The following is a 127,456-nucleotide window of genomic DNA, read 5'->3' as shown; positions in this document are numbered from 1 at the left end:
TCCAGAGTGTGCCAGGTCATTCTGATGCTGGAACTGGTGAGGGAATGGAGCTTGCCCCACAGCAGTTTCTGTTGACCCCACCACTGAGCAGGGTTTGGCGAATCTTTGTGGATATGTTTAACTGGATCTTTCCTTCTTCCTTTCTCCCGCCCTCCCTCCCTCCTCCCTCCCTCTCTTTTTCTTTCTCTTTCTTTCTTTCTTTCTTTCTTTCTTTCTTTCTTTCTTTCTTTCTTTTTCTTTCTTTCTTTCTTTCTCTTTCCTCCATCTCTCTCTCTTTTTCCTCCCTCCCTCCCTTCCTTCCTTCCTTCTTTCCTTCCTTTCTCTTCCTCCTTCCCTCCCTCTCTCTTTCTTCCTTTCTTTCTCTCCCTTCCTCCCTTTCTCCCCTTCTGTCTTTCTGTTTTTCTAGTCCATCACTCAGAAATCCATCAAATGTCCATTAAAGGAGATAGGAAAGCGCAGTGGTTAAATGAATGGCTTTTGCAGTCTGATAGAACTAGTTTGAGTACCAGCTTTATTTAGCACTTACTAGCTGTATGATATTAGGTATATATATATTTTAAGATTTTATTTATTTATTTATTTGACAGAGAGAGATAGCAAGAGCAGGAACACAAGCAGGGGGAGTGGGAGAGGAAGAAGCAGGCTTCCCGCAGAGCAGGGAGCCCGATGCGGGGCTCAATCCCAGGACCCTGGGATCATGACCTGAGCCAAAGGCAGACGCCCAACAACTGAGCCACTCAGGCGCCCCTAGGTATGTTTCTTAATATCTCTAAATCCGTTTTCTTGTAGGTAAAAGAGGAATGAATATTGATAGGGTTGTTATGAGGATGACACAAGATGATACATTTATAGCACATAGTAAGTCTCCATAAACAGTAGCTATGACTGTTATCACTATTACTATAAGGAAGGGGCCGCTGCGCTGGGCTAACTCTGGAAGTGCTACATATGTATCACCTGCCTTTCAGCAAGAGGGTGTTTCCTGGAAAGCAAAATGAGCTCCTCTTCCCTGACCCTCATGGTTGATTCATAAATGCTTGGAGAATAGCTTCTCACTGCACATCTGTTCTCTGACAGCCCCTTAGAAGTCCGTGGAATAATGGGCCTGAGTCTTTGGGTATGGGAGACCTACACAGCGTGGCTGCCTCAGGGTTTTGCTCTGAAATCTTGGGTCTGGTTACCACAGAAAGGAAAGCTGAGGACAGGGACAAGAAGAAGGTTCTCTAGTCTTTTGAACTCAACTTGTCCTTTCTGGCTACATTTTGCTTCTTATCCAAGGTAAGTCTAAGGAGGCAGGATTTTCTTGGCAACATAATTATTGCTACCTAATAAAGGAAGATGATTTCTTTTTAAAGATTCCTGCTATTTTCCTAGCAGGCAGAAACTTCGGTGTCTGCAGAGGTTCTGTTCTGTTCTTGGACTTCCCGTGTTTGTTTTTTCCATTCTGAGACAGGAAACAAAACATCCATAGGAAACAATTGCTAGTTCTGTCTCCATTTATACTCATTTGGTGGGGAGAGGGAAAAGGGTTGGTTTTTTTGTTTGTTTGTTTTGTTTTTTTGCTTTGTTTTCTTTGTCTTTTGAACTTCCATTTTATAACATTATTGCCTATATTTCTTTGAAAAGTCAAGAGGCATCATTTGACATATGGTCTGATAAAATATTTGAAATAGGAACTGACCTGATTACTCTGGGGGCTTCTGGTTGCTGTGTTACTGCCTCCCAAGAGGGTCTGAGCAGCTTTGTCCAGATATACGTGGGGGATCAGAAAGCACGCCCCAGCTATGCCCTACTTTACTCTATGTAAGGCCCAGGGGCAATCTTACCCTGAAACTAAAGGAAATTAATCTTCAGCACCCTTCACTTGCCAGGGCCTGGCCTTTTCTAAGGCACTAGGAGGGGACCTAGTGATGATGTCTTCATACGTTTTTGTATAAGTAGCAAAAATAAGATTTTTTTGGTACTGTTTCCCATTAAAAACTATCTCAAAAATTTTATAAGCTGGATGCATTCCTGACCAGGGTCTCTTCTCTGTCCATGCCTGGCGGATTTCACCTTTATGTAACCAGATAGTAAATAGCTCCAACTCCAGGTCAGGGCACGCTGGAATGCCAGGCATCATGCGGGAATGTGAGGAAAGAAGTGCATTCACCACCCGAATCACTGCTGGATGAGGAGAAAACTGCAAGCTGGGACCAGAGCAGCCCTGGGGAAAACAAGCTATAGACTCAGTGTCTGATGGAAAGAGTTCCCTCTTCAGAGGGATGGGTAGTAAGTGGCACTAGTCATTTACCTGTTTCAGTCTTTGAAAAACATTAATAGTCTACTTTTAAATCCTCCTCCAATAAAAATACGGTTGCCTGTGTGCTGAGCGCCTCCACCCCCAAGCCCTGGGGGGCTGTGTCCTGCAGTGGAGGGGGCCCTGGGGTAGTCCTAGCCCAGCTGCAAGTTACCGATCCCTTCGAGCCTCACTCGGTACATCTTTTAAAACCAGGGCGTTCTATTAGGCAGCCTTGCTCCAAAACTTAAATTATTTTATGATGCGAGGGATTGAATTGAAATGATTTCTGTAGTGACACAACAGTATTTTCATGGGAAAATCTGAGGCACGTGTTGGGAGGGAGATTGGCATATGGAGAAAAATTGGACCATATGGGATTAGGAAATTAAAAATTATCTCCTCCTGCTCAGTAAATGTGCCAAATATGAGCCTCTCATCCTAAGAACTGTCTTCCTTTTAGCAAATGGAAAGAAGACATTATGAGCATTTCCAAAATTAAAAGAATATTCATGTCATGTCAAATGTGTGATGTGTGTAGGCAGTGATGTGTTAGGTTCTAGGAAGGAAATTTGTATTTCAGACATGGTCTTCGTTATTTAAGAGATTACAACTAAGCAAGACTAGCCCAGACTTAACCATTAGCAAACAAAGCTGATAAGATAGAACCCGAACCCATGGTTCATGTTGGGCTGATTTCATAAATTATGGTACATCCATTCTATGGAATATTATGCAATCATCAAATAAAATGAATGACATATTTATCCATATTAACTTGGAAAGGTGTAGAAGACATATTGTTAAGTGCAAATAAGCAAGTGGTAGAATAATATGAAGAGCATGATTATGTTTTTGTAAAAAGCAAAAGTGAGACTCTAAATAGGCAACTCCGTATAAGCATGGAAGCACGGACGGCTCTATACTGATATGCTAACATCAGTTACTTTAAGAGGGTGGGATTGGGCAGAGGAGGAAGAAAGGAATTAAAAAAAATCTTTCTGTCATTCAATTTGCTTAAATTGTTATAGTGAGTGGGTATTATAATCTTTAAAAATGCTTTTGTAAAACACAAAAATTGCATAGCTTTTGTCTCCCATCCTGTGGATGTCCGTTGGGTCATACAATGGTTAGACCTTTCACTCTGCAGTGCCCCCAGCTCCCACTAGATCTCTCCCAGTGATTTCAGAGCCAGCCCTCTCCGGTTTTGGGGGGGCGCCAGCGTCCAGACAGAGGTCCCCCTTGAGGGACTCTGTCTGTGTTCAGGGCTCAGCCAGAGCTACAAGCTAGCAGCATGTTCCCCCAGATTCCCAAAGTGCCCTTGGTTCTTTGGTAACGAGGAATACCTTTCCTCCACCCCCCCTCCCCCATCACACTTGGCTGGGTGGTCACAGGGTGGGCTTCTTGGGCTCCCTGTGCCCATCAGCTCTTCCACGCTGGTCCCACTCTTCTCCAGAAATGCCTGCACCCCTCTACCCAGGTTCAGTCTCCATGGGCATGTGGACACACAGTGAGTGCTAAGTTGTATGTTGGAGGCAGAAATTCAGTGAACGGAGAGAACTGGGGTCCAAACAGGGTCGTGGGTTGAGGACACCAAATACGTAAGCCGTAACACCAGCAAGACAGAGAAAGTGGAATGAGAGAGGAGAAAAGCAGCTGACCTCATGCGATTGACTAGTCTGTGGTGCACTCGTGTCCATCTCACACAACACCCGGGTCAGACAAGGCCACTCTTTGACTGTGGGGGCTCAAGACAAAAACAAGACCCATCTGTCAGGCGCCTGGGTGGCTCAGTCGTTAAGCGTCTGCCTTCAGCTCAGGTCATGATCCCCAGGTCCTGGGATCGAGCCCCGCGTCGGGCTCCCTGCTCGGCGGAAGCCTCCTTCTCCCTCTCCCACTCCCCCTGCTTGTGTTCCCTCTCTCACTGTGTCTCTCTCTGTCAAATAAATAAATACAATCTTAAAAAAATAAAAAAAGACCCATCTGTCATCATGTCTGACCGTAATCAGAAACAAGAAATTGTCCGGATCACAAAAATGACCACCTAACATTCCCCTATTCCTGGGTGATATGAGTAACTGCGGCTTCTTTCTCCACAGTAGCTGTAGGCTCACTTCTCTCCTCCCGCCTTCTAGATAAGAATGAAGGTACCCATCATAGCAGCACCTCTGCTTCCTGACAACATCCAATCCAGAGCAGAGCCCCACTTCCTGAGCCCTCCCCAGAATCACTGAACACAACCCCAAATCCTACCGTCAGCTCCTTGGGACACCCTCTCACTGAGGCTCCATGATCTCCTCCAGCCCAGCAAGGCCCTGAGCCCACAGCTGACTGGAGGTGTGTTCCGGTGGCCTTTGGCTGGAGGGCACTGACGAAGGGCAGGCTCCCGGGGGTAGTGGGGAGTGCCATTGAAGGCTAAGAGTCTTCACCCTGCCGTTTACTTTCCCACTCGTGAGAAGGTCATTTTTACACATTTGCACCAACAGTATTTATTCGTTGCCTGAAGGAGCCAGGGGTGCGAGGGCCTTTCAGAGAATGATCTGACTGTAGAAACTAGAAGGTCAGGTGGGGACAGATGAAGAAAGGTTTGAATTCCAGAGTGCTTTACCAACCTGTATTCTACCCTCATGGGGGCAGTTGGTGTTGAGGGAGTTTCGGGTCAGTCCTGGCTCTACTGCTTACAAGGCGTATGACTTGGAGCAAGTTTCTTAACCTCTCTGAGCTGCAGAGTCTGCATCTTATGAATGAAGAGAATACCACTGAGCCACAGGCTTCAGTAGAATGTGTGAATCCCTGGTACGTAGGGTAGTGGGTACTCACCAAAGATGCCACTTTTTCCCTTCCCAGTAGGCAGTGGACAGCCACTGTAGATTCCTGAAAGAGAAGCAGCCCAAGGAGAGTAGGCATCCTAGGAAGATAGACCTGATGGTGGTGTGCAAGACGACCTAAGTGGGGAGGCTCTAGGCAGACCTCAGAGAGGCTGGGACGCTCCAGCTCACATGGCACTTGCCGCCCACTGCAGACATTGCATTACATTCTCACAAGCCACACAAATGTCCTGGACGGACGTGGGCAAAGAATGAGTGATGGAGACATGCCATGCAGCATGTCTTCCAGCAAGCCTTAGTGGGATAGGGTGGAAAGAAAAAATGTTAACTTCAGGGACACTTCTAGAAAGGCAGCCAAACTCTGGGATGGTTGGAAGAGCAAGAGGATCAGACTCCCTCAGAATGCAGCAGTCAGCAAAGAGATGCCCCTTTCTAACAAGTAAGTCCAGGAGCCATAACATCTTCCAGTTGTGGATTGTTGCCAGACACACAGCATCAGCTTCAAATAGGGAGGATGACGCTGAGCTCTGAAGGCTGGCTCGGTCTTTCTTCTGCGTATTACTTGTCGGGTGACCCAGCCAGACAACTCTACTCTAGCCCAAGGGCGCATAAGTCCAAGGAGGAGGAAACGGATGATTGACGGCAAGAGCTACATTAGGCAAGCACTCTTTCCTCACTAGTTGCACCTCTAGTAGCTCTTAAATTTTATAGTTAATAGTACCCCAGGGATACCTCAAGCTGGCATATTCCTCACTTAGCAAGGAACTTTGGGATCTGGAGCATTTGTATTAAAAAAGACAAACACAAAACCCCAGGCGATGTGTAAAAGATTAAAAAAAATACAACAGCATGTGAGTTAGCTGCAGATGGGGTAAGAGCCAAATCAAGGTGATACCAAGTTGTCCCAATGGTCTGAGTCATAAAGTCAATCAACGTTTATTGGGCAGCTACTTTCTATGAGGTTGGGCCCTGAGGAACCTGAAGATTAAGGGGGCCGATCTCCTCCTTCACAGTGTTGGTCATGGAGAGAGGAGAGGCTAACAAGACTATCAAACAATGGAATGCAAGGGCATAGGGAATGTGCTCAAGCCGTCATGATCATGTGAAGAAGGGGATGGTTACATCTTACTAGAAGGGTCAAGATTTTATTTTTTATTATTTTTTTAATAACTTTTTTTTTTTAAAGAGAGAGACACAGCGAGAGAGGGAACACAAGCAGGGGGAGTGGGAGAGGGAGAAGCAGGCTTCCTGCTGAGCAGGGAGCCCGATGTGGGGCTCGATCCCAGTGTCCTGGGATCATGACCTGAGCCAAAGGTAGATGCTTAACGACTGAGCCACCCAGGCGCCCCTCAAGATTTTATTTTATGTATGTATGTATGTATTTAAAGTGGGCTCCACGCCCAGCGTGGAGCTCAACACAGAGCTTGAACTCACCACCCTGAGATCAAGACCTGAGCTGAGACCAAGAGTCAGATGCTGAATCAGCCACCCAGGCGCCCCAAAGGATCAAGATTTTGAAAGAAGAAAGGGATTCCGAGGAATTCTTGATTTTGGCTTCAGACCATCCACCAACAGCCATGGACATAATGGTCACCTCCTCGCCCCTCTCCTGGAAGTGTGGGAGGGCCCTGGTTCCTACAAGACTATACTGCCCTGGACCTTCGCGCCTCTGGCTTGCATGCGTGATAGAAGGAGAGTCAACTACTGCTCAGCTCTACTGATCCCTAAGGAGTCTCATCCTCAAGGGGCAGAGGCTGTAGGAACTCGAGACCTATCCTTATGGGGCTCTTAGAATCCTAACCCAGACACTGGAGAATAACGATCAGGAGAAGGCGTAATTGTGCTAGAGAGCTCAGCCAGCTTGCTAAAAGAGAATGGAGGAAACTGGGAATTATATACCTAGGTCTAGACAGTCTCTCTGCTTGATATAACATGGTTACATTTTTTCCTGTTTTGAGAATGAGAGGAAGACAGATGCCTACTTTATAAATATAACAAGAGAACAGCACCAAGATTTGTATACCAGCGCTAATTCAGTGAGAGAATCCACTTAGCTCATTAAACTATAAATTGGAATACTGTGTGTGTGTGCCTGTGTGTAGTCCTGGATTCTCTTGCATTTTAGTCTCAGGGTCCTCCTTTGTAAGATGGGTGTAATCCCAACTTCATAGGGTCGTGAGGATTAGTCTTTTCTTGTCAAAGTCCCTTAGTAACAATAATATAAATATTACAAAGTCTGAGACACCCTGATGTTGGCTACTGTTATTAATTATACTGGAAATAGATAACTCTTTCCAAAGAAGCTCAAAACCACCCCACAGCGCAGTGTGATCTGCCTCCCCTCACTGTCTGTCACTCAGGCAGTGTGTAATGACAATAGTGCTGAAATTCAAAAGGACACAGTTGAAACAAGACCTTATTATGTGTTTGGCTTCCATCTTTTTTCTGTCTCAAAGGGCTCTCAATGTAAAGAATATTAGGCAGGTGTGTATGTACCTATATATACGTCAATAGTTTAAAATGTTAACATAGTTCCAAATGCCTCGAGGAAAAAAAATTTGGTTAAATTTTCATTGTGAAAGTGACATTGGTACTGTGTAAGGAACACTCTAGGCAGATAATGGTTTACCCCCTGAAGTACTGGGTGTGGATCCTAAAACCTTCAAGTGTCTGGGGAAGTGGTTTCCCTCTTGAAATGGATCATATCCTGCTCTGAGTGCAGGAGTCTGACTATGTAATTAGGAGAAGTCTCCTTCCCTGACTCTGATAATTCAGCCTGAGCTGGGTCTCCATGGATAGAAGAACAGCCTCTGGGTTCTCACTGGGAGGAAGCCAGGGGCTGAAGGCAATGTTCCTTCCTTAGAACACATCTTTTGAGAAGCGGAAATGTTTTCCAGCAAAAAAAACTGTTGCTCCAAATTTTTCATTACTGATTCAGTATTCAGTTCCAATTTCTGTGTCAAATGCTACTGTAGGAAAGATAGACACTCAGTGTCATGGGAAATCGTGGACTGATGAATACAACAGATTATTCATAGAGGTAATATTAAATAAACATTGAGCTTTAAAAATTACTGTGCAATAGTCAAGTGTGTAGGAATGAAATAATATGAGATCTGGGGTTTGCTTTAGAATAACCCAGCTGACTGCGGGAGGGGGCACGGGGTATAGACTAAACAGAATTGGCCATGTGTTGATAATTATTGAAACTAGGTGATGGGTCCATGAGGGTTCACTATACTATTTTCGCTAGTTTTAGAAACATTTGAAAATCTCCATATAAAAAGACAACAAAAAAGCCCCAAAGGTGTGACTTTCTCTTGTTTGAATGAAGATGTTTTTAAAAATTAGTATTTCATAGACATTGCATACTGAAATATACAATATAGCTAACATTGGTGCTCACTATGTTAGGCATTTGCATGCTATTACATATATCTCTGTAACTTTATCTATATTACATATATATAATAATATAATTTATAGATATATACATACACATGTACATATATTATTTAATATGTATGTATATTAAATACACACACATACATATGTAGTGTATCAATTCATTTAATTTCTGTTCACAACTCCATGTGTAGGTTCTATGTAAATTATCTGCATTTGCAGATGAGGCCGTGGGATATGGAGATTAGTGCACAAGGTCATTAAGTAGGATTCGAACGCATTTAGACTCCGGAACCCACGCTCCTTCTTAAACAGAGCCCTCTACTGCTGTCAGTATCCATGCTGTTCCGTACTATTACATTGTCGCCAACAACTTCCCTTATCACAGTTTATTATTATTTTTTATTATTATTTTTTAAATTGATGCGAGAGTGGTGGGTGGGGTGGAAAGTTGTTTTTACTAGACTGTTCAGTAATCCCGCTGAAAATGCCTTACCCCTCCCCCTTAGCCCCAGGCACGGAGCCGGTGTGACCGAGGAGTGAGGTCGGGCGGCTTGGCTCAGAGTGGTCCTTGGTCCCAGGTTCCCTGGACCACCCTGGAGCGGCGCGCTGGCAGCCGAGTGGCGCCACCTGGTGGCCAGAAGCCCCGCAGTGGGCGTCTCCACAGCGCCGTTGGCCTCCGGAGCTGGGAGGGCGGCCCCGAGCGGTCGGACCTGGCGCTGCCGCCCAGAGGGCGGACGCCGGCCCTCCCCCGGGGACCAGGCAGAGGCGTGACAAGCCCAGGACAGATGGGCCTTTGACCTTGCCTGGAGCGTCTTGTCGGGCGGAGCCGGCCTCAGGAGGGCGAGCTGGGGACCCGGCCAGAGAGACCGAGTGAGGGCTCCCTCCAGGGGCCCGCCTTCCCAGCCCCAGCCAGGGCTCACCTCCAGAGCCTGGAGAAAGTGGGAGTTGAGAAGGGGTGGCTTTGCCTAAGGGCTCTTAAAATGAGCTCTTTAACATTTCCAGGTATTTAAAATTCAAGTATTTATGCACATAGACATATATATATTTCTTTGTATCCTCACCTCTTCGCAGAAACGGTATTAAAGCTGGAATCGTGTCATACAATGTTATTTTTTTCCTCACCACAGTCATCTTAGGCTCGTGAAGAACACAGACCTGCTGGCTGCCAGAGCCGAGACCCAGTGAGCAAGGCCAGCCAAGGGCATTTGGCCACAGTCTTGAGGACCTCAGCCCAAGTTCTGAGCACCCTGACGCCTGCAGGCGAGCCCTTCCCCCTGGTGCTGGAGGAGGGTGGCACAGCTCTAGAGCCTGAAGAGTATGTGGGAGCCCTGGCAGAGGGCACAGTGCTCTGTAGGGTGCAGCCTCCATGCGGGCAGAGACCTAGGCACCAACTCTCCCTCTCTCATGAGCCTGCCAAAATCAGTGAGGTCTGCACAAGGTGAATTTGCAGGACTTCATCGGCTACCTGGACCTGAAGGCAGTCTCTGTGGCACATACTCTCTTCCCTACGGTCTCTGCACTGCTCTGGGGCTAAGCACGTCCTGAAGGGAGCCCCTTGCTGGATCCTCTTCAGCACGCAGGGTACCTTCTGTTACATGAAGCAGGTTCTGGATGCCACAGAGGGAGGGCAGCCCCTCCGAGAGCAAGGCCTCATTCGTCATCCAGAGCTGCCCAAAGTTACTGCAGTGAAGGCCCAAGTTCATGGAGGCCTGCCCTGGCCGGGGACTAGCCTGGCCTTCCGGCCTACTTTGTGAATACTGTGTGAATGTGCTTCAAGACACACCGCACTGGGGCGCCTGGGTGGCTCAGTTGGTTAAGTGACTGCCTTCAGCTCAGGTCATGATCCTGGAGTCCTGGGATCGAGTCCCGCATGGGGCTTCCTGCTCAGCAGGGAGTCTGCTTCTCCCTCTGACCCTCCTCCTTCTCATATGCTCTCTCTCTCTTTCATTCTCACTCTCTCAAATAAATAAATAAAATCTTTAAAAAAAAAAAAAAAAAAAAAAAGACACACCGCACTATGAGAAGGCAGGGTCCTAACTGAAGAGCAAGGTCATTCATTATTGAGGTTACTCTATTAAGGAGGAGGGACATTTCTCAAATCTGATTCCATGATCTGAGCAGTGTAAATGGGCAGGCTGCAGAGTGGGCTCTCACACTTTGTCTAGAGATTGAAGATGTCAAGACTGCCAATGAGGGGACTCCTGGGGGCCGGGCTGGAGGATGGTGCCCTCCATGTAGAAATGAGGAATGAAAAGAGGATATCTGAAGACTTGTATCAGATCCTTTGGGCAAGTGTATGGGTCTCTCAGGTAGCGATTGAGCTGGGTTAGAACCTGGGGACAAATTAATTATGTTGGAGCCAATTCCCATATTGGCAAAGCCATTTATCTTAGCGGGGCCAAGAGAAAATCAATAGATGAGGGAAGGGGGGTGGTGTCCACACTTTCATTCCAACTGTAAGAGAAGGCTGTGGCCCCTGGGTACCAGGGCAGAGTTGACAGGGTGACAGAAGCAAGAGAACCTAAAGGTTAATGATAGAGTAGGGGCTCCTTCGTCATCCCTTCCTCTTTGACTGCAGGATCCAGGGTTAGCTTTATTTAGGAAAAAGTTGTTCCTCATAACCCATGATTTCAATAAGAACCAAAACCAAAACTGGTTCAAAAGATAACTGCAATGTTTGCTTGCAGTAATAGCAGCCCAGAACCTGGGCCATGGGACGGAATCATCCAACTGTAGTTACTTACTCTTTGTTGGTTGTTGGCTGTTCCTCTGTTGGAAGGAGGTGGAGATGGCCCAGTCTTGGCCTGCCCTTACGGCTGAGCGGGCTTCAGGCACACCTTTTCCCTAGAACTAAGTCCAGGCCAAAGGCAGATGAAAAGCCTCTCTGGCCCCTTTTATCTGGCCCTTTTACTTGGGTGATGAGAAGGCCTGGGTAAAGGGACCACAGCCCTTCCGGACCTGGAGTACAGCTGTAGGCCAGCCACTCCGTATTTCCTTTGCCTGGCTTCCCCTTGGGCCCTAAGGGCACGTTCTCTTCCCACGCAGGAGGCAAACCCTGGTCCTTTTGATAAGACCAGAGGCATGTGCTTCCGAGAGATAGAGATGCTAACAGGGAGAGGGGAAGAAGCCAAAACAATGTTTTCTCGACTCTGTACCCTTTTCCAGGTTCTATCTTCCTCCTCCTCTAGGGCGGGTTAAGGGAGCCTCTAGCTTCCCCTTGTGGCTAAAATGTGCCATGACTCTGGTCAAACCATCTTTCTAAAAAGATGCATCCTGGGCGCCTGGGTGGCTCAGTTGGTTAAGCAACTGCCTTCGGCTCAGGTCATGATCCTGGAGTCCCGGGATCGAGTCCCGCATCAGGCTCCCTGCTCAGCAGGGAGTCTGCTTCTCCCTCTCCCGCTCCCCGCTCTTGTGCTCTCTCTCTCTCAAATAAATAAATAAAATCTTTAAAAAAAAATAAAATAAAATAAAAAGATGCATCCTACATTAGGGTATAGTTAACAGGGAATTGTGGACGACAGGCCTGGGAACCAAGAACCAGTTGCAGGAACTAAGGATGTTTGGTTTAGAATAAAGAAGACATGCAAGGACCAATCCCTCTTTAAATATTTAGAATGTGGGGGCGCCTGGGTGGCTCAGTCGGTTGAGCATCTGACTCGATTTCAGCTCAGGTCATGATCTCAGGGTCGTGGAATCGAGCCCCACATCCAGCTTTGTGCTTGGTGCAGAGTCTGCTTGAGGTTCTCTCCCTCTCCCTCCCCTTCTGCCCGTCTCCTGGCTCTTGCTCTCTCTCAAATAAACAAATAAAATCTTTAAAAAAAATTTTAAAAGATAAAAAATATTTAGAATGTGGAAGAGAAGGTATTCATTCTGTGGAGGATAAGAGGGCAAAATTGGGACCAAGGAATAAGTTAGTAGGAAGCAGATTTTTGCCTCAATATTAAAATTACCCACCCCCACCCCCAGAGATATTCAAGAAGGTGCTGCTGACCACATGGCGGGGCCCTGGGAAGGAACATCCTGGCTGGAAAGCTCCCCATTCCTGCAACCCCTCGTCGCAGGCTTTCCGGCACAGTCCTATTTTCGATATTCACCTGTGGTGGTGACTATAAACAATGACATTACCCAGAGACTCCAGTTTGCCCACGTGCACTCCGCACCCTCTGGAACACGTCTTGCCTTTGGAAATGGAATAAGGATGTTTTGCCTAATAGATCTTGACTTGTGGTTCGCAAAACATGGGCAAGGCGTTAGAGTTTCCTGCAACTCTGAAGTTCTGTAACTCCACATTTATCACAGGAGATTAAGTAACCCCTTTAGCTTACCTAGAGAAGTAGCAACAGAATGGGAGCTAGACCCAAGGATCTGACTCCTCTTTGGATGTTACTGGAGACTTTTACAAATTCTGACTCCAGGGAGGCTGGCTTCCCATGATAAGATACAAGAGTCATCTCTGGGTTTGGAATAAGCTTTCCCTGTTTAGCTCTGCATGCCCCATTCTGCAGGTCTTCCCCTCCTCCTCCCCTCCTTGTAACACATCCCCATAGTGACGGCTTTTCTCTGCTCTGCAGGATGGTACAGTAGGAGATGAGACAGGGCTCACTCCGGAATGGAGCCGGTGTTTCTCCGGAGATGAACTCACATCTGTTTGTCTGTCCACCTTGGGCAGGGACCAGCCCTGGTGTCATCCAATGCCCCCGCCCCGGTTGTGTACTGGGAGAGTCTGCTCTTGGCTTAGAAGCTGTGAGTCCAGGGCGCCTGGGTGGCTCAGTTGGTTAAGCAGTTGCCTTCCACTCAGGTCATGATCCTGGAGTCCCGGGATCGAGTCCCACATCGGGCTCCCTGCTCAGCAGGGAGTCTGCTCCTCCCTCTGACCCTCCCCTGTCATATGCTCTCTCTCAAATAAATAAATAAAATCTTTAAAAAAAAAAAAAAAAAGAGGCTGTGAGTCCTTGAGGACAAGCAACACCGGCTCATTACTCTGAATCTCCAGGCAGCTAATAAGGAGTTACACCCTGTGGGCATTTGGTAGGTATTTGGCATTTGCTTCTCTTCTCCCACGTGTATGCTCCAGATTCCATCATCCAGGGAGGCCCTTCTACCTGTCGCTCCTCTTCCAAGCTCAGCTTTGGGAGCTAAGGCTCCGGAAGGGAAGTGTGTCTTCAGCAGACGGCTCTGTTTTACACTTACTGTGTTTGAGTACCTAGGTACCATGGTGATCAGTGCTATAGAAATAGAAAGAGCAGGGAGGCGGAACAGAGAAAGGGAGCACCCCGAACCCCAGGGGGTTGGAAGCAGTGTTTTGTGACACCAGTGTTTATTTTGAGCTGGCAGCATTATTTATCGTGTCCTTCGTGCCTAGATCTCTCCTGTGGGCACGTGCGTGCTGTCTGCTTCCTGACGCACTTACATCCTCTGGGCCTTGAGAGGAGAGACGCTGCCTTCGGCAAAGAAAGATGCACATCGTTGTCACGACTTCTTACATTTGCCTGTCACTCGGCACTTGGCACATTCATGCACATTACTTCCCTCCTTTGATCCTCCGTCCGAGCAGATTGCATTAACCCTGTTCCCTGATGAATTTCATGTTCGGAGACTAACTTGTCCAAAGTCACATGGCAAGTGAGTGGTCGGAGCTAAAGTCCACCTGCTTCCTAGAGTCAGCCCCCTTCCGCTAAGTTCGGGCCGAGTGGCGGTGGGAACTCAGGGCTGGGCGGATGCAGTGCGTTTTGGGCCGTGCCCTTCAGGGTAGAACGAGCTGCGCGGAGTGGTCCGAGTCACAGAGAAGCCCCTGGTGCCTCTGCACGGAGCCCACAAAAAAATGTGATTGGCTGCAGAAGTTTTGCTAATTTTATGTCCGGAGACAAAAGAAAGCATAGGCCGGGGTGCCTGGGTGGCTCAGTCCATTAAGTGACAGACTCTTGGGTTCGGCTCGGGCCGTGATCTCGGGGTTGTGAGATCCTCTCCCTCTGCTCCTCTCCTTCTACCCCTCCCCCGTTTGTGTGTTTTCTCTCCCTCTCAAATAAATAAATAAATAAATAAATAAATAAATAAATAAATAAAATCTTAGAAAACAAAAACAAGAAAACCCTGGTTGATTCTAGATCGTGGGATTATGAATGTTCTCTATGTTCTATTTTCTTTCCCATATGAACAGATACGCCCTGTTCCATTCTCCTGTACTCAGCAAGACCTTTTCATGTTATAAGCTTCAGAAGACTGGAATGTGTATTCCTGAGAGGACACAATGCCGGTCCAATAAAAATATTTTTTTTGAAGAAGTTTGTCCATAATTCATGGGCAGTCAAACAATGAGGATTTGAGCACTTACCGTGCACACAAATACCAGGAAAAGCACAATCATTTGAGTAGACATGACTAAACGTCAAGTCCACTAACCTGGAGGGGAGTAGGGGTCATTTAAAAGCCAAATGAATGGTGCAGACAGGCAAGATGAATAATTCACAGGAGGGGGAGATCTCCATGGGCGGGGGTGACCGGAGAGTCTTTGGGGAGGAAGAGTCTTCCAGTTAGTGCTTGAACAATGAGTAGGATTTAGAATGACAGGGAGAGAAGAGAGGCACATCCAGGCAAGCACAGTATGGTGAGCAGAGGTGAAGGAGAGGCCCGTAGGGTGTCCAGGGCACCAGGTAGGCCAGGCTAATCAAAGAGGGTCTTCCTTGAGCATCTGACACAGTTCACGGTGACTGGGGAGCAACGCTCTCTGCTCCTGAAATGGGTTGAGTCTGTCAGCAGTCACTAGGGACTGGGAGCCTCTCAGAAGATCCAGTTACACACAGAACTCCTCCCCACGGAGCTCATTTCTGACGGCAAACTGCTTGCAGATGCTGACAGAGAGACTGTCAAGGTTTGGATCTGATTTTGCTCTGAATCATCCCGTTCTTGGCTGGAGCCCCTGGTGGGAGGCCTCTTGAGCCTGCACCCGGAGCCAGCCAGCCCTCTGGGATGGGAAGACGGCAGCTTCCCCGGCAGGGCCCGTGGAGGACCAGCCCCCGGCCTCAGATGGCTTCTGCTTAGAAGGTCCCCGAGCACAAATCTCCCCCCTCCTCCAAGCATCAGAATAAGCAACGGGACTTATGTTGGGGGGATGAGGGGAAGGACAGGCAAGTGTAATGGCCGAAAACAGCCACCTCACCGCCTGTCATACACTAGAGCCTCATTCCTTTGAGTGTTAAGGTAAAAAAAAAAAGGGCCCCCCAATTTCCAGTTTGATTTTGTGCATGTGTGTGTGTTTGGCGGGGGTGGGAGGCTCTTCTGTGACTCTCCGGAAATGACTTCTAGGCCCCATTGCCACCTGCTTTCCTCTGGGCTGCCCCTGGATGACCAAGGAACCCCTTGGCCATGTCCTCTCCCACTTTCGGGGCAGGGCAACATTGCCAAGTCATCTCGCTAAGAGATTTCTTTACCATCCTGAGAGAATCCGTTTTCGTGTCAGGCGATTCCTATTTATGTCTAAACCTGAGGCTCTCATGTTGCAGAAATAGAAAATATCCAAGTACCACCTTCTTTCCCTTAAACCCAGACTCTCCTATTGTTCCCCCTGAAGGCCACATGGTGGGATGAGCCTCAAGTCAGATGAACCGTGGTTCTGTCACTACCAGCTGGGGGACCTCAGGCAAGTGACTTAGCCCTGAGCCTGTCTGTACCTTGGCCGGGTGAGGACCAAGAGGACCATTGTGAGCAGAATGTGGCAAAATTAGTTTCTTCGATATATTCAAAAGCCTCTATTGGGGTAGCCCTTAGCCTTCGGTGTGTTCAGCCCCTAAGCTTATCCGTCCGTTTCCAACACTTTAATCCCCCTCTTTGAGTGTGTTGTTGTCCACTAAGACACTGAGCTCGCCCAGAAGCCTCTTCTGAGCCTGCACAAAGGAAATAGTCCTTTCCAGGCAAGGTTTTTACACCAAAAACTGGCTTCTAGGCCCAAGGAGGCTGCCCCAGGGAGCGAGCATGCCCTGGACACTGCTTACAGAGGTGCCTGTGTTTGCCATCTTGTCCTCAGTCATCGGATACCAGTCTCCGCAGGAATTCACAAAAGGTGTCTCCAATTTCAGGGTACATATTTCTATCTGAGGTTGAGCTGTCTATCTTCTCCCTCCATGGACCTGGACCACATCCTCCCGGAAATAAGTGACCCAGCCTCCTTGTGGAGTGACCTATCCAGAAAACCTGCCTTCCTGGGTACAGGACGAGAACTGGGACAATACACGAGGGAGAGACGAGGCTCTTGTGACTTAAACAGAGCTGGTCAGGAGCCAAGTCATTAATGTTCCTACTGACTTCACTTTGGAGCAGTCAGGAGCTGTTTTTCTCTCATCTTCACTCCTCTCTTTTGTGTCTGGCAACCACTTTGATCATCAAGATGGCAGTTCACAAAAGCAGGTCCCTCCACACCTCCCCATAACTATTTCAGTGACTCTTTCCTCCTTTGTCTGGGGGCAGCCACCCTCACACCTGTCTTTGGGCCACCCTCTACCCCCACCTCATTTTCCTTGGAGCTGGTTTTAGCCATGGTTCTACCTACACAACTTTGCATCTCACTATCTCAGCACCAAAGTGCTAACAAACTAATTTAATGAATGTTTCCAAGCTCAGTGAGAGAAGACCAGAGGTATTCTTGACTCCCTGTTGAGTTCCTTGTGTAGTTCCAGGCATCCCATCCCTGACTTGGTGATTCTGATGTTGGAAATTTCTCAGAAAGCAGGAGATGCTTTTGGGTCAATGGGTCATTCAAGTAACCCTCCTATTATACTGGATACCAAATTCTCCATAAATTAAAGACAAAATTATGAGATGACCATCATGCTCATAAGCAAGAAATGGAATGCTGTGCACTGGTGATCGGGACCGTCAGGTGACATAATCAAAATGATCTAATGCCTATTTAGTGACATTATTTTATGTTTTCTTCCAGCCCTCATTACAACTCACATGGAGGAGAGTATCTTTCAATGTGACTTTTCTATGATAATGGATAGCTTCTCATAAGTCATGGTTTCTGTCTCCAAACTGTAGAGTGGTGGTCTTCACAGTATGATCTGGGAACCAGCAACATCAGCATCACGGGGCAGCTTGTTAGAAAGGCAAATGCTCAGGTCCCACTGCAGACTATGGGATTAGGAATTCTGAGGGGGGCCCAGCAGTGTGTTAGAACAAGCCCGCCAGGGAATCCTGATGCTCGCTCAAGTCTGAGAACCACCGGTGGAGAGTCACCCATTAACCAATTTATAGTCTGTTACCTGCTCTAGCTCAGAGCGCTGGTCTGCCCCTCTCCAGGAGGCCTCCCAGAGAAAATAAAATTCTTGTCAACCTTGTCTCTTCCCTAATCAACTTAACTTGTTTTGCCTGGAGTAGTGAGGTGAGGCGGGGAAAAGGGAAATGGCCTTAGGAACAGCAGGAGATGCTGAGAGAACCCTTGGAAGGAGCTTGCTCCATCCAGTTGAGGGCTGCGAGCAGAGTGAGCCTGGGATTAAGTTCTGCTGAGTTCAAACTGAACCAAAAGGGGGGCGCCTGGGTGGCTCAGTCGTTAAGCGTCTGCCTTCGGCTCAGGTCATGATTCCAGGGTCCTGGGATCGAGCCCCGCATCGGGCTCCCTGCTCGGTGGGAAGCCTGCTTCTCCCTCTCCCACTCCCCCTCTCTCGCTGTCTCTCTCTCTGTCAAATAAATAAATAAAATCTTAAAAAAAAAAAAAAAAAAAAAAAACTGAACCAAAAGGGAGACATGAGCACCCATTGTGCCCAGGAGGGCTCCACCGTCCCCAGACTGGGTTCCTTGCTGATCTGCCCCTCTCCATTCATCAATGTGAATAAGAAGAGCTGTATAAACGTTATTTATTGGTGTGTGGCGTCTGGTTTTAAAGTAAGTCATGAACAGGACTTGTAATCATAGGGACGGTCTACAAGCATACAGCCTGTCTCTTGAGTTAGAGGTGATAAATTAGATATTATATTGGAATTATTTCTGCCAAAAGGAGGTGTTTATTTATTTTTTAATTTTTTAATTTTAATTTTAATTTTTAATTTTATTATTTTTTTATTTATTTGAGAGAGAGAGCACATGAGCAAGGAGAGAGGCAGGCAGAGGGAGAAGCAGGCTCCCCAATGAGCAAGGAGCCTGATGCGGGGCTCGATCCCAGGACCTTGGGATCATGACCCCAGCTGAAGGCAGACGCCCAACCAACTGAGCCACCCAGGCACCCCATTTTTTAATTTTTAAAGATTTAATTTATTTATTTGAGAGAGAGAAAGAGAGTGTGGATGCATCCATGCGCGCACAACCTGGGGGGAGGAGCAGAAGGAGAGGGAGAAGCAGGCTTCCCGTGGAGCAGAGAGCCCAATGCAGGGCTCGATCCCAGGACCCTGGGACCATGACCTGAGCTGAAGGCAGACACTTAAGCGACTGAACCACCCAGGTCCTCCAAAAGGAGGTGTTTAGAATCATACAATAGTTCCCACCAACAGAGTACTTCTTGTCAGCGTGACCACACCGGCTGATGAAGCCTGGGAAAACACCAACTACCTCATGCACCGGCTACTCATGACTCTTCAGGAGAGGTACAATTATCCTATTTACAGGTGGGGAAACTAAGGCTCAAAATGTTGAGTCAACTGCCTCTTAGAAAGGGACCGGTGCTTCAACTAAGCAGCGTCAAAAGCCTACAGGTTTAACCACCATGAGTCTAATGGGCCAGAATCTTCCTTCATTTGTTTTCCATGAAATCTCAGCTTCTCTGCTCAACTCCATCTTCTTGTCCCTCTCTCCCACTTCATCTCCCTCTTCTGAGTTTGCCAACAGTCTTTTCTCCATCCTGACGGAATGCTTTGCTTTTGGGGGTCTCTATGGGCTGCTCTTTGTTTGATCCATCCATAATTAACCCTAAAAATGATCAGAGGCAGAAATTTGTATTTAAAAAAATTTTTTGGTACTCTCTTGGGCTTAAAAAAGACACAATAGGTTTTGAATAATACTTATTTGCTGAATGTCGAACCAGCCAGTGGATCCCTCCTAGAGGCGAATGTGTTGGGCTGAGGTGCAAGTTAAAAGTAAACCAGTGGTTGCTGGAGCCCCAGATCAGTAATTCTCAAGTGCGTTTGGATGAGTGGACATGCCCCCCCCAGCCCGGGGCGGGGGGTACATGTAATTGGAGCCTGGCTGTGTCAACTATTCTCTCCCACGCTGATTCTTAATCCCCCAGGGCAGGGGCCAGGACACTGGTCTTTTCAAGAGGTCCACAGTAATACTTAAGGTTAGGCCAGTTTGGGAAATGCTGGCCGGAAGGAGTAAACTTTGGTTCTTTTTTTTTTTTTAAGAGTTTATTTATTTATTTGTCGGAGAGAGAGAGCACAAGCAGGGGGAGCGGCAGGCAGAGGGAGAAGCAGGCTTCCCACTGAGCAGGGAGCCCGATGCGGGACTTGATGAGGGACTCGATCCCAGGACCCTGGGATCATGACCTGAGCCAAAGCACTTACCCGACTGAGCCACCCAGGTGCCCCAAACTCTGGTTCTTTTATTGCATCTCCAATTACCTATTTCAGAAGCTCCCTCTGGAGATCCTGAGGCTGGGTTCCTGGGACTAGAACTTGAGAATACTGCTCTTTGAGCGGATGCCCTCAAACCCGGAGCATGCATCAGAATCCTCCTAAGGCTTGTTAAAACACAGACTGTGGGCCCCACTCCCAGGGTTTCTGATCTAGTTGGTTGGGGAATTTGCATTTCTAATAATCCCCTAGGGGACACTGACGCTGCTGGTCTGGAGACCACACTTTGAGAACTGCTTTGCTAGATCCTTCCATTGCATTGAAGAGTAAATTGGCCCTCAGCACAGACGGGAGAGACCTTTCTTTACTTCAAGCTAAGATGTATAAGGGTAGTGCCATCTGACATGCCCGGGCTTCCTCATAAATCACCAGGCTCCTTTAGTCCAGAGCTCTGCTCTCACTCCGTCCAGCAAATGTTCTAATTGCTATTAAAACCAGCTGTTGGGAAGCTCAGGCTCTAGGATTCCAGGACCCAGACGCTACGTACAACCCAGACACTGACTTTGTGAATGACCACAAGGAAGTCATTTATCTTTCCCTGGCCCGATTTCCCCCTCATCTGACAAAGGTGACATCTTGAGGAGATGAAATGAGAGAATAAATTCAAACCCATTCAGACATATTTAAAGCTCAAGGTACAAATGCTGGCCATTACCCTCAGTCTGTGCCTGGAGAGACAAAGAGAGTGGCTCCCGGGTCTTGGTTTTTCACTAACTGGGGTGACCTGGAGCCAGGGGTCTCCATCCGTCAAAGGCAAGGGATTGACCTGGGTAGTCTCAAATGTCACTTGTAGCTGGAGGATCGCAGGGTTCGACTCCCAACCCCAGCACCTGAGATTGGCTTCATTCTTATGTTGGTTTATCCAGACGTCTGTTCCTCCTCTTCGTCATGTTGTAATGCACGTTTGGGGCACCAAATACTCCATTTAAAGTACCTAGGATGTTTGGAGCAAGTGGGAAGAAAAAGTATCAGGGTCATTTAACACAGAACAAGGCCAAGCGAAAACGAAAAGCAAGCGAAGCGTGGCCGTGGACTTCTGCAGAGTGATCCGACTTACCTTGACCACAGCAAAACCTCCAGGGTGCAGGTGAACACAGAACAAAGAGAAGCAGGCAGAAGATGGGCGTGTGAGGAGGAATCCTCGCTCTCTTGACACGAGTACGCTTCAGAGGGCTCGGCGTCTCCCAGCCAGCCTGAGAGGGGCAGGGCAGGCGGCGGAATCCCTATTTCCCCAGCAGAAAGCTCTTGCTCTGAGATTAAATGCATTTCCCATAGTCCTCTGGACAGGACTTAGCTTGGAATCAGCTCTTTTATGAAACGTGGAAGGTCAAGAGAACAAGGGTCTCTTTCTGAGTAAACCCAGAGAAGTCCTGATTCACCAGCAGCTCCTCGGTGAAGGCAGAAACCCTGGCTTGTGCCCGGGGTGGAGAAAAGCGGAACAAAGGACTCTCACTGAGCTAATGGGAACTAGACCCGGAAGGGAATCTCTGCAAATGTTGCCTTTTACCTGTAGTTTGCAAGTTGCATTTAAAAATTGTCTACTGATTGGTTTAAAATTCATTCTCATTGACGTGTTTGTAAGTTCTTCTGTTTGAAAGGAGAGAGCAGGGGCACCTGGGGGGCTCAGTCGGTTAAGGGTCTGCCTTTGGTTCAGGTCATGATCTCAGGGTCCTGGGATTGAGTCCCGGATCCGGCTCCCTGCTCAGTGGGGAGTCTGCTTCCCCCTCTGCCCCACGCCCTCCCGCCCACTCTCTCTCTCTTTCAAATGAATAAATAAAATCTTTAAAAAAAAAAAAGGAGAGAGCAAAATCCCAAGGCCATTGTTTGGGTGGGAGGAGCAGGTTTTCAGACAACAAAGGCTGAGGGTGGGGGACAGGGGGCTGCAGCTGCATCAGCCTTAATCTGGGGAACAATTTTTGGTTGTTGAGGAATGGTATGACAATTAGTGAGATGTCATTAGAATACACAGAATATAAACAGCTATGAAAACAAAGTTTTGCAGTGTTGAGGGACTGACTGATAGTAAGATAGAATACTCAGCCATGATCACTAGAAAGACAACTGGTGTGCAATTGTATTGTAACTGTCTGTTTATTTGTCCACACCCCCTTGTCTGCACCTTAAAAATGTCCTCTTTGGGATAAATTGGTTTCACCTTAAATCCATTTTGGAACAAAGCAGGGATAAGCATGTTACTGAATGAGTGGCTAAATGAGAGAATCAAGGAGCAAATGAGTGAATAAACCAATGATCAAAACAGTGAACCGACAAACAGACTAATAAGAAACACATACGTCAGTAGCCTCTTGTCTTGTCCTGATGGATTGAGGCCATGGGCAGCCCTTGCTCTGGAGCTTTTCTTGCTCTGCAGAGGTCTGTAGTTGTCCAGTGCGATTTTGATGGGGACCAAAGGAACGAGACTGGGGTTGTCAGCTCGATTCACACAGGAGCCACGGAGTGTTGCTCTGCCTTGTGGCCCAGGCTGCAGCGTGGAACCAGACCCAGGTCAAGCTAATCCTGACAGATGATGGCGTGAGCCGTGTTTGCCTTCTCAGGGCTCCTCCTTGTGGAGCCATTTCTCTTCTTCCTACAAGGCCAGAGCCATCCATGCTGCATGTCCCAGGAGCATATCCCTGGCTGGGTCTCTCACAGGACTGACAGTCCCATGCATCAGCTGTTCCCTTGACCTAATTCATCACAGGTCTTCTCCCATGGTATTCTACTCAGCTCTGTGGACAGTGGGGAGGACCCAGTTAGGCTAGTCAACGGGAAGAGCCCTCTAAGAGGTGGAGACAGTCATGGTGTAAGTGTCAGGCCTAACTGAAAGCCAGAGGAGAAGGCGTTTCTGGAAAGATAGGCCACCAGATCCTTCCTTCTACAGGGTAGTTGTTTATGTGTTAGATACCAGGCCAGGTGCCATAGAAGATTAAATACAGACACAGATGGACAAACAGACACACACACACACACACACACACACACCTTCTCCCTCTAGAACCTTACAGATGAATGGAGGAAGCCATACAAATGCACAGAAATTATAAGTCAGTATATAAAAACAATCATTTTTGCTTTAAATAATGATTTGCTGATTCCTATAAAGAGTTGCTCTTGCCCCTCTTTTCTTCCCACTAACCTTTCTTTCCTTTCTACTTTTATCTGATTGCATGTTCCAGCTCAGGGACTTTATACAGAATAGGAGTTCCCCTGAAAAGCAAGAATAAGAAAAACAATAGCTTTTCAGTCAATTCTTGTTGGCAGGAAAACACCAGAGACGGGGAGGGTCATGGAAGTCGGTGAACTGTTGCTCCTGGCAATTGAAATACTTAATTTGTCATCTGAAAATGAGAAGTCAGGACTGCCCTGGAGCTTAGCTAAAAACCATGGGGTTACCTGAGGTCTGGAACTAGGTTGCCAGGAAAGGAGAAGGGAAATGACCCAGTGGGGCCAAGGTCAGCAAAGGCTTCCACGAAGCACGGAGCTTATCTCAGTTCTTCTGTGTCCTGTCTCCAACTTCGGGAAGTCATGCTGCTTCTCTGGACCTCCATTTCTTCATTTGCAGAACAGCCATAATATCTACTCTGTGCACGTCACAGAGCTGACCTAAGGATAAAATGGGTTAACATATGCACATGAACTCCATCCTGAGCACACAACATCGTACGTAGTGGCTGCTCATTTCAGGGGAACTCGTGTTTCCTGGTTTGCTGGAAAAGAGGTGAGATTGGCAAGTACTCAACACTCCATTAAACCAGAGAAGTGATCTTGCAGTTTCCTCACAAACCATCCAAGGACTCAAACACCTTTATCAGGCATCCTCTCTGGTGTGATGTACATGATTTAATTTAATTATCTGACCAACCCCACAAAGAAAATATTTTCTTCTTCCTCAGGCAGAGAGAGAAACCAAAGCTCAGAAGAGTTGACTATACCGTGCTTGAGACCACATGGGGATTCTCAGATCTGTCTGACTCAAAGCATATTCATTTTTCACTGTGCCCCACTGGCTCACAGCTTTGATGGATATGTGAATAAAACCTAGGCCTTCACATGAAGTCACCAGGACCCTATACACCCCAATAGGCCATGGAGAAATGAGAGAAGAGATAAAACTGGTATCTCTGGAAAAGTCACCTCACCTCAGGACTGTTTGTGGAGACAGCTGAGGGCTGATGAGAGGCCCCATGTCCACCAAATGGGCTTCACCTTTTCATCCTCTCTCTGTCTCTCTCTGTCTCTGTCTCTCTCCGTATCTACTTCAGATGACCTCAAAGCCAATGGTCCACAAAACACCTCTTCCTGGCCTCACATAGGTCTCTCAAACTGCCCAACTGCCCTCCAGCAGCCAGGCCAGATGGGCACTGGAGGTGGAACCTAGTTTGGAAACAGCTTGAGAGCTCAGCAGGGGTGGGCTGGGTGAGGGGCAGGCTGCACTCTATCTCCCTTTCTCCACGCAGTGCTGCCTCCTCCTCCTGGCCTGCTTTCTGATGTCCCCAAGGCCTTTTCAAGTAGGGAGAGTGGAAGGACAGAGCGGATGTGGCCAATCAAGAAACGACATCTTTTAATCAGGTCATCCAGGCAGCCCCTTGTCTAACCCGGCTGGCTCTGAGCCTTTTGCCTGGGGATCATTCTGTTTTGTAACAGTAAAGCTGACCTCAAGCTAGGCCACTCTGTCCAGATCCTTGTTTGATCTAAACAAGCACAACAGCTATGTCACCAGAGAGTTCTGTCTCGCTGGCAGGTCTCCAGAAGGGTGTGTTGCTGCTTAGCCAGAGGATTCAGCAGAGAGCCTCTCCCCTGCTTAGGTCACCAAGGGTAAGAGCCTGCTGATGGATTTTCCTTGGGTACAGAGGATCCTGATTTTCTAGAGCTATGTAAAAAGGAGACTCATACAACTTGTAAGAGATGCATCAAGTTTGCTGAATAGAAGGGCATTATGCAAAAACCATTTTGCATTTTCATGACCAATCACTGTTAGAAAACACAAGCTTTTGGATAAAGAAGATGTGGTGTGTGTATATATGGAATATTACTCAGCCATCAGAAAGAATGAATATTTACCATTTACATTGACGTGGATGGAACTGGAGCATATTATGCTGAGAGAAATAAGTCCATCAGAGAAAGACAATTATAATGTGGTTTCACGCATATATGGAATATAAGAAACAGTGCAGAAGATCATAGGAGAAGGGAGGGAAAACTGGGAAGAAATCAGGGAGGGAGATAAACCATGAAAGATTCTTTTTTTTTTTTTTAAGATTTTATTTTATTCATTTGACAGAGAGAGAGAACGTGAGAGGGAACACAGCAGGGGGAGTGGGAGAGGGAGAAGCAGACTTCCCATGGAGCAGGGAGCCCGATGTGGGACTCGATCCCAGGACGCCGGGATCATGACCTGAGCCAAAGGCAGATGCTTAATGACTGAGCCACCCAGGCGCCCCAAACCATGAAAGATTCTTAACTATAGGAAACAAACTGAGGGAAGGTGGGTGGGGGGATGGGGTAATTGGGTGATGGGCATTAAGGAGGGCACGTGATGTGATGAGCACCAGGTGTTATACATTACTAATGAATTATTGAACTCTACATCTGAAACTAATGATGTACTATACGTTGGCTAATTGAATTTTAAAAAAGTAAAAAAAAAAGAAAGAAAAAGAAAACACAAGCTTTTAAAGCTAACATCTAAAAAAGAAACAAAAGCTATAAGGACCAGAAATAAACCTAATAAAATGTATGCATGATCTTTATGAAGAAAATGATAAAACTTCATTTATTTAGGTATTCTTCAATAGATGAATAAGGTGTTCATGATACAAAGGTTCACAGTCATTTCAATTTTTCCTAAATTAATTTATAAATTCTACGTGACACCAAACCAAATCTAGGCAGGGTTTTTTTTGTGTGTTGTAACTAGACAAAATGATTCTAACCTGGCTGTGAAAAAGCAAAGGGCCAAAAGAGTTATAAAATTTTGAAGAAAACAAGATGAGTGACTTGCCCTATAAGATTCTAAGACTGACTAAATTAAGGCAGTGTGGTGTTGGCCCAGAAAGAGACAAATAGAACCAATGAGACAGAACAGGTGTTCCCCAGACAGATCCCTCTACATGGGAAGACTTGATATGTGACAGGAGTGACATCCGGATCCATGGAGAAAGAATGAATTGTTCAACTAATGGCACTGGGAATTTGCTAATCCATACAGAAACACAAAACCAAAAAGAACCCATTAAATTCTAGGTGAAAAATTTGAAAAGCAGAACTTTTGGACTTCTAGGAGCAAATATAGAAAACTTTCAAGATCACAGTGTAGGCAATACTTATCTGAAAACACAAAAAGAACAAGCCATAAAGAAAAGTAGTGGTAAATTTGACTGCATTAAAAATGTAAAGGCTCTTTTCATCAAAAGATGCCATAAGGGAAAGGTAACAAATCGACAAGCACAAAGTAGGAGAAGATCTTGGCAGTGTGGCGGCCATCGGAGTGTGTTGCTCAGTTTCCCTTCTAGAGAGAAGCACCTGCCAGGTGTGTGACTAGAGGACAGCCTGTAGCTGTTGTGCCCTTGAGATCCACCATAGGGTTCAAGTTGAGGCCATGCTCTCCCTGATCTGATCCCCACTAAAGATTGAGTGTGGCTGGAGAACCAGAGCTGAGCCATTTCTGCCCAATGTCGAACTCTTTCAAAAGGCAAACTTCTAGGGCTCAGTAGCTGGGCAGAGACTTTCTCGGAGATGCCCAACAGTGGAGGCTCTTCCTACCCAATCCTCCTTTCTTTTCTCTTCCCCTTTCCAGATAGCAAGATCTGCACTGGCATCTGAAGGCTCTCCCCAACCACTCCCACCCCCATCCCATTACCCTTCAGAAGCATTAGCCCCAATAATTGTCTTGCACTTTTTTTAAAAAAGATTTTATTTATTTTTTTGACACAGGGAGAGAGAGACAGCTAGAGAGGGAACACAAGCAGGGGGAGCGGGAGAGGGAGAAGCAGGCTCCTGGCTGAGCAGGGAGCCCGATGCGGGGCTCGATCCCAGGACCCTGGGATCATGACCTGAGCCGAAGGCAGACACTCAACAACTGAGCCACCCAGGCACCCCTGTCTTGCACTTCTAATTCCCTCTTGGGGTCTGCTTCTTGGAGGACTTGAACAGACATAGCCTATAAATGACCAAGGACTGGTATCCAGAATGTGTATGAAAACCAACATATAGATTGCTAAGATAAAAACAACTCAATAGAAAACCAGGTGAAAGGTATGAACAGGCAGTTCACAGAAGAAATCTAAAAGGCCAATAAATACAAGAAAAGATACTCGATCTTACTCGTAGTCAGGGAAATGTAAGTTACAGCAAACCAGATACCATTTTTATACCTGTAAGATTGGTGAAACCCCAAAACATTTGCAAAGTATTCGGGGAGATATGGAGCCACAGGAATATGTACTGTTGGTGGGAGGGCAAATACATGTGTCCATTCTGGATCGTAGCTTAGTAATTACAGTACTCCCTTAGTAAAGATGAGCAAGTACTCATCCATCAATTCCTCATAAGAGACTCTCCTGGGTATGCATAAGGAGACTTGTAGAAGACTATATTGCAGAATTATTTGAAAGAGGAAAAGAATCCAGGACAACCTAAATGTCTACCAAGAGAAAAATGGATGAACACAATGTGGGATAGACATGCTAAGGAATATCACAGAGCTGTGAAAATAAGTAAACCAAAGCAAAAACTTCCATATGGAACGAAAGTGAAAAGCTGCATTTGGGCTGTTAAAAGTTCTAATAATATTTATTTTAAGAAAGTTAAAAAAAAAAAAACAGAGAAAGAGAGAGAAAAAGAGACACTTGTTTATCCTCTAGTCTATAACCAAGTTGGCAAGTACTTTTGACATAATTTGTCTTGGCCACACTAACTCTTGAAGGAGGCTATGATTTTGTAAGTTTTTCATCTATCAAAAGCAAACGGGAAAGGGCCGTTGTTAACAATTTTTTCTCATCAACCGTTGGAATTGCTAGAGGTTTGGTGGTACTCTCTTAAATGCCTGCCCCCCTTGAGTAGGCCTGGCATTCGGGGAGTATGAATGGGAAAGGAGAGGTGTGGGGAGGGGCCTTTGATGGGGGCAGAGGTGAGGTAGGTGTGGGAGGGCTGTGGGGGGCCCAAGTGTGCACCCCTGCTGGGCAGCTGCCACACCGGCCCTGCCATGGGCTAGCATAAACTGATAGTCCAGCTGCCGCTCATGTGTGTTGTGCTGGAATCCTTACTATGTGCAGGAATCCTGCTCTGGCCAGCGATGAAATTACAGACAGCAGGGTCCAGCCTCGCCTAGGTGACCCAAGAGGGGAAACCTCTTTTCTGGATCCTGGCTTTGGAAAACCTCCCAGGCCTCTTTGCCAGGGCCTTGTTCCTAGTTGCATTCCTGATCTGGGACCGACTGTGGAGCACTGAACTATTTACTGGCGCCTCCGTGTCCGTAGGAGAGTGTCCCTCCACTGACTTGGCCACCGCACCTTCCAATCGAGTCAACAGTAGGTAACACAAGGGTCCCCCTTTATCTGCGGGTTCAGTTACCATAGGTCAACCTCAGTCTGAAAGCAGATGATCCTCTTTCTGCCCTATCGATAGAGGATCAATAGTTGCCGAGCACCGTGCCATAACTCCTGCATTATCCGCCTCACTTCGTCTCATCACGTAGGCACCTTATCATCTCCCATCATTACAGGAAGAGAAGAGCGAGTACAGTATAATAAGATATTTTGAGAGAGAGACCACATTTGCATAACTTTTATTCAGTATACTGTTCTGATTGTTCTATTTTATTGTTAATTATTGTTGTTCCTCTCTTACTGTGCCTAATTTAGAAATTAACTTTATCATAGGTATGTATGTAGAGGAAAAAGCATAGCATATATAGGTTTCAGTGTTATCCACGGTTTTAGGCATCCCCTGGGGGCCTGGGATCATTTCCCACTAGTCAAGGGAGCTACCGTAAGCACGAAGAAGGAGCAGGATCTGAGCTAGGGCCGTCCATGAGCTGACCAGATCGGGTCTGGTACCCAAAGACTTTTCAATCAAAGGGAGTGTATCTTATTTTATTTTTTTAAAAAATCTGATTCAGAAATATTTACTGAGTCTTTCAACGTACTTGGGGGAAAACATGGAACAAGATTCTGACCTTGTCCCCAAGGCATGCAAAGCTCAGAGAAGACAGACGAGGGGACAGGCAGTTACAAGCAGATGAAGTAAGGGCTGGGGCAGATGAGAGCGGGGCTCCACGTGTCCCCTGGGACCCCATCTAACCTGAACCTGGAAGTCTGAGACGGCTTCTGGGGAGATGACAGAGCCACTGGGGCGGAAGGACCACCACCTGGCCAGATGCTCTGTGTGGGGGTTGGGGTGCAGTGAGGGTGACTGTTAGGATGGTACAGAGAGAAGCTTCCAGACAGAGAAGAGAGCCAGGAAAAGCTTGGTGGCAAAGAACAAGGACAAAAGGAAATCGTGTGGCCAGAAATGGTGTAGAGGGGGAAACCCTGGGGTGAGGGAGGGCAGGTGAGAGCCTGGGAATGAAGGAGTCCTTTCCCACAAGGGGGCCATGGCAAGAAGCACCCTTCCCTTCCCTCTGCTTCTCTTTCTTCTCTCCCTCTTCTCTTCTCCCCTCATTAAATACTTCATGATCCGGCCAGGCATTGGCAGCAGATGAGAGATGCTGGTGACAGAGGTGTTGGGAAGAGCCGTGTGATGGGCAGAATAATGGCCCAAATGGCAGAAAAAAGGAGTTTACTTGCTAATCCTGGAATCAGTGACTGTGTTACCTTAAAAGGCAAAGGGGACTCTGCAGATGTGGTTAGATTAAGGATCTTGAGTTGGGGAGATTAATCTGGATGATCTGGGTGGGCCCAAGGTAATTGCAAGAATCCTTAAAAGATGGAAGGTAGAAGGTCAAAGTCAGAGGGAGATTTAGAAGATGCTGCGCTGCTGGCTTTCACAACGGAGGAAGGGGCCAAGAGCCAAGGAACGCAGCAGCGTCTAGAAGCCGGACCGCACCAAGGGGATGGATTCCCCCTAAAGCCTCCGGAAGGAACGTAACTCTGCCGGCACCTTGATGTCAGCCGGGTGAGACTTAGTTTAGGCTTGTGACCTCCAGGAACTGTAAGATAATAAATTTGTGTTGTTTTAAGCTCCTAAGTTTGTAGGGATTTGTGACAGTAGGAACCGGAAACTAATATGAGGTGAACAGATTCTAGGTAAATAATTTGCTTAGAGAGAGGAGGTGGAGAGAGGCCTCCTGGGGTTTCTGGGTGTGAGTTAGGGAGGAGGGCTGGTGATCACGTATTGGTTTTGGACACGTTAGGTTTGAGCATCCATGGGGGTTCAAAGTAAAGATGTCCAGTAAGCAGCTGTCTTCCTCTTGGGTCAAATGGGCAGATTTCTGTTCAGCACTCCGGGATTCTCCATCTTATCCCTATTCAGGGGATAAACCAGGGGCTTAAAAAATGTTCCTGGGCTCCAACTCCCACTCTTTCTTCAAGCAGGGCAGGCCCCTCCTACTGGTTGGGAGCATTAGGGTCTGCACGCAGCCATGTCCATGTCCCAGCAGCGACCCTGCCATCTGGGCTAGGCCAGCTGTCCGAAGCAGTGTCCCCACTGGCCCAAAAGGCCTCAGTGCTAGCCGGTTGTCCGAGCAATCTCCCTAGCCTCCCTTCTCCCAGCCCTTCTTTGTCCTGACTCATTCTTCAGTCCTGACTCGTTCTTACCCTTGCTCTTTCTCTGCTTCTCCCACTCAGATTTTGGCCCTGCAAGGAGGCAGCCAGCCTTCCTGACTCTGCTCTTGGCATTTGAACCTTAGCTTAATGTTGCTATTTCAGGATTAGAGGACCCCAGCCCAGCTCCCCAGCTCTTGCACATACTGTTCTCTCTGCCTGGAACGCATTTCTGGAAGAAACCACTGGGTCTGCTTGACTCACCTTTCAAAGCACTTCTGCAGGCTTTTTGTATACGGATGATGGTTTCTTTTTACGTAGCACCTGGATCGTAAATTACATGGATCGTAAAGGACTGTTTATGAGCCTGTGTCCCTCTTGACCACGAGCTACTTGTGAAGAGGGACCCCGGTTTATTTATTTCAGGATCCCCTGTACCTAATAGGGTAGGTGGTTCAATCGATGTTTTTGTTGAACTGAATGAAACCCTTCTAGATTGCCTCTTTATGCCTTCACTCTGATAGCTAGGGGAGCTTGCACCAGCAGGCGGGGTCCCCCCCCAACAGCGAGCGCACTAATTAGCAACAGGTGAACAGGAGTGCTCTAATCCGTGTGCGTCACTTACCTAACAGAGCCTTCTCCTCCTCAGCCTTCTGTTCCATTCTCATCTCTGCCTGCCAGAGGCTGCGGGGAGCACAGAGATCTTGCCCCCCCCCCAACAGATACCTGTCTTTGGCCTCCCTTCCCTTGGGCTTGACAATGTGAGCCAGGCTGGAAGGCATTGCCTCTGTCTTGGAATGCCCTGGCAGGTCTGGAACCCAGAGGAGAGCGTCACGTGGAATGTGTGGCTGGGGGGAGGGACGGGATGGGGCCAAAGGGTGACTGACTGTAGCTGAGTCTCTAGGGCTATAAATTCCATTTTCCCTAGGAGTGGGGCAGGGAATCAGTGTTGAGAAATGCTAGCATAATTGACCTTGAAAATGAAAAGGAAATGGGAAGCATATGAGCAGTCTTAGCGGTTACTCACCTGTCACGTGCGGCCCTCCAAGCTCTTATTTCCAAAGAGAAAGACGAGCTGGTGCAGGTCTTAAGGACACTTCTCGGTTGCCTTGCCAGTTCAGGGGGCTCTGTTCGGAAGGAGGGAGCCAAATGCAGCTGGAGCCCGGTCCCCCTGCAACTCTGTCTCTTTTTTAATTTTATTTTTTATTAAAAAATTTTTTTTATTTAAATTCAATGTAGTTAACTAAATATAGTGTGTTATTAGTTTCAGGGGTAGACTTTAGTGGTTCATCAGTTGCATGTAACAGCCGGTGCTCATTACATCAAGTGCCCTCCTTAATGCCCATCATCCAGTTACCCCATCCCCCCACCCACCTCCCCTCCAGCAAGCCTCCGTTTGTTTCTTGGAGTTAAGAGTCTCTTCTGGTTGGCCCCTGCATCTCTTTGTTCACTTTGCTGCACTTCCCCCAGCCTAGGAAGGAAGGTCGATCAAATTACATTTTGGCCCTGTCCTACCTCCTCCTTACCCCCAAGGTTAAAAGAGTTAATACTGTGCATCATAACGCCGGAAACACTGAGCTCCATGTCATAGAAACCCTGTACACTTCTGCAAAGAACTTTTAAATACAAAAGCCAAGCATTGATTGATAAATAGCAAAGGGTGAAATATTTAATACTTTCGTGGCTCAATGGCTCTGCCATTCTGCTAAAGCGATGGTGCTCAGACAAGCCTGCATGGGCATCACCATCAGCAGAAGGGCTTGTGAAACCCAGGTTGCTGGCTCTTGCCCCAGAGTTTCTGCTGCCTTAGGTCTGGGGTCAGGTAGAGCATTTGCATTTCTAACAAGTTCCCAGGTGATGTTGATGCGGCTAGTACAGGGACCCCTGCTTTGAGAACCGCTAATTTTTTTTTTTTTTAAGAGAGAAAGTAACAGCAACAAACAAGGAATAAACAGACACAAAAGATACTATGAAAACTGGTGTCAGGGAGGTCACCAGTGCAAGATCTCTGGACGCTTCATTGCCCCCTCTTCCAGAATCATCTAAGGTCGAGGAGAAATGGCTTTTCCAAAGGGTGCCCTGGGATTCATAGCCTCTCCCCTTTTTGGCTCCTGTGATGCCTCCTGCCCCCAGAACAGCGTCTACACATCCAACCTCTTGGTGCACAGCTAAGCGAAGGTGAATGTCGGGGTGCAGCACCTCCAAGACTATGGCATCTGGCGGTTAGAAGGCTCCACTTGTGTTAACCGAAAATATTCCTGAGTTATCTCTAAATCTTTCAGGTTTCCTGCTCTTCTCTACTCCCCCAGCCCTGGCTTTGAGTCTAATGTCTTCTAAAGCAGACTTGGAAGGCCAGTGTTTCTCTGTGAATAATCCCCTCTCTCCAAGAACACAGGTAGTTCTCTGCAGAAACTGAGTTACTGCTTTTGTCCTTAGATTCCCAGATGAGTCAAGGTAATTTTCTGCTTGGCTCCACGTCTACCCTGTGATTTCACTCCGATATCATTCTCTCGTGGGCTCCGACAGCCTCCGCTCCCCTCTGTGAGCCTTCTAGAGCTGGACTCTGCCACCCCTCCCTTAGAGATTATAGCTTCTTGCCCGGCTTCCCCAGAGAATTCTCATCCCTCCCCCCAGCGAACTGCCTCCCGACTGCCTCAGCCTGCTTCAGACCACTTTGCAGTGTTTGGAAGTCTCCCTCTCTCCAGTGGGAATGAACTCTCACTTTCTAGGCAATAACATCCCTCAAATGCACCCCCTCCCCCACCCCCACTTCCCTAGGCTGGGTTGCAAATTTGGTGGAGGGAGGAGGGAGGCGGGGTGAAGTAGGGGGTGGGAGGATGGGACAGGTGGAGATCATTCGCTAATGAAATATTTATCATGGGGAAAATCAGATCTGTGTTCTCCTTCCCTTACACTTAAAAAAAAAAAAGGCAATTTGATGTCATTTTTATTTGGGGTGGGTTCCTTAACTGGTTCTGTATTTGTGGTCTCTAAAAGGTCTTAACTGGGCTCTGACCACCACCTTGGAACCATCATGTCTGTGAGCAGATGTGTGTTTTAGTGAGAGAAACTTATGCACTGCTTAGCAGGTTGTTTTAGGTTTACACTGGGTGGAAGGAAAGAGCGAATCACACTCCTGTGATGCCGTGCGCCTTAGCTTAGCAGTACCACCGGATTCAGAGTCATAGCATCATACCTCTTGTAGACTTCATTGCAGAAAATACCTTACATTTTTTTTTAAAAAGTGTTTTTGAGGTTGAAAAAGGTAAAACCTGCAAAACCGTTTTGGTCTCCACAGAGAAAACCTCACTGCCTGCCCCCCTCACATATAAAGAGAGGAATTCTCTTCGAGAGGAAAAGGACCGGAGACCCATGGCAGGGCCTGCCGAGCCGTAACTGCACGCGAGGGCTCTGGGACATACTCTCTCTTAACCCACAGCCTTTCTGGGACTGCGTGCTGGTGTCCTTGGTAAGCCTCAAGGCTGGCACTAGGCTATCTCCTGCCTCTGATCCCATGGAACGATTGTGAGGACTCAGTTATGAAGCAACTGCGGAAGCTGGGGCAGCAGAGTTCAAGATTGGGCTTGAGGTGATGCCAGGACAAGGTCTTTGTGCCATCCGAGCAAATACCAAGCTCGGCTCACTCTTCCGTGCCATTCTCGGCTCACGTCATGGGGGCACAGTTAAGAAATCCAAACCCTGGGGGCTCCTGGGAGGCTCAGCCGGTTAAGCAGCTGCCTTCGACTCAGGTCATGATCCCAGGGTCCTGGGATCGAGCCCCACGTCAGGAGCCTGCTTCTCCCACTCCCTCTGCCTACCTCTCTGCCTACTTGTTCTCTCTCTCTCTCTCTGTCAAATAAATAAATAAAATCTTAAAAAAAAAAAAAGAAAGAAATCCAAACCCAGAACCAAAGCTGTCATTCTGGCTGGACATGAACGTGCTCACGGGTGGACGCTGCAGAGGGTGGGAATCCAGCCAGAATCTAACCAAACACAAGAGAGTCTCTCAAAATGTGGTGGTCACCCTGTCCCTTCCTGGTCTTCCTGCTCTGGAGGGGACCTTCTAGGGTTCACCTGGATGATCGTCTCTGGTGGTCTGAATTAGGACCACTGCAGAAACAACAGAACGATGCATAGCAGAGACCCCCCCCATCCCTTTGCCATGTAGAGTGGTCGGCGGGGGCCAGGCCCCCAGGATTTGGGGCTTGCTTGCTCAAGTCGCTTCCTGGGAAATGGCAGTGTGAGGTCATAGCAGGCTGGGTGCCTGTCACCCCCCCAGCCCACCCCCCCGCCCACCCCCAATAAAGAGCTTTGCTGAGAAGAGTACACTACATTCTGGAGTAAGACTCCTTTTGAAACTTCTACCTCATTCTGAACTCAAGGGGTGTGTGGGGGGGTGTCTGTAAAGAGGAAAATTACAGGCAAAGGCAAGTTGAGGAATCATTTCTTTAAAGGTATTTACAGCAAACATAATTCTCTGTTCCTTTCCAGTGAGCTCTCCAGGCCCTGAGTTGTTCCTCCCCCCGATTCTGTGCCATGGGTTTGCTAAGTCTCCCCTTGCAGTAGGGTGTACACCTGGGAAATCCGAGTGAGGGGTTCTTCCCGGAGACCACACATGAAGGCGTCCAAATGATTGTGGGACAGGTCACTATGATTGGCTTCCTTTTCTAGGGGGGAGACTGAGGCTCTTGGGCAGGAGGGAGTTGCATGAGGTCCCACGGTACAAGTGCAGAATACAAGGCCAGGTACCTGCTGCCATGTGTTCCTTCCCAGGGCCCAGGTAGGGCTTCATTGCCAGGTGCACAGGAAGGCTGTGGGGGCCCCCCAAATGTGCTTCTGGCCAGGGGAATGTGTTCCTCTTAATAATACAAGACGTTAATTAAGCACTTACTATATGCCATGCACTGGTCTAAGTACTTGACATGCATTAACTTAAGCAGCCCTATGAAGCAGGTGCTATGATAATCACCCCTGTTTTACAGATGAGAAAACTGAGGCACACAGAGGCTAAGTAGGCCTTGTAGGGAAGTACCAGAGCCAGTGCTCTTAATTTCCACCTTCTGCTGTCTCATGCCCTTTACTGTCTGGGTATTAAGGACACCTGTTTACCCAGCACATTGTGCACACCTAAGCAGGCTCATGTACATGATCACATTTAATTTCTTTCTACAACAGCCCTTGGAGGCAGGTAGATTGAATGATGCTGTTCTCCCAACCAAGTGCTAACCAGGCCCGACCCTGCTTAGCTTCCGAGATCAGAGGAGATCCGGCGCGTTCAGGTGGTATGGCCGCAGACTGAATGATACTGTTCTCACCAGAGGCTGAGGAGACTGAGGCAGAGGTCAAGCAGCTTCCTCAAGGTCACTACTAGTTAGTAATAAATGAACCACTCAGGGCTCCTGATTTTGAAGAAATGTTTGCTGCATGGACCCACCGGGAGTTAACCCTACGTGTTGGATCAGGAAGGAGCAGTCACGCCCAACACAAAATCAAGGTGTCAGGTGATTTATGACCCAGGACTTCCCCATTGTGAGCTGCTTACAGAATAGAATGGAATAATCACCTCTAGGTGCTTTCAGGCTACAAGGACAAGACAGGCATGGCTCTGCTTAGGTGATGAATGTGAACCGTAAGCCCACAGGGGGAAGTAAGGAGTCTTGGAAAGCCATCTCAACAGGGCCAACCTGTGCTTTGTCCCAGGCCTCCTGGAGCTGGCCCGCCGGGTCACCTTATAGGAGTAGAAACAATGGCCACACCTTGTCTTGAAACACTCTGTCTTCCTGTGGTTACTCTGGCATGTTCTCTGTAAGAACCTCACAGTCATCCTCCTGAGACAAGAAAATCTGAGGATCTGGTCACCATCAATCAGGAGGGCCCCTTTCGGATAAAGTCCCCACCTGCCACCTCCCTGCCCGCTAGCCTCCTTTGGTCTAGGGTGTGGATTGCTTTTGGCATCTTCTCTGTTCTAGGTGGTTCCTGGTGGGCAGGGTTGCAAGACCGATCTCATTCAACATGCAGGACACTATCCAGAGTAATGTCACCAAAAGAGCCTCCTGGGCTCCTTACCTCAGAGGGGTGGCAAAGGGCTGACCAGGCAGTGCCCATGCGTGGCCTGTTAAACACAGGGTAAGGCAAGAAGAGACCTTAGAGACTGCCTTTTAATTTTATCGAAAGCCAAGTTTGGAGAGTCGAGACATTTGCTCAGCACCACTGGAAGGGTTCGCAGCGGAGCTGGAAGGGGGGCCCGGCGGCGACGATTCTAGGTCCAGCACACTTCCCACTGCTCTCTGGAGATGTCAAGGAGGAGTCTGCCATCTGCTCGGCTGGATGCGTGCTAAGTGCTTCACAGCAGTTAAAAAAAAAAATCAGGACTTTCTTGGGTACGAACATTTATTTCCCTCTTTTCTCTCCCCCCACAAATCCCTGCTGTCTTAATTTGAGGCAGACTCAATATAGAAGGGGTGAGCCGGCATGAGGAAACCCCACAGGCCAGAGCCAGGAACCTGTCTGCAAGAGGGAGAGATGCGGGAAGCATCAAGCAGGTAGGCAGGTCTCAGACACCACGAGTCTTTGAGGTGGTGGCACTGTCACCCAACGCTGCCCAGGTTTCCTGGCACCGGCTGCCACCCCCCCCCAGGGATGATTCAGCCAGAGGGCACACTAAAACCTGTTAGCCATGGAACACCAAGTAAACAGCCCCTAGGAATTTCTCTGACTTGAATTTCAACTCATTTACTTGGGAGCATCTGTCCTCTCTGCTTGGGGAAAGGGGGTGGGGTGGGGAAGGCTAAGATTACAATGTCCTTCTGCCTAAAGGAGCCCGTGTGGTCTAGAAGTGCTGAGGTCCCCAAACACCGTTCCCAGGATGTTTTCTGGGGCTATTGCAAGGACGGCGGGGCGGGGGGCGGGTGAAGGGGAGACTGAGGAGGATGCTTATTCCCTGCACCCCCTCACCCCCTGCCACTGATTACTTAGCTTTTATCAGCTTTCTCGGTGGATTCTGCCTACATTTTTTTTCAGGTGAAGATTCTGTTGCTGAAGCTTTTTGAGAAGCACGGATCCAGTGGGGAGATGTGGGAGGGGAGACAGCAAGGTTTTCAGCTCACACCTCCACCAGCTTGGGAGTGAGCTTCATCAAGCCTGCTCATCCCAAGAGCCACACCTCGGCCATTTCCACTTCGAGGAAGGCTCACCTGGACTCTATCCTCCCTTCCCTCACGAGAATGGTCGTTGGCGGGTGGGCTACCCTTCCTTGGAAATATTCTCAGGCCTCTACCTGTGCTCTCAGGCCGGCCCCACAGCTCACTGCCCACCAGGGTCTCCCACTCACCCACCATCCCATCCCCAGAGTCTTTCTCAGATGAGCCCAAAGGTGTGACGCTAACTGAAAAGGTAAAAAAGGATGATTAAAGATCAAGGTTCTATTATTGCATAAATTGACAGGGAAGAAGAAAGATTGGGGGTGGGGTGGGGAAGAAGGCAGGAAGGGGGATGAAGACTCCTGAGCCTGGAAACCCGGTCAGGGCTACTTTTAGCAAATAATATTTACTTTCTAGTCAAACAAGCTTCGTAGATCCAGGAGGAAGCGTTGCAGAGACTTTGAGGCAGCCCTGCTGGCTCTGGTTAGGTAAAGTACACTAATTAGGATGGGGTGGGAAGCCAGAAAAAATGTAATTACTCATCCGATCCCAAATGCAGCTCATTGAATCCATGGGAAACTTGCCCCGGGAACACACCCAGTTGGAAAGGTCAACACCATTAGATGAAAACTGCAGGCGGATCGGGAGTGTACTCTGACATTCAACCGAGGACTGACAGGTCTCCAGAAAAAGGCCCGGCACCTTTGCTGACTGCTGAATTCCCAGCTCAAGCTTGCTCTCCAAATTCCATGACGTGCGGAATTCTCCACCTCCCCCAAGCGCCTTCTTGCTGTTCTGTGCAGTTACCTACGAAAGGAATGACGACTTTCAAAGCAGCGTTCCCCGTGCAGTAGGTGTTTGACGGGTGGATCTCAGGGGCCTGGGGGAGTGGTGATGACAGAGCAGATGAAGAGGGAAAAATAATAAGGTTATATACAGGTTAGCAAATCTGGATTTTTAAAAAAGTAGGTTTTGGAGAATACCTCTACTCCAAAAATAGAGGTTATAGAACACAAAAACAGGCCTAAACTTTCCATTGAGATTCTTAGGAACAGAGGGATTTCAGCTTCAGGGGATGATAGCCTAGTAATTCAACTCCCTTATCCTTGTGACTAAAAATAAGGATGATTAAAGAATAGAATCCTAGCTCCCTGTCATCCCAGACAGCCAGGCCTTGGCCCCGGACTTGTAAATCAAGCAAGCAAGCACACTGGAGAGAAATAGTTGCCTTTGTAAATATTTTAACTATTATCTACCCATTATTAAGGCAGTAAGGTTGAGGACCACAAGGTCACCAATGGATCCCCATTGGGGTCTTCTCTGGCCAGCTGCTTCCTGGGTAGGTCAGAGTACATGCTTGAAATGACTCCGAAGTCAGCTGGCCTCTCTCAGACCATGTGTCCTTGCATCTTCTGTTGCTGGGAGCGACTTGCATGTCTTCCAGAATTTCTCAGGCTGCATCTCCAAATGCCTTCTACAACATTTGGAATGTCATTCTTATCTCGCAACCTGCTCTCTCCAACCAGAGATTCCTCCCAGGGCACTGACTGCATTTCCATCAGGCGCCCACATTGCCACAGCTGTGAGAGCAGACAGAGCCAGGGGGACAGGTGAAGCTGTCCCTGCAGCAACTTCTCAGACTGGCAAAATAGTTCCAGCCAACAAGAGAACCCAAAGAACGTCTCTGTTATGGGGGCCAGTCCGTGGGACATATGTTTCCTTAGGGGCAAGGCTCAGAGATGTCAAGGCCAGGACTCTGGCCAAATGGGACGGTAAAAGAGAAGGAAAGGTGAGGGACACAGATACACCCTGAATGTCCTGAACCGGGCCAACGCAAGACAGGTTTCACACAAGACAGATCTAAATTACCTTTGGGATTCCCCTAATTAAATTCTCTGAGACTTTGAAATTACAGCAAGCATAGGGTGTAAATTGCTCTGCGTTCTGTTTGCCATCTATTAGACTCATACAGTTTATGATCGTCTTTGGCTCATGGTGGTTGGCTATAACCAGACTGCACCGAATCCCATGGAAGGTAAGGACATTTTTATTTAACTCTCCCAGAACCCATATAGGGATCTACACACACACACACACACATTCTCTCTCTCTCTCTCTCTACAGGACTTTACTATTAACCAGGTTGAGCCAGTATTTTTGTTGTCCTAGGAAAAAGAAGGAGATGAGGCGTTAATGGTATCTGTATTTACCTGAGTTAGTATAGATGTTTTTCAGGGTGAGCCTCTGGCACTGGAAACTGGGAAATCAAACTTAGAAGGAAAGAGAAAGACAAGTGACCCTGCCATCTAGAAATCTCAGAGACAGGCAGCACAGAGTGACCTGGTGTTACTGGTGTCTCCAAGGCCTCCCCATGGCTCCAGTCATCCCAGAGAAACTGGGAGAGCAGGATTCCGCCCCATGCCCACCATAAACCTGAGATACCTACAGGTGCGCTGACCCCATGCGCTGCTCCAAGAGAAAACAGTGAGGGCCATGGGTTGGATAACAAGGATGTTCATGGAGATACAGTGTGGTGAGAAAAGCCTGATTTAGAATCTGGGTTCCTGGGGCGCCTGGGTGGCTCAATCGTTAAGCGTCTGCCTTCGGTTCAGGTCATGATCCCGGGGTCCTGGGATCGAGCCCCGCATCAGGCTCCTTGCTCAGCGGGGAGTCTGCTTCTCCCTCTCTCTCTGCTGTTCCCCCTGCTTGTGCTCTCTCTCTCTGTCAAAAATAAATAAAATAAAATAAAAAAAATAGAATCTGGGTTCCACCATCCACCAGCTGTGTGATCTTGCCCACAAGCCTTAAACTCTCTGGGCCTCAGTTTCCTCATGTGGTGTGATGATCAGAATTGTCTAAAGTGACCGTGGGTTCTCACTCTAGCTGCCTGGACAGTGAGCCCGCGGGGCACGGGGTGGGAGCTTCTCACTGACCCCCCACAGGAGGCAGCGCATCTCAGCTTAGCCCATGGGCCCACTCCTTCTTTTCCTGACAGGAGGGACTCTACTATCCCATGGACCCCAAGATCTGGGCAGTTGGCATTCTCAGACAGCTCCTATAAATGGCTGGTAAATCCAGACCACTTGGCACCACTGTCAGCTTTGTTCCTAGGCTTGGACTGTTTGGGAGGATGGGTGGATCCAAGGGATGGCTGCCTTCACTCATTTTGTAGATCCTTGCTTGATTCATTCGCCCTTTCCCTGATACAGCACATTCCCTAGCTCATGCCTTGTGACATCATGAAGTCTGTCTTGGACCCTGGTAACAGGGAGCCATCTTGCGTGACCCTTTGTTTGCAGAAATGGGGTTAATAACACTTACCTTAAAGGATTGTGGTAAAAATTCATTCGACGAGTCAGGTCCAGAGGCAACAGCCTGAATAAAGGCATGAAGTTGTGCCTGGGCTTGCATCTTCAGGACATTTAAAAATTGAGACCATTGCCAAAGATGAAGTGAATATTAAGAAATATCACTTAAAACACTTCACTGAACGAAGCTTGCTTTGTTCACCTACATTTCCTATGTGCCCTTTATAGGCCCATAGGCTCCTGACTCCTGTATGATGCAAACCGGCTTCCCTAACTAATTTTTATGTTAAATTGAGTTCACTCTCCGAACCCAAGGAGAGAAGTACCCGCCGCAGGATCTGAGGCGGGTCTTTATGTGTGTGGCCGCGGCGGTGGTGGTAAAACGAGAGAAGGGATGTGGGAGCATGAACAGGCGGGTTCTGACATCTCGGTCTCTGCATCCTGCGGGGAGAGAGCACTTGCTAGCCTCTCGAGATCACTATCCCCAACCCCACCCATCCCAGAAGCCAGCCTTTCCATGGATTAGTCCTCTCTGCTGCAAAGGTGGGAGAAACATGACCACCAAGAGCGCCGTGCAAGACCTGTCCTACCTGGGGGTGGCGGTGGGGGGCGCTGCGCGGGTCTTCAGCTGCAGGATGAAATGACCACAATCCTGGGAGAGCACTGTCTGCAACAAAGCTGGGGTTCCCTCAGAAGCTGCCGGGAGTGCGGCCCTGCAGACTGGCCTGGGCCCCAGGGAAAAGAATGTCCAGAGGGAGACCCTCGCTGAAAATGTCACATCTCTTGTTCAGTTATGGATTGAGCTTGGGTTTTTGTTTTGTTTTGTTTTGTTTTGTCTTTGAATTTTATACAGTTCTTTGTGCCCCAGAATGAACAATTACAGTAAACCTCATTTTTAAAAAAGTTCTCTTGAGCTATAATTCACATATTGTATAATTCACTCATTTAAAGTACAATTCAGTGGGTTTTTTTGATATATTATCATATCAATTTTAAAAATTGTAAAATATTTGTAACATAAAATGTGCAATTTTTATATAAATTCAGGGGCACTGATGACATTCACAATGTTGAGCAACCATCACTCCTATTTCCAAAAGGTGTCCATCACCCCAAACAGAAACTCTGTAACTCTGTAACTAACTCCCCACTTGCCCCTCTCCCCAGCCCTTGCTAGCCTCTAATGTGCTTTCTGTCTCTATGAATTTGCTTATTCCAGACATCTCATATAAGTGCAATCCTACAATATTTGTCTTTTTTGTGTCTGGCTTATTTCACTTAGCTTCGTGGTTTAAAGGTTCATCCATGGTGAGGCAGGTGTCAGAACTTCATTCCTGTTTAAGGCTGAATAATATTCCATCATTCATATACACCATGGTTTGTTTATCCAGTCGTCTGGTGGTGGACACCTGGGTTGTTTCATTTTTTGGCTATTGGGAATAATCCTGCCGTGAACACTGGCGTGCAAGTATCTGTTGGAGTCCCTGTTTTCAATTCCTTTGGATATATACCTAGCTGTGAAACACCAACCACTTTTAACTTCCTCCCCCATCCTGGGTGCTCACACCAAGCCAGAAAATGAACTCTGATCCTAAAAATAGACAGACATTTAGATGTTCTAGGGCAAGCTGACTGCAATGTGACCCCATAGGAGTACCTGTGTCAATCCTTTGTTTCTTCAAAGCCACAAATGATATCGTTCCCTCTGTGTGCAAATAGCCGAGCCTCTGTGGACGGCAGTGTGTGGGGAGGGCAGATACTCTCACGGGAGCTTCTGCTGCTTGCCTCCTCCCTGAAAGAGCAGAGAAAGAGAAGACACTCCATTGTTCCTGAGGAGAGCGGCCCATTTAGAAGGAGGGAGAGAAGAAATTGGCATATTGAATTTTTTCGGGGGCCAGATGCTGGGGTAGGGGCTGTTGGCTTATCTTATCCTCTGAAGTATCGTTGCTCCCATTTAATAGAACAGGAAATTGGCTCAGAGGGGGTACCTCACCGACTCAAAGACTCAGTGGCAGAAACTAACAATGTAAAACTTCAAAAACCCAAGCAGGTGACGCATCCTGAATGAGGCACCCACAAAATGCTGTGGGAGCTCAGGACAGGGAGAGCCCACTGCTGCTGGGGGGTTCTGGGGAGTTTTCATAGAGAAGGTGGGCCATGAAGCTGGACCATGAAGGATAATTTTATTTGCACAAGAAGATGGGGCAGGGATGGGGAGCAGCAGGAATTGAGATGTGGTTGAGAAGTATGGAAATTGGTTTGGAATCTTTTTCTGTTATACCTGGTTGAACCCCTAAGTCCAGCAGCTGCTGTCCGAGATGCGGGTCTGCAGGGGTCTCCTGGGAGGCAGATTCTGAGAAGGGGGGTAGAGAGCAGGGTGTTTACTGGGGAGTGCTGCTGGGGTCCACACCAAGGGGAGGGAGCAAGAGTGGCTGGAGCGGAAGGTGACTGAGACACCTGCCAACGAAGGTGGCCCTTCCCTTGTCCCAGGTGGGTGAGGGAGCGTGGCCTTTCTCTCCTGCATCAGTCATTGGATACGGGCTGCCCTTGGAAGGAGCGTGACCTTGGATGAGGCAGTAATCTTCAACCAATATAATCCTCAAAGAGGGTGGACAGCTGAGGCCTATCAACTGACAATCTTAGCAGCATCTGGTGGAATCAGGTTTCCATTCCCAAAGGGGGATCTGGTGGCAGAGCACAGGGTCCCCGTGCACTGACTCCCTGAGGGTCCCCTTGCCCTGTTATGTGCTCAAGGCTGAGAACCATCAGATTCTTTGGGCCCCTCGTCTCTCCTCACTTAGGCGATGGTTGAAAAAATAAACCAGCTTGAGTGTGTTGAGCAGTTCATTTGCACAACATCTTTGATGCTAGACAGGAAGACGAATGTATACATTGTTATTAATTGGTTTATTTGATTGATTAAAAATAATGTTTATTCATTCAAAATGCAAAATTTTAAATATATATTTAATATATATTTGAAAATAGAATAACGCATTCTGATATTATTATCACTTCTAAATGGGATTCCCAAAGAAAATGTTAAGACCCTTGTCATCTTTCAGAGCAAAACAAACACCCCCTCACTGGGGATTCAGAGACAGTGGTTTTTGTGTCAATGAAGACAAGCCAAGGCTACAGCTGTCCATGCTGTAACCCTAGCTCCAGCTGCTCCCTCTCCCCATTGTCTCTGGACTTTCTCATTTCAGTGTGAGTGGTTAACTCTTGAGGAGCTGGGGTACTAGTCTCAATAAACCAGTGGCTGCCTCCTGCACGTTCAGGGCAATGATCAAAATGGGTCTTGGATAACATTCCTGTGTGTCCCCCCAACCCCCGCCAAATGACAATTAAAATGAACTTAAACAAAAAGAAAAGATATTGGCTCATGTACCTGAAAAGCTCAGAAGCCTTCAGGAATGGCTGAATCCAGGGGTTCAAAAATGTCATCAGATCCCAGCTTCTCTCTGTCTCTTGGCTTTGCCTCGTCTCAGTTGGCTCCATTCTCAGATAGGCTTTTCTCTTGCAATGAAAGATGGATGTAGCAGCTCTAGATTTTTCAGGTTCATGTTCAGCTGGAAAGAGCAAGTCTCTTTTCCAGGAGCTTAGGCAAAAGTCCCGAGTTGATCAGCTTGAACAGTCCTAAGGCATGTGTCTGCATGAGCCAATTACTGTGGCCAGGAGAATGAGGTATGCTGATTGTCATGTCCTGTGCCTCTGGAATCAGGGATAGACCCCACCCCTGGCCCCCACCTTAAACATATGGATTGATGCAATTAAAGTTAGAAACTCTAGCCCAAAGAAGAGTGTGGCAGACACAGTTGGTTGCTGTGGCTGATTATGTGGGGTTGGAACTCAGTGTCTTCCTTCCTTCCCCTGGAGTACCTCCCTGTATCACAGGTGATTAAGAGCGAACAAGGACATTTCCCAGACTCTCTTGCAGCTATAATTTCCGCTGTGATTTGGTTCTGCCTGTTGAATGCTCTCCTATGAATCTTGAACCACTGAATTGAGGGGGAGCCAAGTTTCTGCTGGCAAATTTGGTTGGGGAGGTGTTTGGTTTTTCTGTAGCTGACAGAGCAGAGATAATGTCCGGTCTCTGGCCTTGTGGGTGTTAAGAGGCGGGATGGGCCGCCCGTGAACCTGGTGTGGACCACAGCAGACATGGTGTGGTCAAGGAGGTGGCAACAGTGCTGGTGGCTTCCTGGTCACGGCCACGGCAGTGTGGTTCTGGAGCCTGTGGCTTTCTGAGCACAGACCAGGCAGTGGGGTGACTGTAGGACTCTTTTCTGAATACCCAACCCAGACTCTGTTTCTTCAGCCTTCACAGTTTGGTTGGCCAGTTAATACCCTGGAACAAATTCTTCTGCTTCATTTGGTGAGAATGAACTCCATTCTCTGCACCCAAATTCTCTTGCCAACCCTACAGATGTCTCCTCTCTGCTACTGCCTTGCAACCCCACCCCCTACTTTTCTCTTGCTGATGGGGCCCACTCCTACTAGAGACGCTGAGAGCCTTTCCCAGGCTCTTTGCTGCATGTTCTGTGTCGGGGGTGTGTGTGTGAGGAGGGGCGCAGTCCCAGACAAGTTTTCTGCCCTCATGATAGAAATGCCCTAGAGACATTTAAGCAAAATCTTCCCTCCTGCTTTTGGATGTGGTTGGGAGAGAATGTGCTGGTGGGGTGCTGAAGCAGCCTTTTTGTAACCCTGTGGAAATAAGCCCGAGGATATAAGCCAACTGATGTGCCAGTAAATTAACAAATCTTGGAATTGGAAACCGCATGAGAATTTTCTATTTCAGCTGGATTGTGTGGTTATCTGCAGCTGGAAATTGAGACCAAGAGTGAGCAAGAGAGAGAGAGAGAGACAGAAAGAGAGAGAGAGAGGAGACAGGGAGGCAGTGGAGGGGGACAAATTCTAATTCGGCTAGTGTCCCTTGTGGAATTAACAGCGACTTTGGTTGTTGGCAGGAAGCCACAGTCTTCATTTACAGGAGATACAAACATTCATCTTTTGGCTTCTTTGGTGCTGAGTCCATCAAGTTTGGCAGAGGGGCGTGGTAGCGACTCCTTTGTCGGTTGGCATTGTCATTTACAGTTTATAAAATAATATAGCTCTTATCCATGCTCCCCCAAGGCTTCATATGCCTATTTTTATGTGATCTTCACAAAAAATCTTCAAGGCGGTAGGGCAAATATTATTCGTCCTGCATTTCTGATGACAAAACTGGGACAGGGACTTAAATTGCTCAGCCAACCTCGCAGAGCTGATTAAGGGAGGCACAGATTTCCTGACCCTTGTTCTAGTTTTGTTTCTACTGCACCATATTGTTGCCTCTAAACTTTGGCAAAATGATTTGTGTGGGAAAAAAAAAAAAAAAACCCCAAGTGCCCAGCAACGAAACAGCCTGCAGGTTCACCCTGTGCTCCCAGAGGGCAAAGGACCTCACTGGTCTCCCTGGGACCCTATCATCCTTTTGGCCTTCTGTTGCTCAGCAGAGGCCAGGGACCTCTTGCGAAATTGTCTTCTGGCTCATTCGTTAGCGAGGGGGAGAAACCTCGAGCTCACCCAAGTCGGGGGTGTTTGGGGTGAGTTTGATATTGCTCCACACAGAGCAATAAGGAACATTGCACAGATATGCAAGACAAGAGCCCCCGGAGTCAGAACTCGCAGAGGAGGGGCCGGAGGGCGGTTCTGGATCCTGTCTGGCCTGGGGGACGCTGCCGTGGGACTGGAGACGGGCATTTCAGGCTCCTCCATGGGCCTCCGCTGCCCTCTGTGTCTGCTTTTCTGTCCTGCCATGGGCTTCCTCCTTGCTTCTCTCCTGGGTCACTTCTTGACTCTGGCCTCCCATAACCTCTTTGGCCTCCTCTACATCGCCAGGAGGAAGGGACATTCCACAGAGCAGGGGTGACAAATGAAGCTCTTGTGGCAAAACCTAACTGGGCGAGGCTGCTTCGCCCACTGCTGGTGCTGCTGGGAGAGAGACCCGCCATCGGTTCTCGCGGGGCCTTGGGTCCTGGGTCACTGGCCAGCCAGAGCCACCCTGTGCCAGGCCGCTGTGGTGCTGGAGGGGACAGCAAGGGCTCAGGGTCACATGGTCGAGACACCCGGGATCCTGGGCCCAGCCCTGTGTCAGAGGGCGGTTCCTCTAAGAAGGGGCTGAGGGAGGGTGGGAGGCATGAAACGTGCCCAGCACAATCGCCTTCCCGGGTTCTGATTTCAATGATCTCCCCTCAGCAGTGGAATTCCCTGAGCAGCTATGCCTTTGCCAGACTCAAGAATGAGCTCCGAGAATGGATTTGGTTTCTCAGACCACTGCCCTGTGCCTCAGCTGAGTGCGAAACAAGCTTCCCCACGCAGGGCTGGCCTCGCTCTCCTTTACATGCCCCGGGCTGAGCCGTGTTGGGCCCGGCCCACAGGAGAGGCCAAATGTTTGGGAATTTTATGGACCACCCCACTGTGGTTCTAACCTCATTTGTCTGAGGGGAGACAAATCAAAAGGAGGGCTTGCTAACTTTCCTTCTAAATCACTTCAAGCCTTTTCTAGCTCCAGACAGCTCCACGTTCCATGTTTGCTTCCTGGTCTCCAAGCCTCTCCATTCTTGGGCTCTGCTTCGGATGATGGGCTGAGCATAGAGATCAAGGGGACACCCTCTTCCCTTCCAGTGTTGGGCCCACAAAGTCAAAGGAGGCTATAGACAAACTGTGAACCCAAATGAACATGAAACCTAATCGGGTTTGGCCCTAGATGGAATTAGACTATTTTTAGGTGAACTATTTTAATAGCAACCCCCCACCTGCTTTGCATTCAGAGTTTTCACGATTCCCTTAAACTTTCATTTGTCAATAATCTGTTTCATTTCCTTCCAAACTGCTGCTCAAGGTGTGATGTGAGCACCTGGCCCCTGAGTCCCTGTGGGACCAGCTGCTCACACCCGGGCCGGCTCTCTCACTGCTGAGGTACGGGAGAGAGCAGTTCAGCTTGCTCATCAACTTTGCTCAACTTCCTATTTTATATCGCTGTGCTCAGTACTACGTCCAGAGGTAAAACTAAGGTGGGGATGTTGGTACTCAATAAATGCTTTCTGAAAAAATAAATGACTAAAAAATGGGGAATAGCTTTAGTTTAGACCCTCTGTGGTACCTTGTCTCCCCTTTCTGGACTCCCCTTTCCTCCACCCTCCACCCTTGGAGGCCACAGTGTCCTCACAGCACCCTCCGCTAACTCCAGGCTCCCCACTCTGGCCTGCCTTCCAGGACTCTATTTTCCAATGGGATTCTGGGAGAATGGAATTGTTAACCCAAAGGAAAGCATCCTCCTAATGGTAGACTTCCAGACATTGGCAAATGGGTCAGAGGACAATGTTCGGTGGGAGTGAGGTGGGAGTGGGAGACAGTCAGGAAATCTTTCTGGAATCCTGGCTCTGTAAAGCTGGCCCTGGATATGTGAAATGCAAACCTCAGTTAGTGGAAGCAATGATACTTGTTCTTCTTCAACCCTTTCTCTGGATGAGCTAAGTGAAAGGAACACTATATATGCGGAGAGCTGTCCCTCACAACAGTGAGTAGAAGAACCAAAAGATACCAAGTCATTGGATTCCAAATTAGATTACAGGGCATGACTGCAAAGTTTAAAAACATATGTTCCAGGATGTACATACTCCCATGAAGACTGTCTTTTAATAGTAGTAGGTCACTTGTTTCTGTGATTTTTTTTTTTTTTTAACAAAAAACAATCTGCATTGAGAACTGCCTTCAAGTCAGCCTGGCAGACACACCAGAAGAGTATTCTCTTACATTTTCATTAAAAAAAATGAAAAAGGAGGGCGCCTGTGTGGCTCAGTTGGTTAGGCGACTGCCTTCGGCTCAGGTCATGATCCTGGAGTCCTGGGATTGAGTCCCACATTGGGCTCCCTGCTCAGCAGGGAGTCTGCTTCTCCCTCTGACCCTCCCCCCTCTCATGCTCTCTCTATCTCATTCTCTCTCTCAAATAAATAAATAAAATCTTTAAAAAAAAAAAAAATGAAAAAGGAGCCTGATCATGAGCTTTAGTCATTACTCTTTGCAACAAATGACTTTAAAAATAGCTTTTTTTGGTAGTTTTATGGTTTTATTAACACAAATATGATGTGCACAACAAGCTGTCTATTCACTTTCTTCACTGTGCAGCCTGGCGTTGGGATTGGGGACTCTGATGGCCAGCTGGGCTGCTCTTTCCACAGTAGCTTTGTGGTTCTTGGAGGAGACACTGTGAGCAATCTCTGCACAGTGAGGTGTGTTGCACGTCAGCAGCACTTCAAGCTCCTTGACATTGCGGACTAGGAACTTCCGGAAGCCACTGGGCAACATGTGCTTTGTTTTCTTGTTGCTCCTGTGACCAATGTTGGGCATCAAGATCTGGCCGTCGAACTTTCTGTGCACTCTATTGTCAATGCCTCTGGGTTTCCGCCAGTTGCGCTAAATTTTGACATATGGGTCTGACTGGTGCTGGATGAACTTCTTGGTCCTCTTTTTAATGATCTTGGGCTTCACCAGAGGTCTGAGGGCAGCCATGATGCCCAGTAACAGATGGCAGTGCTGAGGAAGAGAGGGGTAAAATTAGCTTTGTTGGGATATAAGTGACATACAATAAACTGCACATATTTAAGTATACATTTTGATGAGTTTTGAGATACATATATATTCATGAAACCCTTCACCTCAGTTGAGACATGAATGCCTCCATCACCCCCAAAAGTTCCCTTTTGCCCCTTTGTATTCCATCTCTCTTCCTTACGCCCCCCCCTGCCCTGTCCTGGGCTACCACCGGTCTTTGGTGGCAAATAAGCATCTTTTCTAAAAATTAGATTTTCCCTAAAAGGCCAAGAATTTTCTAGCTCTGGGGCTATGGTCATGAAGGAAGGTCCCCAAAAGAAGTCCAAGACAGTTCTCAGCAGGTGCAGACCTTGGGAATAACGTGTAGCCTCCAAGGAAGGTACTATTTGTTTAGGTATGTAAATCCTGGGATGGCTTTTGAAGAGTTAACCACATTATTTTACATTTTATCTTGTATCTGATGATATTCGGTAGTTGGAATCTATTCACCCAAATTAATTGGCCAGTTCTACAATCACACGTTCAAGCCGTCATCTGGGAAAGTAACAGTCCTTGCTTCTTATGCCAAATGGTGTCATTTGAGGAATTCCAAACAGCCTTCAGGACATAGCTTTTCTTTTCTGCCTCTGTCTTCTATGAGGGAATCGCTCCCTTTCCCCCTAAACTTGTTTCTTGTGCCCCGGATACTGCATCCAACCCTGTTTCGTGTCCATGCAGTCCTCGAAAGAGCAGCAAGCCCAGCCCACCCTTTCGGTGTCTTCTGTCAGTCTCTTAGGGGACCTCCTGCCTTTCTCACCCACATTACTCTGGACCTGTCGGCCCCTTCAGCCTCTTCACTGATTCTCCAGCTTCCAGTCTCTCCCTCTTTCATCCTCTATGTATCAATGGATCTTTATAAAAGGCAAATCCAATCAAATCATTCTTCTGCTTTTAAATATTTAACTTTGTGACTTTATAATGTGGCTCCTCTCTACCTGTCCAGAGCCTCCCCACTCACCTCCCCAAACCCAGTCCGCTTTTTTGGGGCTGCAACCAGGAAAGATTTTAATAGTGCTCCAGAGAGCAGAGGGGCATCCACATGTGCTCCCATTTCTACCCCCATTTCCCGAGACTCACTTTCCAATCATACCAACCTGGGAACCCCGGCATGTACTATCTGCTCTCCTACCCAAGCCTGTTATTTCCTCTGCTTGAAATCCCCCTTCCTCCTATTCTGGAAGACTTTTCATGCTTTCTCTCCTCTGCAGCACTCTTACTACCCTGACCATTATGGATAGTGATTTTTTGATTGGTCACTAATTGTGAGGGCAGGGACCATCTGTGTTTTTCATTGCAGAATGCCTGCATTCGGCACTTATGCTTGTGAATGGAACGAACCAACGCAACTTATCTAATCAACATCTAATAACCTTTAGGACTGTGCCACCGGTGAGGGGGATTTAACAAGTCCGAAGTTGGTACCTGATGTAAAGGATCTGTAGCCTGATACTTAAAATGCTGTTCACTTACAATTTTTTTCTCTGCCAGCAATTCCCTCCTCCCAGAGAGTGACGTGTCTCACTCCCTTTCCTTCCTTTAGGTCTCTGTATTTTGAATAGCAAGATCCTCCCTGAGGATAAAATAGTAATGACCCACCCCCAGCAATCCCTATTTTCCTATGTCTAGCTTCCCCCCTCTTCATACCTATTACCATCTGACATACCATGTACTTACTTGTGTATTCATCTACTGTCTATTTGTTACCATCGGAATACAAGTTTTGTAAGGGTAAGAATTTTTCCATTTTATTCCCTGCTGCATCCCCAGCATCCCACACAGTGCCCGCCCCTGCCACATAGTAGGTGCTTGTATATATTCGTTGAAAGAACGAATATACACAGAGAACAGCAAGTGTCTTTGGAGGACGGCGCTATGCATTTCAGTGTCAATGTGCTAGGATGAATGAAATACTAGCTTGTATGCTGGAACAGTGGCAAGCTGGGGTCATCGGATGGGTCATCGGTCAAGAATGAAAACAACGTCTTTCAGCCTTAAGCAATATAAAAAATATATTTAAAAAAAAAAGTTCTCACCCTGTGTCTGGAATACTAATAATGTATGTGAAGAAACAAGATCAGAGCAAACAAAGAAAAGTGAATTCTAATAAATCAGAGAGAGAAAGAGAGAGAGAGAGAAAGTGAGAGGCTCAGCCACACCAACCTTTAAATGCTACCAGCAGATCTTTGGTGTTTGCTCTAAATTCTGTAAATCAGGGGCGCTGACCTATGGGAAAGGACAATGGCAAAGACAAGCTGAGAGCTGGGGTTTTATTTTATTTATTTTTTTTTTTTAAAGATTTTATTTATTTATTTGAGAGAGAGAGAGTGAGAGAGAGAGCATGAGATGGGGGAGGGTCAGAGGGAGAAGCAGACTCCCTGCTGAGCAGGGAGCCCGATGCGGGACTCGATCCTGGGACTCCAGGATCATGACCTGAGCCGAAGGCAGTCGCTTAACCAACTGAGCCACCCAGGCGCCCTGGGGTTTTATTTTAAGAAGCAACCCCGAGGGTTATGGGCGACTGCACTGAGATTCAGCTGTATCTCACGGGAGCTCTGAGCCCGCCATTTGTGGGCCTGGGTCTTGGCTTCCCCCGTCCCCGCCCGCTGGGCCCAGGGCAAGCCACTCCCTCCTCTGGGCCTGGGTCCCCACCAGCGGGGGAATGGCGGAGCTGGAGAAAACCCATCTCCAAGGTCTCGTCCACCTCTAAAGTTCTGCGATCCTGCCTCTTGACAGGGTTTTCAATTTGTCCTCATTAATGCAGAGATTCAATTAACCAGGATAGTAAATTCCCTGAGCATTCTGCTTAATTGGATTTTTACTAAAATAGCTCCAAGTTTTGTTTACTGCTTAAAAACAAAAACAAAAACAAAATATTTTTTGCATTATTTTATATCTGTGGGGAATGTAAAAGCATTTAACTGTAATAGCTATAAGTTTGGCTAGAAGTTATTCTGTAAAGCAGAGTTTCTAAACATTTTTGACAGTGACCCATGGGTAAAAAAAACCAAAAACCAAAAACCAAAACAAAACAAAAAAAACCCTGCTACATTTTACACACACACACAGTAATAAAAACTTTGCAAAACAATGCTTCATCTTCCCATATGATGCAGTGTGATATTCTCTATTCTATTCAGAAATGTTAGTTGAGGGGCGCCTGGGTGGCTCAGTCGTTAAGCGTCTGCCTTCGGCTCAGGTCATGATCCCAGGGTCCTGGGATCGAGCCCCGAATTGGCGGGCTATCCCTGCTCAGCAGGAAGCCTGCTTCTCCCTCTCCCACTCCCCCTGCTTGTGTTCCCTCTCTCACTGTGTCTCTCTCTGTCAAATAAATAAATAAAATCTTAAAAAAAAAAAGAAATGTTAGTTGACACACTAATTGATTTCATGATCCCCATGAAAAGCTCAGACTCAAAGTTCTAGAGGCCTCTACCTGCCTCTCAAAGAGTTGGGTGTCTGGGTAAAAAAATGTCCAAGATGTCCCAGGGTTGTCCTTTGATAGCTGTCCTACACACTAACGCTGAGGAAGCTATACCACTTGACTGGTTTTACATTTTAATTCACACCATTTGAACTGTCTTTGGCATTTCCTGAGAGGTGATCCAAGGCGGGGGTTTGAGAAACCATTCAGACGGCACAACCGTAGGGGGCGTTTGACAGCTCCAGTTGCCCTCTCCTGCAGCTCGGCTGAGATGCAGCAACGTGCTTGCTACTGGACAGACCTTGAAAAAGTTCTTGGGGGCAGCTTGCAATTCCAGCGTGTGGCGGACACTCGTGGAAGGGGATCTGGCTTGAGTTGAAAGGTCTGGCTCAGGAAGGTGGCCCTAGCAGAAGGGGACTCTGTCAGCATACCTTTGGAGGAACGAGGAGGAACTGGAGAGTAAATCAAAGGGAAGGTCTCTGGAGAACCCACACAGCTCTTTCTTTGAGAAAGACCCAGTGTTTGGGCCCTGGCCACACAGAGCTCACCAAGGGCAGATTACAAGAGCACAGGCTGAATAAAACCTGTTGGCCCACTTATCTGTCCCCCCCTCCACCCTGAACCCCCTCACCTCTACCCTGGACGAGCCTGGGCATCGCTACCTTGGCCATTAAAGTCAGTGGGGAAGTAGAGGAAGAGGCAGGTACGGAAAGAATGCAGAGCGACCACAGAATCACTCCTACTGCTGGTCTGCAGTTTGGGGGTCAGGATCGAGCTGGAGATAGGGGGTGCTTTACACTGGACACGATAGAGATGTTTGGGTTTAGATTTGATTGTGCCTTCTCAGTATCTGAAAATGATGCAATTAGTTAATTGTGAAAGTGGCTGGGAAACGCATAGACTGGCTTGAGCTGTCATTTGGCGCTGGGGGGAGGGGCCCCAGGAGAGGGGTTAAAAGGTCATGGTGGGAAAGAATAAAGTTGTTTTCTCCTTGTGCCCTGAGGAGTCTGGCTCACGTAGTAAATCAGTTACCACAGGTGTTTGTTATCTTTCCCTCCTAGTCAAATAGCCTATAAGGCTCATGAGAGGGTCTCCCCGTCCCCATGGATCCTGAAGTCCCTTAACCTGTATGGCATGCAGGCCGGGGCTGGATGACATAGCGTCCTCTCAGCTACTCTCACCTGCTTCGTATTCGTGATACCTGCCTGTCCCGCGTGAAGGTAGCCACCATGCTAACTCGCTCACCGTAAGGGGACGTGTGGGAACAGAACGCTGAGAACCTGTTGGTGAAGACCAGATTTTAGGCCCAGCTCTGCAACTGGCCAGGTGGCTTTAGAGAAGTCGCTTAGCCCCTCTGGACCCCCATTTTCTCTTCCCAGAGGTGAGAGGTCACATCAGCTCTAGCTTTTATCCTAGGGGATAAAAATCAAGACCAAGTCCCACAATATTTATACCTGATTGTACTAGGTATTTTCACAGATGTCAATGGTTGAATCCTCAAGCAGGTAACATTACCCCCAATTAAGATGCAATTTAAGAGCAGACGGAAGGCCACGGAGTATAAGATGTTTGCTCACCGCCATTGATTTAACAAGAGACACAACTGTGGTTTGAATCCAGGCCTTCTGATTCCAAGGCTAGTGCTCTTTCTACTCTCAACTTTTGTTAACTTACAGATTATTTGACTTATTTAATAGTGCTCTCAGTCTGGGCTTGAAGCTGAGAGGAAATGAGTCTTACTCTTTTTCAACTCCTGCAAAACATGTCCTCTCGGATACACACTCGTCTCTTCTTTCGATTAAGGGAGGAAGAGAAGGGAGAGAGAAGGAGAAATGAAGATAATGTAGTAGGCTCTCAAGTGGGAGTAGGAGAAGTACAACTTTCTCTTCCAATCTCCGTCTTCCAGCTTCGACATCATTCGCCCCAGCTGAGAAGACCAGTCCTGAGCCAAAAAATATCATTCAATGAATATCATTCATGCGTCAGTGTTAATCGCTAGCACTCCTTGAGCTTGGTACTCTATACCGGGCCCGATAGCCATGGCACTGCTTGGGGGCTGGGACACACAGAAGCAGAGAGGAAGAAAGAAAAAACAGTAAAGTGGTACATTTTGCTCTCTGTCTCTGAGCACGAGGATTCCCTTTTGTGCACCCCCTGGAGCACTCAGTCTGTGCCCCATTGTCCTCTTTTGGGTTTTAAGCTGCTCCGAGTGCAGGCAGGGAGCTAGCTATTGGAGGAAAAACTAATGGCAAACTCACCACTAGGTTCGTGCTGCCTTGGATCCCCATCCTTCCCCCCAGTCCACCTGCTATGGTTTACTTTTCAGAGTTCTCAAACACCTGCCTCAGAGTCGTCCCAGCCTGAGTCAAGAGAGGGGGCTTTTGTACTCCCCAGCATTTATTGGCTAAGAGCCACAGAGTCGGGGGTTAAATGGCCAGCCACTTTCAGCTCTTCCGGCTGTGAGCAAAAGGGGTTTACACAGCCCAGGAACAGCCCTGGCAAGAGAGAGAAAACACGGAAGGGAGGGCATGGAAGCCTTCAGAAGACACGTGAGAGAACCTTGGAGGAGCACCAAGATTATCCACCGCAGGGGCATGCCCAGGTTGGGCAGATCCCAGAACAGACTGTGACCAGGTGACCCAAGAACATGTGGGGTGCTCATCTATGGGTGAGGTGGGGGGAGGGGGCGTCCTGATCTGTTCTATCCACTCCAGACACCACAACTGTGACTTAATTGTGCTCTGTGTCCACCTTTGGGTTGAACTAAGACAGATGAAATGCCCACAAAGGGCTTTCAATTTCTGTGGTAAAACAGTTTTAAAAGCCCCTCTGACTTTTAAAGCAATTATTTCTGGACCGAATGTTCCTCAGGAGACTCCTGCTATTTCTTAGAGCCCTTTGCGTAGAGCTTCTCCATCTCCTTTTATCAACACATCCCCGACTGTCCCGGCTGCTATCACACATTCTTCCTGGACCCCCCACATACGTGTGGGTTATATTTGGATGTGGGAAAAGAGCCTTCCTGGTGTGGTCACATGGCAGCCTGAGTGAGGTACCACAGAGGAGGCCCCTAGTAAAGAGGGCCTTGCATGCCCGGTGTGAGATCAGCGTTGACACACGTGTGGTCATGAGCCAAGCAAAACCACCGAGCTGTTACCTGAGCAGTGGTGGGAAAGATGTGAATGACACTTACGGCAGTATGGTAACCTCAGATCTTCCATTTGCTTGGCATTTTTTGTTTGGTTCGGTTTGGGTTTGGGTTTGGTGTTTGAACCAACACAAATCCAAAGGACTGATAACTATTCTTCAAACATATCCATGAAAACCAGCATTGCAGTCCAAAGGCCAATCTCGATTCCAGCTCTCTGCCCCTTATGAGGGCTAAAGTATGGAGCATTTATTTTCTTTCCAGACCTGGAAACACAGTTCCAGCCAGCTTGGGCAAAAAGGGAAAAACCAAGAATGAGGCTGAATAACCGCATGGAAAGGGCAGGATGCAGCCAAGCCCAACATGGTGGAACCGGGGACTGAGTGCTACCGGCTCCTGGCTCCTATTCCTGCTCCTACTCCTTTTCTCTGTACCTTGACTCAGTCCCCAGCCATTGCAGACCTGCCTCCTCCCGAGCTGGTAAAGAGGGTGGCTGACAGCCCGGGGAATGGCGTCATAGCTTTTGCATTGGAAAGGTAGTGACCTCCTTTATTGGCTCCAGGAGGAAAAATGCTGGAAAGGGCTTTGATTCTCCCAGCCTGCATGTCCATGCTTGCCCCTGCCCCACCCTCACTCCTCAACTGGGGAGATGAGGTTCATGGAAGAACACAGAAGCTCCTAAGGTAGATGTGTGGGTGGGGAAGGGCAAACCATTCATTCATTCATTCATTCATCCATTCAACAGATTTTTGTTGAGCAAAATTTCAAGACTGAGTGAGGGGCCAGTGTGCACTGACTGGGGAGAGGTGACCTAGAGGTCAGGAGATGAAGGTGAAGAAAAAAGGCAAAGGGCACCTTGTGCTCAGCAAAGTCCCAGACGTAAGAAGAAATGAGGTGCTTGTCCCAGAACCGTAGCTCAGCTGCTCCTTCGAAGTCCTGCCCTGGGAAAACCGCTGGTCCCACGACACTATATTTAAGAGTGTAGTTGCTTCATGATCTGATGCCAAGTTCCTTCACTCGTCGTAAAGCAGTGTGGGTTTGGGCACCAGCAGGGAGTGGGGCTGCAGACGACACTCCGAGTCGCTGGGCCCTAGAAAATGCTCGCACGTATTCTATAGGAGACATGTACGAGAATGTTCACAATAGCTGTGTTTATAACTAAAAAGGTAACCCATATGTCAGTAAACAAGAGAATCGAGAAGTGATCGTGGTGTAATCAGACCATGGAATCCTATGTAGTACAGACTATGAATAAACTAGCTACATATCGAATTTCAAAAGTACTGACCGGGGAGCATAAAGAGCAAATAGAGATTATAATTAGTATGGATTCATGAGATGAACTTCAAAACCAGGCACCATTAAGTAATATAATGGTTAGGGATCCCTTATAAATGGATTGAAACCGGGAAGAAAAGCAAGGGACAACTCAGGTGTCAGATCAGTGGCTTGCCCCCGGGGTGGAGAGTCAATTGGAAAGGGGTGCGGGAACAGAGGGAGCTTCCAGGTATCGGCCATATTTTATTCCTTAAGCTGGGTGGTAATGTGTGGGTGCTTGGCTTTGTTACTATTCTTTAAACTATGTACATATAGGTCATGCACACTCTTTTGTAAGTATGATCTATTGCACAGTGAAAATATTAAAAAATATATTTTGTCAAAACCCAAACTCCTCCCACCCCCACACCAATAAAAGGTAGAGGTTAGTGTGGGTGAAGGGTATGAGCCTCAAAGGAACGAGAACTTTTCCAAATGTGGTGCCTTGAAGATCTAGAAGGGCATCGGTGACAGAGGAAGAAGGTAAGCCACTCCCTGTCCACCTGCCATGGGTACCAGCAGCTGGACTGAGGTGTGTCCCACCGTCCCAGGGACCTCCTGCTCACACGGCCCCGGGGACCTCACCTTACCCACTTTATAACCCTTTCTTCCTGCACCACAATCCTCAGGATTTAGCCTGTTTTGCTTTCCTTTTTAAAGCTACCACGGAGTACTCCATTTCTTGTCACTTTCCCACAGCCACCGGCTGAGTAGAATGCAACAATCCTAACTTTTCCCCTTTTTTTATTCCCACCCTCACCCCGCCCCCGCCCCAAACAAGTGCACAGGTCCATTTGGAGTTAAGAGGGTGAACGCCTGTTGGATGGTGTAGAAATCTGTTCTAATACCACTTCCAAAGTTTGTTCACTCACCATCTAATTACCTTTTTAGGGAAGGTTTGTCATTTGCCGGCTGAAGTTTATTTTAAATTGTATCTGGTTTGCAAACACATTCTTTGTTGACAGCTCTAGTTCGAAATGTTTGGACTCACTTTGCTCTGGGTAAAACACGTTGTCAAGTCTTTTTAAAACTGCTTTTGTTAGACGGTTTTTCTGGCCCTGCACTTCGGCATCCAGTAACCTTAGAGACATAAAAGCTTTGAATTAGAAGGGACCCTGGACGTCCCCCATTCGACTTCCCACCCAATGAAAGAATTTTTCCTGAAACATGCCTGACCACCAGCATCTGAGAGCTTGCTTTTTAAGGGCATTGCTGGAGGGACAGAGAGTCCCATAGGTTACAAACTCCCTATAAAACTTTGAATCAGTTTTCACTTTGTCATCAAGAATCAGCCGTCAGGGGCGCCTGGGTGGCTCAGTCGTTAAGCGTCTGCCTTCGGCTCAGGTCATGATCCCAGAGTCCTGGGATCGAGCCCCACATCAGGCTCCCTCCTGGGGTGGGGGGGGCAGGCTGCTTCTCCCTCTCCCACTCCCCCTGCTTGTGTTCCCTCTCTCGCTCTGTCTCTCTCTGTCAAATAAATAAATTCTTTAAAAGGAAAAAAAAAAAGAATCAGCAGTGAGCATTTTCCAAGTTTGCTAATTGAATTAAAATGAAGACAGACTCTTGCAAAACCTGTGCCTGAGGTGCAGCAGGCCCAAACACTGGTCACAGACACCTTTAATCTACTTCATATAATCGTATCCTGGATTAGGAGGGACAGAGGAACAAGTGAGGAATTGGATCTATCCACACGCTTGGAAATAGGGCAGAGAAGCCAGGGGGATTTGGCTAATCGCTTGAGAGTCCTGCAAGTGCACATTTCCCTCTGTCCCTTTGTCTCTCTTTCTTAAAGGTACAGAAACAAATGTAGACGTTGCCTTTCCTCAAAAAAGAAACTCACCACTAGCCCCAGCTGAGGGAGCAGGTCTGTGCTCTGTCAACCCCCGCCCGCACCCTCTGTCTTCCCCACCACCCGAGTCTTTGCCTTTTCCCAAAGGAAAATGGCTGCCTTTTCCCATTAAGCTGGGCCCGCCCCAGTTTTTGAGCCCACCTCAGAGACAGTGTGACGTGTGCTACTAGTTGCCTTTTCCACCTGTCTCCCCACCTTTCGTTCTGCTCTGCTAGAGCTTGAAACCAAGCCCTGACCCCAGCTGCCGTCACTGTTAGGTGGGTTTGGGCCCTGAGCCACGCTGGGACGTTGGTGGCACAGGCCCTTCGGGGTAAGGGAAGGAAGCCAGCCTGGAAAAGGCCAGAATTAGACGGAACCCCAATCTCACGCAAGCCGGTGAGAGTTTCTGGGCCAAAGAGGGGAGCTGAAGATACTCCTTAAAAATGGGGGGGGGGGAGGGCAGGAAGCCCAAGCATGGGTGGGGAGGGGAGAGTTAAGGATGCTGACCCAGTCTGAACACCTAGCAGGCGAGATGCAGCGGGGGAGCGCAGGCAAGGTGGAGAAATGCTGTGCGGGCCCTGGCTGGTGGAGCCTTGGTGGCAGGAGGTCCACGGACCTGGGGAACTGGACCCTTCCCGGCAAGGTGTCGCCGGCAGAGCCGGTACCGGTGGGACTTGCTGGGCTGAGGAGTCAGGGACAGGGTTCAGCCCATGGGGCAGGGGCAGGCCGGAGTCGGGGAGGATGACAGTTAGGGAGGCCAGCGTGGCCCCCACAGGGAACCAGAGGCGGGAGCCTCCCTTGCAGGCCGTGCTCCTGCCCCGCGGTGCCCCCCCTGGCGCCGACGACTACCAGAGCTGCCCGGCCGGTGCGCACCGCCCACCGGGGAACCGAGGGAGGCTGCGGCCACTTCCGAACTCGCGTGCCACGGACTTGCAGGAGAAAGTGCAGGCGTGGGGGGCTGCCGGGAGCCGGCTTAGGAAACACCATGTGTATACCACAGAGCTCCTACAGCAGGTTGTAAAACCGATGCACACCTGTATTCATGCTTCAATACAGGTCCGGGCGGGGGGGGGGGGGGGGTTGGCTTGGCGGAGGGGGAGGGGCAGGACGAGAGTTCTGGCATCGTCTCCCAGGCCAGGGGGACCGGCAGCAGGCAGGGACCGAAGGAGCCTTTTTCACAGGGTCTCAGGGACACAGAGGCCGTAGCTGTGTGCTCTGGGTTGAAAGCCAACTCCCAGGGACACCGAGTGGAGGAGGGGCGTTGTCCTCATGCCCCTGCGCAGCACGGCATCTCCCTCGCGGGTGAGGAGAGCAGAAAGCATAGCTGCCTGTTGGTCCCTGCACGTTTGGTGTCACGGAAGCAGTGCCTTTGGCAAGAATACAGGTGTATTCCCAGAGGGCAGCCCGAGAACATATGAGTCTCCCTCGAAGACTCCGGAACACCAGCGCGTCTTGGGTGGGGCTAGAGGGCCTGCATCCCGTAGGTGGAGGCGGGAGCCACTGACGTTCCGGATGCACCTGTTCCTTCACCCCACCGGTGGGTACCCGCAGCTCAGTGAGACCTAGAAACACTCAGATGTGGGAGCGCAGCTGATGCTACAAAATGCTAGATAAAGCCACGGAGCATTTTAATTTTCACCTTAACAGCTTTGACAAATTCCTTCCCTCTTTTAGTTTCATAGAGCTCTTCGCAGTCTGTAATCATCTTGTTTTTTTCCTTTAGTCCAAGGGTCTGCACATTTTTTTTCTTTTTTTTTGGTAAAGAGTCAGATAGTAAATATTTGCAGATTTGTGGGTTCTCCCCGTCTCTGTTACAGCTGCTCAGCTCTGCCGTTGGAGCGTGGAGGCAGCCTCTGGACACTATGTCAGCTCATGAATGGGACTGTGTTCCAATGAAATTTTATTTGTGGACACTGAAATTGGAATTTTTTATAATTTTTTACAAGTTACAAAATATCCTCCTTTTAATTATTTCACTAATTCAAAAATGTAAAAAGCATTTTTACCTTGCAGCGTCCAAAGGCAGACTGTGGCCATAACACCATTTAATCCCTATGACTGATGGGAGCCGGCTCATGATTGGGTCCCTAGTGCCTAGCACAGGGTCTGACCTATAGTAGGTGCTCAATAAATATTTCTTGGAGGGGTGAACTTCTCTGCTTTACATACAAAGAAATCACGGCTCAGAGAGGTTAATTGACTCAAGTGCGGGGCTAGCACTCAGACTCGTGTGGTGGTTGGCCGGTTGGTTGCAGAGCTGGATGGTTCCTCTACATCCTGTGCTCCTTCTACTAAGTCACAGCTTTAATCCTTGCCATATATATACATATATATATATATATATATATATAGCCACATGGAAGTTCACGGAGTTTGGAAAACTTTTCTTGAACAGCAAACTAACCAACATGATAGATCCTATAGCGTTGCTTCTCAACATGGTCGAGTTGTGGAAACTTGACTTCAATTCCTCAGCTGTTTTCTCTTTTTTTAAAGTCTGGGGACCATGCCCTGGCTAGTCTACCCTGGAAGATGGCTGTGAAGAATAATGTTAGAGGCTTTGCACATATTAAAAAGTCCCCAGGAGACCTGAGCCATAGGTATATTCTTCAGATTGGGCATTTTCTTAGAATCACCATGAGGTTTGTGGTGGTGGTGTTTTAAACAATGGCTCTGTGTGAGCAGGGGGCTACAAGCCCTAGAAAAGTCCAGTCCCCTGGTGGAAAAACTGGTTCTTCTTCAAAGTCAGCCTAAGTCAGTCTTTATCTCTGTTAACTCCTACACTGTTCCAACTTAAGTCTCTGTCTTGATTACTACACTTTCTTTTTTCTCACTCCCATGACTGGCTCCCACGCTCCAGCCTCGCCTGGCCTCAAGCCAGCCCTCCTTGGGAGGTGCGGTTAACCACAAACCACCCAGCATTCCACGCAGGTCAGGACACATGCTCCTTCCCTTAGGACGTGCGCCCATGTTTCGTTCTCAGCCAGTGGTTTGGGTGGATTTGTATACTGCAGGCTTTGCTGAGGCTTTGGCCAGGGGCTGGGCACCACTGTGGTGCCTCCCGTGGGTGCTGTCCTGCTAAGCAGCAGCAGAAATGGAGATCAGAGTGAAAAGCTCTGGCCCCCACGAATCGCTGGTTGCCAGGAGCTCGCCCAACCCAAGGGAGTGGTGTCTCAGGATGGGCAGTTGACAGCATTCCCTGAGGACTCTCCTTCGGAGGCCTCGTATCTGACCGGTCTTGATTGTCCTTCTATGAGGAAGCATAATTTTTGTCAACACAAGCTCCCCTCCCCCGTTTTTGTTTTTGTTTTTTTTTTTAATTTTTTTTTTATTGTTATGTTAATCCCCATACATTACATCATTAGTTTTAGATATAGTGTTCCATGATTCATTGTTTGTGCATAACACCCAGTGCTCCATGCAGAACGTGCCCTCCTCAATACCCATCACCAGGCTAACCCATCCTCCCAACCCCCTCCCCTCTAGAACCCTCAGTTTGTTTTTCAGAGTCCATCATCTCTCATGGTTCTTCTCCCCCTCTGATTTACCCCCTTCATTCTTCCCCTCCTGCTATATTCTTCTTCTTTTTTTCTTTCTTAACATATATTGCATTATTTGTTTCAGAGGTACAGATCTGAGATTCAACAGTCTTGCACAATTCACAGCGCTTACCAGAACACATACCCTCCCCAGTGTCCATCACCCAGTCACCCCATCCCTCCCACCCCACCCCCCACTCCAGCAACCCTCAGTTTGTTTCCTGAGATTAAGAATTCCTCATATCAGTGAGGTCATATGATACATGTCTTTCTCTGTTTGACTTATTTCGCTCAGCATAATACCCTCCAGTTCCATCCACGTCGTTGCAAATGGCAAGATCTTATTCCTTTTGATGGCTGCATAATATTCCATTGTATATATATACCACATCTTCTTTACCCATTCATCTGTTGATGGACATCTTGGCTCTTTCCACAGTCTGGCTATTGTGGACATTGCTGCTATAAACATCGGGGTGCACGTAGCCTTTCGGGTCCCTACTTTTGTATCTTTGGGGTAAATACCCAGTAGTGCAATTGCTGGATCGTATGGTAGCTCTATTTTCAACTTTTTGAGGAACCTCCATACTGTTTTCCAGAGTGGCTGCACCAGCTTGCATTCCCACCAACAGTGTAGGAGGGTTCCCCTTTCTCCGCATCCCCGCCAACATCTGTCATTTCCTGACTTGTTAATTTTAGCCATTCTGACTGGTGTGAGGTGGTATCTCATTGAGGTTTTGATTTGGATTTCCCTGATGCCGAGCGATATTGAACACTTTTTCATGTGTCTATTGGCCGTTTGGATGTCTTCTTTGGAAAAATGTCTGTTCATGTCTTCTGCCCATTTCTTCATTGGATTCTTTGTTCTTTGGGTGTTGAGTTTGATGAGTTCTTTATAGATTTTGGATACTAGCCCTTTATCTGATATGTCATTTGCAAATATCTTCTCCCATTCTGTCAGTTGTCTTTTGGTTTTGTTGACTGTTTCCTTTGCTGTGCAAAAGCTTTTTATCTTGATGAAGTCCCAATAGTTCATTTTTGCCCTTGCTTCCCTTGCCTTTGGTGATGTTTCTAGGAAGAAGTTGCTGCGGCTGAGGTCGAAGAGGTTGCTGCCTGTGTTCTCCTTTAGGATTTTGATGGACTCCTGTCTCACATTGAGGTCTTTCAACCATTTGGAGTCTATTTTTGTGTGTGGTGTAAGGAAATGGTCCAGTTTCATTCTTCTGCATGTGGCTGTCCAATTTTCCCAACACCATTTGTTGAAGAGACTGTCTTTTTTCCATTGGACATTCTTTCCTGCTTTGTCAAAGATGAGTTGACCATAGAGTTGAGGGTCCATTTCTGGGCTCTCTATTCTGTTCCATTGATCTATGTGTCTGTTTTTGTGCCAGTACCATACTGTCTTGATGATGACAGCTTTGTAGTAGAGCTAGAAGTCTGGAATTGTGATGCCGCCAGCTTTGCTTTTCTTTTTCAACATTCCTCTGGCTATGCAGGGTCTTTTCTGGTTCCATACAAATTTTAGGATTATTTGTTCCATTTCTTTGAAGAAAGTGGATGGTATTTTGATGGGGATTGCATTGAATGTGTAGATTGCTCTAGGTAGGATTGACATCTTCACAATATTTGTTCTTCCAATCCATGAGCATGGAACGTTTTTCCATTTCTTTGTGTCTTCCTCAATTTCTTTCATGAGTATTTTATAGTTTTCTGAGTACAGATCCTTTGCCTCTTTGGTTAGATTTATTCCTAGGTATCTTATGGTTTTGGGTGCAATTGTAAATGGGATCGACTCCTTAATTTCTCTTTCTTCTGACTTGTTGTTGGTGTATAGGAATGCCACTGACTTCTGTGCATTGATTTTATATCCTGCCACTTGACTGAATTCCTGTATGAGTTCTAGCAGTTTTGGGGTGGAGTCTTTGGGATTTTCCACATAAAGTATCATATCATCTGCAAAGAGTGAGAGTTTGACTTCTTCTTTGCCAATTTGGATGCCTTTGATTTCTTTTTGTTGTCTGATTGCTGTGGCTAGGACTTCCAATACTATGTTGAATAGCAGTGGTGATAGTGGACATCCCTGCCGCGTTCCTGACCTTAGGGGGAAAGCTCTCAGTTTTTCCCCATTGAGAATGATATTTGCTGTAGGTTTTTCATAGATGGCTTTTATGATATTGAGGTATGTACCCTCTATCCCTATACTCTGAAGAGTTTTGATCAAGAAAGGATGCTGTACTTTGTCAAATGCTTTTTCTGCATCTATTGAGAGGATCATATGATTCTTGTTCTTTCTTTTGTTAATGTATTGTATCACGTTGATTGATTTGCGGATGTTGAACCAACCTTGTAGCCCAGGGATAAATCCCACTTGGTCGTGGTGAATAATCCTTTTAATGTACTGTTGGATCCTATTGGCTAGTATTTTGGTGAGAATTTTTGCATCCATGTTCATCAGGGATATTGGTCTGTAATTCTCCTTTTTGATGGGGTCTTTGTCTGGTTTTGGGATCAAGGTAATGCTGGCCTCATAAAATGAGTTTGGAAGTTTTCCTTCCATTTCTATTTTTTGGAACAGTTTCAGAAGGATAGGTATTAATTCTTCTTGAAATGTTTGGTAGAATTCCCCTGGGAAGCCATCTGGCCCTGGGCTTTTGTGTTTTGGGAGATTTTTGATGACTGCTTCTATTTCCTTAGTGGTTATAGGTCTGTTCAGGTTTTCTATTTCTTCCTGGTTCAGTTTTGGTAGTTGATACATCTCTAGGAATGCATCCATTACTTCCAGGTTATCTAATTTGCTGGCATAGAGTTGCTCATAATATGTTCTTATAATTGTTTGTATTTCTTTGGTGTTGGTTGTGATCTCTCCTCTTTCATTCATGATTTTGTTGATTTGGGTCATTTCTCTTTTCTTTTTGATAAGTCTGGCCAGGGGCTTATCAATCTTGTTAATTCTTTCAAAGAACCAGCTCCTAGTTTCGTTGATCTGTTCTACTGTTCTTTTGGTTTCTATTTCATTGATTTCTGCTCTGATCTTTATTATTTCTCTTCTCCTGCTGGGTTTAGGCTTTATTTGCTGTTCTTTCTCCAGCTCCTTTAGGTGTAGGGTTAGGTTGTGTACTTGAGACCTTTCTTGTTTCTTGAGAAAGGCTTGTATTGCTATATACTTTCCTCTTAGGACTGCCTTTGCTGTATCCCAAAGATTTTGAATAGTTGTGTTTTCATTTTCATTGGTTTCCATGAATTTTTTTAATTCTTCTTTAATTTCCTGGTTGACCCATTCATTCTTCAGTAGGATGCTCTTTAGCCTCCATGTATTTGAGTTCTTTCTGACTTTCCTCTTGTGATTGAGTTCTAGTTTCAAAGCATTGTGGTCTGAAAATATGCAGGGGATGATCCCAATCTTCTGGTACCGGTTGAGACCTGATTTATGACCTAGGATGTGATCTATTCTGGAGAATGTTCCATGGGCACTAGAGAAGAATGTGTATTCCGTTGCTTTGGGATGGAATGTTCTGAATATGTCTGTGAAGTCCATTTGGTCCAGTGTGTCATTTAAAGTCTTTATTTCCTTGTTGATCTTTTGCTTAGACGACCTGTCCATTTCAGTGAGGGGGGTGTTAAAGTCCCCCACTATTATTGTATTGTTGTCAATGTGTTTCTTTGCTTTTGTTATTAATTGCCTTATATAATTGGCTGCTCCCATGTTAGGGGCATAGATATTTACAATTGTTAGATCTTCTTGTTGGATAGACCCTTTAAGTATGATATAGTGTCCTTCCTCATCTCTTATTACAGTCTTTGGTTTAAAATCTAATTTGTCTGATATAAGGATTGCCACCCCAGCTTTCTTTTGGTGTCCATTAGCATGGTAAATGGTTTTCCACCCCCTCACTTTCAATCTGGGGGTGTCTTTGGGTCTAAAATGAGTCTCTTGCAGACAGCATATCGATGGGTCTTGTTTTTTAATCCAATCTGATAGCCTGTGTCTTTTGATTGGGGCATTTAGCCCATTTACATTCAGGGTAACTATTGAAAGATAGGAATTCAGTGCCATTGTATTGCCTGTAAAGTGACTGTTACTGTATATTGTTTGTGTTCCTTTCTGGTCTATGTTGCTTTTAGGCTCTCTCTTTGCTTAGAGGACCCCTTTCAATATTTGTTGTAGGGCTGGTTTCGTGTTTGCAAATTCCTTTAGTTTTTGTTTGTCCTGGAAGCTTTTTATCTCTCCTTCAATTTTCAATGACAGCCTAGCTGGATATAGTATTCTTGGCTGCATATTTTTCTCATTTAGTGCTCTGAATATGTCCTGCCAGTCCTTTCTGGCCTGCCAGGTCTCTGTGGATAAGTCTGTTGCCAATCTAATGTTTTTACCTTTGTAGGTTACATATCTCTTCTCCCGAGCTGCTTTCAGGATTTTCTCTTTGTCTCTGAGACTCGTAAGTTTTACTATTAGATGTCGGGGTGTTGACCTATTTTTATTGATTTTGAGAGGGGTTCTCTGTGCTTCCTGGATTTTGATGCCTGTTTCCTTCCCCAAATTAGGGAAGTTCTCTGCTATAATTTGCTCCATTATACCTTCTGCCCCTCTCTCTCTTTCTTCTTCTTCTGGGATCCCAATTATTCTAATGTTGTTTCGTCTTATGGTATCGTTTATCTCTCGAATTCTGCCCTCGTGATCCAGTAGTTGTTTTTCTCTCTTTTTCTCAGCTTCTTTATTTTCCATCATTTGGTCTTCTATCTCACTGATTCTTTCTTCTGCCTCATTTATCCTAGCGGTTAGCGCCCCCATATTTGATTGCACCTCATTGATAGCCTTTTTGATTTCTACTTGGTTCGATTTTAGTTCTTTTACTTCTCCAGAAAGGGTTTCTCTAATAACTTCCATGTTTTTTTCAAGCCCAGCTAGTATCTTTAAAGTGATGATTCTGAACTCTAGATCTGACATCGTACTAATGTCCGTATTGAGTAGGTCCCTGGCAGTCGGTACTACCTCTTGTTCTTTTTGTTGAGGTGATTTTTTCCGTCTTGTCATTTTGTGCAGAGGAGAATAGATTAATGAGAGAACAAAATGCTAGCAGGGTAACAACGTCCCCAGAAAATATACTCTAAACAAATCAGAAAAGACCTGAAGCAGTGGGAAAAGAAAGGGAAAGAGAGAGAAAAGAAAAGGAAAGAAAAAAAGAAAAAAGAAAAAGATAAAGATAAAAACAAACAAAAGCAGAACAAAACAAAACAAAACAAAAACAGAATGTGATCAAATATGATCAGGCTGGATTATAGATCAGTGCCACACACTAGATTTTGGGTGTATTTTCGTCTGTTAAAAGAAAGTCCCTCCCAAAATTTTAAAGAAAGAAACACTTATATATGTACAAAAATAAGGGTTGATATGATGAAGGGATGGAATATGACTGTAACGATGGAAAGTATAAAAAATTTTAAAAAAGGATTTGATAAGTTGTTTGAAAAAAGAAAGAAGAGGATTAAAAAAAAAAAAGAAAGAAAGAAAGAAAAAAGGGAGAGAATGTGATCAGGCAGGGGAGTAGAAAAAAACCATACACTAGAGATTTAGAGTATATTTTGATCTGTTAGAAGAAACTATCTCAAGATTTTAAAGAGAGAACAACTTATATATATATGCCAAAAATACGGGTAACTACTATGAAGGGATAGAATATGACTTTAAAAATGAAAAATAAAAATGTTTTTTTTTTTAAAAAAGGGATTGATAAGATGTTGGTTGAAAAAGGGAAAAAGAAAAATTCAAAAAAAAAAGGAAAAAAGGAAAAAAGAAAAAAAGACAGTTAAAAAAAATAATTAACTTTGAAAGACTAAAGAATCATGGTAAAAAAGCCATGAATTCTATGTGCAGTATTCCCCTAGCACTGGAGTTCTGCCGTTCTCACTGATCGGTAAACTTGGTCTTGGCTGGCTGTTTTCGCTGATCTTCTGGGGGAGGGGCCTGTTGCCGTGGTTCCCAAATGTCTTTGCCGGAGGCAAAATTGCCCCGCCCTTGCCGGTCCGGGCTGAGTAATCTGCTCGGGTTTGCTCTCCGGAGCTTTTGTTCCCTGCAAGCTTTCCGTACAGCTTTGGAGGCGGAGAGTGAAAATGGCGGCCTCCCAGTCTCCGCCCCGGCGGAGCCGAGAACTCGGCGTCCCGCTCCTCAGCGAGCCCCCAGAGAAAAGCAGTCAGTCACTCCCGTCTCCCCGGTCTCTGGCCGCACTCTGCGCTCACCCGGCCTGTGACCGCGCCTTTCTATCTGGCACCCGACCCCGGGTGGAGTCTCCAAACCCAGCAGATCCCCGCGGTGCGCTCCTGCACCTCTCCTCCCGGGGGAAGAAGGTGAGTCTCCCCGGATCTGCCGCTTGTTGGGTCCCTGCTGGAGGAGCAGTGGCCCGACTGTGCCGCGGATCACGGTTTATAGCAACCCCGAGCTGAGAGCCCGCGCCTGGGCTCCGTCTCTGCAGCCGGCTTCCCTGCTCCGATCCCTGGGAGCTCTGCCGCACTCAGGCACCCCCGGTCTTTCTGTGACCCCGAGGGTCCTGAGACCACACTGTCCCGAGGGTTCCACCCCCCACTTCACCACCAGAGTGACGTCCCTCAGCGGAGCAGACTTCTAAAAGTTCCGATTTTGTGCCCCGCGGCTCTATCACTTGCCAGAAGCGGCCGACGGAGGCCCCTCCCCCGCCGTCTATCCTCCCGAATATCGCCTCGGATTCACTTCTCCGCACGTCTTACCTTCCAGAAAGTGGTCGCTTTTCTGTTCAGAGAGTTGTTGCTCTTCTTTTCTTCGATCTCCTGTTGAGTTTGTAGGTGTTCAGAATGGTTTGATCCCTATCCAGCTGAATTCCTGAGAGGAGACGAAATCCAGGTCTCCTACTCCTCCGCCATCTTGCTCTGTTTTTGTTTTTAATAAAAGCAATATACACTCAGGGTGGAAAGTTGGAAAATACTAATGAGCACAATGAAAATAAAATCCACCTATAATCACTCCAGTCAGAGATAACCACTATTAAATACTGTAGAAGAGATCCTTCAAGTCATCTGATATTCATAATTTTCTAAAGATATTGCATCATATCACAGTGCTGTTTTGTCACCTGATTTACATTCTCTCACCTGATAATACAACATGAGCACATTTCCATGTCATTAAGTACCTTTTTACAATATGATTTTTTATTGTTATATTGCGTTCCATGATAAATCTGGCACAGTATATTTAATAAACACTGTTCGACATTGAATTTTTTTTCGGGTTTTTCATGCTGAGATGAACATCCTTAATTATAAACGCTTTTATGCATCTCTTGCTGCTTCCTTAGGATTTATTTCTATAAGTAGAATTAATTAGGTCAAAGGCTGTGCACATTTTTAAAGGCCAGATTGCCTTCTAGAGATGATCCAATTTTTGTTTCTACCAGTAGTGCAAAAAAGTCTGTGTTCCCTCATGCCTGCCAACATATTTTGGATATCTAATAACTTTTAATTTGATTGGCAGGAAACAGTATTTCATGATTGTTTTATATTCTTAGACAGACAACTGAATTCGTCATTGTGTTTTTTAGCTATTTGAACACAAGTAGGATTCCTCTTGGAAGGTGGGAATGTGCTCTGGTACCCAGCAGCAGGGACTATTTGAATAAAGTAACATTGAGTGGATGCACAGCATACAAATGAGAAGCAAAGGGAGAAAGAGGGAGAGGGTGGTGACCTTCTAGAAGAGTCTCTAGTTATTTAAAGAAAACTCTCTCTTATCATGTGGGTGAGGGTAGTGAGTTTAAGGTAGGGATGGTCTCTTTTTTTTTTTTTTCATTCTCAAGTTTGTTTCTGAGTAGGTAATATACTCACATAGACAGAAATTCAAAAGATACAAAAGGGTGCACAGTGAGAACACCTTCCACTCGCTCCCTTAGCCAACAAGGTTCCCCCTCCCTGGAGGCAATCATTAACAGGTTTTATGTATCTCACAACAGCCTTGGTCCCTGGACAAGCAGCAAAATAATCACCTGGAACTTGTTAGAAATGCAAATTCTCAGACCCCCACCCCAAACTTACTGAAGAAGAAGAAAGTTTGTGTGTGGGGAGGGGGGAGGCCCAGAAATCTGTGTTTTAATAAACCCTCTTGGTGATTCTGGTGCATGCTAAAGTTTGTGAACCGCTGCTGAAGATATACTCTCTCTCTCTCTCTCTCTCTCTAGATGTATATTTGTATACATCAATTTCCTCCTCTTTTTTTTTTTTTTAAAGATTTTATTTATTTATTTGAGAGAGAGAATGAGATAGAGAGAGCATGAGGGGGGAGGGTCGGAGGGAGAAGCAGACACCCTGCTGACAACAGGGAGCCCGATGCGGGACTCGATCCTGGGACTCCAGGATCATGACCTGAGCCGAAGGCAGTCGCTTAACCAACTGAGCCACCCAGGCGCCCCTCCTCCTCTTTTTTAACATGTGTTTTACATTAATATTTTTGGAGATCACAGGCCCCTTTAAAATATTTGTAATTTCATGTATAATGTTTAAAGTTTTGCAAATATTTTTAGGGAGTTCACAGCCCTCTTTGGGTGTTCATGGACTTCATATTAAGGATTTCTATTGAGTAGGGAAAGGTGGCAGATGAAATGGGGGATAAGACCTATCAGGAGATATGGTGCGTTCTTTCAAGGGAGAGCCAAATTTGATGAAGGCTAGTAGCAAGAGAATGGAGTGAGGGGGCGCCTGCGTGGCTCAGTCGTTAAGCATTTGCCTTTGGCTCAGGTCATAGTCCCAGGGTCCTGGGATCGAGCCCCACATCGGGCTCCCTGCTTTGAGGGAAGCCTGCTTCTCCCTCTCCCACTCCCTCTGCTTGTGTTCCCTCTCTCTCTGTCAAATAAGGAAAAAAAAAAAATCTTAAAAAAAAAAGAGAATAGAGTGAGCAAAACAGGTTTAGAGTGAAGGGATTTTTTTTTTTTTGAGGTGAAATTCACGTAAATTCGACGAACTATTTTAAAGCACACAATTCAGTGTGCTTTATTTATTGCATCTACAATGTTGTGCAACCGCCGCCTCCCTCTAGGTGTGAGGGAAACTTTGCTCACTTTGAAGTCAAGGTTCCTAGAGAAGAGGACTTGCTAGAGCCAAGGGTAGAGTATGAGGCCAGGCACCAGAGAAGTGGAACCCAGCCTGTGAAAGCAGGGCGGGTACCTTGAGGCTGGGGGTGCTAAGGTGGTCCGGGAATCAGAGGTGATGGAGGACCAAAGGAGAAGCACACGGGAGGCTGGTGAGGTGAGGACTGAGAGGAATTGCTGCCAGAACTCGTGGATGGGTGGGGAGAAGGAGCAGGTTAACTGAGAGTCAACCGTACAGGTGGGCACTAGAGCATTAAGGAACGTGCACACACACTGTGCCAAGCTGGAGCGGCTTTACTCCAGCATTCCCAGTGGGGCAGTTAGTGTGGCGGCCGTCCTGTCCTTCCAGAATCAGTTACAAGCTGGAAGAAAAGGAGCAGAAAGGCGCTACTCTTCCACGGCTATTATCCGGGAGCCCCGGAAGCTCCTTGACAGGTTACTCCTTACATCTCGTTGGCCAGAGCTGGGTCACATGCTCACCCTTAGACCAATCACCATTCAATCTGGAGGCCCCGCCCAGTGTCTCTTGGACAAAGCCCACCTTCTGTCAGCAAGGGAAGGAGGTGAATGGCGGTTGGATGGGGTAACCACCAGCGTCTGCTGCAGACCTCTGGGGTCCCTCCTAGCTTTAGTCAATGGGTTGAGGGGAGAAGGAAAGAAGACTAGGAATCTATCAAGTAACAGGGGAGATGGGACCAAAAGGAAACATACACGAGGACATAGATAATAAAGAATAGAAAAGCAGAGGCAACCGATGGACGAAGGCAGTGAAGTGCAGCCGAGTCAGTGTGGTGTGGGAGTTTGAATATTTAATCTGAGTTTACTGAGCCTTGTGACCTTGGATGAGTCTCTGAACCTAAGTCCATCTTCTCATGTGAAAAGGGGGCTGTAAGATTTCACTCTTAGAAATTAATGTTGCAGGGGCGCCTGGGTGGCTCAGTCGTTAAGCGTCTGCCTTCGGTTCAGGTCATGATCCCAGGGTCCTGGGCTCGAGCCCCGCATCGGGCTCCCTGCTCCGCGGGAAGCCTGCTTCTCCCTCTCCCACTCCCCCTGCTTGTGTTCCCTCTCTCGCTGTGTCTCTCTCTGTCAAATAAATAAATAAAATTTAAAAAAAAAGAAATTAATGTTGCAGTAACTAGTAACTAGTAAGTGCTAGTGAGAGGGCATTGGCCAGGAGAACCAAGTATATCAACGAAGTAGACATTTGTCGTACTTTTTTGATCACTTCACAGGAGAAGATCAGACACGTGCTTTCCCAGGCTCCCTTGCTGCCAAGGAGCCAGCACTGGAGCCAGGTTTCGCCAGTAGGACACCCTCCATGCACGCTCTGAAGTTGATTATGTAAGGAGCAAGTGCTGTGTGAACCCATTTAAGTGAGAGTGGCAGCAGCCTGGTCCACTTTCTCAGGTAGTGTGGATGAGATGCCCAGGGCAGCGTCCGTGCCCCTACTGGGAATGTTGATGGGGGGGAGGGGCAGGGTGAGCTGGAGTGTCTGAACACAGGAGTGGCAAAAATGGGGCTCTCTCTGGGACCACTTTTATGGTGTGATTTAGGGTGGTGTTCTAGCTGCTTTCGGCTTGTTTCTCTAGCCCTCCCAGAGAGTCTGCGAACTGCCTAACATTCTTTGATAAATATCTTTTCTACTTAAATTAGCCAGTTTGGATTTCTGTTGTTCAACTAAGAACCATGACTTCTTGAGCCACCTCTCCCAGTGAAAGCAAGAAAGTGGGGTGCCAACCATTTTCCAGGGAGATCAAGCTTCAGGCCAAGACTGACTCCTTGACAGAATCAAGTCTGAGAGAAAGAGGAGGAGAGCAGGGTCTGGCTTTTTTTTTTTTTTTTTTTTTTTTTTTACCAATTTGGACTTAAGAAACAGAAGAAAACAGCACTTATTCTGAGACTTTTAATCAGACAGAGTGACTCTTCCCACTAACACAGTGGCCGTTAAAACACCCTCTGGGAGAGACCAACATTCACTGGTAGGGTTGGCTTGGGGGCTGTGATCAATGCAAAGCACTTGGCCATCCGTAGGCCTTGATTCAAACAAATATGTTTATGGGGTGTATGCCCTGTGCCACCCACTGTTCTAGGTACTGGGAATCCAGTGAACAAGGGAGACAAAAATCCTGCCTTCTGGTAGCTTACAACCTAGTGGGAGAGACAGTATACACATAAATAAAAAATGTCAAAAGGTAATAAGCTCAGTGGAGAAAAATAAAGCAGGACAGGAGCTAGGGGGTGCTGGGGGAGGGGCTGGGAAAATTGTATATTTAATTAGCATATCCAAGAAGGCTTCACTAAGAGGGGGGCCTGAAGGGAGCGAGAGACTTGGTAAGGGGATCAGTTATTACTACAGGGGTGTTTCCCATGGCTGTACTCTCCCATCCTCCCCTCTTCCCCTCCTCCCCTCTGAGAACACCTGTCAGAAACAAGCTTAATTGTGAGGACTATGGGCCGAACATCTGAAGGGAAACTCTGGGCCGTGTGGGTGCCTCATGCTCTGGTGCATGGAAGTTAGGAGCTTCCTAGGGTGCCCTGGGTTGCCAAGCTGAATGCGCTCAGCTGGGCAGGGCTCCCCGGAGGAAATGACTTCTGAAAATGGGACCGGCAACCACCCAGTCCTGCTCACTTGGCAGGCAAAACCTTGTTTATAGGCTTTGGGGCTTTACCGAAGGCAGCTCCCCTTCCTGATGAGAGACGAAGTCCCATCTTTGTATCAGAGTCTTTCCTCCCCAAGTAGTAAATCTACACATGGCACAGAGAAACTGTGCCCCGTCTTACTGCTCTATTAGGACAAATATAAACAAACCAAGCCCTACTACTCTGGATTCTCTATCTGGAATTCTGATTCCCTCAGAGTCCTTACAAGCCAGGCTGTGCCTTTTGCCTCCTTTCTGACCAGACCAGACTCTTCTTTTTAATACAACCACCCTGGGCTATAATAACCCTCTCGTCTTCATCCACCCTCCATCCACCCCACCCCCCCACCTTCCCCAAGCATTCATTATTCACCATGATTCCTAAGAGACTGGAAGGAAGAAGCACAGTAGATTTCCCTGGAATGCCGATAAAAGGAGATAAAGAGAACTGTTGGGTTATTGGGTCTTGCAGCTTTTTATTACTAAGGGACTCTGTGCCTTAGAAACTCTATATTGTAGGTTTTTGTTGTTATCAGGAGTGATGTTTTTTACACACCACTGTGCATGGGAACACGATCTGACCTACAGTATAATAAATCCAAAGTACAAAGCAGCAATTTGTAACAAGATTTTAATGTATTTTCTCTCATTATCCAAGAGGAACCTTCCCCATGAGTGCTTGCTCTGCTCAGAGTCTGTGGCAGGGGCCAGAAAGAAGTCCAGGGAAAGAATACACCCCTGGCTATGTCTTTTACTACATTCCAGAGACTAATTTAATGTCCTCCCAGCCCAAGTTCTTAATTTCTTTGCCTTACACATGATTATTGCTGGGGGACTATGTGGTTTTTGAGAGCCTTTTGAAAGGAATAGAAATTGAGATGCAAATCGTGTGATGTATCTTTTTTGCTATGCAAAATTCCTATATGCAATCTAATCCAGTTATGCAAAGCAGCAAGATTTTGGATTTAATACCTTTAAAAGCAATTGGCAGCGGGTATGGGAAATCAGTAAATATTAAACCCATGTCTCTCCCATCTTAGACTCTATATTTCCTGGGAACTGATACCCAGCAGAAGTCATATTCAGCTAGTCAGTTGAAAAAGATATCCATGTATCCATGCACAAATATTTATTAACTATCTAAAAATGTAGACTCTGCTGGGGCATAATCTGTGTCCTCAAAGAGCTTTGACATTTTGGTGGGAGCAGCAGGTAGACAATCAAGAGAGAGTGAAGGGCTAAATCGAGGAGGAAGAGGTGTGAGAATCTTAACAAGCAAAATTGTTCCTTTCTCGATCATCCTGGTCAATAGATAAAGGGATATTGTGCCCCTCCTACGCCAGACCAACAGCGCATTCGTGGGCCGTTTGTCAAGTAATGGTTCTGTGCCACCCATGAACAACACTCTTTACATATGCTCTCTCATTCAATTGTCACATCGGTTATATGAGGTAAGTACTATTCATTCTACAGATGAGAAAACTGAGACTCGGAGAAATTAAGTAACTTGCCCAGGATCACATTGCTCGTAGTAGCAGAATTGATATTTACAACTGGGTCCGAGACCAAGTTCTGAGGATTAGCACTTGCTGGCCTAATTCTTCATTATTGCCGACACAGTCACAGTCAAGGGCAGTGGATAAAGATCTGTAGTTCAAACACGACTGATGAATGGCTATTGTTAGTGTCTGGAACTGCCCAGAATAGGTGTCCGAAGCCAGGGCGTGAGGACCCGAGGACTAGAACCAAATTAAGGCACAGGAGTAAAATGCCTGTTTGTTACACTCCCTCAGAATACAATGACCCTTCAGACTTTGATGTTTGCTGCAGTATTTTTGTGTTTCATGGACGAAAGCGAAGGTGAGACGTTTTGTAGTCATTCCTCTAAGTCTTCAGACTCTGGCAGCACAAGAAAAATAGTAGGAAGAAGAGACCACACCTTCTGCAAGATGAGCTCATAAAAGATGAGCTCAGCTGCCTGCATCCATTCTCTTAAAGGCACAGCTGCAGGGTGGCTGGAGCTGCATTGGTTTGGAAACCCTCAACAGTGGGCCAAGCCCTTCAGTCTGGTTTTGGAACAGTTGTTATTCCTAACCCTTTCTGCAGGGAGAGGACAGGTCATGAAGACTGCAGTTGCAGGCTTCGGACGGATGAATGAACCAAGATGGCGGCACTGCTAGTTACACGAAGAATGCACGGAGGCATTCCTCTTACACACCTGCTTTCCCAGGCTCAAAGATGTGTATGGGCTAAGAAGAAATTGCAACACATTTTGGCTTAGTTGTCACTGGGGCCACACCTACAAGGCTGACTGCAGTGGAGGCAGCAAGTGAGGCCTAGAAAAATCTGATGATGTGTATTAATTTGAGAGCTTCCAGTTAATCCTGTCTCATAGGGTCAATGTCAGACTCCTTGGTCAGTCCTCTACTCTCGTCAGGGAAATGGACCTTCTGGCTTGCTATCTCCTCTCTCTAGTCATCTGACTCTTTGTGCATTCCCAGGGCCTGCTAAAGTGCCTGGCACAAAATGGGAGTTTAGTTAATGTCTGCCAGGTCAATCCAGAAGGAAGCACTAGGGGAAGCCTTCAAGGCCATTTGGAAAATGGTCTTTCTGTTGGATGGACCGAGAGAAGGGAAGAACTGCTGGATGGGACCTTAGATCCATCCTCAATCCTCCCGTGGTGGCAGGCTGCAGGCCAGGCTTTATGTAGACTCAGAATGTTTTAGGGCTGGAGTCTGCCAGGACTTCATGTGGAGGTTGGGAAATTCTACAGCTAGCTCTGGAGAGACAGGGTAAGAAAGTCCTTCCAAAATCAGAGTGAAAGAAGTACAGTCTGAAGGGATGGCTGATGTTTTTCACGGGAAATTAAAATGGTGTCTATGGAGGCCCCAACCCAGTCATGCCGGAGGGTGAACTTAAGGTCTGGCACAGAAAGAAGCTGGCCTTAAAGAATAGTATCAGGTCGGGCAGCCTGAAGGAAAACAAATTCTGGAGGCTTCCAAGCATTCTCCTCAAGAACACGTCTACCCATCTGAGCAACAGGTGCTGTAAGAGACACCCCGGATGTGGGCATTGCATTCTGCACTCAGACTAACTTCTTTTTAACCTACCCTCGGGATGATTTCACCGTATGTGTTCTTGGCAGTGGCTTTCGGGGGGTCAAGCCAGGCCTCCACCCCACAATTCCTCTGGGTCATTTAAAGCCCACGGTCTCCCGGGGAGAGAGGCTTCCCTATCAGCGGCTTTCCCCCAGACCTCATTGCCAAGCAGATGGCAATCCTGAAGCCGGGCCCTCCAGTCTGAACCTGCCGGGGAGTGATGAAGGGCTGGGCCAGCCCCACCTGCCTGCCCTTGCCCAGCCTGTCTGTCTTCTCCTGCAGGATCTGCATCTTCTAGAGAACAGAAAGGAGCTTCCTGCAGAGCCAAAGCCTCAGGGGGACTTTTGCCATGGGGTCACGTGCTCCCAGGTTCCCAGGGGGGAATATGGCTGGTTTGGAAGGGGTTCCTTGTCCAGGTATCAGCAGATCCCCCCCGTAAATCTCCCACTGACACGTGTGTGTCCAGGAGGGGCTCTTCCCTTCCCTCCTCTTTCCCATGATTCTCCTTGCTCCCTCCTCCTTCCCCTGCTGCCCCAGGATACTTCGCCTTAACCTGAGCATCATAGCTGCCACAGGGGAACAAGCATTCAGAGAGAATGCCCCAGAGAAAATTATTCCTCTTAGTTTCAGCAATGCTGCCCTCAAGCAGAGTTCTGATGGCTATGCTGATTCAAGCTCTCTTTCTCAAGGTGCCGGCTCAGACTCAAAATCTGGACTTCCCTGCCTGGATGCGTTACTCAGGGGCAGCTGGAACGACTCTCAAATATCCTAGTTCCCTCATGGCGGGGAGCGGGAGGACCCTGCTGAGGTCTACATGTTTTCCCTTCAAGTTGCTACAGCACCTGAAACGCTTATGAATCTTCCAGTGCTTTAAAAGGTAACCTGTGGGAGGATTAAGCGAGCAACCGCTGGTGCATGAGTGTCTCAGTTCGTCAGACGTTCCTTCATTAACACCCAGCTAAGAGAGATTCCTGAAGGGAGAGGTGCTTCTGGAAGATACTAGTTACTTGAGGAGGCCGGGAGCGGGCCTCGCCCTAGGGAGAGTTGCCCAGATGACAAGGATAAGCCTCACTTTTCCTGGGTAGGGCAGTCTTGTCTCTACCTTCCCCTCCCTGCCATGGCTAAAGGCTCCTCTGAGGGAATGCCCTGGAAGCGTTTCTCAAAGTGCAGCTTCCAGCCCTTGCAGTGGCCTTAGGAAGTCTTCCAAGTGGTCTGCAGACCAGTTCAAAATGCATGGGTGTACTTCCTCAGTGCAACCCTCCACCCTGGGTGTCCCCCGATGCTGGAGAGTTAAAGTTGAGGTGCCCTATTCTTAGGGGGGATTCCAGCATCCCATCATCATCATCATCATCATCATCGTCGTCATAGCACGTTTCCCTAGTTTCATGAGTTCGGCCTTGACACCCATTCTATTCAACAAACTTTTATCAAATACCTTTTTTCTGTGTGCTGGGTTAGGATAGGAGACAGAATCAGAAGACAAGGCCCCTGTCTTTCAAATGAGCCTATTTACCCTGGGAGGGAAAACAGTAATTACTGACACTGTGAAACAATTCTCTACTTACTGACAGAGGAATACAGAAGTGCCACGGGGCTCAACCCATGTCTGTAAATACCAAAGACATCTTCCCAGAACAGGTGACTTGGGCAGAGTTGTGAAGGATGGTAGCCTACCACACAGACGAGAAGGAAGGCCTCTCAGGAGGCACAATGTGAAGACCCGTTTCTGAGAACACGTAGAATAAAGTTGGTGAACTTTACTCTTTCCTTCCTTCCTTCATTCAAAATCCAGATTTTTGAAGGAAGCAGCATCAGTTTGAGACCTAAAGGATATATCCTCTTTGGACGTGGAGGAGGGATAGTCATCCCAGGCTGAGGCGCCAGCGAGCTCAAGGGCAGGGGGGAGGGGGCCGTTCAGTTCCCAGTATACAAAGAGGAATAGGGAGGAGTTGGGTTGGAATCAGACCTCCTGGCTCCTTGGCCAATCAACCACCTCATCCTATCAATTCAACCTCTAAAAGCAGTGACTCAGGGCAGAGGTCAGCATCTGGGGCTTATCTGTCCTCTGCTCTCAGTGCTTGTTGCCACTCCCTAGACCCTTGTCATCTCTGCCTTCCCTGTCCACTGGTCATCCTGCCTCAGGCATCTTTCCCTTCCCATTCACCATCCATAGCACCGTTTGGGTTCCTTTCCTAAAATGCAAGTTGTACTTTATCGTCCTTCTGCATGACCTAGCTCAGTGGTTCACCCTCATTTCAGGATAATCCCCAACCCTTAGAATGACTTGTATCATAAGGCCCTTTGGGATCCAGCCCTGCCTGCCTCCCTAGCTCTGTATCAGCTGCTCCCACCTTGCACCCTGCTTTGGATACACCAAGCTATGAATGTGCCATGTCGCTTCATGCCTTCAGGACTTTGCACATGCTCTTCCCTCCCCCTGGAAAACCCTTCTGCCTCTTGTCCTCTCAGCAAACTCCTATTCATCCTCTACGGTGGACTCAAACACTGCCTCCCTCGAGCTTCCCAGACAGAGTTAATCACTGATATCACTTATTTCTATTTCTATTGTCACTCTTATCAACTCAGCTGCTGGAAGAGGACCTTACAGTAGGCTCTTCTGCCAGATGCTGAGCAGCTTTAGGGCAGGAACCGAGTCTGCTGCATAATCCCGGCTCGGGCCCCAAGCACAGGGCTGGGCTCAACCTGGAGCAAATCGCAACAGATGGCTGAGTCAAGTTACGCCAGCGTGAAGGGGCCCTCTCTCTTGGGCATACTGCCCGTCACCTGGGGAACTACGCCCAGGCCCCACCCCATCCCACAGCCAGGATCTCTGGGGGTAAGGTTGGTCATTTTTTTTCTTTAAAGCTCCCCAGGTAATTCTCCTATGGAGCCAAGCTTGAGATCTCCTGGCGAGGCCAAGAGGAGGAATCTGAGAATCAGGAGACCTGAAGCCGAAACCACCACTGAGTCATCCTGCGATCTTGGGCAAGTCAGTGATTTCTCTGGCCTCGTTTTCTCACCTGCAAATTGGGAATTCAGAAGTGGAGGGTTTGTTCCTAAGACCCATTCCACAGGACTGACCCTGTTTGAAACATCACTAGGCATTCCCGGGTTCGGGTGGGTAGTGGGCACCTGGCTTGGGTCTGCTCTTTTCCTGACAGGTGTGGGGGAAGAGCCACTGATCGCTCAGGCTTTCCTGTTCTTCCCACCGCCACATGTCCTTCTGCCCTCCCTTTTGCGCTGTCACCAGCCTCAGGAGGCAGCTAGGAGCTTTGGGGCAGCGGGCGGGCTCCCTGCCCATTTCAGGCTGCTGAGCTGGAGAGGGATCTCGGGAGCCACGGGCTGGGGCTGCTTTCATGTCTCTGGAGATGATCTCTTTCAAGAATGAAGGCGCTATGCCCTTTGCATTTTCTTGTCAGAATCTCATGCTGCATTTTTGAGAGTACATGTAGGAATATATAATTGTGAAAAATAAACATAAATGCTGTTTCCCTGGTACTTAGCTGAGTGCTCTGGAGGAGCGGGACTCTGGGTGGGGAAGTTCACTGCTGTGAAATTCGGGCTTCTCTGCTGGGAGATGTGGAGATTCTCCAACAGTTAGTCCCTGAGAACAGGAGCAGCCTCTTGTGGTCCCTGCGTACAGTTTCTACCATCGGCAATCCAGTGTGTCCTGGTCACAGATGAGACTCTGTCTTATGGTAATGAGCAAAGACAGAGCCCACAATGCCTCCATTTTCTTAGAAATAAATCATGTCAGCCTGTCCCCGCAGTCGATACGAATTTGATGTCTTGCAAATAAAAGCAGCTCTAACTTGAGCAGACACAATCCATTCTCCAGCCATCTGTTGTGTCCCGGTTTCCATATAGGGATAACGGAAAGATAGGGTTTTCTTGAGAGCGTGGCACTTTGGGTGCAGAGGAAAACACACTGCCTTTCAAGGATATTAAACTGGATCTCTTGGGTTACATACCGTGAAATCAGCCTTGGGTCCGTAGTCCCCAAATCGCTAAGTTTTCCCATTTTGACTATTTTGAATTCTCCATGATGCTTAGGGAGAAGGAATAAAACCACTTTTCCTTTCCCAGTTGTCTGCCACCTTTAAGGATGATCAATTCCTAACCCTGCTTGTGCATTAAAATCCTTTGGGGAGCTTTGGAAATGTACTGATGCCAGGACTGCCCCTGTCCTTCCAAGATTTGGATGTGATTGGTCTAGGGGTGAGCTCCAGGTTCCTAGAACTTTGAAAAGTTCCCCAGGTGATTCTAATGTGCAGTCAAGGTGAGAACCACTGGACTAAGTATCGTGGAGCTTGGTCTGCCTTTATTCTACGAAAATAATTCACAGAGGTTGAGTATGCTCTTATGAAATTTTTTCCCCCAAATTCAATATTTATTTCACCGTGGCGGGTAGCCACTGTGTGTCATATGGTTCTTCCTTATACTTTGGAGTTGATCTCTCTTCATCCCTGAGGTCTCCAAAACCTGCTTCTGTCTTATTTATTCATTTATCTGTCCCAGACTTACTGTGCACCCCCTTTGTGTGACAGGGTCTTTGCTTGCATGTTTCTTTACTAGTCTCCTTTTTGGTACAGACCCTGTCTTGTCTTGCCCAGGCAACAGCTGTAGACTGTTGTGTGCCCCCCAAAATACCAGGGAAAGATAAAAATGCAGATTCCTAGGTGTTTCCATTGAATTCAGATTTAGCTCTAGAACACAGCTAAAATGATGCTTATTTGTTTTAAATAAGTTCTGAGACAGGCAGGGCATTTACTACCCTCCAACAGAGGCTGCTCTGGTTTGTCTTCCGTAGGGCTGCTAGAGTGATCTTTCTAAAATATAATTCTATCTCACTCCCTAACTTAAGATACCACCATGTTTTCCCAGGGGCTACAAAATGGAGCCATATTCCTCAGCTAACAGGAAAGGCCTGTCATGATCGGCTCTGCCCCACTTTTTGGGTTGTGCTCCTGCCTCTTCACTTCTCCAGGAACTCATGTTTCTGTTCTGCTGAATACTCACTGTTCCCTAAACACCCACCTCTGTGCCCGGAAACTTGTCTGTTCTAGTCCTTCACTTTTAAACCAGACCAACCCACCACGTGGCTGCAGGAGCCTGGGTCTCTTCTCCCTCTCTGCTCTCCCTCTGTTCTATCAGCTTCTGACCCTCTGACTCTGTTGTCAGCTGACCTGGGCTTGGTCGGCGATGGCCTCCCGGCTCTCTACAGGTCTTGGCCCGCGCTCCTCTCTGGCTCTCCCCTCTCCTTGTTGAGCTTGACTGTGAGGATTATGGCCAGCTTGTCTGGCCCAGGCCCTAGAGGGGCCCATTTTGGCTCCTGGTGAGCAGGGATTCAACACATCCGCTTTTCTCTTTCACCGGGAATGCCCTCTCCTCACTTCTTCGCCAGAAGAGCTTCTCAAGACTTCCGCTTCAAAGTCACATCCTCATAGATATCCTTTCTAGTTTCCCAGAAAGAATGAGCTGCTTCTTTCTCTGGGCTCTCCTGGGACTCCGTGCACACTTGGAACTACCCTTATCGTGTTGTTGCCAATCTATGACTCCTTAAGGCCAGGAACTTATCTTAACAGACCTGCTGCTGGGCCAGGTGTTCAGTGAGTGTTGCTTCAATGTCTGTGCAACAAACAAAGGCTTTCTGACTTCTCCTCTGCCTCAGGTTCACGTCCTGGGTTCCATGTGCTGGTTACCGAGGGGCTGCTGACCACACATTGCACATCAGTAACAGCAAAGGGTAGAAATGTGCACATCCTGGTCAGGCTGCGGGTCCCCCCTTCCTGGGCTGGGTCATTCAGATCTCTTAGGTGAATTTATGGCCTTATTGCTCATGGTTACCTTCTTAATTACTTTATATACTGCACACTTTGACATTCTTGCTCCACGTCACCTGACCTAAGAAATTAGTGCACCTTCTGAGATTTGGACCCTGAGTGGTATTCCCAGATGATAATTACCACGAGTCCCTCTGCAAACTTGTTAATAATTATAAGCAGGGAGAAGTTTAGCAGTGCTTCATATATGTATTGTTAAAACCCAATACATAATCCTTACAGATGAATAATGCAACCCTTATTCCCACAGTTAATTTCAGCTTTTTTTGTTTTATTACTCATCTCACTAGAGGCTGACCTATGAAAGCGTAGAAATCTGTGTTAGGACAGATTATATCTTATCTGAGGGTTGCTTTTTGCTGGCTGTGCTGGGAAGAGCTCATTATAGGAGTTTTTCTGTGCCCTGGTCCCACAGCATGGCCTCTAAGGACAGTGCTGCACTGTGGTCAGGCTCCAGTGAATTCTGTAATGCCTGACAGTCATGAGGGGTGTAAAATGCATGCCCCAGTCTCTACTTGAGATGCAATACAAACATGAGAAAAACACAGATGATGATTAGCATTTTCTGGTACCAGAAAATGACTTGATATTTAGGGGACAAGGACTAACTGTGGCTTAGAAATTGGGATATTCTCCATTTTCTGAAAGTAACCATAACAATTCCATATAGAAAGAATTTTAATGGTACCTTTTACTTTTATAGGCATTGTCTCATTTATTCTCTACAGCTAGGTTTTATAAACTCTGTTTGTAGGCAAGGAAAACAAATTTGAGCGTTTTGGCCAAAATCACAAGAAACGGGGACTTTATAAGTAGGTTTCCAACTTTAAAATCTGATATACACACTGCTGGATTCTCTTTCTGGTGGAGCAGCTGAAGTGACAATGGAATTGTTGTGGCCAGGGTCATAGGTTATATGCCCAACTGGTTCACTTAGTTACATGGAGGAAAGGACTGTTTCATCATCCCTTCCAGTACACATGGTTTCAAAAATAAGTCGGCGTTTCAGGCAGTCGAACTTTATTGAATGTCTCATTCATGCCAAGCTCTGTGCTTGGTTCCAGAAATGCACTCTTGCCCTCAAGAAACTCAGAATTTAATAGCAAAGACAAACAAGTAAATACAGTGTGATAAGGACTTGAATAGAGCCAGGTGAAGCATATCTAATACAGAATGGGGGGTGGGGTTGGCAAGAGTCTCCAGGAATCTCCTGATCATACAAATCTTGGAAACTAGTTAGCTAGGCTAGTTGGAGGTAGCCAGGGGAAAGGTATGGCGGGCAGAGGGGACAGCTTGTGCAGACATGCATTGTAGTGAAAGAGCATGGCATATCTGAGCAATAGCAAGTGTTCTAGCATAGTGAGAGCTTGGCATAGACAAGTTGAGGTGGGAGAGGTAGGCGGGGTCCAAACAGAGAGTGGGCTTGGGGGCCTATGATAAAGAGTTCAACTTTGTCTTGACTGTTTTAATGAGCCATGAAGGATTTTAAATTCATATGGGGGTGTATATTTCATAAAGTCCCCTTGGGAAATCATATGGAAGAGGAAGAGTTGGGGAGCAAGCCTGGTTACAGAGCCCTGGATGCCCCAGGCTTAGGCAGCTGTGGGGAATGGGAAGACATTACAAAGGGACATCACTGAAGACCAAGTCTATCCAGCACCATGAAAAGCCTTCTGTGTTCCATGCTAGGTGCTCTTCATGCATTATCTCCAAGCATCGTCATACCAACACCCGGAGGTTGTTATCAGCTATCTTCATTTATAGATGGTGAAACTGAGGCTGCATGTCACATGGCTATCAATGTTGGAGCAGGCGTTTGAATTCAACCCTTAATTAACTCCAGAAACTATGAACTTAACTTCTCCATCATATTGCCTTTTGTTGAGGATCAGCCTCATTCAGAATACAGAACAAGGTCTTTGTCTAAGACACAGGAACTCTGCAGACTGGGAAGCTCATTTGTTTTTCTCCATTATACAGTGATAGAAAAGGGATCCTCTGTATTACAAGGCAATAATTGGTAAGGATTCCACAAGTGGCTTATCTAAGACAGACTGCAGCCTTTATCTTTTGACATAGCTGGGATGCAACAGGAGAATTCTTGTTTTGTTAAATGGGGTTGGGGTTGGTAGGGCTCAGGAACAAGACAGGGTGATAACCCCTACTTAGTCTGATTAATTGTGGGAGTTTCCTTCTTTGGGGGCTGCCATGCCTTGCCATGCCATGCCATGCCCTCACTTGCATCAAAGGGTGGCAGGGGAGGCAGCCACATTACAGAGTGGATCAATGAGCTCCTTCTGAAGATTTAGGATGGCACACTCGAAGGGAGCAGGTGGAAGGCCTCCTTCCAGTGGATGAAGCTGCAAAATGAAAGTCAGTGTAGGCAGCTACACGTAAGGGCACAAACAGGTGCACGTGGTCTCCCTTAGCAAGAGCACATGTTTATACCATGTCTGCAGCTGCTTTTCAAGCAGTGGATCTGCCTTAGTGTGGCTTCTTAGTCTATATAGCCTGACTGGCTACTTCTGGTTCTGTGTGTTATAGTTGGATATCTGAACAAGATGGGATTCTAGGAAAGGACCAGTAAGTGCTCTTTCTGTAGTCACAGCTGACTCGTCTTCCATTGTTGTCCAACCCTCCATGTGGGAAACTAGAACCTGCTCAGTGGAGGGGCTCACCTGTGCTCATCTGCTGGGGTGTGGTCACAGGGGAGCTTCGAGGTTAGTGCATGCCCAGTGCTTATAGTCAAAAGCGAGGAAAAAATTAGATCATGTTCTCCAGGGGCCCAAGAACAAGGCACAAAGCCTGAAGTGTCTTTGGCCTTTGGCTAGATACCAAAATTGAACAAGGGGTCAGAGCCAGATAGAAAACAAAGGCAGGCAATCTAAGCAGGTGGCTAGCAGTGGGACCAGTGTGCCCGACTCCCTTTTATGGGTCTCTGACTTGTGTGTGTAAGTCTATTTAGATTAAAACACTGGTTATAGACAGACAATTCTAACAACCACTCAAGGATTAGGTGACCTGATATACAGTGGACCATGGTCTTAGGGGAGGACCTGGTGTGTCTGCATGGAGGAGGCAGTAAGCAGGATCCTTAGCCCCAGGAAACCCTCTCCTTCCCTTTACTTGGCCTTGGAAGCCACCCAGCCATGAAATGGAACACAAGAACACAACAGAATAGTGTTCCATTCTATGTCAATTTGTGTTAAAGTGATGGGGAATTTCATACAACATCTTTGTTTACCCAAACATTTGGCTAGTGTGGGTGAAGATAGCAAGCATTATCTGGGCTCTCTGCAAAGGCTCACCATGACATAAATAGACACAGTTGCCTAAAAGCATGATTTTTGTTCTAATAGCTGTCTGGCACTCACTAATCAAGCCAGTTGAATAAATAATGCCTCTCTGTGACACTCACTTTAACAAGCATGATGTCTGCGTGTCTGTGTCTTCTCGCAGTCAAAGAGTTGTTTGTGTTCTGTGTTTTTTTTTCTTGCTGTGAGCAAATAAAGTACAGAAATGGTTGTTGAACCAACAAACCCAGGGGCTCTGTGCTGCTTTCTTGTGGGGAAGGAGGCAGCAGGTTGACTCAAACAGTGATGGGAATCACCTGGGGGTCTAGAGAAATGGGGTTGACCATCAAGGGAAGGTCAAAATGAGCTAGTGGGAGGTGGGTGAGGATCTCGCTCAGTGAGTCCTCACTTCCTCTGTGGGAAGCAGACCCCTGAAGTTCAAAGCCCAGCTCCTTTTGTTTTACCCTTGACTATCAAGATAGTTTTTTTTATAACTCGAATCAGAGGGAAGGAAGGCAAGGTTTTTGCAATGCCTGGAAATTGAAAGACACCCTTTGTTTTATGGTTGGGAGCAGTGGAGAACGCAGCAGAGACCATGGCCAATTCCTCTGACAGCCATAGAGACACAGTGGCTCTTCAGTGATTCAGCAGAAACCCACTCTCTTTCCTCCAAAGCCAGACGTGGCGCAGGTAGCAAGGAGCATCACTAGATCTCCTCGAAGTCTTTCCCCGACTTGCAACAGTGCCACCGACTGCTGGGCCCATCTCTCCACCCATCAGATGACACCATGAGCTTGATTAGAATTATTTGGGGATCCTCATCCACTACAAGACAAAGTCCACACTTTTAAGCTGGTGTACGCTTAGCTTACATCCTGATTTAGCCCTACCTGCCTCTTAGCTTCAGGTCTCTGCTCCCAACCCTAGATGGTACCCAGATCACAGAAGGCTCTTGCCGCATACACCTGTGTGCATGCTGTCCCTTATCTGGATTGCTTCTCAGTCCAGTTGGCTGAGGTCCACTCATCCATTATGACCCAACTCAGAGGGCGGGGCTCTTGGGTGGTGAGGTCAGTTAAGCCTCTGACTCTTCGTTTCGGCTCAGGTTGTGATCTCAGGGTCGTGGAATCGAGCCCCGCGTCTGGCTCTGCACTCAGCATGGAGTCTGCTTGGGATTCTCTCTCCCTTCTCTCTCTGCCCCTCCCCCCATTCTCTTTCTCTCTCTCTCTCTCTCAAATAAATAAATAAATCTTAAAAAAAAAAAAAAGACAACTCAGAGGGTGCCACTGAGAGGCTTTCCCTGATTCTCCTGATCCTTTGCCCAGGGAGACCACTCACCTCTAGGTTTCACCTTGCCCGTACACAGTCCTTTATTATCTCATGTGTCACTTGAGTGTCCCCAACTAATCTTCACACTTCACCCTAGGTTGTGTGTACAAATGAGGTCACCTTAATACTGAAAGTCAAATCCGACTGGCTGTTCATCTCCACCGGGATGGTGGCAGGCCCTCAAGTCCCCTTTCTGGGTCCCCTCCCATCTAGTCTCTGTCAGTGGATCTTTGGGTGAGGTCTCAGGCATGGGACTTTGTTGCTCTGGGCCACTGCTCATTGGGCAGTGACTCCCCCTGAGTTCTGGGGGATGCTACATCTACCCTGGCCCCAGGAGATGCTGGTGTCTGGGTACCATGCCAGCTCAAAGGTTGGTCACAGACCTGTCCTTAATCCTACCCCACTGAAGGCTCTGGGAAAATAGAGAACCCTCTGCCTGGCATCTAGACACCTCTATTTTCCCAGAGCACAGCAGGCAGTGTTTTCATAAAACACAACATGAATGGTGCCTCCCAGACTGTCCAATAAGCTAGCCATGAATGTACCCACTTCCCAGGCTTCTTGGGATACAGGCTCTGAAGGGCAAGGCCAGGAAGGCTACAAAGTTCCTACCTCTCCCCTGTTCGAGGGCCTCCTTCCAAGATCTCACTGAATATTCTAGCTTTTGCCTCTTCCCTACATGCTTGGCAATGGGATGAGCCTGCCCCTTACCCTCAGATTGGGGTGCCCTCTGGGGCCTAGTAATTGAGTACATAGACAGTCCCTGTGCAACTTCTGCTACACAATGTATGGGTCTGTCTCCGCTGCTAGACTGTGTGCTGCCTGAGGGGAGCACCTGGGTCTTAGACATCTTGATAACCCTGGCACCCAGCCACTGTTGGCAATGGGTGAGTGAAAGGCATGAGCTCTGGAAGGCATCAGTGGGTGATATCTGAAAACTTGCCAGCTCTCTATGTCTTGGTCTTCTTCCAGTCCCCATGACTCCCCTGAGACCCTTGCCATGACCCCCTCCAATCCATCCCACCACCTCCTCACCCGAGCCAAAGCACGACTTAGTCCCGTGCTTCTCACCGTTGGTTACACGTCAGAATCACCCGGGGAGACTGAGAACGATACTGATACCCAGACCCCACTCCAGACCAGTCAAATCCAGCATGCAGCTGGGGTCAAGAACTTCCACTACCAGACTACCAGAAAGTTCCTTGGCGATGTTTTAAGAGCTGGTGGTATGTTCCAAAGCATCAGGCGGTGTTCAGGGCACTCAGCATCCACAGTCCACGTGGACAGTCCAGAAGAGAGTTAAAAAAAAAAAAAAAAGGCAGAAAGAGAATAAAAAAACTCTGCTCTGGATAAGAGCCCTGTTGTAATACACTGGGCGGCTGTCCTGGGAAGCTCCTGTGAGGTACCAGAGGGACTTCTGCCCTGGGACTTTGGACCTGAAATCCACGTTTGCCCAGTCTTCCGTGGACCTTTCAATCACTGAGCTCTAGCGTGTGACTGGTGAACTCAGTCCCCAGTGGCTACTGCACAGCAGCATCCTTGGGCACTTAGCCCTCAGTGAAGCCCAGGCCGGCCACCATCCTTGTCAGACCCAGGTGACCTCTGCTTTAATTGGCATTGGTGTCCCGCCGGGAGGCGGAGCTGAGGTTGCCCGCTGATGACTCACGGCCTTGCACCCACTTTGGGGGCAGCCGGGTCATTGCATAATCATTAGGGCAACGTGGCCATCCCTGGGGCCGGGCCCACTGGCTTCTGAACACGTGAAGCCACTTAATTGTGACTTTTCAGCTGCCACTGCGGCTGTGAGCCCCCTGGAGCTGTTTCTGCTTGGAAATATACTCGTTCACCCTGTTATCATGGTTGTCTTTCCCTCGACTTCCTTATCTCAGGAGCCAGAGACTTCATTAGAAAAGCTTAACCTTTTTTTTTGTCAAAACTTGTGGTCATTTTATTTTTTTTTTATTTTTTTAATATTTTATTTATTTATTTGACAGAGAGAGAGAGACAGTGAGAGAGGGAACACAAGCAGGGGGAGTAGGAGAGGGAGAAGCAGGCTTCCTGTGGAGCAGGGAGCCCGATGCGGGGCTCGATCCCAGGACCCTGGGATCATGACCTGAGCCGAAGGCAGACGCTTAACGACTGAGCCACCCAGGTGCCCCAACTTGCGGTCATTTTAATGGGAACTGCTGAATTGGTTCTTTCCAATTTCCAAAAAACAGATACCTCTTATTTCTCAGGATCATAGAACGTCAGAGGTGGAGTTAGAGCTCACCTGTCACAGAGGTTCTCAAGCGGGGCCACACGTTTGAACCGCCTGGAGGTTTTAAAAGGCACTCAGGGCTGAGCCTGACTAGTCAGATGGTACCTCCCGGGCGGGGCTCAGGCACCTGTGTTTTTAAAGCCCCCTTGTGATGCTCATATGCAGTCAGGGTTGAGAACCATTCGCTAATTAAAATTCCTTTATTTTTCATTTGAGAACATTAGGACTGAGGTGTTCGGAGGCAGTTCTGAGCTGTTAGCCCTGTGTGGATGTCCAGTGTGTCCAGTGAGCCAGAGTTATAAACAGCCCTCAGGAAAGTTCTGCTCTTTTCTGCCAAGCAGATCTCTCTGGACCATTCGCCAGCTCTCCCATTTCTTTCTCCTCACTGGCTTTATATTTCTAAGTCAGAAGTCTTAGAAGTTCCAGAATCTCTTTTCTTTCTAAACCCCAGACTCCTCAGGTACAGGTTCCATGGGTGAGCTAGAGCAGAGGGTGCCTGGCCCAGGACTGCCCAGCAAGTGGCTGTGTCCCGGGTCCCGTTTGCTGTCCCCACGTGGCGGCTGCTGAACGGGAGCCCACACCAGCGGGCTGCTCCAGGAGGACCGTTCCTATTTATTTAGTCCTCTTGCAAAGCTGGAGGTTGGGACATTGAAAACTGTATCAGTTGTAACGAGGAAGGCTCGAATTGTGGGGGGTTTGTCGGCCCCGTTTACTCTGTAGGTGCTAAATCATCTTGGTGACACCACAGGGGGTGGAGTGGTGGATGGGGAGGAGGTAACTGGGCTGTGGCTGGGGTGAGGCAAGCAAAGGGCCCCCAGGGACAAAACTGAGGGCGGTGTTCATTCTCAAGGTAGTGCAAGGGCCTCCTTCAATTGTGCGCCCTAGGCACCTGTCTTGCCTCACCCTAGACTTGGCTCTGAGGCAGGAACAGTGAGGGCAGGGGAAGAGGAAAATTCTATCCTAGCTGAAGAGCTAAATCTAGAATGTATTGCACGTGAAATATAGTTGGAATGCTAATATGTTGGTCCTAGCCTGCCTTAGGTGCAGAGTCCAGCTCAAAGATCAGTGCCTTCCCAAGTAGAGAAGGCCAGAGCTGGGAGGGCCCTGAGGCTGCCAGCGCCGGTCACCAGCCCCATGCAGCCTCTGGGCCACAGGGGCCCCTGGAGAGGCAAAGAAAAGAGACACCTCAGAAGCAGCAAGTCTGAATATTTAATTGGTTACTTTCGTTCCTTTGACTTGAGAATAACTTTCAGAAATAAGCCCGGATCTGGAGGCTTTGCACTCCTGCCAGAGCGCAGTGCACGCAGTGTGACTTCAGGGCGTGGGAAAGTCTCTCCTCTCAGGCACAGAAACGCTCGACCTCTCGGTCCTCTCTGGTCCCAGAGTCCGTGGTTGGAGCCGTCTACCCTGTGTCCAACGTGAGCTGCAAACTCCTCAGGCAGTTAGCACACGGAGCCCTGTCGGCCATTTCTGAGAGCTGGAATGCCTGTCCTACCCCTGTCCGCTTTGGAAAAAAGACACATCCCTCCAGGCACATCGGGGACCCCACCGGTTCTGAGATACATGCCGAGACCGCTCTCAGCTAGACAGGATGCTCTTTTTACTGTCTGCATTTGATTAACTAATTATCCTGTGACATTTCCTGTGTCGTGTTGAATGTATTAGTGCTCAGCGTGGGATCCTGGAACAGACCAAAGGACATTCGTGGAGAAACTGGTGAAATCTGAATAAAGTCCATAGTTATCACGATAAGGTAGCAATGTCGATGTCTTAGTTTGGACAGAGGCACCCTGGCTAGGTAAGATGTTAACATTCAGGGAAGCTGGGCAAGGATTGTACAGGAATTCTTTGTGCTAGCTCTGCAAATTTTCTATAGATCTAAAATTACTCTGAAATCCAAGAATTATTTTAAAAACTGTACTCAATGTTTTATGCTGTAGTACAGTGGAAAGGCTGAGTGAGGCTTTAGAATGAGAATCTTGACCCAACCACTCAGGAGCTGAGAGCTTTTAGCCAAGTAAATTACTTTGCATCTGTTTGGCCATGAAAGGGAGCTATTACCTATGTGGTCAGGATTGGACCTGTCCACTGAAACTGGTCCTCCTCCTCTTGCACAGTTATAGAATCTGGCTGCCCACCTTCACAGTTCGTTATGGTCGGGTAGCTGTTCTGCCTGTGGCCAAGTACCTGATCAGATTCTGGAAGCCAGTGATGGAGCTGGCTAATGCTGGTCACGCAACCTGAACTAGGGGATCACACATCAGTGGGGCTGCAAGGCCGTTTGGGTAAGAGGGGCAGTGACTATGGCATTCCGTAGTCAAATCACCCGGGAGCTATAAAGAGGAAACCCAGATGCCTAGGCCACACCCCAGACCAGTACAATCAGAAGCTCTGAGGGTAGGACCTGGGCATTCATATTTTTTCAAGCTCTCCAGGCGACCCCAACGCACACCAGAATTGAGAACTAGTGAACTAAGATGGTCTCTAAAATTCTTTCCACTCTTGAGCTTCTGGATGGTACACAAACCATGTTTTTGGACTTTAAAATGTGTTTCCATGTCGATCAATAATGGGTGTGTTTGGGATGCAGAACACTCTGAATGAAGTCTGGAATCTCACACCGAACGGCTGACCTAAGAAGATTTGGAAAGTTGTTAAATTTCCTCATTCAGACCCCCTTCCAACCCTGCTCTCCCCTCTTCTCAGTGTCTAGAACCAGTATGACTTTTCCAATGGATAGAATTCTCTGAACCCTTGGTTTTCTGGGTCGGGAAAGTAAGCTGGCTTTGGGGAGGCTATAGAGAGAAAGGAGAATTTGTGGAGTCAAGAAAGCACTTTTACCGGGACAAATGTTTAGAAAAAGTACTCATATAAGTCGTATGTGTCCATACTAGCTAGAAAATATAGAAAAGTGCAAAGAATAACATTTAAATCATATCAATTTCAGAGATACAGACCATTAACATTTTGGTATATTTAATTCCCCTTTTTTATTTACATAAAAGTGGGGTAATGGTGACTATAAAATTTTGTATCCTACCTTGCCACTTAATGTTTTGTGCTAAATATTATTGAAATCCTGATTTGAGTGGCTACATAATATTTTATCAAGTGGTTGTTTCTTGTTTTATTTAACTGTTTTTTATAAGTGCCATTAAATATTTTTCCTTTTTAAATTTCCTTTTATAAATTTATTTTTTTAAATGGATATCTTTGGCTCAAATTCTTGTAAGATCTCCTGTGGGATGTGTGTGTGTGTCGGGGGGGGGGGGGCTGAGATTTCTTCAGAGAACTGAGGGCTGGTTTCCTTGCACAGCAAAAATCTGCTCATGCATATTGTTTGGGAAAGTCTTATTTGTTTTCTTAGAGAGGTCTGGAGGCCCTAACAGATACTTACGGCTTCCTTCTATTCATCTCCTATGTTTTGGTCCGAAGATTTCATAACTCCATCCCCACCCTAGCTGTTCCCTGGGGCATAAGGGAAAAAGAAAAAATATTTTTTAAAGGGCAGGGATTGTAGCCTGTTGGCATGTTCCCCAACAAAGCCCTGTGTACGCTTAAGGCTCTGTATAAATAAATGACACAAATATAAATCTTGTGGGGGACGGCTCTTGCCTGCTGTTTTTCTGGGGCCCAATGAAACTATTTTGTTCAAGTGTTTATGAATCGAGGCTGGTTTGTGCTTGGAGTTAGGACCTCAAGTAGAGATATGGTTGAGTGTTTGAATTAGACCAGGTTGAGACAAGTAGATATTGATTTTCACACATGACCTGGTTTTGGAATTTGAGGAAGAAGTGATGAAAGATGAAAGGGAGAAGGAGAACAAAGGAAAGGAGGAGTTGAGGTTGCAAGGGCCCTAAAAACAAAAACAAAAACAAAAAAAACAGGGTTTGGTTTCCTGTGCATCCCATTCCCCGGGGATCCTGTTAAAGTGCAGGCTCTGACTCAGTAGATCTGGGGTGGGGCCTGGGCCTCTGCATTTCTTCTTTATGAAGGGACGTTCACCACAATATATGGCGTCTAGCAAGTCTGGAGGAAGACAGTTGTTTTCCCTCGAACGCAGTTACTGTGTCACTGTGGTAAATAGGAATAGTCAGACTCGCAGTCAGTGAAGATCTTCAAAACCCTCTTTGGATGAGACTAATCCCAAAGGCTGCTTAACCTCCCTATAAATGAGAATTTTACGAGGCTTATTGCCCAAATGTTTGATTATCCTGCCTGAAAACAGTGATTTGGGTGTGAGTCACTGACCACACATCGTAATGCGTGACACCAGCCCTCCAAACCCACTCGGGACCAGCAAACCGTGATTAAGCTGACAGAGCTGAAACAGTCCTTTCCAGCCCGAACGATGCATTTAACTCACGAAAACTCAAAGCTGTTTTGGCGGTAACCTCATTAGACTGTTTCATGGTGTGTCCATTAAAAAAAAAACAAAAAACAAAAAACAACAAACCACAATATTATTCAAAGTTTGGCTTATATACCATTCTATCAAATGGGACTTTCTATTAACTGGTATTTGCACAGAGTTATGGTGTAAGGGTAAATGATGTTTATAATGATGCGCCCAAAGCACTTACTGAAATGCCTTCTGAATCATCAAAGAAAGATGTGAGTTTTGCTTAACACTTTCTGGTGTTAAATACATTTGAAGTTTATTCCTGGGGAATCGGTCAGGTACACCTAATGATCCCTTATATTGGCAGATCAATTCACAGCTTATCCAGTATTTTATTTTTTATTTATTTTTTAAAAAGATTTTATTTATTTGAGAGAGAGAGAGCACAAGCAGGAGGAGCAGCAGAGGGGGTGGGGGAGAAGCAGACTCCTTGCTGAGCAGGGAGCCCGACGCGGGGCTCGATACCAGCACCCTGGGATCATGACATGAGCCGAAGGCAGACGCTTAACCGACTAAGCCACCCAGGTGCCCTTATCCAATACCTTAAACAAGAAAACTTTATAATCCACATTCTGAAGCTGAAGGAATTAAGGTGAAGTGACTTGCCCAGAGTCGATGGAAGGTGGTAAGTGGAAAAGCCAGGACCCAGGATCCAGGTGTCCTGTTTTCTTTTATGATGGTTCTTTATTTGATTAATCAGAACACCCACTTCTCTTACAACCACTAATGAATAAAGTTAACTGAATGTTATCCTGGCTCTAAAGTGTGACCGTAAACTAAGGAGACAAATTTAGTTTTACCTTCACGTGCACTTTGACAGAATTTGCAAATCCAAAATTCACATAGAAGTTGTTCTTTAAAGTAATTTATTTGGAGATGATATGCACATATGACTTCATTTTTCTTCTCACACTGTTTGTGAGTTGAACGAGAAAAAGAAAATGGCTTGTTATTTCAGAGTCATACTCAATTTCAATTCAATTTGATTCAACAATCATTGGTGAGGTAACTAGCATGTGTCATGCACCATGCTGGGCACTGGAGGAATGGAGGGTGATAAGACACGGTCACCTCCATCTGCCTGTAGGGATTTACGGACTCACGAAATCAGTGAGTCTAATAAAGTGGTGCAGAGGCTACTGTCGTGGCCCAAGGAGGGAATGGTCAGTGGGTGGAGGCAGGTTGCTGGGGGTGGGGGGCTGATTCTTAAGGATGAAGAGGCAATTACCAGGCATAGAAAGGGCAGGAATTATTCCAGGGTGAGGAAAGCTGACCCATGGTCAAATAGTTGCTAGATCAACCAAGTTGCTAGGAATCTGGATGCCCGAAGTTGAGTGTCTGGAGGTCATGTCAAGAGATAGGGCCGAGCCAGGTCCTGTATGTCACCCTAAGGGACAATGGTGATTGGAGTTCACCGTTTGACAAGGGGAAGCCAAAGAAGGATTTTAAGTAGAAGAGTAACCATGAGCACAATAGTTGGCAATTCTAGCTTTTGACCCTCATGAGGGTCCTTCCTCTTCTTCTCTCATTCGTTACCTTTGCCCTCTGCTGAAATATACTTTCTGCTGTCTAGGTTAATAACCAGCCAGTTCCAGCAAAGCCGCTGGGAGCCTCCTTAGTCAGAGACCCATATGCTCACACTGCGATTTTGGGTCCCAAATTGTATTTGCCTGCTTTGTTTACCAGACTTGACCTAAATGACCAACCACATTACCTGATAGTCAAGATCAAAGAAGTAGAGACTTCCCACTAAACAAAACAAAGTGTGAATTCCTGTTCCACATGCTTAGATATTCCAAGTTTGAGGCTATGCCCATCCTTGGTGCTGCAAGATTGGTGAATTTTAGAGGTGAGTTGATTGAGTAGTGACTTCAGGAGAAAGTCATCTATCTGCTTTCTGACCAGCTGCTAAGCAGCAGGTGAACTGGCATCAAAACCACAAATGTCTCCAGTCTTTCTCTACCCCTGGGGACCTACCCTTCTCCCACAGGCTCCTGGAGGAAGAGGAGCGCCCAGACCCACCGGACGCCTAAATGGCTCCCTCCTTGGCCATCCCAAGGCTACAGAGGCTTTATCAAAAGCTGCTCCAGCCCCTCTCCCAAGTAGACAATTTCCTGTCTCTGCTCCCACCTCTGTCTTCCCATTTCATCTCCCACCAACCCAAGCCCCTAAAGCCACTTCTCACCAACTGCCACTTGGTTTACAATCAGCCTGGTTTGGCACCAGGGGTCTCAAGATGAAAGCTCTAGGAGCACTAGCTTCTGATCCAGGGACAACACTTTGGGGGACACTCCACCCTCACTCAGCTGCCTGTAGTCCATTCCTGCCTGGCCCAGCAGAAGAACAATCATCTCATGTCATATTTGCAAACTGTTAGATGAGTAACAAAAGCAACCTCATTCTGATTGGCCTGATAGCTTAATGCCTTTATTCCCTTTGTTTGAGGATTACCTGGAACATCGGCAAAGTTTATATAATATAAAATCATCAGTGGTGTGTCCAGGACCTACAAGATGTATTTATTTCACAGGCAATCAGGGTTCTACAAACTTCATCACTTCAATTACCTAAATTGTTTAAGTAAAAAAAAATGTTTTTTTAAAGAGCAGCACACTAATTTATAATTTAAAGAATATGCAAATATAATTCTTATCTCCCTGTGCTTCCTTCACTAATATTTTAATTATCTTTGATTCTTCCTTTGAAGGATGAGAATTTTAGAAGTACATGCTCCTTATTTCTTTTGAGCCTTTTATCTTGCCGAAATTTTTAGAGAAAGATATTAAAAACTGTCATTATTATGTACTGTGAGCTCCCAGTGGGGAGGAGGGACACTGTTGCAGCTAATGTTGATTTAGGGGTAAAGGGGGAAATAGCTGGGATGGAGGGAATGACAGAAGACTCCTCCTCCCCCAGGAGTAGAACCCATGGTTCAAACCACTAAGCTTGGGGAGTGGTGCTGAGTGTGATCCAGACTGAGCTGGTCCATGGGGGATTCTATTTGAGTTGAGCAGGTAGAGTTGAGGGTAGGATTTCTGAGAATTTGGGTGCTCTATGTATATCCAACATGTTTATCCAACATGTCCATCTGTCCTGGGGAAGAGACTGGAAGGAACAGGGCCCCAGCCAATTGGATCAGAGCTTAGGGATGGGCCCTAGTCCCAAAGGGAGCCGGAGAGGGAATTGGAATCAGAAATCATAGCAGAGAACAGTCTGCCAGATGGACTGTATGTGGTTGCCTGTGATAGGAAGACTAGACTGCAGCTCCCACTTCTGTGGACACCCAAAGGCAGATTCATTCTTGCCAGGATCACTGGACACTGGACATGGAGCTCTTTCCAGCTCCCCCTCAATAGCAGGGAAGGCTGTGCATGCATTGCAAGCCTGGTCTTGCATCGGCTCAGAGACCAGGCTGGATGAGCCTACAGATCTTGGAACTCCTTTCTTCCTATTCCAGAAAGCTTTCTTTTCTCTCTGCCTTCTTACCTATCCACAGATATTATTGTCTTAATGTACAGTTGTCACTTTCCAGGTTACAAAGCAATTTCATACATACTGCCTCAAACAGAATCTGATACCAGCCTGAAAGATGAGTAAAGGAGGAATTACTACAGATGAGGAAATGGAAGACGAGTAAGTTGGCCAAGGTCACAGAGTAAATCCTGTTATTTTGCTCCCCACTCAATATAGTACTGCCCACATTCTGAGACAAGTTCCAAGGATGTCTACAGTAAGCTGCTGGACCAGAAAAGCCAGGATTCTGATGAGTTCCATGTTGGGCACTGGGAGCCTTACCTGGGTGAGTTCCCTGGGCCCTTGCTTCTTGGGTCTGTAGTCCCCTAACTGGGCTTTTCCAACCTGTGATATCTGTTTCTGGAATGTACCTGCCTAGGCTCATCAGGCCCACCTGCTCCTCTCTCTGTTGAATGATGCTCCTGGATTTGGACCTAGATCCTCACAATTTGTCTGCAAAGCCTATACCTGTCTCTCTTGTGTAAGGAAGTGGTAGACTAGTTATCTCTAGATCCTTTAGGGCTAAGGGCCTGGAGGAGCAAGCACTGGGGTAATAAATATTTCTTGCTTCACATTTTATTCCCTTTCGTGAGGAATTTCTCGTGTATCTGTTTTGGTGATTTAAAGATTATGTCTCTTTTATAGATGGTCGTCTTGCTGTTATGATGATCTCCAAGAGTCTTTGCTGTTTGTGGGGTGTGGAAGTAAATGTCCATGCCACACACACGAGTGCTAACGGGTGGCAATTAATTCATTTAAAGTCACAAACAAGTCATAGATGAGACAGAAAGAGGCTCTAAATCTCTTTCCTCCTAAACTCTGTCTTTCTCTAAAATGACAGGCAACACTGGAGAGCCTGGATTCCTCTTCTGTTCAGTGGGGACAAAGGGCTAGTTATAAATCTGCAGTAAAAAAATGCCGAGATAATGATCAAAAGAGACATGGTGCTACCAATCATTTTTTTCACATCGTTTGGTCTCCTTCCTAACATCTAAAGCAAATGCTCAGAGAAGACACTAAAGGTGGGGAGGTCACAGTTTAGAGTTTTACCAAATGCTCAGCATCACCGCCTTTACCCTCCCACTGCCAAGTTCCAAAGGTACTTAGAACTCTGGCTCTCTGGACTTGGCTAGAGGTCCAGGATGGGCCTCAGACAGGGATGCTAGTCATGAAATAAGTAAACACATCCATGCAGTAGCCTGAGCACTGGCTGCAGGGGGTCTCAGGGGCTTGTGGCTTTTTGGTTGTGTTTGAAAGTGGACCAGACAGGCTTTGACGTGGGAAAAGATGATACTCTCCTTATCACTTTATGTCTTAGGTTGGGTACCCTAGAAGCTGGGCCCCAGGTGAGGATTCAGATAGATATAACTTGGTAGGGCAAGGCTCTAGGAGAAAGGGAATGAGGGAAGCAGAATGAGACGGAGGACGGAGCTAAGCCAGGATGTCAGCCCCACTACAGCCTAGCTTCGATCTGATCCCAAAGGAGTATGGATTATATCACAGAGCTGGTCTCACCTTGAGACAGGGCTGTAGCCGTTTGACCACATCAAGCAGACATTGGTCGACTGCCCTGAATAGAGGTGATGGTGTAATCTCCAGGACAAGGGGCTCCAATGCAGTGGAAGTCAATTCTCCAGAGACAGGGCCAGCTGTGAGCCCTTCACAGCTATCCAGGAGGGGCACCAACGAAGTCCACCTAGTACACGGGTCTGAATGGTGATCATCACGGGCCATTTAGCAGAGCTGAGGCCAAAGAAATACCGATCATATTTTGGCTTCCTGGTATTAGATTAAGCAGGTTATATTGGGAGACTGATCTAGGTTTGGTGAGTCCTGAAGCTTATTACAATTTAGGGAGTCTTCTCCCAGAAAAAGACACAAAATGACTTCAAAATTAGGTTCACAGCCTGTGCAGGTGGTAGTAATGAAGGATAGTTGGAAGAAAGACAGGCAGGGACAAGGGGTCCCTGCCCTAAGAAGAAACCACCCCTGAAAGGATTTTACACCCACCCGGGAAGGACCCTCCACCCTTTCCCATGTGATAGGTAGATGACAAAAACCTAATTGGATGACAGGCGCATGGAGGGTTAAATCAGATTAAAAGAGCCCGCCAACAAGCTCATAAACATCCCCCCCACCCCCCCAGACTTAGAAACCCTTTGGCAACCCTCTCAGATCCCCTTCCTCTTCAGGAGCTCTGTACTATCATTCAATAAACTTTGCTTTGCTGCCCACCACTATTCATCTGGTCTACCTCTTCATTCTTCAAAGCGGTGTGACCAAGAACCACGGGCACCAAAAGAAAAGAAATCCTGCAACAGTAGGTCCTGAAACTAAAGCTTTGTTAGTCCCATCCATCTCTGGGTGTTTTGGCTCCTTTGTGCAGAAGAGAAGGCGGAGGATCACAGTTGAAGTGAAATTGCCCAAGGACATCAATCAAGGAAGTAGCTGGAGCTGGAGCCCTCTCCTTTGGGTTCATGGTCCAGAGCCTGCTCTGTGATAACACCAGTCAAGCCCACAGCAGAGGGCTGCGGGCAGGGTCAGGAGATAACAAATGAGAACATGCTTTGTAAGCTTTCCCTGAAGGGTCATGTGGCTATAAGGCATTATGATTCAATGGGCAATTGATCTGGGAGATGGGATGTTGTCAACTTGAATAATTTGTTCAAAGGATATATATTCTCTCCTGGGTTTTCCACAGTGGCTTGCTAGGTTTGTACAACAGCAAATATCTCTGGCTTGATTCAAAGTTGCAAGCTCCCCAAATTGGCATGAGTAATAAATTGATAAATCTCCCAGGCTTGTGGCTACTTGCCTAAGCATGAAAACAGAACACAGAAGCTTTATCGTAGAAAACAAGAGAATTCCTCCTTATCACTGTACCAGGATGAATAGTTGATAAACACTCAACGGTTCTTAAGAGACCAGGTTGAGGAGATAAGAGAAGTAAGAAGTGGTCTCCGGAATTTATGGTGCAGAGCAATAATAGAGTAGGTTCCTAAAAACGTTTTCTCTGTCCAAAAACTATTGCCAATGGTCACAGCTAACTCTAGATCCTAGATGTACCAGTTTATGCCCAGTGAGTTTTTCTTCACCCAAGTTTCATCAGCAATGGGTCAGAAGGGCCCACCAATGAAAATAACTGGGGGTCAATAAACTGGGATTATGTTGAGCCCAACCTAGCTCATTTGCATTATAAGGTCTATGGAGAATAAAGGCATGAGGGCTTGAGAGTTGCCCCTCTTCTATTTATATCACTGGCCTGCCCACCTTGCATGAGTAGAAATTACTAGTAGCATGCTCTTTCTCCATCATCTCCTAGCCTTTCTCGGTTTTCATACAGCAAGATCATTTCTTTTAAGTGTGTTTCAACTCCTAGGGCACTGGTGCTAGGGCTGGGCCATGTGGGTATTCCCTCTCACCACTTTGTTTATAGAGCTACTCTCTGCTTGGCCTTGGAGAAGGTTCTTTAGGACCATGAAGGGTGGGTAGAGGTGGAAGAATGGGTGTGGGTGGGGGCTGATGGGTAGGATGAAGCACAGAGGTGAGGAAACTGGGTTGTCAAAATCCTGGGATTTTAGGATCTTGTGGCTTTGAGATGCAACTTTCATTGCTTCAGTATACTGAAGATAAACTCCTTGAAATAGAAGTGAGCCATTCGCTGAGGCCGGTATGCGAGCCAGAGAGGGAACCACATCTTTGGAACTTCCCTAACTTTTTTGCATCCCAGAATTCTAGGTCAAGGGCTGCAAACAACAGTTACTTGGGTGTTACATTTAGCGATGTATTTGACGATTTACTTAGAGAAACAATAACCCAATAAAGCCAATTGTAAGGAACTCCTAAATTAGAATGTGTGTTGTTTAGACCTTTGTCTGTGGCATGTGACACTGCTTGCTACAGCCAAAAAGGAACAAAGAAGAAAACCAAATTGATTTCCGCTTTCCCTCAGAACAGAAAATGCACAAACATGGGATACGAGTTAGAAGGTCTGGACTTTCTGTGCTAACTTTCTAACGTTGGCCAAGATCAATAAAATGGAAACCACTCTCATCAGTAAAATGGAAGGGACAATCGGAGTTACCATATCTGAAAAGAGAGAGGGTATGAGGATTGTGATTAGAAATTTTTTGAAGTGTAAGAGAAAAAATAGTTTCTGTTGGAAATAATAGGACTTAAGGTGACACCATGGGCATGACCCTTCCATTGTCCCCACATTTCCATTTCTAACACCAATCCCACTGAAACAGGTCATGTGGCCACAATGCCCATCCCACGAGCTCGTCTCCTCTCAGCACTCTTTGGATAGTAGTGAAAGAAGTTGCAGCCAGTGTTTATTGAGCATGTGCAAGGAGCTTTATCAATATGTGTTAAGTGCTTTATCTCATTTATTTCTCACTATAAGCCTTTGTGGTATCATCATTTTTTAGATGTGGGAACTCAGGGGTTAAGTCACTTGCCCAAGATTACACAGCTGACAGAAATATAGTTCTTTCACTTCACTTTCTCTAAGTGTTCTTCTCATTCACTCTAACTCAGATCATCCTTTTGCTGTTGCTGTTAATTTGGTCTTCTGGTCTTTTTCTGAGGTTTCCACCTTAGCTGCCTGTTAATTTCACTGGCATATCTACAAACTCAAATGGATCTAGTGAGGTAAATCCTATTAGGTTGCATACTCTATGAGAAGAAGGAATTGTGCCTGTCGTGTTCATGGCTGTATCCTCTGACACATGGTAGGTACTCTATCCATATTTGTCATATGAATTATTTGTTATTAAAAAAGAATGGTATGTCCAAAGGGATTTGCTTTTGGGCTGAGGTCAGGCTTCTTGAAGCTCTGGGTCTGGGATGATGGTTCCTGGGAGGTATTCTCTGGGATTTGAGGGTCTGGGCAGGCAGATCCCCCCAGGGCAGCCCCAATAGAACTACAGATGTAGGATTCATCCAGAATATATGTCTGGGTTCTGAAGACTGTTTGCAAGAATGCACGCAAATATCATAAGGTGGTATAATTGTTCAAGAGATGGATGTATGTCTGTGGTCTTAAGGCCAGAATGAAATTTCTCCTGAGAATCCTCATAAAGAAAGTCTTGCATGATGGTTATACCATGTTTTCAATGACATCCATGTAAGAGACACCATGGAGATATCCTATGGCTCTTTCCTATGGCTAAGCTCAGTAGAGGCGGATGGTAGTTTCCAGAAGTGCAATGAGAAGTCGTCAGGCCCAACCCTTGAATGCCACAGAAGAGGCAGCCCTCCCCCTGTTTTACTCATCTGGTCTCCCTAGCTGATTCCATGTCAGGGGTTTGCCCTCTGGGAGCAGTTGGACACCCTGGGGAGACTTCACTCTTGGATTTTTCTAAAGGCAGCACTAGAAATTTAAACACACGCTTTCATACACCCTGTGCCTTCTCTTTGACCCATTACTAATCCTGAAATGTGCTGGATCTAAAAGACCATTTCACTTGAAGGGAGCCAAAATAAGGAACAATAATACTTGCTTTCTAAATAAGACGATAGAAAAAATGCAAAACAACCCAGCAACCCAGCCAACCAGTTTGCTGCTGGTGCTCTTTGTTTTGATGCAAATTTAAGACAAACCCTACCTAGTAAAGAAAAAGGGGCAGGACAGGACCTGGTCCCCCAGAAAGGCAAGTTTGCATTCTCTCCCACGTGCTTGGCTAATGCCGAAGGGTTTTGGAAAAGCCACTTACTCAAAATTAACACAAAATTTTCCAGCCCTTGGGGAGTCTTACAATTTCCTTTGGAGCGGCAAAATAAATTTCAGACCTTATCATTTTGTCATTTAAAGTCCCTAAATCTAGAGCCAGTGTGATTAGGGACACTGGCGAGCTGCAGGGAAGAGCTCTCTCCCAAGACCTCGCCAGTGTTCCAGTGAGCTTGCCAGTTCTGCCTGTCTGTCCGGCTAGAGATTGTGTAATGCCAACACTCCTGGGAGACTGGGGAAGCTGAAAGGGCCTGCCTGGTACTTTAACCTACCCCGCAGGTCCCCCATACAAAGAACTTCTTCATTGTCCCTCCGTAGAACCAGCTTGGACCACATCCTGCTGGATTTAAAGCTATAAACCACCCATGTACTGGCTCAGAGGTAGCTCTTTTCTCATTTGTGCAAGTCAGGACTTCTGAGCTGACTAGCGTTGTACATCCCCAGTGACCGTAGCACCTGAAGGTGTGGCCTCCGAGTACACAGTGTGGCAAACGTAGATTCCACTGAAGGCAGAGCCACTGGCTGGGGCAGGTGATGGACACCAGGATGGGATTACTGCTCCCTGAAGGAGGCGGTGGGGGAGTTGGGTAGCTCCGATTCCCCTTGGAGCAGCAGGATTACTGCTAAATTATAATCTCAGCGAGGTCCAGAAGTCCCTGCCTCGAAGAATTTATCTTTTAAATATGTCCACTGATAGGACCCTGTTTCTTGGTGAAAGCTGCTGGGCTTCAAGAGTGCCCTATTAAAATGTAATGACCTTATGGCGGGTTCTGCCTTAAACAGTTTTCTAGTAGAGACAATCAAGAGCAGGGAGGAAAAGGCTGGGGCAGGGATGGGGGGCGGGGGGAGGGCAGAGCCCCGGGTGGGCAAGGCTTAGACTGGAAGAGAGGTAGAAGAGGTTGAAAGAGAAACATTTTGTTTCCAGACTGCACTGCCTCCCATTGCCACCCGTAAGACAAAACAAGGCGTTGAGGTCCCTCTGTGTCATCAGTGGGTTGAGGACAGAGCCGGGTTGGGAAGGAAAAGGGGAGAAAGAAGAAAGGAGGAGAAGGGGAGAAAGGAAGGGTGCTTGGGTGGCTCAGTTGGTTAAGCATCTGCCTTTGGGTCATGATTCCAGGGTCCTGGGGTCGAGTCCCAAGGCTGGTTCCCCACTCAGTGGGGAGTCTGCTTCTCCCTCTGCCCCTCCCCCTGCTCTTGTGTGTGTGTGTGTGTGTGTGTGTGTGTGTGTGTGTGTAAAAAAAGGAAAGGGAGAAAGGAGAAGCCTTGGGTGGGGGCGCGGCTAGCCTCTGCCAGTGTGGGGGGTCATGCCCAGTTGTCCCCTCCAGCCATCGGCTGCTGACCGAAGGTCCATGGATGTGTCTGAAGGTGCAGGCAGTGGGGGAGAGTGGAAGGGGCACTGGCCTGGATGGCAGGAGTTCTGGTCCCTGTCCTGCAGGACCTGGCTGGGTCACCTCTGGGGTTTCTTAAACACAACAGGAGGGGTTGGTAGAACGGAACAGTTCTTGAGTGGTGAGTTGGTGATGATGGGACAGCCCTGCGATTCCACCACCAGTGGGGAGCAACACCCTGCCCAGAAGACGTCCTGATGAACCCAAGGGAGCAGCTGACTGTAGAGGTCTTGGTCGCCCCAGTTCCCACCCAGGGGCCTCACTGTTGGCAGAAAGTTTATAGGAGAAGTGCTTGGAGACGCTGCTACTCTTAATTCTTTTCTTTAACCTTGAGATAAGAGCGCCTTTGAGTCTCAAGCAAGTCTCAAGTTATGTAACTCACTTTTAATAAAACTCCCTGACTGCTTTATATTCAGCCTTTTAGCTGCCCTGGTTTGAGGCTTTCATTGAATAGGTGGCCTTGTATTTATGCTAAGTGTTTTGTCTTTGTCTTTCAGATCTTGACAGGATAGAACATTGGTTTGTTTAGTAAACACTGAGGCCACTCTACCACCACCCAGCTATTTGGCGCATGGCCTGGGGCAGCCCTGGGAAAGCTTCCCTCTGAGCACAGGGCTTCAGGGGAACGAGCCCCAACCAAGGCAGATCTGCCTCCTTCCTGAACCCATAGCCCCTCAGAGAACGGGACAGTTTTGTTCTTGTCTGTAGAGCCAATCCCAGGGACAAGCTGCGGTCATCGGCTACTCCTTAGAGTGGTAGTCCCAGGTGCTCTGTCCACAGTGGGTCCCTTCCTCCAGCTGTAGTCCTTTTAATGAGCTTTTTGCTAAGTTTTGTTTAGCGTAAGTGCCGTGCTCCATCTTGCCCTGGAGAGGGCGCTCTCCGCGGGAGCAGGGTGCCCACAGGTGCGCTTTGTATCGGGTAGGTGCACACCCATGCAACCAGTAACCACATGCTGACCACCCGGTGCTTCCTGGGCCCTGGGCATGCTGGGGTAGATGTGTACATAAATTAAAAAAAAAAAAAAGGCTTAGAGCTATGTTGGCAAAACTAGAAGTTTCCTCAAACCCTCATGTTCTCTCCTGCTAAGCATTTGGGAGGTTGCCATCCCCTGATTCACTACTTAATGTGCTAGATCCCTGGGATGGGGCAAGGGAATGCAGGAGATGAATAAGACCTGTTCTCAAGGAATCCACTAGGCCAGTTTGTCGGGGGGCGGGGGGTGAGAACAGATGTGGAAATGAGTAACTCTGATTACAGTGAGGTTGGGGTCTTCAGAGAGTGAGGCATTCAGGGTCATGGAAGCAGTAATTGGAGGAGGAGGACGAGAGGGCTCCAATTTTATAGAGTATGAGTGCAGCAAGGGTTTGACAGGAGAAGAGGGGGAAAAGCATTCAGGCACGAGGAACAGTATGTGTAAAAATATGGAGCCAAGAGAGGATTTGCTGGTTTCCAGAACAGGAACGAGTTGCTGCAACTTTATTACAGGTGCGGGGAAGGTAGGGAAGGCAGAAGAGGGAGAAGACTTGGAGAAGCCATGGGGGATGAGGCTGAGAAGGTTAGCTGTGAACAGATTGTAGAAAGCCTGGCCCCAAGGCCTAGTAAGGCAAAGAGAAGTAAGTAGGGCAGCCCATAGAAATGTTGGTCTCAGGCTTCCTGCGCTGGTTGAGACGCTGAGTAGTCAAAAGGAGGCATATTTACAAACCTCTGGGTCCTGACTTGTTGCTGAAGCTCTGATTCTAGAAATTTGCAATAGCATTTGGACACATTCAGGGGTTGGGGCTTGTCTGGGAGACCTTTTAAAGAAAAAGAATACCAAATTGGATTACAAGAATGCTGGAGTTCCTCCCAGGGTCTTGGAAGAGTCTTGTACGAGTGGGGCACTGTGACATTCACCCTTCACCAGCCTCAAAGCGAATCCATCTCTGGAGCCTGAGTGGTGTTTATCTGAAATACTCCAAGTCTGAAGTAAGGCCCGATTTTATGATTTCACAGCTAGTTCCCTGGGAGAAAAGTCTTTTGCTGCCAGGTCTTTCTCTACTATACACGAGTCTTGGTCCTGTGCCCTCTTTTCTACCTGCACCCTTTCCCTAAGTGACCAGCTTCTAGCACAATCCATGATGTCTTCTGGGCTCGGGCCCCCACCTGCCTTTCAGGCCACCTCTCCTCTCTTTCCCTGCTCTAGCCACAGGGGCTCTCTGTCTCTTCTCACATATGTGAGGCTCCCTCCCATCTCAGCACCCTTGCCTTGGCCCATCTGGGTCCCCTCTGCCCCCAGAGCCTCCTCTTCACTTTCAGGACACAGCTTCAATGGCCTCCCCTCAGGGAGGCTGTCCCTGGTCGTCCAACCTAATGAAACCTCCTAGTCACTCTCTATTGCACTGCTTTGCTTTCTTTTCTTCATAGCACTTTTTAACTAACCAAACTCACTCATTTATTTATTATTAGTTTCAGGTATGCAACGTAGTGATTCCACAATGCATTACTATATGTATACTCTATGTATACTATACATTACTCAGTGCTCACCATGATAAGTGTAGTCGCCATCTGTCACCGTACCACATTAGGACAATATTATTGACCATCAAAGTCATCTTATTTTTCATTTGGCCTTTTACTATCTGTAAAAATGTCTCCTCACCACATAAGCTGGTTGAGCGCTGGGACCTCTTTGTCTTGCTTGCTGTGCTTTATCCTCAGCCCCTGGACATTCGACTTTAAAACAACAGAGTTTACTGACAGCACTCTTACACAATTATCATCCTTTGCATTTGGGTAGCACTTTCTAGTTTCCAAAAAACTTTACATACGTAGTCTCACTTTTACCTCAAAGCAACCTGATGACGTAAGTAGGAGAGGGATTGTTATCTCATCTTAAACACAAGGTAATTGAAATTTAGAGGGGTGGAATGACTTGTTAGAATTTTCCAGCTAATAAGTGACAGCCCCAGTCCCCTCCCACCCAGACCAACTCTCTTTTCATTTTGGCTCATATTTTGCTAAGACTTGTTTCTTCTGTTCCTCAGAGCAAGGGAATCCATCCACATAAGGATTGAGAAAGCACCTGTCCCCGTCCCTCTGAGAGCTTGGCTTCCACATAAAGATTTATGGCAGACAGTCTAAGATTCACCTGTGGGCTGAGCAGAGAATGAGAATGATAATGATTTCCTTTGGACAATAACAACCCATTCCCTATGTGCAGCAGAATTTTGTTACCTATCATGAAAATTGAAAGGGACTTGAATTTTCGTTTTGATTTAATGTCGAAACCATCAACTGCTGGGCAATTACACATATTTTACCCTTAAAGGCAAACCCATTAGCTGGTGATTGAAGAACGAAAGCCAAACTTGCTATTTTTAAAAAGAGAGGTATGACAAGTAATGTTTTTCTAAAATTGTCTAGAGAATCAGTAACAGAACAGGGAGTTCAGAAACTTGAAATTCCTGGTCCCAGTCAAAGACTGCTGGAAGTAAATTTCTAAAACGCTTCTGGGCTTCAATTCTCCATTAGTAGAGATCTTTAGAAAATGTTTATGCGTTTAAAATACTCGATGTGACCCTTGTATGGATTTTTTAATTGACAGATTATATAGAAATGTGTGCAAATCACAAAGAGCTCAGTGAATTTGCACAAAGTGAACACTCATGTGATCACCTCCCAGATCAAGAAATAAATCATGATCAGCCCCCCAGAGTCCTCCTCTTGCCTGTCATTCCAATAACGACCCTTCCTGAACAAAGGAAACCACTATCTTGAGTTCTACCACAATAGATTAGTTTTATCTGCTTTTGAACTTTATACAAATAGAATCCTATTGTATGTAGTTGTCCTTTTTTTTTTTTGGTCTGGCTTTTTCTGCTCCACATTGTGTTGGTAAGACTCATCCATATTGTTGGGTATAGTTATGGTTTGTTTATTCCCATGGCTCTTTAATAACTTATTGCCTGAATATGCTATATATCTATTCTGCTACTGATGGCCATTCGGGTTGTTTCCAGTTTGGGGAATATTATGAATAGTGCAGCTATGACCATTTTTATATATGTCTTTTGGTGAAAATATATGTGGATTTCAGTTGGGTGTAAATCCAGAAGTAAAATTTCTGGATCATAGGATATACTTATATTTACAGATACTGCCAAAGAATTTTCCAAAGTGGTTTTAGTAATTTCTTCTTCCATCATTGATGTATGACAGGCCCAGTTGCTCTACATTCTTTTCAACACTTGACATTATCTATCTACTCGTTTTAGCTGTGCTGGAATGCGACCAATGATGGATTTTAATTTATTAAATTATACCAAATTAAATTAGTTATAATTTAATAAATGTATTTGTGGAATGGTACCTAAGAAACCCGAGATTAGGTAAACATTAGATCAATTTTGATGCTCAGTTATATTCTTATGTTGCTCTCTAATTCCTTCGTATATGTAGCTTCAGCCTACCCAACAAGATGGCAAGCTTCTTGAAGTCAAGGGCTTTGTCATAAACTTCTTTCACATTTGTTGTAGCCCTTAGTACAGTGCTGGGCACAGAGTAGTTCTGATTGAATTTGGTTGAACTGAATAATGGAGGCAAACCCACCAAGGTCTATGCAGTATCTCTCTGTTCCCAGTTCCTTGCCTAATCACTGTTTTCAGGCACTTCCTAGGGTGATGAAAGGATCAGAGAGGAGTTCTAGAAAATCTCCAATTCCTTGATTTTCTACCGGAGCCTACATTCCAGGTGCTTTAAAACTCTTTAGGTAGAATGAGCCCTTCTGTTTTCAACAGGATTTTCCTGAGGCATGTACCTTAGGCCACCAGAAAGTAGAACAGACAGAAGACTGTCTTACCCTGCGTTATCAGGAGGAAGCATTGTTTGTGTCCTTCCGTGCTTGAAGGGGTGCTTTGGACTCAAAATGTCTGGTCTGATTACGCTAGCCTAATTTCCGTGTAGCTGCAACCAGTTTGATAGAAATTTCTCCAAAGGCCACAGTAATCTCTATGATACTTAGTTCCCTGTTTTGCTGATTTTTTTTTTATCTGTCCTGATTTTTAAGAACTATTTCTGTCATCTCATCAGCTAAAGAATCTGTACTCAATTGTCCACTTCAACATGCAGCTGTATCATGCTATGCACATTTTTGTTCATACTGAATGTTGGCTATTTCTGGACTGAGATCCTGAGACGTTAAGTTAGTACATTTTTACCGTTCTGATTTAGTTTGGAATTAGGCACTTACTGAAAATAATTGGTAGAACTATCCCTCCATTCCCATCCCTGGCCCTCCAGTTTTGGACTCTGACATTTAGCAAGGAAGATAGGTTTTAACAGATGTGGTCATTAGATAGGAATTAAAGAAGGAAGAAAATGGACCTTGAGAAACATGTATAGAATGCTGACAAAACAGAGCCGGTTTTCAGAGTCCATTTGGGCCACCTGCTATCAGACCTATCAAGGTAAGCGCATGTGTGTGTGTGTATGTGTGTGTGCACGAGTACCTGTGTGTCTGTGTGTCTGTGTGTAGGGGATGGTGGAAGAAATGAGAAATCCCTGAAAAGAATATTGTGGTAAGATCCCAAAAGCATATCAGTTAGTAATTGTATACAGTCACTAATGGGAACAGGCTTGTTCTGCAAGCTGAAATCATGATCAGTAGGTAATCAGATCTAGTGTGCTGGGGCCTTCCCCGACACGGTGATTGTTGTAGACTAGACCAGAACACAATAGTATGTTTGATTCTTTCCTCTTTCTCTCCTATCAGGACTGGCCAGCTTCCCAAGATTTGTGGGGAGAGGGAGGAGGGCTGTGAGTTTCAGAATGTTTCTCCATGGGGGATGGGCCTCATGGCTCAGCCCTTCTCAGAGATCATATGTCTCCTATCATGTGTGTAACACATGTATGTCTCTTCCTTCATATATGCATTTGCTTTTCAATCTCAGATTGAACTGGCTATGACTTATCAAATTCAGGCACATTAGGCAAGTCCATGTGTAGTTTTGATTAGGTAGCCAGGGGCCATAAACTTGGGATGGATCAAACAGGCAGATGAATATGAAATGGAGTCTGTAGCAAGCTGGAGAATCTACTTCCCTTCCAAAGGGGGATCACTAGTCAGCTTCAGACAATAGTCACTACGTGACCCCATGGTCAGATCTGATTTTTTGAGAAAAATCCAGAAATCCAGATTTTTAAAGATGTGATTTCTTGATTTTTAAGTGTTTGTAATTAATTTAGAAATTTTAAAAACCACTTTATAGGCTAACTATGTGAGGACAAAATAAAACTAATCTGTAGGTCCTCATTTGGCTCCCAACCCTGGGCCTCCAGGTTAAATTGACTTTCTGCAGAGAAAAATCCAACTTATTGAAGTTACTTTAACTTATGGGAGACTATGTTATAAGGATATGTGTGACAATAAGATAAACAGGATTTTCAACTATGCAGTAAAGCCTCATAGAAACCCAGGACCTCTATTAAACAACCCAGGTCAAGGGATGAACAGGAACAACATCTAACTGGTACTTACTGAGTATTGGAAAGTCCTTTATCACCATCAGTGGTACAACTTATGCTTCTCAATTGGTTTCAACATAAGCTGCCTATGACTCACATTAATTTTTTTGGTACTTGTAGAATTCTTGACTGGGTCTCAGGGCTTCCAGGCTTGCTCCTAGCCTGTCTGTGAAGGGTCCTCATTACTTCAGTTATGCCCAAATTTAGGGGTAGAGGGTGGAAGAGTCATTATCCTTGTGTCAAGTGGATTGTCGGAACAGGAGCAGCAGCTGGTGGGTCAGGGTATGTTTGGAAATCGTGTTCCTCTCTAAGACAAACAATATGGCGGCCTCTCCATCAGCCATTCCTCCCTTCTTCCTTACTAACAATATCTCAATTTGTTCAGATATCAGGCAACTTATGTGCTTCAGGGAAAGCTGATTTCAACCCAAAGCAGGGTGGATCTTGATTACATCGAACCAATCACAGCAAGGCCATTTTCCTCGTCAAAGTTTAGGAATTGTCATGAGTAGCAATTTTGAGCAGTGAGATTGCAAGAAAGTTTAAAGAAAGCTTAAAATTAAATTAAAATTTAAAAAACTAAATTAAAACGTAAAATTCCCTCTGAATAAAAGAGATTCAAGGCAAGAAATAGACCCTCTTTTGTTCACACTGTGGCATCTCTACGGAGCACTTACAACTTTGGCAGCCAGTTTGCAACTGTAGAGGATAAATGTGAGGACAAGGGTCAAGATTTTGGTTGGAGGAAGGAAGAGCAGAGGAAGGAGAAGTAGAAAATTGGAAAACACATTGCACATCTTAATGATGTCATTGAACAGTGAGCTTATCAACCCTGAAACCATTTTACCTTTGAACTTACTGTTACATGAGATACTACATTCTCCTTTTTGTTGCTGATGTTCCTGGTTGGGTTTTCTGTTATTTTCAGCTTAAAGCATCCTAATGTATTATCAGTTATATTTCCACTTGAAGTAATGAAATAGCCTAGCTTTCCCTTCAAGATTAAATTGTGTCCTCAAAAAAAGTGTTTACTAGAAGCTGCCTATGAGCTTATTGCCCTTTGGGACGTCTGGGTGGCTCAGTCGGTTAAGCGTCTGCCTTCGGCTCAGGTCATGATCCCAGGGTCCTGGGATTGAGTCCCACATCGGGCTCTTTGCTCAGCAGGGAGCCTGCTTTTCCCTCTGCCTGCCGTTTCCCCCTGCTTGTTCTCTCTCTCTGTCTCTCTGTCTCTGACAAATAAACACATTACTTAAAATCTTTAAAAAAATAAATAAATAAAAAATAAATGTTGCCCTTAATGCTCCAGTCCATGTTGGAGGAACCTGCTAAAGACTTGCAGATGTGATCAGAGATCTCACTGGCAGGAGAGAAGAGCTATCTTGAAAACCTGTGGTGGATTGGTAGCTTGTGCCTAATACCATATCCTAATACTGTATATACCCCAGGTATGCTACCTGGGGAACCAGGCACAGTCTTAGATTTAAAATACTCATATTCATTGAACTGCAAATGATCTAATTTTCAAAGGATCTATTGAGCCTAGAAAGTTGTGATCACTATCTACAAGCCTAGTGTAGACCCCCTGAGGCACAGTCTACTAGATCCCTGCCTCTCTCACTACAGAGCCCACACTCCTCTCAGGGTGTTTCCCCAACAGCACTCCCAAGTCTCTCCTCTACTGAAATACTTGATGCTACTGTATATTTCCCTCCCACCTTTGTTGTCTGTATGCTTCTCCCCTTCCCTGCCACCCAAGAGGGAATAGCTGGCCAGTTTGCTTTAGCAGATGCTGGGGAAAATAGAATAGAAACCAAGGTCATCTTATTCTTCATTTCCTTGCTGTGGGATTTGGGAGCACCATCTTTTGGTGAGCAGATGCAGATTCCCCGGAATCATATGTGACACTAATACATTCATTTATTCTCTTTTTTGGGGTTCCTGAATTTTTGTTGCTGAATTTCTCTTTCCTCCTTTCTGCCCCACAAAGGGCAGTTCTTTGATTGTCAGCCTTTTCTTACCTTCCTAAACTGAACTTCCTCTTAGCTTCTTCTGCCCTTTCTCGACTGCTCACAACTAGCTCCTTTATCCCCAAATATCTCTTTTCCTTTTTTTTTCCCCACCAGAGACCTGTTATTTTCCTTCCAACCTTCCTGGAGCATCTATGTGTACACCTGGAATTTCAGCGGTTTCCTAGAGCTCTCCTGTCTTAATTTTGGGAAGTTGCCATGTCTTAATCTGTGCATAATGTTTAGCCTCACCCCTAGAATGACCACTAGCGCCTCGGTTCTCACATAAGCATGATGAAAGATGTTAAAATTGCTCTGAAAATAGTTTTCCTTGTTAAGGTATTAGACTGAAAGATTTTGTGTTCTTCTATACAACTACAACATTTATGGTGAGACATAACCTGCTTATCTTGTCAAGAACAAGTCCCCTACCTACCGTCATGATGAACTTCCCTTAGTGTTTCTTCATTGCATTTGACAAATCCTGTCACTCACCATCATTCAGGATGAACTAAAAGAAAACATGAATGTGGGGCACCTGGGTGGCTCAGTCATTAAGCGTCTGCCTTCGGCTCAGGTCATGATCCCAGGGTCCTGGGATCGAGCCCTGCATCGGGCTCCCTGCTCTGCAGGAAGCCTGTTTCTCCCTCTCCCACTCCCCCTGCTTGTGTTCCCTCTCTTGCTGTGTCTCTCTCTGTCAAATAAATAAATAAAGTCTTAAAAAAAAAAAAGAAAACATGAATGTATGTGAGGACAGAGTTCCAATTTGGAATGTAGGGTGTTGCTGGTCTTGACCTTCAGATTTAAATATACCCATGGTATAAAAATGCTGTTTTCCGGATAGATATGCACATTTTTGGTTCTACATACTTAAAATAAGAACAGGAGGAAAATATTTAACCCATGCTGAAATTCCTAAGTATTTTTTAACATCTGTTATAGGGCAATTTTATCTTCCTGAGTGAGGGCCAAAATACAGCTAGTGAAGACAATATTTTTCCTTCAAGTCCCTTTCGGCTTTGCACCCATTTTTATCACCAATGTGCATTGTTTTGTGCTGGGTTGGTCAAATATCCAGTGCCCTTGCAGGGAGGACAAGTAAGATTAGTGAAGAGTTGGGCCTGAGAAGTGAGCGGCAGAGCAGAGGCACAACATCTAGAAGGTGCTGCAGACACTGGTTAGAGAGGAGAGACCAGAAACGGAGGAGTTGGCTTCATGAGACTTTGAGGCATTCCCAACAAGAGGCGAGAGGAAGAAACTGCAACATCTTTGAGAATCTTCAGGTACGAGCAGAACTGCTTGGAACAAAGCATGGCAGGGCTGGTCGGAGGTTGATCTCACTGCCTCTGTATGGGATCTTAGCTGCGGTGCCCACTGGACCAGAGGCTCCAGGAGCATCAGCAGTCTGCATGCTTGGCACGGGTCCTAGCTCTCTCCATGGGCGCTGCCCGCACCAGCAAGGAGATGGCTTTGTCCTTAAGAACTCGGAGGAAAGTAGATGCTGATGGGAGGGCTGCTGGAGGAGATGGCACAGCTGGGCAGAGAAGTACAATTGAGCATGAATACTTGCTCGAGAGGAAGCCAACCAACCAGCCTGGAAGTGATAGTGGTATGTTGCACCCCCTTCCGTTTTATGGAAATGAAGGTGCATGATGGATAAATACATTTTCAAGCGATCCTGTCACAGAGTCAGAATTGCAATCTGGACCCTGCAGTGCTCCAGTTTCTGGATTATCTGTAGCAAGTGTGATTACTTCTAAGGATGAATTTCCATAGATCAAAGTATGTTGTGCTGGGAGTGAGCATACCTTTAAGATGCTCCAGAGGCTTCTGGCATGGAGCAGAGAACATGGGCATGAGCCTGGGTATGAGATTAGAGCATACTTGGTCTCTGCCAGGGTGGCCTAGTGTAGTTGCCACAGAATAGTAATGGCTGACGCGCGGCGCTTCTCCAGCAACAGGTGACTCTCTCCTGAAGCAGTGTGAGCTCTGCATTTGAGAAGCGAACCACACTACATAGACTGGAGCAGCAATCCCTTTATCTTCTGAGATCTGCCACTGATGTCACGCAGTGACAAGGAAGGGACTCATGGTGGGAGATATTCAGGCCAACCCCAAGGAGGTATTGGTATTATACACCTAGAGTCCTCAAGCTGCTACGGGTAAGCAGAACTCAGCCGTTCCAAGTGTGCACTCCCGAGTTCTACCTGTGAGTTCAAAGCCCAGCTCTACTATCTTATAAACTGGGTAGCTTTGGGCAAATTAAAAATTTAATTTCTCTTGGCTTCAGGCTTCTTAGTGTAAAATGGACATAGTAGTAGTACCTCTGTTTTAGAGATATTGTGAAGCTTAACTGAAAAAAAGTGATATAAATGTATTATTATGGTAACATGAATTACCGGACATATATAAGAACCTGATAGATATTGTTAATAAGTCTTGGTAGAGGATTGCAGGGATCTTCCCCTGTGATTTGAAAATCTGACTCTGGTATCTTAGGTTCCATTGTTTTCTACTCCCTCCTAGAACAATAGTTAAAGGAACAGGGTTGCAGACGGAGTGGAAAGCTTACTCAGGTGGCCATCTGGCAAGGGCAGGGGGCCTGGGATACGTGCCCGTGTCCCAATGCTCTTGTGTGGGGGTGTTGCTGGGCTCTGCTGTGAGGCCACTTGGCTAGTCTGGTCCCGGGGGCATCTTGCACTTGACTCCGCCGTTGGAGTTGACCTGCCTGGACTTTGTTCTCGGTGCGTCCAGGACCCAGTGCTCTTTTTTGCTGATTCAGGTCACCTTGGTGTGGCATACCTGTCTGAGTTGCACCTACAACCTTCATCTGATTCCTGGTTTAGGTTGAACACTGTACTCATGGCATGCCCTCTGGTTCCCAACCCAGCTGCCTTCCCAGTCCTTCATGGGATATATGGTGACCACCAGGTCTCAGCCAAGGGGGAGGCTCAGAGGGATAACCAAGGCCCATTGCCACCTAACCCCCATGCACCACTATTTTTAATCTACAGTGAGCATTTCTTAAAGGAGCAAGCCCACTCTATGCAGCTGTTCCCTCCCCAAGTTCCAACAGGGGAGGGGCCAAAACCTCCGCGGCTTCCTGTAATGGCTGCAGTCTCTTAAACTTCAATTTCCTGAATTCAAGCCCTAAAGGAGCAAACCAGAACATAGGTACCCTTTGTCTCTCTGGTCCTTGTTCTTAGACTCAAAGGTGATATGTAAAAAAAAAAAAAAAAGCTCCAACAGTAGGAGAGTAGAAGGAAAATAATGTTTGGGAAGTATGGAAAAAATGGTCTAGGGGGAATCCTTCCAATCACTAGATGCGTACAATTGTAAAAAGAAGATTTTGACCCCATCAGTAACGATTAGAAATGGAATTTCTCTTGGGGCACCTGGGTAGCTTAGTCGGTTGGGCGTCTGACTCTTGGTTTCCGCTCAGGTCATGACCTCAGGGTTGTGAGCTGGAGCCCCGCATTGGGCTCTGCACTGGGCATGGAGCCTGCTTGAGATTCTCTTTCCCTCTGCCACTCCCCCACCAAAAAGAAAAAAAAGGAAAGAAATGGAATTTCTCTCCTGTCAAGAATCTACTGCAAAATGCAGCATACGCAATTATAAATGCTGCATGCATTTCAAGTCAGAGTATTTGAGATTAGTCGCTGAAAAGATAACTTGATATGCCCTGAAATCTGACACTCCTGCACAAAATACCTGACAGGGATCTCCCCAAATTTGACAATAATCCTCAAAATTCACATGACATCAATAAGAAAATATTAAAAGCTGACGGAGACTTTTAAAAACTCAATAAATAAGAACTTTATTAACTATGCTAGAAGAAAAACTAATTTGTCTTTCCATTTTCTTTTCAGAAAATGATATCCCCAGATTGGTATACTGTGAAGAGCCAATCGAAGACTGAACAGCCAAAACTTCAGAAAAATAGTTTTAGAAAGATATGTCATAAAGTGAATTAATAAAAATATTATTTTTCTGTATGTTTGTGGTATGTGTTAGCTTTATAAAATTTGTGATTTCTCATTCTAAATAAGTATGTACTTTTACATCTAATTTTGGTTCAGAATTTTTTTTTTTTCTGAAAGAGGTTCCCCAAATTTGTGGATGGCTTAGGCCCCACAAATCCTGGATCTGCTCCTGATGGGTGCTGCATGACCAACAGTCTAATTTACAATGACCACAATGGATATTTGGGCACGCCTGTGGGAACGTGTCCTGCAAGTGCATGCCATTTAACATTCGTATCACTGTTAAATAAAACAAAATGGCAACAACAAAAAATTAAGATCCACTGTTCTACAGCAGAGGCAAACAAGCGACTTTACTGGAGTGATTACGACCATCCTGAATTCAGTGTTTATTGTTGCTCCGTACTTGTTTATTGTTTTGGCACATAGATATTTTTATGCGTTGTTATCATACCATGCATAGGCGTTCTGGTTATCTATTGCTGTATAACAAATTGCCCCCAAATATAATGCCTTACAACGACAATCACTTCATTATGTTTTATGATAGCTCACCTTCTGGGAGGGTGATCAGGACAAGCTTGAAAGATAAATATTTGCTGGGCCGATCAGGTGGTGGTGGCATGACCGGCCGACGTCTCTGCTCGAGCAAAGAATGGTTATGGGAAATAGAAAGAGGGAGTTCACTTTCTGAGCACTTGTACTTGAAGACAGACCCTGAGAATAGGAGGGAGGGGAGAAGTGGCGTGGGGCTTGGGGAGGTGTTTCAGGTGAGGTGCAGATCTAACCGTCAAACTATAACGATGAAACTACCCTAGAAGGATTAAATAGGTTACAACAAGGACAATCAGTTCTAAGGGCATTGTCAAGGTGGAATGCTCTGCCTGCCAACTAGCCGGTCAGATTTGGGAGCTTGGAATTAAGCTTGGGTGTGAGATAAAAAAGATTTGGCTGCTTTCCAGTTACAAATAAAATATGTTGATTATAATAGGTCGCTGTAGATATTGTCCTCATCTTAAAAGAAGCTAAAATATGCAATTCCTTCTGAGACGCCTGGATTTCCCACTGACTTCAAAGGCATTCCTGAAGTCTGGGGAGTGATGGGGAGGATATTAGGTGTACCCAGACAGGCTCCTTAGAGAGGATATCATTGTCTGCCCTGTTCTCAGAGGAATAGAAAGCACACGGCAGTGTTTCCTTCAAGCCACAAGCCCATTTTGTGTATCATGATGGCTACATCCACTTCCTTGTTACTATTTTTGAAAAAATGTGATAGAATATGATAATCATCCCTAAAGAGTTCTTGACAGTGTTCTTTTCTTTTGTACGTTGATCTTCACTTAAAAACTGGGCTCTGTCTACTTTTCCAAGTATTCTCAAGCAAGTCCAGTTCACGGATTTGGATTTTTGTTGCTCCTACTGCTGACCTACTTTAGTGACAGCAAGGCACCTATGAATTCTATAAAAGTCATTCAAGTAGATGCTCTCGTTGCATTTAGGAGAGTGGTTGTCAGAATGCTCATGGGCACCCTCGTCCTGGACTTTGAGGGGTGTCTTATCTCCACTCCAGCTACCTGAAACAGTCTCCTGGACATCCAGAAGCTGCTTCTAGCTACTTAGTGGTCTATAGAAATGGCTTATGATGATAGAGTTTTCAGTGCCTAGCCTTAAGACCAGTGTGTAATCTGGAGATACATGGTTAAGAACACAGGCTCTGGAGGCAAACAGAGCTGCATTTAAACCTTCAGCTCTTCAACTTACTCGTCATGTGGCTTTTTTTTTTTTTTTTAAGATTTTATTTATTTATTTGACAGAGAGAGAGACACAGCGGAAGAGGAAACACAAGCAGGGGGAGTGGGAGAGGGAGAAGCAGGCTTCCTGCTGAGCAGGGAGGCTGATGCGGGGCTCGATCCCAGGACCCTGGGATCATGACCTGAGCCGAAGGCAGACGCTTAACGACTGAGCCACCCAGGCGCCCCTCGTCATGTGGCTTTGAACAAATTATGTGACCTTTTAAAACCCGGGTTTCTTCTGTCAAAGGCTGATGATGCCAATAATACTTGTCTCATTGAGGTATTTTGTAGATTAAATGAAATTATGAATAGATATTATTATTAATTATATTTTTGCTTTTCAGTCTATTCCTGGACTCAAAAGAGCTGCTTCAGTGGAGCAATAATCATGATGGCTATCACTTATTACCATGTGCCAGCCACTGGGCTAAATACTTGATCTACATTATCCGTAATCATCATGACAAACACGCTAGGAAGAGACCTTTATGTTACAGCAGAGGAAACTGAGGGTCAGAGAGGTGAATTAACTTCCTCAAGGTTACAAGCTGCAGAGCTGGGGTCTGAACTCCAAAGTTGGTGTTCTTTTTCACTAAGCCACACTGATGCTAATGTATCCCAGTTCAAGTCATTCTCTCTCAGGTTCAGTGTGGGTTGGAAGGGTCATTATTTCCCTCTTGCTCTAGAGAAAAATGGACACCTACGATTAAGCAGCAAGCCCAGGGGGAAACTCATCTGTCCACAGTGTTCCATATAGAGCAACTGCTTTTCTAGATGCCAACAATTCTCAGTACGAGACAAACATGGTTGTGCTGGGAGAAGCATGCACTCATGTCCAGGCCCCTGCAAGTACCAGCCTCAAGGAACCTTGATGTTTTTGGTTTGGTCTCCCTTAGATAATATAACGAAACCACTCTGGCTCATCAGCTTTGGATATAAGTAAAGTCTTCCTGCCACTCAGTAACCCAGAATCCCTATTCTTGTTCACATCTACTCTGGTTTCTCTCTTTTCCTGCAAAAAAATCTCCTCTCTGCCCTCCCCCTCAGGATGTTTAATCTCAAAGAAAGCCCCCTGGGTGGCAAAGCAGTTTGCCAGCCACAGTCACCGTGCAACTTCTGGGACTAATCAGTGGCACTAACTACCACCGAGCCTGCGGAGTCCACCAAGGGATGCCAGCAATTGGGTCAAGCTCACTGGTTCCCAGTGCTCCCGACGCTGCCAGACCCCAAGCCAGTTCTCCAGCCTTGTTCTTCTTTTTGTCAGCTGGGCCCTGAAGCACCTCTGCCTGTACGCAGAACTCTACATGGTCTCAGGGAAATGGCGCATTCATCTTCTGTCAACGACTCTTGCACAAGAAAGCGCACATCTTCGCATGAAGGAGCAGCAGTTTGTAAGCATGGGGTAGCTTAAACCATACTTCTAGAAAACACAACACTGAAAACGCAACAAGGTCTCCAGTTTGCCCCTAACACAGACAACTTTTTTATTCTCAGAGAATAAACCATCTCATTTTAGCCTCAGCCATATCCAACAGCTTTTCTAGTGTAGTCACTACTTTATATTTGTTAACCAGGTCCCCTACCCTAACCCTGCCCCATCCATCTGGTGTCCCCTAAACCAAGGGAAGAGTTTCCCATAGTGGATATCCAAATCTCTACTTCTTACTGGAAGGACATTCTTCCTATCTTACACCATTTCCATGAAGGTTAAAAAGATCGTAGGGTCCGTCCTCAGTCAGTTCTCACACTCTTGGTACCTTGTACTTTCCATCCATGGAAAACTCAGCAAGAATCCCTGAGATAGGAGAGTGGAAGGTTTTCTCTAGGGTCACTGCCTTTTCTCTCCGAGAAGGCTTTTTTCTTTCTTTCTTTCTTTCTTTTTTTTTTAAATAAGGATTTGGCCCATCTTGTTTCAGGTATAGGAACCACAGACTGGAGGGAGTATGGAGGAAGGGGGCAACATACACAGAACACCAAAAAGAGAAATGTCTATTGAAAGAAAGGTAAGGAAAAGACATGGGAGACCAGACTGACAGATAGAATTGGATTCCTTAGAATTGAAGTGAGGGAAAACCATAAGGGCTCTCTTACATTATATTTTGAATCTTCTGAAAGAATACCTACACTAACCAGTAGAGAGTGAAATGACTTCTCAGGTAAACTTACAGGTCAGTAAGGACTTCAGTAGCTTTTTGGTTGACTATATCAACTTCAGTTTAGCAAATGGTCTATGCTGTCCTGTGTATAAACTGTTTATTTCCATGTGTCTTGGCAATTTTTTAGTGAGTAAATAACAATGTATAAATCTTTGTGGAATAATCCTTTTAGAGCTTTTTTCTTTTTTCTTTTCATCTTCTTTTTTAAATATTACATTCTTCAGGCCAATAATAAAATAGACAATGTCCTGACAAAGCGGACTTTCAAACTGCATGTCACTCAGACATAAGGAGGATTCAACCGACAAGTTGATAAAGATCCTGCCATTAATATGAAATGGGGGAAAGGTTTATCATTCTTCGGATTGTGGTGGTGGTTTAGGTCCCAGAACCGGAATTAGAACCTTTGGACAACCTCAGTTACTCAAAGAATATCGCCAAGAACAGGGAAATGGTTATTCCCTTAGTTTTGCGTGACAACTGGAACAAACTCTTGATTCAGGTTAAATATTTGGATCGAGTCTGTGGCTTTTCTGTAAATCAGCTTTATTCTTCCTTTCTGACTTTTCAGGGAAGTCAAGCAACTTCTAGAGGTTCTGTGAGAAGAAAGGAAAAGGGAGCAAGTAATTATTAAGAGGGGTAGAGGAAATGGGGAAGAAAGTTCTTCAATTCCCCTAAAAGGATAGTGATGACATATTCACAACTAAACATCTGAATGCACGATTTCACACAGAATAGGTGATTATGTATGAAAGCAGAATCAGCTGGGAAATCCAGACTGTGTGGTTGGAGAATATGCTGAGAGTTTTCCTTCTGTTCTAGAATAAACTGTGAAGAATATAACAAGGTATTTTAGCAGTATTCTATATAAAAGGAACAAACTCTATATCAGAAATGGACTTTGAGAAACTTCGGGTCATTAGTTATTCTGTTTAAAATTTTTCTATTATTGCTGACTTGTGCCAATATTTTCTAAAATTTCTTCCAGGAAGGAAGTCCTAGACATTAGAATGTCCAACTTAGATCCTTCCTCCTGAAATTAAGGTCTCTTCTATCCTCCATCACAGAAATTTGTTAGAAGCCCAGAGAACGATTCGCAAAGTAATTTTTAAAAATATTATGGGCAATTTTGTAGGACTAACAAAAATTTGTAAAATAGAGAATAGATATAATCCCCATATCATTCTACCAGTTTTTAACATACTTCCTTCCAGTTTTTTCTATGTCCACACATATCTTTATATAGTTGTAATCTAATTTTTTTCCGGCTTGACATAAAAATTTCCTCCCACTGCTGAGTTGCCAGTGGTGATTATTTTTAATAATTGCACCGTGATACATGAAGTGTAAGTTTTTTTAAATTTTTAAAAAAGATTTTATTTATTTATTTGTCAGAAAGAGAGAGAGAGAGCGCAAACAGGAAGAGCGGCAGGCAGAGGGAAAAGTAGTCTCCCTGCTGAGCAAGGAGCCCCATGTAGGGCTTGATCCCAGGACCCTGGGATCATGACCTGAGCTGAAGGCAGATGCTTAACCGACTGAGCCACCCAGGCGTCCCATGAAGTATAAGTTCTGATCAGTGTTCGATCCAATCAAAGAGAGATGATGTTTTGTCTTTAAAAGAAACAATTTAAATTTTTATTTTACATTTTTAAAAATTATAAAACCCAAACAAATCCATTTTGGCAATAATTTCAAAATTACAGAAAGGTTTCAAGAATAAGAATAAACATTGACCACCTATATGTTCTATATCCAGACTCACTATTATTAATATTTTGCCCCATCTGCTTTATCGTTGCTTTCTTCTTTTCTGCCTTCTTCTTCTCTCTCTAATATTTTCTAAACCATTTGAGGGGAAGTTTTATACACACTGACCCTTTACTCTAAGATACTCCTGTATGTATTTTGTATAAATACAAATATGCTTTTACAAATTTAATACTGATGTGATACTTCTATCTACCATCCATATTCCAATTTTGCCAATTGACTCAGTAGTGTCCTTTATAGCATTTCCTCCTCCAATACAGGATCCAGTCTAGGATCAGATCAATATCTGATCTAGTTAGTTGTCATGTCTCTTTAGCCTCCTTTAATCTAGAACAGTTTTACAGTCATTCTTTGTCTTTTGTGACACGGATGCTTTTGAAGAATATATTCCCTCTTCTGTTTTTTTTTTTTTTTAATACAATGTTTTTTTTTGTTTTAGGTTTGTCTTAGGTTCCCTCATGGTTAGGTTCATTCCAGACTGGCATACTGCATAAGTGATATTGTGTTTCTCTCTGGGCATCAGCTCTAAAGGCACATGGTGTCCATCTGCTTCCTCATTGGTGATATTAATTTTTTTTTTTTTTAAAGTAAGCTCTATACCCGATATGGGGCTTGAACGACTCCAGGATCAAGAGCCACATGCTCTACCAACTGAGCCAGTCAAGCACCCCTGGAGATGCTAATTTTAATCACCTACTCAAAGTGTTGTCTAATTTTGGTTTCTATTTTTCTCTTGCAATTAATAAGCAAATGTGAAGAGAAACTTTAAGACATGCAAATATTTGACTCGTCATCAAATCTTTGCCCCTAGATTTAGCATCCATTGATGATTCTTGTCTGACCCACTCTCTGCTATCATGGTTGCATTGCAAATTGATGACTCTTCAACTCTAGTGCTGTCTTCACATTTACCAGTCGACCCGCAGCATTCTACTGTTAACAAGAGTCCTCCGTTCATCTATCTATCATCATCTACCTATTTACCTATCTAATCTATCATTGGTTATAGACTCATAGATTCTTATTTTCTATAATTCATTGTTGTCCTTAATTGTTTTAGTGCTCAAATTGTTTCAAATTTGGCCAGTGGGAACCCCTTATGTGTCTTTTTAACATGCCCCATTTTTTTTTTTTTTTTTGAGTACTTCCCTTCTTCTGACACAAAAATGATGCTCATGGCTCATCGTGTACTCCCCCCCTGCTCCAGCTTTGAAACCAGTGGTCTCTCCATGGACTTCTGCTTCCTTTTAGTAGGGAATGGTATTAGAGGCCAAGATTGGGCACTAGGTATGATCATTGCTACCTGGGTGTCTTTGCTTATAGGCCTTTTTCATGGATAGGAAAAGGAAATATATGCATGTATATACATATATATATTGTACATATGTATATGCATGCATATTTACACTTGCAAACACACATATATGTATGCATGTTTTAGAAATCTTCAGTCCATATCAATAACTCCAATTATTGCATCCCATAGGATCCACCTTGTTTTTCCCCTTTCATTATTTGTATGTCCATTCTTCCCCATTAAGAACCCTACCTCTCAACAATATCAACACATTTACTCATCTATAACTCATCTAAAATATATTTATATATTTATATACATATCATATCTAATATATGCATATATTATGTAAATATAATTATATAAATTGATCATATATATCAATATTATATATATATATCATATAAATATATATACATTTACTGATCTATAATACATCTAAAATAGATTCAAAATTGCTTTGCCCATACCTCTACAAAAACAAGCCTACTAGAAAATGTTCAGGATTTGTTTGCTGTTTTCACCCTATCCCAACCAAGACTGAGAAATATTTATAATCCAATTCTATGTTTGTAAATTACTTGGATTAGTTGGCTCTTTTTCTCCCTCTTCAGTGGGGCTCTGTTATTCACTTTGATACTGTTATAATCATTTATTTGGTTTGCTTTCAGTTTTAGGAACCCCTTCCTGTCCTTGTTGATTTAATTTTATGTTTTGATCATGTAGACCATGTTTTCAAAAGTCAACATTACATAAAACAGGATACTCAGAAAAGTGTCACTCCATTCTGTATTCCTTCTTATTCCCTCCACCACCCCCTCTTAGAGGGAACTAACTGTTGTTCTCTGTTTAACCTTTCTGAGTTTCTTTTTGGACAAGTAAGTGGATATTCACATGTTTTCTTATTTCTCCCTCTTACACAAAAGGTAGCATACTACATATACTATTCTGCAGTTTGATTTTTCCACTTAAGAATATCTCTTGGGAATTACTCCATACCAGTTCATAGAGATCTTTGTCTTCTCTCTTTACAGATACAAATTGCCCCATCATGAGTATTTATCATAGTTTATTTAACTGATCACCTATGCTTGGGTATCTTGTTTCTAATATTTTGCAACCGCAAATAATGCTGCAGTGAATAACCTTGTGCAAATGTATTTTTTTGTATTATTGGAGTTGTACCTTCAGAGTTAATGCCAGAAGTGTGATAGGCAGGTCAAAGTGTAAACGCAGATGAAGTTTGTTGGACAATGCCAAATTCCTTTCCGTAGGGGTTGTACCATTTTGCATTCTCAGTGAGAAAGCAACGTGTGAGTGCCTGTTTTCCCCCATGTCCTTGCCATCATAAGCCAGTGTCATCATAAGCTTTTGAATTTTTGCCAAACTGATGCATGAAAAATGGTGTCTCAACGTTATTTTTTTTTTTTTAAAGATTTTATTTATTTATTTGACAGAGAGAGAGATAGCGAGAACAGGAACACAAGCAGGGGGAGTGGGAGTGGGAGAGAGAGAAGCAGGCTTCCAGCCGAGCAGGGAGCCCGATGTGGGGCTCGATCCCAGGACCCTGGGATCATGACCCGAGCCAAAGGCAGACGCTTAACGACTGAGCCACCCAGGCGCCCCTCAATGTTATTTTAATTTGCGTTTATTTTATTATGAGCGAAACTGAGTATTTTCTCATATGTTTAAGGTCCATTTTTATAACATATTTTTTTACGAATTGTCTGTGGACATCTTTTGCCCATTTATTAATAGGATTTAAACATGTTTAAAGTTGTTTATTTGGAAGAAATAGTTTTTAATACAATTTACACTAACTGAAGGCAGAATCCCAAAGTATCTGCTGTAAGGATAAGCTATGGCTTCTGCCCTCCAGGAATTCACAGTGTATAAACTGAACACCGTCACAGTGGATCCAAACATAAACTCTGGAACCAGATTGCCTGCCTTCGAATGCCAGTCTTGCCACTTAGGCACGTTTTAAACCTCTTGGCGCTTTAGTTGTTCTAACTGTAAGATGAGAATATTAACAGCATTTACCTCTTAGGATTGTTTTAAGGATTAAATGACTTAACATATGTAAAGTACATTTCATAAATGTTGGCTATTTAGCAATCAAGAAAAGGCTCTGAAATATACTGATTTGATCCCATAAGAATTTTGTTATATATAGTTAGTTATTAAAAATGAGACCTGGACGTTTAGAAACATTAGGTGAATCAGCGGTAGAACCAG

General features: G+C 46.2%; 3 long non-coding RNA genes and 1 pseudogene across 6 annotated transcripts; 1 reads left to right on the top strand and 3 right to left on the bottom strand.

The window, feature by feature from the left end:
• Nucleotides 1-20,671: 20,671 nt before the first annotated feature.
• On the bottom strand, nt 20,672-21,812 carry LOC144379205 (uncharacterized). Its single transcript, XR_013441656.1, has 2 exons — nt 21,127-21,812; nt 20,672-21,003 (listed from the first exon to the last, which is right to left on the bottom strand). It is a non-coding gene; the product is annotated as an uncharacterized LOC144379205 (long non-coding RNA).
• Nucleotides 21,813-23,093: 1,281 nt separating this feature from the next.
• Nucleotides 23,094-31,455, bottom strand: LOC118519009 (uncharacterized). Of its 3 annotated transcripts, XR_013441653.1 has the most exons (3): nt 24,209-24,550; nt 23,463-23,672; nt 23,094-23,276 (listed from the first exon to the last, which is right to left on the bottom strand). It is a non-coding gene; the product is annotated as an uncharacterized LOC118519009 (long non-coding RNA). The 3 variants fall into 3 exon arrangements; XR_013441654.1 differs by lacking the exon at nt 24,209-24,550 and adding an exon at nt 31,398-31,455 and having other exon boundaries at nt 23,094-23,672; XR_013441655.1 differs by having other exon boundaries at nt 23,094-23,672.
• Nucleotides 31,456-49,332: 17,877 nt separating this feature from the next.
• Nucleotides 49,333-49,789, bottom strand: LOC118519006 (large ribosomal subunit protein eL32 pseudogene; annotated as a pseudogene).
• An 8,363-nt stretch (nt 49,790-58,152) lies between these two features.
• Nucleotides 58,153-118,214, top strand: LOC118528223 (uncharacterized). 2 transcript variants are annotated; one of them, XR_013442164.1, is made up of 5 exons: nt 58,153-58,219; nt 78,637-78,824; nt 80,813-80,936; nt 98,765-98,873; nt 118,089-118,214. It is a non-coding gene; the product is annotated as an uncharacterized LOC118528223 (long non-coding RNA). The 2 variants fall into 2 exon arrangements; XR_013442163.1 differs by lacking the exons at nt 58,153-58,219; nt 78,637-78,824; nt 80,813-80,936 and adding an exon at nt 80,606-80,783.
• The last annotated feature ends 9,242 nt before the right edge of the window (nt 118,215-127,456 follow it).

This window comes from Halichoerus grypus, chromosome 10 (assembly GCF_964656455.1).
Source record: "Halichoerus grypus chromosome 10, mHalGry1.hap1.1, whole genome shotgun sequence".
Taxonomy (NCBI): domain Eukaryota; kingdom Metazoa; phylum Chordata; class Mammalia; order Carnivora; family Phocidae; genus Halichoerus; species Halichoerus grypus.
Note: the sequence above shows the minus strand (reverse complement) of the source record. Positions and strands in the feature narration are given on the sequence as shown.